Source organism: Azolla caroliniana, unplaced genomic scaffold (genome assembly GCF_043228905.1).
Source record: "Azolla caroliniana isolate FFs.n. ecotype wild unplaced genomic scaffold, voAzoCaro1.0.p SCAF_77, whole genome shotgun sequence".
In the NCBI taxonomy this organism is placed as follows: Eukaryota; Viridiplantae; Streptophyta; class Polypodiopsida; order Salviniales; family Salviniaceae; genus Azolla; species Azolla caroliniana.
In genome coordinates, this window is record NW_028230512.1 from 1 (window position 1) to 106,706 (window position 106,706).

At 43.4% G+C, this 106,706-nt stretch overlaps 6 protein-coding genes across 8 annotated transcripts; 2 read left to right on the plus strand and 4 right to left on the minus strand.

Annotated features, from left to right (window-relative positions):
- Window positions 1-8,787: 8,787 nt before the first annotated feature.
- LOC147849334 (pentatricopeptide repeat-containing protein At2g39620-like) lies at window positions 8,788-12,276 on the plus strand. The gene has a single exon (XM_087337619.1). The coding sequence runs from the start codon at window positions 8,788-8,790 to the stop codon at window positions 12,274-12,276; it is 3,489 nt and encodes a 1,162-aa protein (XP_087193745.1).
- Window positions 12,277-13,953: 1,677 nt separating this feature from the next.
- On the minus strand, window positions 13,954-19,373 carry MGT4 (magnesium transporter 4). The gene is made up of 6 exons (XM_087337618.1): window positions 18,945-19,373; window positions 17,826-18,080; window positions 17,616-17,744; window positions 17,334-17,512; window positions 14,720-14,948; window positions 13,954-14,403 (listed from the first exon to the last, which is right to left on the minus strand). The coding sequence occupies exons 1-6, from the start codon at window positions 19,356-19,358 to the stop codon at window positions 14,122-14,124; spliced, it is 1,488 nt and encodes a 495-aa protein (XP_087193744.1). The 5' UTR covers window positions 19,359-19,373; the 3' UTR covers window positions 13,954-14,121.
- A 1,404-nt stretch (window positions 19,374-20,777) lies between these two features.
- On the minus strand, window positions 20,778-24,415 carry ATP5 (delta subunit of Mt ATP synthase). The gene is made up of 6 exons (XM_087337622.1): window positions 24,217-24,415; window positions 23,553-23,612; window positions 22,921-23,164; window positions 22,112-22,224; window positions 21,756-21,842; window positions 20,778-21,234 (listed from the first exon to the last, which is right to left on the minus strand). Exons 1-6 carry the CDS (start codon window positions 24,322-24,324, stop codon window positions 21,109-21,111), a joined length of 738 nt encoding a protein of 245 aa, XP_087193748.1. The 5' UTR covers window positions 24,325-24,415; the 3' UTR covers window positions 20,778-21,108.
- Window positions 24,416-26,062: 1,647 nt separating this feature from the next.
- LOC147849337 (uncharacterized) lies at window positions 26,063-29,485 on the plus strand. 2 transcript variants are annotated; one of them, XM_087337616.1, is made up of 6 exons: window positions 26,063-26,443; window positions 27,115-27,660; window positions 27,819-27,904; window positions 28,085-28,410; window positions 28,511-28,582; window positions 28,705-29,485. In XM_087337616.1, the coding sequence occupies exons 1-6, from the start codon at window positions 26,119-26,121 to the stop codon at window positions 28,955-28,957; spliced, it is 1,608 nt and encodes a 535-aa protein (XP_087193742.1). In that variant the 5' UTR covers window positions 26,063-26,118; the 3' UTR covers window positions 28,958-29,485. The 2 variants fall into 2 exon arrangements, with proteins under 2 accessions (XP_087193742.1, XP_087193743.1); XM_087337617.1 differs by having other exon boundaries at window positions 28,100-28,410.
- Window positions 29,486-29,926: 441 nt separating this feature from the next.
- On the minus strand, window positions 29,927-32,758 carry LOC147849338 (Exostosin family protein). Its single transcript, XM_087337615.1, has one exon. The coding sequence runs from the start codon at window positions 32,455-32,457 to the stop codon at window positions 30,565-30,567; it is 1,893 nt and encodes a 630-aa protein (XP_087193741.1). The 5' UTR covers window positions 32,458-32,758; the 3' UTR covers window positions 29,927-30,564.
- Window positions 32,759-43,820: 11,062 nt separating this feature from the next.
- Window positions 43,821-51,940, minus strand: LOC147849339 (histone deacetylase 15-like). 2 transcript variants are annotated; one of them, XR_015531797.1, is made up of 18 exons: window positions 51,837-51,940; window positions 50,278-50,883; window positions 49,526-49,640; window positions 49,389-49,441; window positions 49,226-49,301; window positions 49,069-49,133; window positions 48,248-48,303; window positions 48,016-48,139; window positions 47,802-47,927; window positions 47,676-47,726; window positions 47,530-47,598; window positions 45,832-45,940; window positions 45,456-45,535; window positions 45,247-45,329; window positions 45,095-45,140; window positions 44,736-44,898; window positions 44,324-44,410; window positions 44,164-44,226 (listed from the first exon to the last, which is right to left on the minus strand). XR_015531797.1 is itself a non-coding variant. In XM_087337620.1 (17 exons), exons 2-17 carry the CDS (start codon window positions 50,788-50,790, stop codon window positions 44,108-44,110), a joined length of 1,848 nt encoding a protein of 615 aa, XP_087193746.1. In that variant the 5' UTR covers window positions 50,791-50,883; window positions 51,837-51,940; the 3' UTR covers window positions 43,821-44,107. The 2 variants fall into 2 exon arrangements, 1 of the variants encoding a protein (XP_087193746.1); XM_087337620.1 differs by lacking the exon at window positions 44,324-44,410 and having other exon boundaries at window positions 43,821-44,226.
- Between the last annotated feature and the right edge of the window lie 54,766 nt (window positions 51,941-106,706).

The following is a 106,706-nucleotide window of genomic DNA, read 5'->3' on the forward strand; positions in this document are numbered from 1 at the left end:
ACGATGGGATGGACCCGGAGAGATGATTGTGCGAGAGGGCAAGGCATTCTAGGTTCACGAGCTTCCCAATGTCTTCGGGGATTGATCCAGACAGATTGTTTGACCCAAGGTTGAGCGTGGTGAGCTGCGTGCATGACTTGAAAAGCTCGACAGGGATAGGACCTTCTAGATTGTTCCCATTCAGGAATAATACTTGTAAGTTGGTGAGCGCCCCGACCGAGTCAGGGATCGGTCCTGATAGTTGGTTGAAACTTAAACCTAGGTGTTGAAGAGATGTGTTATTGTAAGCATTTGTGAATCCTAAGAGGCCACCAACGATAAAGTTTTCACTGGCATCGAATCCGAGCAAAGAGCTCAAATTCCAAATCTCGTGTGGTATGGTCCCAGTGATATTGTTCCCGGCTAGCTCGACAGTGACAAGGGGAAGATTCCCTAAGTAAGATGGTATAACCCCATATATCTGGTTGTCATTCAGGTGTATCTCCGTGAGATTTGTACACTCTTGGAAGGCATTATCCAAGGTACCCATGAAGTGATTGCTTTGTAGATACAAGGCTTGAAGACCTCTAGCATTGCAAAGTTCAGGAGGAACAGGACCGATGAGTTGGTTTTCTTCGAGGGATAAGGTCGTTAGCGAGGAACAGTTGCCAATGTGCGGGATAAGTTGTCCTGTGAATCGGTTACCCCCGAGGAGGATGGTGTCGACAAGGCCCCATGTTCCAATCCATTCTGGGATTGGTCCAGAGAGTAGATTTCCCTCAGCTGAGAATGCAACAATTGAGCCTCCAAGGTTTGCAAATGATGCTGGGATGAGCCCTGAGAGAGCATTGAAGGAGAGCAAGAGAGTGGTCAAATGTGTGCAATTCCCAAGAGCTGAGGGTATGGATCCATTGAACTGGTTGTCAGCCATATTGAGCATCTTAATGTTGTGGAGGTTTCCGAGAGTGTCGGGAATGGGGCCATACAATAGGTTGGAGCTCAAATCCAGGACAACCAAGTGCGGTAGACCGAATGCGAAATTGTGTGAAAGAGGGCCTTTGAGATTCTTGCCATTGAGTTGGAGAGAGGTAACCACCATGGAAGAGGAGGAAGGTGATTGGCGCGAGCATTTCACACCTGTCCATGTGCACACTACTGATTGATTATTGCTGCTAATCTCCACCCAATCTGGAAGAGCATCATCACCTTGCTCTAGGTTGTGCTTGAAAGATAATAGGGCTTCTATCTCTAGGGAATTTGTGTGATTAGTAATAATGTTAGTATTTTGAGGTTGAGCTCCATCAATATGTGGTATGTTGTAAGTGATGAGATTAAGTATAATAAGAAGAAGGTAAAAAGATGTAGCCATGGCTAGAAGCAAAGCAAGGATCTCCAACTTTTATAACAAATATGATTATATATCTCATATGAGCTAAGCTCCCTCTCTTCCTTGTTTTTATTTCGTTGGACTCAATGAGGAAGTAGTAGTAGTAATGTTGATGGGTTTCTTAATGCTTTGTGGATTCATCACTTTTATAACTCATACATGGTATAACAGTATAGCACCTCATTTCCGATCACCAAGTTTTGACAAATTGAGTTGTATTCGATCATAGCCTAACTCAACTGGTGGTGGTTAGTGAGTTGAAGCTGGGGCTATGTAGAGACAAATTGTATAGGATTGAGATTTGGTACCATAATGAATCAATAAGATTGGATCTCAATCGTATTTATGGGTGGTTAAAAGTAGGGTGCTAATAAGTGTCCCAATGTGGAGGTGCTTAAATTGTCCCAGGGAGCCTCCTCAAAAAAATAAAGTCTACTTGTGTAGCATAAATATTATGTAGTGAAGAGTGTGCCAATTGGATGTTGGGCCTAAAAAGGGGGGGGCTATTGAAAAGCAGTTTATCTTTCCAAAAATTCGCTGTATGCATAGTGAACCTTGGGAACACACACAAATCTCTCACACATAAAACCTTACAGAATGCTTTTTCTGATCAATAATTGCTGCTGCTGCTTTTTCTTTCTTTGTTGTGTCATAAAAAAGAAGAAGAAGAAGAGAGTACACTCACACTCTGGTTTGTCTTCTTTTGTTGGTTGGCTGGTGTTGGCCCGTGGAATCGAATTGAATTTGTAAAGAGCGCACACACACACACACACACACGTGAGATGATGACCACCCTTTAATGAATGAAATCCTGCCCTTTTCTGGCTTTCTTAATCCCAACATTTATTTTGATGAGTGGGTGCACATTACCTTGGAAGGCATACATGTCTCCTGCCATGGAATTAACTCCTCCTCCCTACTACCCATGTTCCCCTTCTCGCCTAAACATTGGTTTCATGACTTCCCATTATCGATTCACCTCCACTAGAGACCCGAATTCACCCGTGGTACTAGGTAATCCTTTATGGTTTTTAATAAATTGATTGCACCACCTTGTGATTTTGTTTTATTTCGTTTTCATAACAAACAAATGCCTCCTATATGTAGTAGGTTACTATCTTGAAGAGGGGAAATGAGAAAGCTCATAAATGAATGAAGAATATCTGATCCACGTAACTACCACGAGGCAGAGGTGGCAACGTGGGATAAGTTGCAAATTATGTCCCAAGTTTCTAGGTCCATTGCTCAAAGAATAATAAGATCCCCAATATGTATCCTTGTCGTTAAAATGTAAACCTACAACCTTGAATGTGCATACATGTATTAGGAATGCAACCTGTTGACCATGCCTACCTCATTCGAAAAGAGATGTGTCTCTCATGGTTTGACGATGGATATATTTGCTTGTCCTTGGCTCTTCCAAGCTATTGATGCTAATGAAGAACAAACAAAGTGGAGATGTATAGGAAATCAATGTAGAATCCATGGTGGTTACCTTGGTCCTTGGCTAATGATGATGTCCATTCACGATTTCCAAGGCGATAAACATAGAGAACAATTCAATGATTGTAATGATTAATGTCCATTATTTTTGCATTGCACTCTACGAATGCTTTTGAGGAAAACATGTTCTTGAGATAGTTGACGCTAGGGTTCCTTTGTGACGAACAATAAATAAGTGAGATTCAACCGATTGCATCAAATTGATACATTCAAGTTTTCAACTATGATTTTGACTTGAGATAGTTGACGCTAGACCTCCTTAGTGATGAACGGTAAATTAATGAGATTCAATCGATTGCATCAAATTGATACATTCAACTATAAATTTGACTTGAGAAGACTTAATTCTCCAAGAACAAAGAGAGTTGTTATTTTGACCTTTGTGTATATTGAAAATAATCTCTAAAAATATGTGCACACTTTTGGGTGTAAGTATATCATTAGTTAAAATATTTGTTTATGAGTTCACATACTTCATGTTAATTTTGGGCGCTTTAAAAAAAGGATACTTCTCAAATGTAAAAAATTTCAAGTTTTAACCTAATTTTTGTTAATGTTGTATATGTGTGCAAGAGCATTTGAAATAGAGTAAAAGTAAGTGTTTTTTTCCAGAATCCAAGGAAGTATTTTGATCATTGTCTTTTATGTGAAACATTACTCATTCCTAATGCAATTGTGCTTTTGTTAATACAATTAATTAACCTTAAAAAATAGTGGAATTATCAAAATATAGAAATATTTAACTCAATATAACTTGGGTTATGTTATTGTTAAATCCAAAACTATTGGCATGATGCTTCTAAATTAAGAAACGGCCTTATCCAATTTCGATTTCCTACCCAACATGATATTGACATGTTCCATATGCACAAGATGATAACTTAGGGCCATCATATGACCACGAACCTCCAATTTGACATTTCTCGATTGCATATGTGGTCCTTGGTTCTACTATGTGGTCCAGAAACTTGACAATGCGGCTAAAACAAATCGTGTGGTTTGTGATCTTGTTGCCAAGACAAAGAAAGCAAACAACATTTATGCACGAGATCATCATGACTTTTGTAGTCTTATACTTCAAAAAAAGAACTCAACGTGAAGTAATTGGACGAGGTGAACAAACCTTCCCTTAGAACATCCTCATCTTTGCTACCCTAAGACTATCATGGAAAATACAACAAATCCATTTACTGTTATAAAAGCGTTTTCTAGGACCCCCAAATACTAATGTTTATGAAATCAAACTGACCTAATCCATTTTGCTACAATATTTCAATAATGAATTTAATGCTGCAAAGTGCAAGCTATATGATTACAATATCATCTTTATATATTTAAAGTTTAGAATTTCAAAGACTAGTAATATAAGGTATGATGTATAAAGGCAATTATTCCACACGGTGCTTTAGCATCAATGCATTGTTGAAACTTAGTGAATGGCAAATGTAGTTAACAAGGAACTTAATTGTGAGTAATTATTACTCTAAATAGAATGAGTAAAATGTATTTATTGTTGCAATAGAAGTGTCTCACAATGTTTTTAGCATTCTAATTAGTTGCATTCTAATTAGTGAAGTGGAATTTCCATGGAGAATCATTATACATAGCATTAGAATATTAAGGGAGGACATCCTAACATAATTGGATGATAGTAGGGAAAATACACTTATTGACCGTGGTATACATTGGCAAGGTTTTAAATGATTCAATTTAGTATTAAAATTATTGCTAGTGCCAAAGATAACATTGATCTTTTCTTTTCTTTTTTAGTAGAATGTTTGATTGAGACAAAATCAAATTCAAAGTTCTAATCTTGATGATAACTCTCTTGTTCTTCTCTTTCTCTTCCACTCTCTCTTCTTCATCGTCACCTTCTTACTTGCTAGTATTCTCCCTATTCCTAATCAATTCCTTGAACTCTCACGTTCTCTGTTTTATATGCACTACATTTAAAGGTTAAACTTATCATCTTCAATGCTAGTATTGTGGAATGTCAATGTTGCAAATAATTGTTCTTGAGCAAACTTGACAATGTGCATGATGTCATGAAGAGTTTTGCACTTTGTTGGTGGCATTAGATGAAGACAATGCTTTCACATTGTGCTTTAGTACATAACTTTTTTTTGTATGTCAATGCTCACTAGACTTCTATTGTAATCTATTCCCTTGGTTGATGTGTTACTTATATTCTCTTATACTCTTATATTTTACTATGATGGTATACAAATCTTCGAAAAGTACAGGGATTGCATTGGAACTACTAAATACCTTCCCCCCCCCCCCCCCCCCCCCCCCCAACCTGACCATAGCTCTTCATGTCTTACCAAAATGGGGCCTTAAATTTTCGTACCTAGATGTTGGCATATATTTATGAGTACATGTTTGTATTTATATGCACGTTACAAGCTTATATTTTTACAATATGCCAAAATATATGCTTCAATTATCTTTTACATACCCACATAAGGGATTATGTTTTTTTTGTCTTTGTACAGGGTAATGTTTTTATGTCCTCATGAGTGCATTTGTTCAGACAAGCTTGCATATACATAAGTCTACATAATGCTATGTATTGAAGATGTAGATATTGAGAAGCTTTAGAAGGCCCCAACTTGTCTACAAAAAGCCAAAGTAAGAAGAAGAAGAATGTTCAAAGAGCCAAGATGAAGAGCATTCATAACATTACGAGTTGCTTATATTAGCTCCATGTAATCACTCTTGACTTTGTATCTCTCTCTCTCTCTCTCTCTCTCTCTCTCTCTCTCTCACACACACACACACACACATATGTTTACATACTTTATCCTCTAAATTCAAAGTTTATTTAGTATTACATTTGTATTATTTAAATTTATAGGTAGTAACATTACTCTTCCTTCCATTTGAGGCTCATGTCAACCCACCGAGAAGCCAAGGTTATTCTTTTAAATAATAGCATGCAGACACACAACTATGTATAACCACACAATCCATGTTTTTATTTTCATTTATGCTTACATATGCTCAACCATGTCCACCTCTTGCCTTAGGGTTACATGAACAAATTTTGCAAAAAATGCCCATAGAGTTTCTCCAAACTTTGTTACATCAAATAGTCTGACAAATATCATGTCTTAACTTCTCACTCACATATTGTAGCAAAGGGTATGTTTACCTCACCTCACACACTTGTGCTCTAGCAAAGAGCATGTCCCGTTCTTCACCATTTGCTTTCTACCAAAGAATAAGTGTGCCCCTTTCCCCAATAATGGCATTCCCAACTCACCTCGAAGAACACAAATTTTGGAAGATGGATACCAACTTATTTTCTAGAGCAAAATGTGGATAATTAGTCAAAACATTCCAAGTTAATGAAACTACTCTCGTGGCAATTGATAAGCCACTCTCCTTGATGAGATCAACCTGAAGCTTCACAAACACAATACAAAATATCATATCATATGAACAATTCTTTTGGAAAAACCTACTATGATTAAGCAAACCGAAGTGGTCATGACTTGGTTGTATCACATGCAAAAAATGGCAAATGATGTTCTAAGATTGCATTGTAGCATGATTTGGAAGTGTATGTAGAATAGTTCCATATTTTCTATTGTTCATTCTTCATACATTATAGTGTTTCATGTAAATGTCTTGCAACTTGGGTAACTTGGTTGGAAAGAAAGGTGTAGATTGTTGTCTTATATATCAGAGTTCACTTCTTATATGGATAGTCTCATTAGTTGTCATAACTTAGAAAATATCATTTTATGATATAACAATTATTTATTTTACAATTTAAGCTTCTAATATCCATATACATATATTGTAAATAAGGTTTGTTTCCTTCACAGTTGGAAATGTTATAGTATTTTATTTTGTTGATTGGCATGTGTCATAGTAGCTTAAAGCCCTACAACAAGTTGAAGTATTTTACTTTGTTGATCGGCATGTCTCATGGTAGCTTAAAGCCCATGCATGATTTTGTAGTTCTCTCACACAAGTTAGTCAATGAGAGTATTGAATTATGTGCATGTGGGTGAAAGAGATGTACAACTACAACAAGTTGGACCTATGGATGACCTCCTTTGAGCAACTAATTGGATCCAAGCATAGTGAATCTGAGGGCATTTGAGCAATAGAGATGTGTGGAGGTGGGATCCAAGTTTCACATCCTTAGTTAAGATAGATAGATAGATAGATAGATATAAATATTCGTGGCATGATTTAGGTCATTTAGCGATTTAGTTCATGCACACTGCCCAATCTTTAATTTTGTGACTTTTCTCTCTTTTGCTAAAACAAGAACCTCTTGCAACTTTATAACCTTATCTTTCAAGTAGGAATGGACTTTCATCCTATCATTTTAATGTCCTGCGCAAATCTTTCTTCGAAAGCAACTTCTAAAAACCTAAAAGAAAAGAGCGCAACTTTAACTCCGAGACAAATGAACCCTGATGTAAAGTTGTGAAGCTATAAATATAAAATGCATATGCATGCTGAATAATATGGTCCTCTTGCAATATACCCATAATTATAATATTACAAGTGTCTCTATGGATTATTCATTGTGAATCCATATGTGGTTACATCAATTGTAACGAAAAATTGATCAGAGCATTAAAGATGTACATTACATTGCATCTCTTATCTCTAGACCTAACGAGAAGACCAATAATGGCAATAAAAAATGCAAGAGTAATGTTTTTCACAAACATTTGAAGAATAAAATTATTTGCTTTGTGCCATTTTTATCAACGTTGTGACTTCTATTGTTTGCTTTTCTAATTCATCTTTTATAGTTTCATGTTAACAAGATAACAAATTATAAACCAAACTTGTAAATTTTGTCGAAAAGAGAGGTATAGATTTTTCTCTCCTATTAATGTTTACATCTTATGTTGCCTCAACTGATAACCACAACTAGGAAGGTACCAAACTACATAATAATTTATTTATTTTCAAACTAAGACATTTGAAATACCTATATACACATTGGCCGAAGGGTTTGATTCCTTCATGAGTTGAAAATTATTTAATAATTTTACGTTGTTGTGCATGGTACATTCCTTGGTTGTGTACAATCCAAGATTCCAAGCTTACACATTCTTAGATGTGAGAGATACGTCCATATCCATAATTAGAGTTGATGCAAGGTTGATATAGAGCAAAATGTCTATATTACCATTCAAAGTCACTCGTAGATTTGATTTTTTGTAACAACCCATGCGCCATACACACACACACACACCATGTTCGCATCCCTCGAATATCTTAATGTACATGCAACGTTCATGCTCAACCATAGACTCTTTGTTGTGGCATTCTAATAGAATGCCCCCAAAACATTTATCACATATAACCATCTTGTCGCCCCTTCTAAATCCCAAAACACAAAATAACAATCAAAGTCTCATATAGTTTTGTAGATTATTCTAGAAAGCTCCACCCATATCATGTAAGATTCCGGCGGTACAAAAAAATGTGACGGGGGTGGGTTAGATTTGTTGGAGTTGAGATGGAATGGTTGTAATGTGTTCATGTTTTACATCATTTCCTAACTCCATGCACCTAGGAACTCAATGGTGTTGGTTGGGTTTTTACATCACCTTGTTAAAAAGAAAGTCTGAGGAAGAGAAAGAGATGGTATGGTGTCTTGGAGAAATGCCTTGCTTAATGAACATGGACCCAGGGGACATTTGGGAAATATTTTGGATTTCCCCCCTCACGTTGCCTGCTTCATCAGATTTTTGCTTCTTCTTCAATATTCAAGAAAGGAAAATGATACGCAGCAAGCAGGGCCGACCATCATTTGATAGGCAACTCGGCTAATCTCTCTTTAAGTTTCTTGCATTGTGGTGGCAGACAATTAGAGGTATGAAAATCTTCCTGACACAGTTTCTTTGTATATATGCATCGAGATATCTTCACGGATTGGTATGGTTGGTCTCAGTAGAAGACTATTGATGATGTCAAGATCCCAAAGCCACTATGCCCTCATTGGGAAAGAGAAGAATGAAAAGTATACCACCACCACCACCACAACTACTACTAATGAAACTTGTTATGCCAAGGAAGGTATTCATTATGTAGCCTTACTGAAAGAGTGTGCGAAAAGGAAGGACCTCAAGAAGGGCATGTCTATACACATCGATGTTTTGAACAAGGATTTGCTAAGAAAGAGCCCTTATGTTGGGAGCACATTAGTTAGTATGTATGCAAAGTGTGGTGCACTGGAAAAAGCACAGGAAGTGCTCGACGAGCTTCCATACCGGAATGTTATCTCTTGGTCTGCTCTTATTGCCGGCTATGCTGAGCATGAAGAAGGCCATAAAGTTTTCAACTGCATCGAACAAATGCAAAGTGAGGGTCTTTCCCCAGATGCAGTCACTTTCACGGCCATGCTAAAGGCATGCGGGCGGACACGATCTATCGATAAGGGTCGTGAAATCCACGTTGAGATCGTGAACAAAGGGTTGCTTGGGAAAGATACAATTTTGGGCAATGCCCTCATGGACATGTATGCCAAATGTGGTGAGCTTTCAAAAGCACGAGAAGTGTTGTATGAGCTTCCAGCCCGTGATATATTCTCGTGGAATGCATTAATCACAGGATACGTCCAACATGGGCAGTGTGAAAATGCGTTAGATTGTTATCGACAGATGCAAAACAATCACATTTCGCCTGATGTGGTGAGCTTTGTTTCCATCTTGAAGGCATGTGGCCTTGTACAAGCAGTTGATAAGGGAAAGGAAGTTCATCAGGAGATTATCGACAAGGGGTTTCTAGAAAAACATGCTGTACTTGGCAATGCTTTGGTAGATATGTATGCAAAATTTGGTGCACTAATGAAAGCACAACAAATACTTCATGAGCTTCCTGTTCAGGATGTCGTCTCTTGGAATGCATTAATTTCAGGATATGTTCTGAAAGGTCTAGGTGAAGAGGCATTGAACTGTTTTGAACAGATGCGATGTTATGGTCTTTCTCCAGATGCAATCACTTTTATATGCATTTTGAATGTGTGTGGCAGCCTAAGAGCACTTGACAAAGGCAAAAAAATCCATGATGAAATTGTTGAGAAGAGGTTATTAGAACAACATACTGCGCTCGGCAATGCTCTGTTGGACATGTATGCCAAATGTGGGGTCTTAACAAAAGCACAACAAGTTCTTGATGAGCTTCTTGTTCAAGATGTGGTTGCTTGGAATGCACTGATTACAGGATATGCTGAGCAAGGGAAGGGCGAATATGCATTGCTTTGTTTTGAGCGAATGCAAAGTGATGGTCTGTGTCCCGACGTGACTACCTTCACTTGCATCTTAAAAGCTTGTGGCAGCTTGAGAGCAATTGAGAAGGGTAAACAGGTTCACAATGAGATCATTCATAAGCAGTTGCTAGAAAAACATGTCCCACTTGGAAATGCTCTTGTGGATATGTATGCTAAGTGTGGTGCCTTGGAAAAAGCACAAGAAGTGCTTGAAAGGCTTCCAGTTAGAGATGTTGTTTCATGGAATACACTAATTGCGGGATACGTTCAAGAGGGCCACTGTGAACGGGCATTGCAATGTTTTGAATGGATGAATAACGATGGCCTTTCTCCCGACGCCATTACATTTGTTTGTATACTGAAGGCATGTGATAAGAAGAAGGATCTCTCCAGAGGCAACAGTGTACATGCCGATATTATGAAGAGGGGTGGTTTACAATGTAGTCCTCACATAGGCAGGTCATTAGTTAGTATGTATGCTAAATGTGGTGCGTTAGGAAAAGCAGAACAAGTGCATGAGGAGCTTTCTATCCGGGATGTTGTCTCTTGGTCTGCACTTATTGCTGGATACACTGAGCAAGGACAGGGTCAGGCAGCGATGCATTGCTTTGAAAGGATGCAAAATGAGGGTGTCATTGCAGATACAATCACCTTTGCTTGTGTTTTGAAGGCATGTGGTGACATAGGAGTTATTGAAATGGGTCAGCAAATTCATGGTGAGATTGCAAGTAAGGAATTGCTGGGAAAACCCACTATTCTCGGCTGTGCCCTGGTTGATATGTATGCTAAATGTGGCGAGCTACACAGAGCACAATCAGTGTTTAGTGACCTTCTTGTTCGAGATGTCATTTCCTGGAACACATTGATTGAAGGCTATATTCAACATGGACAGGATGCTGATGCCTTGAAATGTTTCGAGCACATGCAAAATGATGGTCTTCCTCCGAATGCAGTGACCTTCACATGTGCTGTGAAAGCATGTGGCTGTATGAGAGCTATTGAAAAAGGCAAACAATTTCATATTATCAGCAAAGGGTTTCTAGAAAAGAGCATTGAGCTTGGAAATTCTTTGGTGGGTATGTATGCAAAATGTGGCGATTTAGAGAGAGCACAAGAAGTACTGAATGAGCTTCCTGTCAGGGATATTGTATCTTGGTCTGCCCTTATTGGAGGGTACATCCGCAAGGGGCATTGTGAAGATGCACTTATAGCCTTTGAATGCATGAAACATGATGGTATTTCTCCAAACATAATTACCTTCACTTGCATCTTGAAGGCATGTAGCATTATAGGAGAACTTGAGAAGGGCAAACAAATTCATGATGAGATTATTGATAAAGGGTTGGTGGGAAACAATATCAAGCTTGGCAATGCTTTGGTGGATATGTATGCTAAGTGTGGTGCACTAGCAAAAGCACATCGAATTTTAGAGGAACTCCCAATAAGGGATGTAGTGTCTTGGTCTACACTCATTGCCGGATATGCCCAACATGAACAAGGGGAAGATGCATTGAAATGTTTTGATCAAATGCAAACTGATGGACTTTTCCCAAATCCTATAACGTTTACGTACATATTGAAAGCATGTGGCAGCACTGGAGCAGTGGACAAGGGAAAAAAGTTCCATGATGAGCTCATGAGTCGAGGATTGTTAGATAATGATGTCTTTCTAGGTACAGCATTGGTGGATATGTATGCCAAATATGGTGAAATGGAAAAGGCTCAGAAAACGTTCGACAAGCTGCTTATTCGAAGTGTAGTTACATGGAATGCGTTGATGTTGGGTTACGCTCAGCAAGGGCTCTATGAGGAAGCATTGAATTGTTTTGAGCAAATGCAAAATGAGGGAGTCACTCCAGATGCAGTAACATTTCTTTGTGTGTTGAGCACATGCGGTCATTCTGGCCTTGTGGATGAAGGCCAAATGCGGTTTCTGAAAATGAGAAGAGAGTATGGGGTGACGCCAGACATCCAACACCATACTTGCATGGTTGATCTTTTTGGGTGCGCTGGAATGTTTGACGAAGCAATCGCAGTGATTAGGGAGATGCCATCCTCTTCCGACTATGTGCTCTGGTGTACTTTGTTAGGGGCATGCCAAAAGTGGGGTAATTTTGAGCTTGGAAGGCTGGCCTTTGAACAAGCAGCCAAAACCTGATAACGTTTTGCTGGATAATATCAGTGCACACTATGTCGATGAAAAGTTGTTTATCCAATCATTGATTCGCTTGAAATATTGGCATCATCTGAATCCATTCAACTGGAGACTTAAAAAAGAAAATACTCAAGCAAATCAACCATGCTTTTGTCACCGAGATAAGATCATCAATTGTGAACACAGGTGGTAGGGCACACGTGTACAGTAAAAGATTACGTCCCTTGTCATACCGTTATAAAAATATAACCAATAAGAGAGTAATTGTTGTATTCATTGTAGTGAGAAATTAGTTAGAAGGTAGAGCAAAATAAAAAACCCTCCTGTTTTAGTGTTGCTTATAATTTGATTTATATAAATCATTAGCATTTTCCATAGAATGTTGCCACGTTGATTCATGTTTTGCATAGTTGTTGGCTATTCAACCAATCTTCGTGGGAACGTGTCAATCTAAACTCGCCATGAGTTCCTCCATATTTTCACAATTAAATTCAACTTTTCAAAGAATGTGTTCCCATTTCTCATAACGATTTGGTGATCATCAGTTCTACCAAGGGACTTTCCAGCCTACAACTTCATTAACATAAATGACCCAAATGGTATTAATACAATCATAAACACAAAGTGGGGATAACTTCAAAATCAAAAACATTAGATTGCTTAATTGTTGGCGGACAACAATTTGTATCATACCTATGGTCCATTCACCAACTGGAAAAGCATATGGAGCCTTGTACACTATATAATGTTTGACCATGATGATCAAGCAAACACCATGCAAGTCATTCTCCACTCCACCGACAACCCATTGTTTAGCATCTAATCTACACTTTGAATGTATGTAGACTAAAACCCCAATTGAGCAAATCACTCCATTTCCAACAAGAATACCAAGGTAATGAAGTTGTGAAGAACAATATACCTTTTCTAAATTTCATTTATCAGTCTTGTTAATATCATACAATTTGTGAGCAGCTTGGAGCTATTTCCACTCCAATCAATCTTTATTTACAACTACATACAGCATACAACATCTCCCGTTTTTTATGTTCTCATATTAGGCTAATAGTATATGAACATGAACCATCAATAACATCTGATACAATTCCCTGATTAATATCGTACAACTTGTGAGTAGCTTGTAGTTAATTCCACTCAATCAATCTTTATTAACAACTATGGCATGGCATACATTATCTCCATTTTTGAAGTCCTTATAGTACACAAACATGAACCAACGATAATATCTGACATGCAGTGTGTGAAGGAATTGCTGTTCTCCCATGTTATCCCTTCTCAATAAGCAATCCAATCGGATGAACCCATTAACTTGGAGCTCATTAGGACCTTCACTAATTGTTGTTAGAGCATATGCACTTATATGGACAAGTGAATTTTTCTACCTCTCAAATTTAAAATAGTTGAAACTTCGCCAACAGCCTAGAAGATTCTTGGGTCTCAATCATGTCCACAAAACTCTAATTAATATCTTACATCAATCATGCCTATTGAATCAGACTACTTGGGTCCCATTAAACTAGGATCCTAGACTACTTCATTAAAATAAATATTTGAATTAGAACCCAATTGCCTTGATTAACATCAATCACCACATTCATATAATAAATCCAAGAATGATTGGTTTCAATCAACATCGAACTAAGACCATCATGCAAAGCATTAAAGCACTAGCAAAAAAATTTTAATTCTTTCGAATATACATCACAATATGTTTATGTATAGAACAATTTTTGCATTTGTATTCACTAAATGAAATTTTGTGCACAACGGATTCCGCTTTCAAGATCAAACAGCCACTATATGTAGTTTAAAACAGCAATTTTGGCCTTACTCAAGCAGTCGCTTCCATTTGCACCATCCAATGACAAGCATATATACGATAACACAACCAACAGAAGAGCCACCGATAGTCCATAAGAATTGGGATAGTGTACCAGTAGAAAACATGTCAATCTGAATGTTCATTCCAAACACGGCAGTCACAACAATGAACCCACTCAGCACGAGTGTCGCCGTTGTGAGCATTACACCCATCTGAAGTAGATGATTCTGTTTGTCATCCAACATGATGTTGATATAATCTTCAGTATCATCCACATACTCCCGAAGCTGCAACAGTACATTGCACACTTTAAGCAATAAATTTTCTTTTGTCCTAGCTTTCTACATTTTGTAATGACGTTCTTCCACTCTCTGCACTCATATATCAGCATTTATAGGAGCTTGCATGTTATGCCATTTGGAATATGCAAAGTTTCTAGCTCGAACAGAAACATTTAACGGAACAAATTACCAGTAGTAAAAAAGAAGTAATTCTATTAAAGGTCTCACATGACGCTAATGGTAGAAGTGTATTGATTTAACTTTATTATTTCTACTTCGAGAAGCATCCAGAACAAAAGCAGGTTTAGTGGCAACAACATACCGCAGAAAGCTTGTTCAGTGTCCCATCAATTTGTACAAAATAAGCCTCTAAGAGCATTTCCAATTCTTCAACATCCAAATGCTTTGAACCTCCACTGCTACTACTCTTGGTACTATTCGTGCTTTCACGATCTGTGCCATGGATATTATCTTGCTTTAAAGCACCATCAAGCATCATCAAAGAGCCATGCCCATTCTGTAGTTGGCTGGCATTTCCATCTTCTAGAAGTCTGTATACATCAAAGAGGAAAATAGACTCAAATTTTCCAAGCATTTAAAAACGAGATATGTACAGGACATGGTGGTGGAAATGGAAATGAATAATTGTTAAGATATATGTCACTAAACAATAGGTACATAAACATTGTATTTACAATGTTGGATTAATTCCAGTCAATTGAAATTAGTATCAATTCATTAGCTAGAGGACAGTTCGCGTTATGCACATTTATTCAGTGTGTCTAGTACTGATATGTGGCACTGAACATAAGCATGGTGTCAAGATATGTCGTTAGGGAGAATGTGGATATAGAACCTTAGGAGTCGCTCACAGCTACATTCTTCTCCTCCTCAATTCAGTAGTTGACATGCTGAACTTGCAAATGCATCGATAGAGCAAAATATGTACTAGGAACCTGGTAAGGCTCCCCTTCCATGAATGTTATTAGAACTCATTGATGTAGAGTTCTGACAGAGCGTTCCGAATAAAAGGGAAGGCTGTTGCCTCACAAATGGTCCTACATGTACCACTCATCCCACCACCTCATAGTACTGTGTAGATTGACCTATTGAATCTCAAATACATTCATAATTTTCTTACGGAAGAGATATCTCTGGGTACAGTACAAGGAATAGTTTGTGGATGTCCACGATGAAATAATATAATATTCTCAACAACTTGCATATTCTCCTCAACACCTTGCGAAATCTCACTGGTCCAGCTGCAGTGCTAGACCTAAACCCTGACCCAGAAGGATGTCCTGAAATATTATATCAGGGTTTAGGTTTAGGTTTAGGACTAGCACTGTAAGTGGATCCACCAGAATTTGTAAACTCACCCTACGGGGTTGGGCTGTCAGAAGCCCTGACATGTGTACTCCAAACTAAGAGGCTGCCCAACTTTTCCAAAATTTGAGAGGAATAAAGAGATAAACGCATCAATTCTCCATGAATGGCTAACTCTAGTTCATCAGTACCCTGGACAATCTCAAGCACTAATCCTCTGATTAGCATCAAGCAACTCCACTTCCCTTCTGTTATTTTATAATATCTTTGTTTGCCTTTCTTGTGGCTCTGTTATATATACATATGAGATTATAAATTTGCATATATTTAAGATATAGATAAAACATTTAGGGGCCCCTCTCTCTTCTCTATAAAATCCTTCTACAACACTTATGATGCAAAAGAATAAAACAAGACACAGGCAACAGAGAACCCTGAATTTATGTCTAAAGAGATCATTCTTGCAGTTATCTTTCTTTTGTTGTACAGGTGTGTCTCCAGGGGCAGGGACACGATATTGATGTGATGGCAGAGGACATCAAATGCCCTTGGAATATCACTATTGTGAGAGATGGATCAGGATGGTTCTGGCCACTGGATTTAACAATCGGCAACGGTTCGGTTTGAACCGAACCAAACCACGAAACCGCAGCTTAATGGCTTAAAGGTTTGGTTTGGTTCGATTCAGGAAGTGTTTTTTAACAGCTCAGTTTGGTTTGGGGATGAATGGTTCGGTTCGGTTTAATGGGTTTTTTTTTTTACAATTTTTGTTTTAAAACAATCTTTTCATTTTAAGCCTAATTTTCACATATTAGGAAAATCTTTTAAATGTTGAAATTTTAAATTTTAAATAATGACAATTAAAATTTTAAATTTTGACCTAAGTTAAAAACCGAAACCGCAGTTTTAACAGTTTAATGGTTTAACGGTTTTGGTTCAAATGGTTACGTGGTTCAGTTCAAGTTTCAAATTTTTTAAACGGTTCAATTTCAAACAGGTTCAGTTTTGACACTCTCGAACCGAACTGAACCGTTGCCGATTGTTAACTGGATTGTAAAAATGTAGGACAGGTTTAGGGCCGATAAATCCAGCTTGGAATTTGTGTTTACTGATATCATGACTTAGAGAGAAGAAGATCTAGATTGGGGTTAATGTTTGTTATTATTATCTATTACAATAAGGAAGGTTTGTTCAAATTCCCAGATTCCAATGTGCACCTTCATGTGTTTTCTATGTTTTCGTTTCCCTCTAGGTTATAGCATGTTTCCTTCACTCCAATATAGTCTACTTACATCCTGAAATAAAATATATGATGTGCTAGGATGTATTGAAGCACCCTCTTTGGAAGTAAACTCATCCCCTTGTTTGTGCACAAAAAGAACCATCATTTATACTTTCTCCTCCACAATGGAAATTTTGGTCTAAATGTACTTTGGGAAATTTTGATGTTCATAAAAATAAGATTATCCCAAATCACATTTAGACATAATCCTATCCTCTTCAAGTTTATGCACATAGATACCAACCACAATTCACTCGTGTATTTTTTTGATATTATTAAGCTTTTTTGAGAGAAGAATACTTGGGATAAAAATCCTATCAAAACATACATGTCTTCTTCAACATCCGAGTCATTATTGTGCTCGAGCTGGCTAGAAAATTCATCGATACCATCTAAAGACATTCGTGAAGAATGACCATCCAAGTTCTGACCCATTAGTTTATCTGTCAGATACATCTCTGCCATGTCATCGTCATCATCCAGAAGTTGCTCAAGTTCATCCCTTACCTGTAATGTTCAAACTGTCAATTAACAAAGCATATTGACAACAAATATTCAATCTAATATGGGTTTAAAAAAGAGTAGGTAACGTGCCTAAGTGTATGCATACCTTTTGCACCCTCCCAGAAATTGTGACTAAGCGACTTTTTATTTGGCGAACTCTTTCCAAATTCAAAGTGCTAATCTTGGAAGTCAATTCATCCAGAGCTGGATATGCCTCATGCTCTAAATTTGTCGTCTGGCAAGTAAGTGGTTATGTTTGAGTATGGAACTAATGCTGTATAATAATACTCAATATACAAACATTTTCTCAATATACCTCCAATTCAAGGGCACTACAGGCAGCTTCAAGGCAAACTTCAAGAGCACAAAACTCGAAAGGCAAAACCTTGGGGCCCATTGAACTGTCACGCTCATGCTTCTGACCCAATCCATGAACTTTCTGTGATAGAGAAGAAGATGAATCTTGTAGATAGGTGGGCGTCCTGTTCCTGTGCATATTACTTGATGGTGGTGATTTATTTGTGGCTTCTCCTTCGAGATCACTCAGTGCTTCTTCTCCACCGCCCGCCTCCTTCATCAATAGCAAAATGGCCAAAACTGCTTTTTAAGAACAAACAAATAAAATATCCATTCCGAGGGTTCTTCCATCTACGCAAGCTTCAAGGGTGTGTCTTAGAAACATCCATTCTTAGGTCTGTTCTACCATCAACATTTGAGAAAATAGTGAGCACATGCTTTGCTAGTAGGTCTTAAACTATAAAGTACGCAATTGTGGACCCCAAAAACACACATTCCTTGGTTTGCTTCTATTTGGTGGGTCAAAACTCTTAGACCTAGACCTAAACTCCTTCATGACAAAACTTTAGAATCTAAAACCTAGATTTTAAAAGATTTGACGAGAGCTAGTGTGTCCATTCCCAGTGTTGTTCCTAACACTGATAGTGTGACAATAGTGTTCATTTGTCAGCCTGAAAACCTTAACTGTTTGATAAACTCTAGATCCAAACAATTTCATGATGGGTCCTAAAATCTTGGTGTTTATTTTACCATGACGATTTGATAAAATAGAGAGCACAAACTTGAATGACTCCAAAACACTAACCTAAGCAAACAAACACCTGAGACCTAATAGAGAAAATTACCTAAATGTTTGCTTGTTTTCAGAAACGTGTGTAAGTTTGACCAAAGTGACTTCTAATCATAAAATTAGAAAATTGGAAAAAGAACACTTTTGAAAATAAGTAAGCATGTTTTTTGAAAGTCTTGGATATAAATGCGTATTTTAGTCATTTTTTCTACATCATACCATAAAACTCGGGTCTCTAACCCTAACCCTAAAATATTGAAGACCCCAGCCCTAAAGACTTGCAAAATAAACACTTTAAAAGACGACCATGAACCTATGATAATGAAAGTCAATGATGATTAAAAAAACCTTTTGAAGGCGACGCCGAAGATCAGATATAAAAGTCACCGTCGCAGCATGGTCTTTGGACTCAAGGAGGAGAACCTCTTGGGCAGTGATGATGGCCTTGATGTGTTCCAGGTTCACTACGATAGCTCGTTCTCGGCCAAGTATGGTGGAAGGATAGGAGAGGATGGGATCAAGGATGCGAAGATCACGTGCAGGGAGACCCGTCCGCCTCATGATCACATGCTTGCCCGCCTCCACCACCTGCTCCCGACCATCGGAGTCGATGAGGATCCATGTCCTCGTCCCAAGAGCCTTCTTCCTGATACCACCACTGGCCCCAGCCACGATGCAGGGGGCAGCAGTGCTACCGCTCACTCGCTCCTCCTCCCTACCCCCAACTGTCGTTGCCGCTGCAGCGGCTTTCCGTGACCTCATCTCTCTCTCTCTCTCTCTCTCTCTCTGTCTCTCAATCCATCCTTCTCTTCTCTTCTCTCTACGACAATTCTGTCTTTCCACTTGCCACGGTCGACAGGTTTTATTCTCTCTCTCTCTCTATCTCTGTCTCTCTGTCTCTCTGTCTCTGTCTATGATTTATTTCGCAAGAAGAATTGACTCAGATAGAAATTCTGTCTCTTCCTCCTCTTGCCACTCTCGACAGGTTCTTTCTCTCTCTCTCTCTCTCTCCCTCCCTCCCTTGGCGATCATTCCATGGTGTGTGTATCATGCATTAAAAACAAGTAACCACACATGTGACAGATCCCCAAGCCCGATGACAAGTGCGCGAGAACATGTCTCTATGCTCCCCAAGCATCGTACAAGAGAACGTTTCCCATCTGCATTATTTTAGTGCTTCGACGCCCCTTCAATGTTGTCACATTGAAATGGAATATGAAATTGGCATCCCATATCCAAACAGTCGCACCACATCATATTACATTTGGTAGTGTAACATATAGGCAACATTGCCTCCAACTAATCTTTCTCTTTTTGCAATCTTTCATCATGCAAATATTATCTTCATAAATAGGATTCCCATCTTTGTACATCCTCAATACTCCCTTCAATTCCATGCTTACCATCAAACATCATGCCATAGTCCCCCAAAAAAATTTCTTCATCTATGACACTAGGTAAACACATGACAACTTGGCATTTCGTAACAATGCATAAAAACTTGATATATCTTAGACATGTAATCTTTCGACCAATTATACACTCGTCAATTAATCAAATAATTTGCTAGTAAATAGGGAGATAAGTTCTTGTATTAGAAGTTCCAATTTTGGTTGTTCATGTTTGGTAAATTGAGAGATGAGTTCATGTACTTTGAATCTATCACAATAAAGAATGAATGCTTTAAGTGGGATACCCCTAATACTTACTGCACCTACATTATATAAGGCATGTCAACATCAACATTGTATAAGAAACAAAAATAGTTGTAAAATAGTTGTTTAACTTACGAATGTGTTATGTAACATCAGATCATTTAGATTGGTTGACCCATGTCATAATTCCATTGTGTTTCAAATTACAACACAATTCTAGAACCTATCAAATTGCATATATTTTCACTGCTGCTTAATCTGTTGCTCAAAAGTAACCGTATTCAATTTTGGCTTTCCTGAATCTAATCACTTTACAGGATAGTTTTTCACCTTAAAAGTGAAGAGATGGACTCATGAGTTCCTGTCCACTTCTGTATCATCACAATACGTTATAATTTATGCCCCTCATGTATATATTAGTATATTATTGAAAAGGAAATGTGTTATCATTCATTGGCCCAAAAATATACAAATTGGTTATTTACATATTCTCCAAAACTCATCAATATTGGCAATAAACATCATCTGAAACAATTTTTAATACATATAATTACAGAAAGCATACACGCTATTCACCAAAAAAGCGCTGTAAAAATAGATAATAAAAATCATGCAACCCCATCAATATAGTTGGCAACCTATGGGAACAGTTTTCCCAGTGAGACATAGCAACCATGCATAATGCATGCTGTGATAACTATTGTTCATATAAATTTCCATAAGCAATTGCAGAAGAAAAACACAGCATATTCCAGGAAGAGCTTTTATTTCAGTTCAAGCACTTTTTTTATTGTGTACTACTTTGTCTAAAGTTTGAAGAAAAAGAGGAATCAACACTCTGAATCAAGTTGAACAAATTACGCCAGTGGTGGTAATGGCTCACGTAGAATTCTCTCCATATCTCTCAGTTTTGTCGCAATGGAAAGATCGATATGTTTCTCACCAATATCCACCACCAAGCCTCCCATAATGCGTCTATCAACCTACAATAACAATGTATTAAGCACTGCATTGCCCTTAGTTAAAGGCTGAAAATGTCTTGAAAGCAAGGTTAATCTTTTAACTGAGAAGAAGCACATATACAAACAAACAATAACTTGAAAACAGTTCTCTAAACGTGTTGAGAGTTAGGAGTTGGGTTTTGCAAGGGGTAGCATGTACATACACCTATGTATACAGCTTAAACACAAGGGTCCAGCTTTATAAACTGTCTCAAAATAATGCCATTCTTTGATATTATGACCAACATGTCTTACTGAAGGCTGGTGTTGATTTCGTGCGGATTCAAAAGGACAAACTTCTTAACCCCAAGACAGCAAATTAACATACTACTTGATTTAAATGCATAAGATTTTACAATAAAACAACATAATTGATGGAGAAGCAAGACCCTCAGGTCCAGCAAAATATTGTGATACCCCAAACCAACAAATTAACACACAATTTAATTGAACAAACATAATGCATGCACAATAAAACAATGTGATCTGAGGAAAATCCCAACCTTCTGGTCCAGCAGAATAGTTTGATCCTCTTCAACAAATCTTCGGAGAGACTTTTTCAACTCTTCCATTTCTTTAGGTTTCAATTCCTGGCAATTGCATTCCACTCAATAAATGGTAGTATTCAGCTTATTTGCTAACAAATCTCAGTTGCATATAAATCATTGAGAATAAAATATATCAAATAATGTCAAAGTAATTATATATAACCATGCACGTCTCATGGAAGACCTATTCCCTGAATTATAAGGATCATAAATTATCCGGATTGACACAAAGCCAACCATTGAAATAATCCCTGACTGTCTCCACGAAACCAGAATGATTATGTTAATAAAATATGCAGTTGGATACTCACAACAACAGATGTAACAGTTGCTTTCACTTGTTTCCTGTATGCCAAAACAAGCTCTGATAGTGCACCCATTATTTCTTGAAAACCATGGAGTCTTCCATTTTCAGCTAGCAAAGCTGAAAGTTAACAGAAGAGTTTCAAAATTTTGAATACACGGCCATGAGAATAGACATTATCTTTAAAGCATGCCTGTGATGGTCAGGATTGACATGACTAATTAGTATAAAGACCTGAATCTCATGAACTAGGTTAACTTGCTGCTATTTAAGCAAGAGAGAAATAGTGCTATTATTTCAATTTTAGAAATAGAGATAACATATCATCCTCACTCAATATTGGGCAAGATCCCCCCATAAAACTACAATTTAACAAGAAAAACAGGAGATCTTCGAGAAGAAAAATAATAAACCCAGCATGGGTTTCTCATAGTGAAGCCCTTGCAATTAGGCATTGTGTCTCAAAACATGTCAGTTGATAAAAAAAAGAATGTAACAAAGAATGCACGCCTTAATATATTGATGTTTTACTTGAACTTTCTGGATACATGTAACAGCTCCACCAATTAAAATTCTATTGTAAAATCTTTCCTAGAAGTCTTAGCATTCAATCTAATCTACTAAAATCCTTATAGAAAACAAAGACTATTCCAGTATACTGAAGTAAGGAGAGTACAATCTACATCTATGAAAAAACTGATGGATGGGAAGAAAAACATAGAAGGCACGAGAAACAAATCACACTGCCACACAACATTGATACCAGAATTGCAGAATTGAGACTTATGATTACAATATAAAAAGAAAGAATGTTACCCAAAAAGTTTGTTGTAATATCAGAAAATCCCAACTCTCCCAGCAAGCTTTGTACAGCCTTAACCTTATTTTTGTTGGAGACTGACATGTCCTTCAAAAACTCCAGGAAGGTTGGACTCTTTTCAGATGCTTTCAAAAGTTCAGTCAATTCCTCATATATTGGTTCCAAAGCATTTGCTCGGACAGCTGTGACATACAATGATGCAGCATACTTCCCCGCCACACCATGAACTGTAACTGGAATCTAAATTCAAAATTATCCAGTAAGATGATACGACTATTCGACGCAACAATCATTTTTGTTAGATGCTAAAGATTGAGGTATCCATAGAAATTCTTCACATTAACAATAAGGAGTACCATCCTATTTAAAGGTTCATAGGTGATACCAATAAAATTATAACTATTTGATGCTACATGTCTACATTGAAAACAACCCAAGCATGGTGCTAGCAATTCAAGGTATCTGAAGAAAAACTATTTTACAAAAAGAATGCTCGTGATAGGTGATATCAACGATAAAAAACAGAGCACATATTTTGAGAATAAGCATGCAAGTTGTTGTGAGCTACACAAATCAATCAAATCTACACAGAAATATTATCTGACCTAGAAAACGGTAAGAAACTAACCTTCACTGGTGCTTCCTTTGGCTTTGGTGGTTCCCCAGCACTAGCGCTGAAGTCTCGAATCTGTAGAGGAATATCAAATCGATTGTGTGATGTGTGTGTGTGTGTGTGTGTCACTAGACCAATGTACTCATTATATATCAAGTTCACGACTTTTTATCGTGCATTATATAAGAGATTCAGAAAGAAATAAGTTTAAGAAAGTAGCAACATTACATAGAAACTATATATTCACAACTCACGCATGCAATATTAACGTTTCGTCGTTGAAACAGATACTCAAAGTTGAAGTTTATGACAGATTTCCCTATATTGTGATTATGTACACCATCGATTGTACATTTGAGAGAGAAACAATCATTTCATGAATTCTTCAATGCCAAAAATTGCGAAAGAAAAACAAGAATACATTTTTCAGGTACATGGCCATGCAGATATAGAGAGAGAGTTCAACACGATTTGTTTAATTCACAAGCTCAGCATTTTTCTTTCTTGGCAACAACATAATAGTGCACATGAAGAAGGAAACGGATTTTTCCATCGTCTGTACACCAGTTTCTCTTTATCTTCGAACAAAATAAAACAAACAAATTGTAGAAGCAGAGAAAAAAGGGGGATCTACGAAACAAACAACAGTTGCTTTCGTCTTTCTTCTTCTATTGCAAACCTGGGATACAACTGTAGATCGAAGGAGTCCATCGCTACGCTGAAATGCACGAGAAGTAGAAGCAGAAGAAGAAGATGCCAGGCGAAGCAAACCTCGACGAAGAGCCATCGCTCAGTGAGAGAGGGGAGAAGGAAGACAGGCAAATTTAGGGTAATGAAGTTCGGAGCGATTGAGTTACAGACAGAGGAGGGGCATCATGCATTGTTTTGCTATATGTTATGGTTTCACATTATGTACATAATATATACATTATACATACATGTACTATTGTTAAATAGACAAAAGAAAGTGATGCTTTAGGAGGAGCTATGTATAAATGTGTGTGTGAGAGAGAAAGGGAAGGAGGGTCAATCGAGATGGATGTAGCTTAGTTGGTAAGGTTGCCCAATGGAGACCAAGAGGTCATGTGTTTCAACCCCTCCATTCTATAGTGGCACCTAGTAAATTAAGAGGATGTGTATGAAGTACATAATAGAGAGGTTAGAAATTTGAGACTTGAGCCTAGGGCTAGTAGTGTAACAACTTACCACTAGGGGAAAGGTAATTATGATAAGAGAGAGAGAGAGAGAGAGAGAGAGAGAGTCGCTCAAGAAGAAGGATTGCAAGAGAAAGATATAGCATGCAATGACATCGAATATGGATGAGTTTGCCGACTAATAGATAGATAGATGTATTTTTAATGTCTTGAGGAGACTGATTACGATCTATGAGACAAGACGTAACCCATGGCAAGGACCAAACATGGATTCTCTCAAATTCATGATTTTGATGCTACAGTGTAAACCACTGAGCGAATAGCCAAAGAGAGAGAATCAATTTCAAGCCCATCAATGCATCATGAGTCTTTTCCCACAAAAACAATCCTAATGTGCATCATAGATGAATCTCAAACCATTTCTTTCAAAGCATGCATATATAGCTTAGTATGAAGGGTCAACAAAGTCCATTGTTCAATATGCACATTTTATATCAATTGTTTCTCCAACAACATCATCAAAATCCTAAACATGATTTGTATTTTCTACTATGATATACCATAGCATGATACACATGGATTTGAGCATGCACACTTTTTTTCACTTTTCAAGGTACATCATAAGAGATAGAGATGTCATGTCATTGATGAACTTGTGTGAAATGTAAATGAGAGGGTCTTAGAACTTCTCCGACACCTTTTGACCACCCATTTTGAGTTTGCTTCTTTGTTTCCCAAGTGTTACATGCCACCATAACTTTGGTCTTCACCATTCATCTTGATCTAGCATCTTGGGTTGTTCTTTCTATACAAGATGCATGCATCCTACACGGTCATCTGAGATATTGATATTTAATTGTAAATCTAGCAAAAGTAATATAAAAAACAAATTTATGGAAAGGAAGGGTTTGGATGGATGGCTAGGGATAAAATTCCCTTCTTGATTTGGTTCGGTCACACTTAACATAAGAACTAATTGCATCATCCCTCTAGCTCAAGGGTTCAAATGGCCTTGCCTCCACTGAAGCCATGATATCTCACAACAAGATGGATCAACCAAGATAAGGGTTGCATTAAGAATTAGATAACAAAAGAGTAGGGTTATAGATTGAGAAATACAAAGACAAAGGGAAGGAGTATTTAGTGGACATCAAACTTGATAGGGTAGATGAAGAAATGGAAAGATTGAATCAGGTGCAAGCGAAGAGGTAGAAATTACCGTCGTGAAAGTGATGGTAAATTGTAATCAAGCTTTTGGTACGAAGGGCATTTCAGTAATTTATTTTTGGTGCGGAGAGAGGGCATTTTGGTAAATAAATACGTTTTCCTTTAAGCGTCAATTGTTTCGGGGGATTTATTTGGAAATAAACAAACAAGCAAGCAAATTTACAAGACGGGTAGAAAACCAGAGAGCAGAGAATCCATCTATGGCGGAACTTCTGCGCAAACACAGAGTCTATGCACACCCTAACCCTAACCCTAACCCTGATCCCAGAGCTAACTCTAGCTTTGAACCTGATCCATCGCCACAATATTATCGAAACCGTTCCAAAGGTCGTCCGTGGAAACAGAAGGAGGGCCCCCATGTCGCTGGCCTCAAGAAGGAAGAAGAAAAAGAAAACGAGGAAGAAATGATCAGAAAAGCTGCGGCGATTCTTCTGTCGAGAGCTTGGTCATCACTTTCTCGAGACCTCTGTGAATGTTGCTCTGCATCTCTCAATTCCCGTCTTATCACTATGGCCTCTTCCAATGGTAAGTGCTTTGGATTTGTCAGAGGAAATGACTGTGGTTTGGATTTTTTTGAAATGACTATTGGAAATGTACACTGGTCAATCTTTTTTTGGAATTGTCAGAGAGGGAAAGAAAATTCTGTTACATACGGGAAAAGGTTTTTTGCCTGATATTTTTGAAGAATTTGGTTGGAATGTGGTCGGATTTACTGAATATTTAGGTTGTTGTAACAGATGGTTTAATTGTTTCAACGAATAGTCAAGATTTAGGGATCTTTTCTTTGTTCTTAAAATTTTGGTTGGATTATTGCCATAATAATTTCTGGCGCTGCTCAAAGTGACTGGTTGAATCATTGCCAAAATTACCTGAGATTTAGGGCTATTATATTGATTGTTTTGTTTGACGAGCTTGGTTGAGTTTTTGTTTGATGGAGCTATTATTCAAACAATCTCAATTTAATTTGAGGCGAAAGTTCAAACAGCTTCTTCTTCTAAATATGTGAGCGTTCTTGTTTCATTGCTATTTAGGTTCTGTCAAATATGACTTGAGGATGTTAGAAGCAAATTCTTTCATCGGCATATTTTGAAATTGAGATTACTTTGTTAGCGTCAACATGGTTGTTTGGGTGTCTTTGAACATGTGTTCTTTTCATTGTAAGAGAGCATGAGCTTATTATTATGTGTTATTTACAGGTAAAGTCACACTTCCGGTGGAATCCAATAGGAACCACAACACAAGCACTCCTGTGGTAGTAGAAGAAACAGAGGATAATCTTACATCATTTGCCTCTCCTGGCACTTGTGATGATCTACAAAACACCTCTTTTCAGCTGGAGATAGGCATGAAACCTGATGTAGACTCAGAGGAACAGCAGGATAGAAAGGTAATGGTATCTCAGCACGAGGATGATGGCAAGACTGATCTCATCATAAAGATGGCCTTGAATGCCATTGGGAATAGTCCCCATCCTAGGACATGGAGCATGGCTAAAAATTCCAAAATTATTGAAAAGCCTGAAGTTGTAACAGCTAGATCACTTGACAGTGCGGATATTGCTCGGATGCAGAAAGTCGCACGCAAGAAAGATTACTGTGTCATGGAAAGAATTCATGGAAGAAACATCAATATTTTGGAGGGTCTCGAACTACATAGGGGCGTATTGGATGAACTAGAGCAACGGGAATTGGTCAAGTTTATCTATCGACTCCAAGAACTGGGAAGGAACGAGAAACTTCGTCGTAAGTTCTTATTAATTTTGCCATTTTTTGTATCATTGAACCCAATTGGATCCTACTAAGAAGAGTTGAACATTCTGGACTGGTTATTGGGAGTTCTCATTGGACACCTCCAATACCATTATGTAATCTGACCCATATATTTCTTCCTTTTGATATAGGACGCACATATTCAGAGCCGAGAAAGTGGATGCGTGGAAAGGGTCGGGTAACCATTCAGTTTGGATGCTGCTACAACTATGCAGTGGTGTGTATGACATTATATGAAATCATTCATTTTGACTTGGAGGAAGTATATTTTGGAACCCCTATTTTATTAATTTGTGAACAAACCACATTTTTGATGATATGCAATTGTTTACTTCAACTTGGACAAAGCATCTCGTACAATACTCTACTAGTCTTTGGGTCAAACCACTCTTTGAAGTCATCTTATTTGCAGGATAAAGATGGTAATCCACCAGGCATCATCAGAGACGAGGAAGTGGATGAGATACCAGAACAGTTACGGATGGTAATAAAGCGGTTAGTGAGGTGGCATGTTCTTCCCTCCAGCTGTATACCTGACAGTTGCATCGTAAACATCTATGACGAGGGTGATTGCATACCACCGCATATCGACCACCATGATTTTCTTCGTCCTTTCTGCACGCTTTCACTAGTAAGCGAGTGTAATATTGTTTTCGGAAGCAATCTAAAAATTGTTGGTCCTGGTGACTTCCAAGGATCAATCTCTATTCCGTTACCTACTGGGTAAGGACATTGAGCTCGTTTGTTGTTAGGTTTGATTGGCACCTTATATTTTGGTGATTATATCTCATGCAACCATCCTCTCAATTATTTTTTATTGCAGATCTGTCTTTATACTAAATGGAAATGGAGCTGATGTAGCTAAGCACGCAATTCCAGCTGTTCCTACAAAGAGGTAATTATTTTTTCACACATTTTCACTTGTTTTTCCCTGCTCTAACTGTGCTATGTATGTGAAAGAATGTTGTGTTTGATCTACTATGATGATGATGTCAAGATATTATCCTTGCAAAGCAGGATTTCGATCACATTCAGAAAGATGGATCCGGCTAAAGTACCCCACAGTTTCAGGCCTGATCCAGAATTACTTTCAGTAATAGAGCCGAAAATGGATAAAAGAAGCCCCCATAATTATTCGGCTCCATATATTGAGAATGAATCAGAGAGAACGACCCGGATTTCCAATGTAGCTGGTTTTTCATCGGATGCTGATTTTCCTGCTCTGGGAACTGCTCTACGTGGTGGGCGGTCTCATTACTCAAGGTCATAAATGCATATATCTGCCCAAACCCTAATCTTACTTAATTCTCAAAACCACAGTTCAAATGCTGTTGTTTAGGGTTCCCAAAGCTATCGTTTGACCTTAGTTTCGGTTTTCATCAATAAGCCTCACATTAGATTTCGGTCAGTATATGCAAAAAATGCCTTGGGAAAAACAGGAAATGAAAGTGTGTAAAATGAATCTGAGTTGGAGTAAGGAGATAATGATAGCTTTTCTCAGTAGTGGATTGAGATACTTGGATGTTAATACGCAGCTATTTGAAACAGCAAGGAGGTTGAGTTTACTAATACTTGGACATATTCTTTAAGTCTAACCAAACAATCATATAAAAGTAAAATGCATACAATGGTGAAAAGCATAAAAAACCTCAGTGATGTGAATGAAGAAAGAATTGGCTGCTGTTCTTTTTGTTGAAGAACCCCTGTATTGCTTGCCTTATGAATTGGGGGTGCACAAAAAATTTGGAGGCATTGGTTTTCCATTTGTGTTAAGTATAGTATAGGGGAAATACTGTGGGCTTATGTATAATGCTTTTTTGGGTGAATAGAAAACCTGTTATGCTTAAGTGATGTGGCCTGCTTATAAGATATGATTTGTTATTTAAGTCTGGCCTATCGAGAGTCAATATCGGTGGGTTGAATAAGTTGGCCTTAAGGCATTGGTGGACATCCATTTATTTGATCGGGACTATCTACTGAACTTTGAAATCTTTTATGGATGATGGGCTACTTGTTCATTGGGTGAATAGCTCTTTTATGTGGGAATTGGAAATAAGGGTTTTTTATTTTGTATACATTCAATGCCATAATCCATGTGTTTTTTTAAGGGAGAAAATAATTTTCTCTTTGGTTTTTTTTCATTGACATGACGCATATGCTATGCTATCAAGACAGACGAGGACTTCTTTTCAAACCACTCTTTGCACAACAATCAAACTAGGAAGGCTGAAGGCTAACAAGTGAAATGTCATATAAAATTCTAGGAGGAAAAAGTATGACCATGTCAAAGTCAAGATATGAATGTTTTCTGTACATGGTTGGAAATTATACAACTGGATGATTGTGTTTTGAGCAGTCCACATCGTTTATATTTTCTTGTGGCTAATATATGAGTGGATCTCTGTGTTTCTGAATAGATGGAATACCACCCTAATGTGAAGCCATCCTTTTGCTTATCAGCCCGCCAATTCATCCTCAAATCTCACTACCTTCGTTGCAAAATAGATGCCCCTACGAGCTTGAATGGACCTTGTTGTCTGGTGTTTTTTTTGCACATAATGAAAGAGCACAGAAGAAGCTTATGGTTCTAAACGAACTTGTGATTCTTATTCAAAATTTGCAGCATTTGAGCAAATAAATGAAATAGTGTTAGGCAAGAGTAGGAACAACAAATCTATCTATCAAAAACATCATACTTTTTGTGCAAAAGAAGCTATGCTTTATGGTTTTGGTCATTCATTATTCAGAATTTACAGGATTAGAACGAATAAATGAAATAATGTTAGGCAAGACTAGGAACAACAAATCAGTCAAAGCCTCATCATACTTTCGTGCTGGCTTGAACTGAACAGAGGGATGTTTTTGGGGTTTTTTTTTTTACGAGACTAGAGAAAGGGAGGGAGCTTGGGCAGCTCTAGAAAGCATGCTTTCCACGCTAATTTGGAACGCGTCCCGGAGGTCTGGGGCGGTGGGGTCCGCGTAGATGATATCTGGGAGGAGGTGATGGACAATGAAGGAACGCATTTCAATGACCCGTGTCCTGGGGATGCTGGCCAAAATGTCGTGAGTCCGGCCGATGTCGTCCACCCCAATAAAGACGGAGTAAGCCTTGGGATGGACACCTTCAGGGGTGGGTTGGGGGGGTGGGGGAAGATGCCAAGTATACTGTGAGTAGGCGGAGTCGGTGTGAAAGAAAACAGGGATGCAGCCGGACAGCATCCCGTCGAAGGTGGAACGCCGGGTGGACGTGTCGCCGGGCGGCTGGAGGCAGAAGTCCGCATGGAGCAGCTGTTCCGCGATCACTATGGGGTTGTGAGCGCACTTGATTTTGGAGCAATCGATGAGTGTGCAGGAGGAGGAGGAGGAGGAGGAGCTGCTGCTGCTGCTGCTGTTACCTGCCGCAGACAGGCACTGCTGGAGAGCCGCCTGGCGGATACTGGCGAGGTCCCCCGGCTTCGCACTGGAGCGGCGGGCACCAACAAACGCGGAGAGGAAGGTTCGGTGGGCGTCCAGGACGCGCCTTTGCCACGCCTCAAGGCTAGAAGCAGAGCGCGGATGGAAGGCCGTGGGGTAGGGGACCGCCTGTTCCGCCCATCTCCAGGGCCGCCTCTCCAAGAAGAGCGCTGTCACGTTCTCCATCTGCGGCAGGCTGGCCAGGCTGGTTCCCCACCCTCTGCCATCGCCATCTAAGGGCGCCGTGAAATCCCACGATGTCCTGCCCATCACCATGAAGTGGTCGTGGCCGCCCTTGCGCCGCCAGTAGAAATCCGGCGCCACGTCTCCCATGCGATCATGAATAGAGCTAGAGCTGGAGCTGCTGCTTTTGCTTTTGCTTTTGCTTTTGCTTTTGTGGCCATGCTGCCGGAGCCAACGCAGGAGAGAGAGGCCTTGGTCGGCGCTTTGAGAGATGTTATTGCCGTACAGGTAGCGGAGGGCATCGAGGCCGCTGTAGTAGGGCAGGAAGAAGGCGTCGGCGGCACTAGGGTGGGCCACGAGGCACGGGTAAGCCTTCATCTTGTGGTGGAAGATGAGTTCCAACATGTAGGGGTCGGTTTCATACCAGTCCGCCCATCCGGGGTCTGTTATCTGTTGGCCGAACCCCTGGTGCTGGGTGTGCCGGCAAAAATCCAGCCACCCAACCATTTTCCGATTGCACTCGCCAAGGATAGCCGTGTTGAACTTGGGCGGGAGGTTGTACATGAACACCCGCTTACCATCGCAACCCCCCGGCCAAGAATCCAATGGTGCTGCCTGCACGGCCGCCGCATCATCATCATCATCATCATCATCATCATCATCGTGAGCAGCAGCAGGAGGCTTCGATCGCTTCATACCAATACTCTTCTTCCGGGAAATTGTAGTCCGGGGATTCTTACTCTCTGAATATCCATCCTCACCACGAGTACTAATCTCGTGTTTGGGATGATTGATTATGCTATTGTTTTCTGCAGTAGCAGCAGCAGTGCTATGCAATCTCATTCCTCCACTGTGCAGACCATTAGTTGTGAGGAGTTCTTGATTCAGGAAGTGATTATCATTGTTTCCTTTACTCGTGGCTGAATCCTCTCGGTGATGATGATTGAAGTAGGTCGATGTGATTGTCTCGCTATGATGAATGACGGCTGCAATTAGCGTGGTGCCGCAGAGCAGAAGAATTAACCGCCTCCAATAAGTATGTAACGGCTGAGCTCTGAACAGTAGGTTGTGATGGATCGATTGCTTGATGTGATTAGCATTGATTAGGCTACCAGGGCGCTGCATCAGCCTCATAACGATTTGGAACCAATGAATCGATTTCCGTTGTCTGGCTTCCAAAAATTAGGCTGTGAATGTCATGAATGTAGACGTGCCTAGTAAAATGAATGCTAATCGACGACAACTGAATAAGAGATGAGCAGGGGAGTAATTAAAGGGAGTAATCTGTTTCAATGATGCGATTGCTTCCAGAGACAGGGGAGTAATTAGAGGGAGTAATCTGTCTCGATGATGCGATTGCTTCCAGACACAGAGACAGAGAGAATGAAATGGTAGAAGCTTAACCGAAGAAAGATCAAAGCAAAAGTTGGTTATATGTGTGTGTGGGGGGGGGGGGGGATTTTTTTTCCTGTGCTGGATGGTATTATGTATATATATATATATATATATTATTTTTGTTATGAACGATGATGATAAAGAAAGAGGCCAAGTAGGAATTGAACTATTGACCAGGCCAACATAACATATGTAGTTACAAAAGATTTAAATTACAAATATGGCCCCCCAGGGAAGCGGCCCGATCAATGAAAACCAACCAACAAATTCAAAAAAGACTGTTTGTTTTACTTTTGGGGCGAGGGAAGGAAGGGTCCACACTCTTCTTGTGTATGTTAGTGTGACGACGATGAGAGAAGTTCAACAATCCTTCTCTCCTCCCATGGATTTTTGTTTGGAGATCCCCCTCCAAACATAATATTGAAAACCCCCTCTCGAGCGACTTTTACAATTGTGCTCATCTCCGTATGATACAAGTCCTTGGCACTTTATGATCATTCTTCTTCTTCTTCTTCTAGTGCCCCATTGTCTTTGCTTGCTCTTCACACATGTCAATGTTTGGACCGGTCTTTACGTACACCTCCTCCTTTCCACACACTTGCACAAATTCTTTGTTTTGTTATCAACATAAGTCACCCCCTCCCCAACTCTAATGCATTACATATGCGAATAAGAAATAAACAAAAGCGCTCTTGAAATTTTGATTCTGTGGTTTGTCCCATTATGAGATTCATCAAAATAAACGCTTAGCTAAAACATATAAGACGTTCTCCACTTTGCACGGGGAGAAGGGCGAACCTTATATTGGTCAAACCACACATAAAAACTCATGAGAATCAAGGGTGTTGGACGTTTGCAATTCTAAATTTACTAAATAAACACAAGCTTGTTAGGACGTCAAGAATTAAGGATTTAGTAAGACTCCACAGAGCCACATTGATAGTAGCTTTATGTCAATAATTTAACATTATTGTGTACACGTGTTCATCCCTTAATGGAAGTGGCTCACAATCGATTAAAATATTTAAAGATGACTGAGACGAAGGCTCTAGTATTTGCATAAATATCATAAAAATCCATTAATACTTGGTGGGACATGGTTTCATGCTCAAGGTGGGACGAAGCACACTTCTTGCGAGACTTTGTGATTATAAGTACTTGTATGGAAACGACAACTTTCTACCCATTGATGATTATACATGCAAGCAAAGTTTGATGCCTCATATGGTGCTCAATCATTTATAAAGTTGTATTTGCTTCTTCTTCTCTCAAATGCTTCATATAGTGCACAATGATTTACAAAGTTGTATTCACATCTCCCTCTCTCAAATGTTTTATGATTTGTGCTCCATAACACAACGTGCCCATCATTGTCTATGGTGCCAAATACAAGCCCCTGGATAGTTTACCGAACTTTTTTGTGATGTATGTATTTGAGAAAACCAAGGGAGCATTGAGTAGAGGGTATTGACTTTTATGCCACATGTGGCATGTGCAACCAAAAAATCACAAAAAGGCAAGCTTGGAAAGAGAGAATAGAATAGCTTAGCCTTGGCCATGGGGGCTTCTTTACTTTCTCTTACTTAAACTAAGCGTCTCTCTCTCTCTCTCTCTCTCTCTCCATCCATCTAGAACAAATATAATTTTATATCTTCCTAGTAGATGCTTCCCTTATGTGGGAAGATAAATTAGGATACCTTTGTTGTCAAGCTTGCTTTATATTCACATACATTGATTGAATTTTTGGGTAACTACTTTTGAAATTGTGGCATAAGTTAGGAGTCATTCACGAATGCATAACTAGTTTTAGCCAAATGTTACTAATTGGTTCCATTCTCTTAAGTAATTACATGGATAGACTATTTGAAGCCCATTAGCAATAGGTGACGACTTGTTTAGTTTGAGTCCAGATTGAACCATGAAACCAAGGTGTAATGACATAAATGATGTTGGCTTAGTGAGGTTAATAGTTCGGTTAAAAAAAGTATTGACTTAATGGTTTATGATTATCAAGTTTGAAATCGTGGCTTAAATGGTTGATAGAGTCATTTTCCAATCATGAATTAATATATTTCCTTGATGTCGGGTATTTACTTATTTATCTTAATCCATGAATTTTGAAATTTTGCATTACAACGCTTATATAAAAAAGTTATGGTAGGAAATACATTAAACAAAATTTCCATAAATACAATTGACCCGAAATTGCCAAAATAATCGTCGTAAATTTTGGCAATAGGCGATGATTTAGTTAAACTCAAATCAATTTATCATTCATATGCTTGAGTTTTGAGGATCTTGCAAACAATTAAACTAAAATGGTGTTGACTTCAATGGGATTCAAGTTTTGGTCTAAGTTTTAATGTTTTTAGACGGTTCGGTTTGAAACTCCCAAAATAATTTAAGCCTAATTGAAGTGTTGCCTATAGTCACATATAAGACACTCTTTCCTTTTAGCCACATATAAGGCACTCTTTCCTTTTAACATTCCGCCACTTAATTAACAATATACAAAAGCTCCCAAAGCTTCATCTTCACATGTTTAAAAAGGACCCGTTGGGCCATCATGGATAAATGATTGTTCAATAGATCCTTAGATAAAAGAGGGAAATTGATTCGTTCTTGAAAATAAACAATGATTGTTCAATAGTTAATGAATGTATAAGATGGTTAGTTGTTATTTTGCGCAAAACAAAAGGTGGAAATCAAAAGTGTGTTCAAAAATATTAAAGATTGTTGTTTTAGAGGGAAAAATATAGCAATGATATGGGGGGACTTGGGGTTGGTTCTCCTTAAGAGTTATGAGGGTCATTATAACATGGGGTTGATTTTGTAAAGGTATGTTGCCCTTTCCTAAAACATGGGCTTTTGTAAAGGTATGTTGCTCTTTCTTGATTTATAGTGCACAATGACCCCAAAATACTATGAAAGATTACATGGATGTTGGTTTTAGTGCCCGTTAACTCAAAGTTAGTAAAATGTAAGAGAGATTTTCAAGATTAGTAAAATTAATGTGATCAAATTGTCAAACAAACTTATTTATCCAATTCATTTGGTCTTGAAAGTAAAAGATGAGGAATTTATATGATGGTTGGTCATTATTTTTAAGAGAAATGAGGGAGGGTTTGTTGTTTTAAAAGGAAAATATAACATGATGTTAGGGTTTAGGGTCTTATTAGCATTTGGGGTAGAAGTCTTAGGATCGTGGTAGCATGCGGTGTGAATGGGAGAGTTGTTTGGGGGTCCTTCCAAGGGCTGTAGTTAATAGGGGAAGGCTGGGCGGAACAATTAAACCCCCATGGTCATGGATTTATAGTGCAAGGTGGCAATGTGTTTCAATGTGTTGGAGTTTGACTTGGCACAAACTCTGAAGTTTTTGAGGAGATATGGATGATGGTGGCTTACTTAACGGTTTGGCATATATTGGACCAGGCATTGTAAGTTTGTTTCTCAATAGCACAAGCTCTCAAGCCGGTGAGGTGTTGTTAAACATATGGTTCAACCTGGTATCTTGACTGCGGGGACGGTACGATTCGATTTAGGGGGATTGGATGAAGCAGAAAGAGCTCGGTCAAAGTTTTTGCTGAAATGGGGCAGTTCTCCTATGGTGGTCAGATCATCATCAAGGCCTAAATGGAACTACTATGCACCAAGATGGTTGTTTCCACCAATGGCATCCATTAGTGATCAGGAGTTGTAAATATTTATAGTTGTGTAAGGTAGTTACCATGTTAAAAAAGTTGATGGGATACTTTTGTTGTAAATGATGGGGTGGGGACTATGATCACTTTGGTGAGAAGACCAGAGTGAGTTTTGCTAAGATTTGTCGGTCTTTGATGTACTTTGTTCGCTAACTAATGCGAAGTAGTGTTTTTTTTTGGAAAAAAAAAAACATGATGTTAGGGAGCATTAGAACTATTAGGACTTCCAAAATATAAAGATAATTGTTTTTGAGGGAAAATAATAATAAAGATAATTGTTTTAGATGATGAATGTATAGGATGGTTGGTCATTATTTTCTAGAGAAACAAGAGAGGTGGAAAGAAAAAGTTAGAATGAATGTATTTTAAAATTTGTTGTTTTAGAGGGAAAATATAACATGATTTTGGGGAGCTTGAGAACTACTAAAGTCTAGGACTTGGACTTGTGCTCCTTAGTGTTGTGAGGGTCGGGGGGGGGGGGGGGGGGGGGGTTGTAAATGATTGACACTCTTCCTTGTGTTATATGGTGTCCCTATTAACGTTTAGAGTTACCTAGCAAGATGAAAGACAATGGGTTTAGTGTCCCTTACCATGAAATCAATAATGCGCAAGGAGATAATTTAGATTAGTAAAATGAATATGAGAAAATAGTCAAATTAATAATATAGCTACCCTATCATAGAGTTATGATCGTGACAATGGCTTATGTCCTCAAAATATCTGAATTTCTTCCAAAATAAGTATAACATTGTAACATATCTTTAACGTAGAGGCTTAGTGTCGCCCAATGCCTATACTGTGGCAATGAAGAGGGGATTTGTGTCAAAGTCCGATGTTCCTTCTCTTGTGGAAGTGTCCCTTTGTAACTTTTAGAGTCACTAAATTGCCTTTTAACATCAAGTTGGTAACACATGAGAGAGTGTCTAGATTAGACAAATTGTTGACAGCCCAACACAAATGACACGTGAAAAAAACACATTAGTAAAACAATATGTGTGTATCATATTAGAGGGTCACGATGATTGGATACAATGACTCTTGACCTCAAAAACAATATCGATATCTTTTGAAGTAAAATAATAAGTAGTAATTGTAAATTTAATAATACATATATCAAAGGTCAATCAGTTAAAAAAATGCAATGTTTTTTTTGTTTTTTGTTTTTTTATAATCAACATTAAAATATCATACACTAAATATAAGTAGGGAATGCCCAAGAGACTCTACTATCAAAACTTTTGCTCATTGGATTATGATTATCTTCATTTATGGCCTCCTCATGTCTCAAAAACTAAGCTCTAGTCTTATGAAGATATAAGGCTTTTTGCATGTTTTCTTCTCTTTACAACAATATTCATCTATGGGGACACCTTTGTTTTTTTTCGTTGATAGAATTGTATTAATTATGAAACGCGAAAAAAAACGATAAATAACACAAAGATCAACGCCCTTGGGATCTCAATCAAGATCCCTAGACTATGCGAGGCCATGTGATGAAAAGACCAATCCTAAAGATGAATATGATGCCTTACCAACTCACATATTTGGAACTCCTCAGGAGATAACACCATCGAGGTCTCTAACAACAAAAATTGCCAAAGTAACCTAAATTTCAAGTGCCTAGTGCACCTTTGCATTAAAATCATACCCCAAACACAAACGCGTATGCATAAGCCAAACATTTCATAAGCCCCAAAACTCAAGTAGCATTTTAAAGTGCAACCTGAGTCAACCTATGGTAGACCCATTGAGACAGGGATTTTGAGCCCTAGTTATTAAAGAAGCGTACATTATAGAACTATAAGTCCAAATAGATCTTGACACCAGACAAGTGATAAAGTGATGCCCACTATAAGTGACACTACGCAAAAGAAACATATACTAGTAGCAATATTCTACTTCCGTAAAGAGACTTCTAGTGGTAGATATGCAATCATGACCCTCCAAATAAACACCTTAGCTCTAAATGAAAGACGGGAATGCCTACCCATATTTGCTACATGTTGCCACTAAATTGCAGGTTTCTCTAATTCCTCATTCATTTGTAACTCTCGATGCCATCCACCTAGGTCCGAAAATTAGCATATGATAAAAATAATTTGTTTTTTACTTTGATGGACACGTGAGTCTTAGATGAAATTCGTAATCGAGCATTGTAAAATGGGCAAACCTTGTTTGTTAGATCAAAGAAGTTGATAACTTCTAAGAATACTATATCTCATCTTAGCTATTCAAAAAGCCACTATTCTCCTAGGGTTAGCCAAAATTCCATCCTATTTTACGACTATTTGTGGTTAGTTAACATCTTCAAAATAACAATGTTTTGATGTTCTTAGATAGGAAATACGTTTTCTTTGTCAACTGTGCATGAGTTAATGCATCCCCCACTTATGCATGTCCTACATAAAGATGCGCAAGTTGACATAAGTCAATTGTATGATTGAGAGTGCAAGTGTATATTTAAGGTCATGTCACATGGTGAACAAAGACTTAATAACGTCTCAAATAAACATCTTTTAATGTTGACATATAATATTATTGATAAGGTGAGACCCATTTACATAATTGGGCTTTTATGGTATGTAAACATTGAGTTTTGTAGTTAAATTGTAGCTTGCTTATCTTCTTTTTACATGAATAATCACATTGGAGAATAAAATTGATAGAAATTAACTATTTGTACTCTTATAGTAGACGTCACTCTAGTCAATAGATTTCCATATTGTCTGTAACTTTTCAAACATGACTTGATCTCTAGCCATTTGTTTGAAGTCAAGTTGATCTTTTTTTACCTTGGCTCCTTATATCAATATACACGTATTAGCCATAAAGTATACTTAGGTAAATAAGCATGTCCAAATATTCCCAACCAAAATTGGAAATCACATGGTGGGAATTGTGAAACAAGGGATCCTATACGAACACAACATTCATGGATCATGTTTGTATGGAAAGAGAGACACTTATTCTCTTTTTATCTCTAGAGAGCTCTTGTTGCCTTTATGAAATTTTATTTACTTACGCCCCTGAATTCCATCCATCATTATTACCTTTACTCCGAATTTCTATCCACAATGACAATCCAATGAATATGTTTTCACCAACTGAAAGAGCCTATTTAATGAACATGTTCATCATGTTATTTAAAATACTTGCTAGGTGGTTCCTTAAGGAAGAGATGCATCTCAAAGGCGACCTTTCAATAAGCACAAACCTTCTATTTGCTACATTAGCACATGTTATTTTTCGTTTGTTTCTCACATTTTTACTATTCAGGCATAATCCGCACATCATGTTCTAGTAAAGAGATTCACCCATCATAGTAGACCTAAAAGGACCTAGAACATTTTTTTGCAATCACCTCATGGTAGATCTATGATTTTCAATTCTAGTGCTTGAAACATTTTGTAGATCTCCTCGGACTATTAATATGTCCTAAAATGGTTTGGTTCCTTCATTGGTTGTCCATTACAAGCATGTGTCATATTACTTATTATTTGGGAAACACAAAATACAATAGACAATTAGTTAACATAGAGGCACTATAGAGAAGATGGAGACTTATATTCATAATGGGTAGACCGTAGACCTATGATGTGCATTGCAGTAAAGGGAATGATCTAATGGCTCATGTACTCCTAAGTAGGAGATACAAATACGATGAAGTGGCTTATATTAAGAATTAAGTGGAAAACTCTTTTTAAGGTTTTGTTATAGCTAAATCGATCTATGCATTAACTACACTTTGTCCATTGATCACACTTGAGAGGCCACGGCCAATTGTCATTTGTTTGCACCAACATTCTTCCTCAAGCACTTTATTTGTACCAACCACACCATCTAGTTTTTTTGGATTTTTATTTTAGCTTTTATATGGTGAATCTACATTTGGCTAACCATATTTCTACATTTGTCATATGCATATTTCTTCATAGTAGCCTCTTTATCCTATCATGTTAAAGAAAATTTTCATATTAGCCTCTTTATCCTATCATGTTCTAGGCTTTGAAAAGAGTTTTGAATAATTTTCTATTTACAGAAAATACTCTAACTTCATCTTCTCATTCAAAACAAGTTCTCATATTATGTGAAATTGGAAACTAATATGATTGGTATATGGAACATAGATGACAAAGGCAACGTTAATGTAATCCACCAAATATCGATATCGACTAACATTGTGCACAATTACATCCATCACTGTGATGCACCAAAATGTGAACAACCACAAAATTTAGTGTTGTGCAACATAATAGATTAAATAGGGCATGTGTTATGTTTATGTGTCTGTGAGTATGGATGAGTGAGAGAGAGAAAACACACCAAAAGTAAGAACTTAATTAACAATGGAGAACTATTACAATAATAAAAATACTACTAATTATTGAATGTTATTTGATTTATAACAGTTATGTAATCAACCTTTGTGCAACAGGGGAGGTTAGCTCTACATTCTCACTATCTTGGTGTACTCCTGCTTATAGATATATATAGGGAATTCATCTAAAAAGTTTTGTCCGTGGCCTTCAAACTAAAGAAATCAAATCTTCTGTTCATATTTTTCTCCACATTGATGTAAACCGTCACAACCACTAATTCCACCGTAAATGAGCTTGAGTTCTTTTTATTGACCATAGTACAAGCCACTTCTATGAGTTGATAGTTATTTCACTTTGCTACTCCATTTTGTTGTAGGTATATTTGCGATTTTTTGCATACTCCCCCTCATTAGATGTATGTAGGGACTCAAACTAAAGAAATCAAATCTTTGAGGCAGTATTTTGGACAATATTATTGTTGTGAAGTATTTACCTGAGGAATAAAAAATTTAATTATAAAAAGTACATATTTTTGACTAGCAATATTTATATTTCAAATGTGCGATACAAGCAATGGATATTGAATGTGTATGATTCATCCACATTAAACCCTTATAAAGCTATTGAAAAATCAATAGACAAAAATTGAAAGATTTGACATGGTACTTTGCATGTACACCATGTGGCAACATGTGAAGAACATGCAAAGTGTGTTTTGAGAGGTATATATACACTCTCAAGCGGAGTATTTAGGGGAAGAAAAAAGGGTAATTGATAAATTGGGGTCAACAATCTATAGACTACTATTGATCTTCTTTAGAGTCTACTATTGAAAGTTGTGAGGGTTGAATATTTAGGATGTATCTCATTCTCGCATTCTAGTGATTTGTTTTGATATCACTATCTTTCTCTCTCACTCCCAATTCCTCTCAATCTACCTATTACATTTTCTTTTCATGACCCAAGTCTCTCTTTGTTCATACCCCAACAGTTCTAACACAATGATCACAATCTTTAGGACATCTTCGATCTATTTGTGCAACATTTTAATGTCAAATGTGCCCTTTTATCCTTGGATAAAACATTGTGGATATCAACATATTCCCATCTCTTCTTTCGCGAGAGAATATTTAACCCTCTTTGATCAAGGGGCAATGACTATTGAATCAAACATGTATGTGCTTCTCCACTATTTGTCCAACCGATACCAAACTAAAGTTCAAAACTCTCTTCATACATTTCAAAGTCCTGCATCATTCTCGAAAGAAACATGTTTGATGTGGTGCATTGCGTGTGCAATTTCATAACATGCCTCCACGTAGTTATGGTCACTTGGAATGTCCACAAGTTGAGAAACCATTCTCTATAATTGTTCATAGGGTTAGTTATGTCTCAATTGAAGAATTCTACATGGTTTTTTATTAGGTTTAGAAATGCCTAAGCTGAAGAATTATACATTGTCGATTAGTGCTTACTAACATTGACTAAACCCTAAACCCTAAAGTCCATCTATGAAGGGAGAATTAACTTGCTCCAGGGATAGCAAATCTACAATCTTGCCCCACGGTTCACAGTTACAAGAAGGTTTGGCACCTCAATGTTGGCTCTTTGCCCTATACAATTAGATTGGAATGAGAAAAAATCTGTCCATTTGATTTATCCTGAATGGTTTAGGGGTAGATCCAATAAAAGACAGTTTTTTAGAGATGCTAACCATAGTCATTCCTTGCTCCAATGAAAATCTTTAGGGTGGAGGCTTGATGAATCCCACATCCTACCTAGAGGTTTAGTTGGGTAATTACATGGGTTATTGGTTTCCTAGGTCAAGATACAATCTTGTTTGATGGGGTTCTCATCCCTTTTCTCTGAGCAAGTGAAGTAGATATAATGTGAGAATGACATGATTGAAGAAACACATACATTCTGTGTTCAAAGAAAGGTGCCCAACTTGCAGTATAGTAGGAATGATTCCAGCACCTCGAATATATTTTTACAATTACTCAAGCCATCTCGAAATCATTCCACCACATGCGTTAAAATATGCAATGATCATGGAGTTTTTTTTTCTGTTACAATCTCGATAACATAAACTCTCTCTCTCTCTCTCTCTCTCTCTCTCAATCGCCAAACATGTGGAATGTATGTTATGAGTCTTAATGAGGATAAATGAAACCAAAGTGATACCCCACATGTAATTCAGTAATGTGGTGGTGCAACCGAAGTGATACCTCACTTCGTGCAAATAATGAGATAAAGAAAACTCAAGTACATAATAAAAGTCACGAATATGCCCGATAATAGATCACCTTGACATGCTTGGAACATTGGCTGAATGGCAAAAAAATGCAGATGCAAGCAAAATCCTATCATTTCGCAAGGAACATTGAATGCTCCCACAGAGTTCTTATTTACGTACTATTATATAGAGTTTAATATAGGGAAAAGTACCAGGATACCTCTGGAAGTTCTTCTATTTACCAGAATGCCCCTGGAAGTTCCAAATTTACCAAACTACCCCTATGTCCAAAAAATTACACTTTATAAAGTAATTATACACTCAAATCTACAAGCCCTATTTATCAAAGATGGACGAAATGGACCCGAACTAGCCCTATTTACCAAAGATTTGAGTGTATACTTACTTTATAAAGTGTATTTTTTTGGATATAGGGGTAATTTGGTAAATTTGGAACTTCCAGAGGCATTCTGGTAAATAGACGAACTTCCAGGGGTATCCTGGTACTTTTCCCTTATATGGTAGTTTGATAGTTTCCTTGTTTGGAGGGGGTTGCACAATCCATGTATCGAGAGGAGCTCCATGCATTGAGAGTCAAACATGTTCCATTTCTAAACCCATTACTGATCAATATGAATAACATATTGCAAACAAATCTTTCTATTCCATGGAGAGTCTTCAATTGGATAATCAATCATCCATGCGCTGGGCCATGAGTGAACATAACGCAGCAACTCACTATTGGTCAACTTTGTGAAGGACATTTTCATGATAAATAGAGAACCATTTACTTTACATGATGTTTATATATAAAGCATGAACACTACTACCTAATTGTGTCAGTAATATACAAAAAACTTAATGATTGGTATAGAAGAAAGCAATTACCTTCTCTGAAAGGGCAACTCTAGACTCTCAATGTATTTTCACATTAGATGTTCTAACCTATAATTGAAGCCATATACTTCACATCAGTGCACATTAGCGTCAAACCTTCATTTTTACGATTCTCACCTATAACCCTTCATGTTCAACTTTTCATCTGTAACAAAAAAATGGTCAAAACAAAAAATCAAAGAGAACATTATAAGTATTACACCAGACAATTGGGAATGATTCCACACAACCCCTGGTCATCTTGACCGAGATGCTGAGACCCGCGACGCTGAAAACCAGTGATCATAAACAACTCTTTTCCTTCCCCATTTCCACCAAATTGGTCCTCCAGCAACATGTTTGCGAGCATGCTTTCCTACAATAAAGAAACCATTTATGATTGTTAAATGCTTATGATAGTGACACCCTTCAGAAGAAGCCGATGCTTTATGAGTAAAGGTTTATCAAACCACCTTGCATCCTTTAGTCCACCATTCACTTGTTTGCAATAGATTTTTCCAACAAATTGGCCCCCAAAAACTTTGTTCAACCATTGTTGACTGATAAACACGCATGCACAGTTTTCTAAGATGCCTAGGAACTAGTCATAAAATCACAAGAATTTTCATGTAGCTGAGTACTCAGTTCGTCAAAACCTCAAGTAACAAAGATTCTCTATGTCGATTCCAAAAGATAAAGGTATCAATGAAGATTGAAAAAATTACCCATAGATTAAGGTCATTGATAGATGCATAAACACACTGTCTAAAATGATGCATAAATATAATCTTTTTTCATCACTAGAGGCATCCTTTCTAAAGGTTGAAATCATAACTAGAAAATATCTGCTACATTTGGAGAGCACTAAAAGAATCAACCATTTACCTTTTACTCTAGATCTGAATTGGGACCTCATTGTCATTATTGATACAGGATCTATCTTCCAATATTGTTGTTGAATATGGCAAACCTCCATAACGGCAGCTAGACCCGCAATAGTAGGCTCACAAATTAGTGGAAGAGGACCAGGAGATTCACCCAAAAGCACCTGAAAGAAGCGGGTTCAATCCAACTGGTTAGAATTTCTGACCATTTCAAATTAGCTCTACTTCTGAAACAAGAGGAAATATTGGATTGGTAGTACTATAGACAAATCATTCCAGCATTCAGCATTAATAAACTCCATCCTCTACAACTGTCTTAAAATTTATCAAGATGTTATGTTACTATTTCTTCCACATTACCTTCAAAACAGCAGCACTTGATGCAGATATCGAACGTAAATTGTACCTGTATCGAAAAAAATTAGCTTCTAAATCGGATATTATTAGAAATCTATAAAAGAAAATTAAGGTTGCCCCCTAACAGAGAACTTTGCAGGGTCAAAATGGCTTACCCCCCTTCCAAGACTACTAGCAATTTTCCTTGTACAAGTGAATATAACATTTGTGTCATGTGAGCATATCCCTCTGGTGACACCTGCCGAAAGATAAATTGTGACTTTAAATTTGATGTCCTATAAGTCACTGAGGAATTCCCAGAACGTGTTCTGCATTTTATTTTTACATTTGGAAGAAAGGTTAACAAAATAAATGGAATTCAGACCTTGCAACCACCTAAAGGATCCCCTTTTGCAGCATCAAATCCTGCTGAAATAATTATCAGTTCTGGAGCAAACTGTGTGGCTGCATAATAACAAAAATATGCTTATATACTCGAATTACCTTTGAGCTAAAATTAATGTACAAGCTTGAACACAGTCATCTTATCAGTTTACTTGGAACAGGAGATATTAACATTGCATTATAGACTTTTGCTGCAAGAAACACAAGGTGGCTATAGATTTTGAGGGAGAATCATTCTCCTATGCGAATTTTCTATATGTACAGAAGGACCCTATCACATGTTATATCCAGCTGTCAGGTCAGCGTTATGAATAATACATCAACACAAGAATCATATGAAGAAAAGTATATGATACCTATAGGAACCACTACATGCTGGAAAGCGAAAAAATAATCTTCATCACCAATCCCGCCACAAGGCCAAGGTATATTTACTGAAAATCCTGCTCCACCATTAATGCCAATCTGAAAAATAGAGAATCAATTTTAACAATTCAAGACAGGTTTGTAAAATAAACTATAATCCTAAAATATCGTATTTATTAGTATATTTATATTAGGCCTACTTTTTCCAGAGGAACACCTCAGCAACAGAATTAGAACAAAAAAGATATGGCATGACGTGAATAAGATGAAACTTGTCTCTTCATAGTGTATTTTGAAATGTGTGACAGTAATACAGTTAATGTATAACTCATGAAACTCTGCAATATCTATTTATTAATGCATACATGTATGTAAACACGAGGTATACAGGAAGATACATAGTTACAATATGTAGTTAATAGGCAGGTATGTTGATAGGTGTATGCTCAGCTGGAAGTACAAGTGGTTCCTAGACCAAAGGCAGCAAGCATTCGAACAGAATGTTGAGCCAATGTGCAAGGATGTGTGCATTGAATCATTTTTTTACCTTACAAAATCAATTGTTAGGTTAGGCCCTTGGAACAGAACACGGTCAGTCATAAGTGACAAAGCCATTAAATTTCTTTAAGGAGGTGACAAACCAATCTAAATTGATGAGTTTCGATCTAATGGAGAGTTTTAGAGTGCTAGAATCTGCAAATGCCATAGCTAATTTGCTCTCTTTCCCAGTACGCCCAAGGAGGGTACCTTAGAAGCTCTAAGCATAGAAAGCACAATTTGGATATGGTGGAATTGAACAATGTAAAAGGAATTTCACAGTTTCACCCAAAATATGTGAAAAAAGGAGCCTCAAGTATTTAAATTGTTACACTAAACCACAACATACATAACTATATAATAACATATTGCTTGAAGAGGCTGAGATTATTAACACCAAAATGACACATAAGAACAAAGTATGCCCATACTACCCTATTTTGCATTGGAACCATGAAAGGAGCCTCCTCGAGTATTTAAATTGTTACACTAAACCACAACATACATAACTATAACAACATATTGCTTAAAGAGTCTGAGATTATTAACACCAAAATGACACATAAGAACAAAGTATGCCCATACTACCCTATTTTGCATTGGACCACGACAAAACTGCATAAAAATCCTTACTATGATTTTTTCAATTGTCACATTCGTTTAGATTTAATTCAGCCCACATGCAACAGGTTCAGTGATGGGGAACTAAACAATATCGATGTGGTAAAGTTGCATATTTTACCACTAAACCACACTTAGTTCGAAAATATACATATAATTTATATTAATCATAAATGATCCCGCATAGTCAGGATTCTCATGATTACTTAATGCACTGAACCTATTTTATTTCTAATATGCAGAGCAAGGAGGGATAATGAGCATATCACACCCAATTAAGTCAAAACATGATAATTCCATAACACAATTAAAATTCCAATTTTACAGATTGCATTTAAAATGAACATTTTATCAACTGTAGCACAGTCATCAAATCCTCACTTCCATAACAAAATATGCAGTGTGTAGAAAACTTGCAACATACAAAACAAACAATCTGACTCTTATGGCAGCATAATGAAAAGTATATTCTATAGCCTAAATTACAAATACCTTGAAAAGAATATTCTATAGCCTAAATTACGAAATACCTCAGTTGCACCTCCTGTACCAGGATAAAAGCGCCCTCCTTCGTACCTATGTAAAGAAATGTATAGTACCTACGAGAGCAGTGTAGAATTAAACTACATAGGTGAACGGATTTCTCTTTAAATTATAAATAAGCAACACCACATACAGATGAATCATGGTCAAATATTGCTTGAGTTCCATTTCCATGGTGCACATCCTACAGAAAATAATAATAAGTTATAGTGGGATTTCCACAAAAGTGTTTACAGCATCATTTTGTTTTCATGCTTACCCAGTCCAGAATCATAATTTTCTTAGCACCAGCTGCCAATGCAGCTTTGGCAGCAACTGCTGCATTATTGTGAAGACAGAATCCCATTACAGTGGAATCCAATGCATGATGGCCTGGTGGTCTCACCTAATACAAAAGGTATCTAATTGTCAACGTTGATTTATCAATAGCCATGACTAAACCCATTATTGCATAACCAAGTTCAAGATGTAACCAAAGCAAATCCATTGCTGATTTGTCCTTTCAAAATTGCAGTGGCGAGATCAATACATAAGCCTGCTGCAAGTCTGGCTGCTAAAGCAGAATGACAGTTTGCATATGTGTCTGCAGTGAAAAGACTGAGATAAAGAGTTTAAAAATAAAACAAGAAATAACCATATTAGTAAGGTACCTAAATAAATAAATAATGGCCTTCCAAACCCGCCACGGTGTAAACAGATAATCACCTTGCATCATGAGCTGAAGTTGATTCAACTGCATCTATATGATCTTGAGTGTGAACCTATTATGTATCCAAGAAACAATGAAAAAGATTGCATGAAATGTTTCCAATATGGAACCAATGGGACAATACCTTTTCGAAAATGTTGCCTCTTAAAATAAGGAAATGCTGGGGGTAGGATATGCTCAAAAATAAATTAGTTTATAGATAAATACACATATTTAAATAACAAAGAACATCATTTACATTCAAAATGCAGACAGAAGATAGGGTAATTGAAATTCTTGATTACTTAGGTCATATAGATTGGAAATTTCTAAAATAAGACAGTTTTTCTTTATTTTACAAATGCCCCTTGGTTTTTGTTATTTTCCTCAATGCTCTTGATCTATCCTCAAAAGAGAAAATATGCATACTGTTTGAAATATTGAATAGTAATTCATCTCTCTTTGTGTTAGTTGAGCAATTACATTCTAATTTCATTCCCTTCTTCACTTTCAAAGGTTCACATAGGGATTCAGAGAAATAATGAAAATCCAGAGACATTTCAAACTTTTCCCCTTTATAGATTTGTAGATGGCAGATTTTAGATGTTTATTAATTTATTACTATGACAAATACCAGTTTTCAACTAGGTTTTTATTAATTAAGCGGTTCATTTGCCTTTCAGGATCATTCCTGAAATGTCTACCTCTACTGGAAATGCAGAAACTGTGTTTTCAACAGCAGGGGAACTGTTTTCTGCAACTTATACAAGATTCATAACTATTTATAGAATATATAATTCACTATCATTCATAGAGAAACATATTGCACTGCACTCACCATTTCCATTTCTGCATGAGTAGCCTCTCTTGCTGGGACTGGACAACACCGCCCAGGGTATAAACCTAACAGTATTGCATATAATACAAACAACTTTATTTTTGGTATCACTTCCTTTTGGCCTTGGAATGTTTGCTTTATTTTCTATGTAGCTTACCTGCAGCTTCTAGCCCTCCCATTATGGCACGAAGCCGATCTGGCCTTTCTGGATGAGGATTAGGTTTCATTGTCACCTGCAAATTTGATAAATAAATAAAATGTAATTCAAATGCATGGAAAATCGCCACTTTTGCTGGTATGTATAATAATGCATTAGCAACCTCAAAATGAAGAAGCATTCTCTCATCAAAACCTATTGCTGTTGATGTTCCATCTGTTCAGATGGGATAAGAGAAATCACTGAGTTACAGTTAGCATAAACCCCAAGATGATGATAGAACTTAATGAGAGAAGATACCTGGGTCGGTGTACACTCTCTTCTCAACCTTGATATCATCATCTTTTTCTGACAATACCATAGATGCTAAATATCCCTTCTTCAAAATACCTGATTCTCTGTGCTCTCCACAAAGCTTCAACAATTAAAAACCACGATATCAAAGCTATGTCTAAAAGGGTTCAAACACTAGTCTACCAGAAGTCAAAACCACATTGAGCATTGATACCTGAAAATGAAGCTTTTTTAAATATACATACTCTTATTATCGCTAACGGTTTCTTTTAGTAAGTTGAAAATAAAGAAGACTAGGTAACATTAAAAAAACAAAATTCCCAGGTAACTGAACTTCCGTGGAATCAGTACTAAAACAATTCCCTTTCTTGAATAAAGGGGACGTAAAGAAGGGGGTAGCAGGGCCGGTCCGCAAGGAATTGTTATTTCACCTCATTTAATGTCCGACCAATTTACTCTGAATCTCTTATGAACTTCATATACAAGTCTATCAAGTCTAGTGACACTATTTCAAGCACAAATAACTGTTAGGAAAGCGTGTTTTATAGTTACAGACTCTTATAGTCACTGACACCTAACAATGGAGCTTCTGTTTAAAGTCACGTATACTACACTCTCTTACTGCGTTATGCCACTCAACCCTTACTTGTCTACAATAAGCCAAAATCATTTCAAGCATACACATCTCACCAGACCTCCTTTTAAAGTTACACACACAGAATCTAATTTGTTCACAAATTTTACATCACTATAGATACCTGACAATGGATATTCTCCTCCGAGTTTGAACATGTGCAGTTTGTGCAGAACCACTGCAAACAAATTTGTTCTGAATCTTGGTTTGGATCCCAATCCTCATCATCCTCTGATTCATCTTCCCAATCTCCTTCATGTTCATACATAGCCTTGATATCTGAATTAATACTATGACCTCCAACAACAAGTTCCCCGGATCCATTATGCTTTACGAAGCTTTGTTGCACATGTTCCTGCCTGAAGTCTGGCTCAAAAGTGAACCCATTCTGGTCATCTGTGAGAACATTACTATCATCGGTTGAAGATATTTTGATATTATCATTGGTTGAATACATTTTGCTACTATCGTTGGTTGAGCATATTTTGCTACTATCATTAATCAAACACATTTTCCCAACATCGTTACTCGTACATGTTTTAGTTGAGCATGTTTTGCTCAATCGTTCTAGTCCAAAAGTTTCAAGCAGGATCTCTTTTGCATTCAGAGTGTCAGTATGGACCTCTTTTGTGTTCATAGTATGAATCAATTCAATATATCGAGACCCAGTGTTCAGGATTTTTTCTTCCCAAATAGGCAGAGATTCCTCTCATGGAAGAAACAATAAAGCCTGAGAGAAAATGTAACAAAAGTAAAAAATTAACCATTACATTTAATCTCTTTATAAAAATCTGCATCCACAAGTTCCAAACAACACAACATGATAACATAGCACAAACTTACAAGTTTCTGTTAGCGACATATATATATATATTTCAGTTGGATTTTATTCCATTTGTAAATGTTTCTCAACAGGAAACAATAAGAGAATAACATACTTTATAAGATTCCTATGGCAATTTGTTTCCAACCAACAAGTTGTAAATAATAAGAGATTACAAGAAGTTAACAAATATATTTCCATGGGATTTTTTATTTCTTTACAAACATTTTCGATGAGCAAGTTGAAAATAAATAGTAGATAAGTGGAGAATGGCAAAACAAAATTGTAGAAACTTCATATTTTTCAAAGGATTTTATTTTCAAAAAAATTTCCAATCAAAAATTTGAAAGTAAAAGGAAATAATGAGAAAGTACCACACAGCTACAATAATTTTGACACGCTCCTGTCAGATTTTGTTCCTCTTTAAAAACAGGCAGTAAATTCAAAATAATAGGAAAGCACAAGAAAACGCCACAAATTTAAGAGAAAAATTACATATGTCTATTGGATTTTTCTCGTTTCACAAACATTGCAACACTGCAACTTGAAATGACATGAAACAATCAGAAAATACAACAATCGAGGAACTTTGCAGAAACAGTATGCATATGGGAATTGCATTCTCCTTTTACGAAAATAATTTCCAGCCAGAAACCTCATAAATTCAACATGAGTTAATAGAGAATGATCGACCCGTTTGGTTTGGTGCAGATCAGACCAAAACAGAGCACAATAAACTAAAGGGAACAAAAGGCGGCTTTACAAAAATACGAGAATAAAAGCGAGAAAATAACAAAGCAACTGACATACGAGGAGGATGAGGAGGAGGAAGAAGAAGAAGAAGAAGAAGAAGCGAATACCCGTGCTTGCAATCGTAATCGTTTCTCCTCGCACAGAAAACTCAAACGCTCGGAGACAGCTGTGAGACTTCCATTTATAGGCGTGAAGAAATCGTCTGTACAGAGACGCACAGATAGACAAAAAGAGACGGAGAGAACCCCCGGGGGGGAGGGACAAAATACCTCCCTAATTTTCGATATTTACGAGAATAGCCCTCCCCTCCCCTCCTCTCTTCTTCTTTTCGTTGTTGTGTGGTGGTGGTGCGTTTGGTCACATTTTTCTCCAAATGTTTCGAGACTTAGGGGTCCTCCCCTCTCTTTTTTTGAGTTCCCCAAGGGGGGGGTGTCAACAATGATCGATGCTCTCCTAATCAATCGCTCAAATCCCACGAATGAATTGGAGGTTCAATTTTCAGTAGATCTCATATGAATAATTAACCTCATCTGTCTCCTCCCAAAGAGTAATCTGATCTCTAAGATCCAATGTAGTAAAATCGCAAAAGGAGTACAATCTGCTACCATTTCTTAGATGATATCCATCTTCAAGTAGGATGTTGATAAGCACATCAAACTACTCTTGTGCATGAAAGCCTTCACAACCTAGACCCATCTAGGGATCGGCAACGGCTCGGCTCAAGCCTAAACCGTTTGGCTTAGCCGTCTTAAAGCGGCTTAGCGGCTCGGCTCGGTTTAGGCTTGAACTTGCCTTAACGGTTTGAGCTCGGCTCGGCTTGGCTTGAGCCTCGCCAAACCGGCTAAGCCGTTTATAAACTTTAGAGAGTGGGAGAGAAAGAAAGAGAGAGAGGGAAATAGACAACAGACAAGGGGAAAGAGAGAGAGAGAGAGAGAGAGAGAGAGAGAGAGAGAGAGAGAGAAACTACACAGAGGGGAGAGAGAGAGAGAGAGAGAGAATTCCATAATATCTAGTTAACCTCTGAACATTTGCAACAAATACTTCCCACGCTCATACCCATAAATTTAACACGATAGGCAAATGCATCAATCAATTAACACATATAGGCATGGAAGATCTCATGATCCAAAAATGATGAATTAAAAATCAACGGTGGTTTTCCTAAAAACTCATGAAAACCTCTAATTGAGTGGTGATTGAACTCAAAAATTAATGGGAAATGATCTGATATAATTGACCCATAAGACACTGAAATATCCAAAATCTCTGGTAAAAAACCTTCGGTATCCTAATATGCGAAATGCCTTCATTTTTTATTCACAAGTTGGGGTGAGAAAATATGTTCTTAAGTTAAAAGGACTTCTTTTGTGGCAATTGACAGTGCTAGAGAAGTCACAAAATCTCAACCAAGAAGAGAGAGAACTCTGCAAGGTCACATATCATCATATTTGCCATATGAATTGGTGTGTAGGGTGGCATTGAGTTTGGTGTCATAGTTTTCTTTAGATCCCTAGATAGAAGGGGTTCTATAGTTTGTTGTAAGTTAGTCATGGTGGTGTTTTTTCTTTCGTAATGAAAGCCATTATTTACGAAAAAGAGAGAGAGAGAGAGAGAGAGACTACATAGAGGGGTGGAGAGAGAGAGAGAAAGAAAACGCAAAGTTCGGAGATGTTGGAGAAGGGCAAACACTAATTTTGATGTATCTTCTTGTTACGGTGTCCGTTTCCTTTGTTCTTTAGCTCATTTCGAAGCTTGCACATAGAGCTTTCTAAATAGTATCTGCACATATCATTTGGAGGTCTTGGTAGAACGTTACGAGTAAAAATTCCATTCGATTGCATGCATCTCATGATCGTTGGCTTTGATTCCTTCTCCAACACAATTACTTGTAAGTGAACTCTCTCCTATTTCTTGTCATATGGATGGTAGTGTTTTAATGAATATGGATGAGTCTCCAAAATCTTCAAAGGATGCATGCATGGTTGAGTCAGTATCAAGCCCAAGAGGGGATGGTAAAAGAAAACAATGTATTGGAGATAATAGTAATGACATGTCTTATGTTGATGCAATGCAACAAGATGATATTGAGAAAGATGATAGTCATTGGGAACATTTAAGATGCATGGCAAATATATTAATGGAAGATTGTATAAGGGAGAATGTGAAAGTTGCTGAGGAGTTTGTTGACGATGAAGTGGCTAAGGTAGAAATAGACAATAAGGAGTTTTTGGGTTCATTTGCTAATTTTTGTGATAAAGGGGTCATATTGTTTTTCACGGGAAAGATACCTTTCCTTTGGAGGGTCAAACAATGGTTACGTGGGATTTTACAAGTTGATTGTGTTCAGGATGTTTATGTTGGTCCTCGTGGATTTTATGAGGTTGTTTTGGTATCACAAGAGTATAAAGAGAAATTACTCAATAAATTGCCAGTTTTTTATGAGAAAAGTTTGGTTCATATTGTTCTGTGGAGACCATTAGTGGAATACCAAGATATATTAAAGCAAGAGTGTCCCGTATGGGTTGAGGTAGAGTGCACATATTCAATGGTTTGGCCAATATTACGGTCAACGATGGAAAAGTTGGGAAAGATCTTGGTGCCTCCTAGTGCTAATGCTCAAAATTGATATCGGATGTGTATTCTTTGGAATACTGCTATAAAGAGGCCAAGTTGTTTACAAATTGCATGTTCTGGTATGCCGCCTATGTATTTTCGGCTTAAATGGGGTACATTTGTAGGACATTGTTTCCATTGTGGTGTGTTGGGGCATTTTATGGCTGAATGTCCTCAAAAAAGAAATAATGTAGTGGAAGTGGTACATGAAGAGCCTACAACTCATGATCAGATTCAAGATTTGACAATTTCAGAGCAAACAATGGAACCACAAATTGTGAATGAGAAGGATGGAAAGACTCTAGAGGATGAAGGACAATGGTCAATAGTTTCTGGAAAGATGAAGAAGTCTAATAAAAATGTTGGGCATAATGTATCTATGGAGAAGGTCACACTGACACATCCCATGCGGAATAAACCATGGGCTTGTCAAGAGGACTATCCAAAGAAATTATATTTTGATAATAAAGGTAATTTGTATGTTCCTTGGAATAAACGGAAATCGGTGCCTCGTTCACATGAGGAGCCATCGGGGTCTGGAGTTTTGCATTCCCATAGTAATTCATATGCAATCTTAGGGGATTTATTTCAAGATATGGCAGAAACATTAGCAGTGAAGGAGAAGGAGATTTCTCGAATAAAAGGAAAAAATAAAGTATGAAGATCACCACATGGAATGTGAGGGGATTGTGTTCTAGATTTAGAATGCATGAGGTTTGGAGGATTGTGTTAAGTGAGCAATGGGATGTTTTATGTGCAGTAGAGCATAAAGATCATCGAAATGCTGGTTTAATTAGTTATTCTAAGGGTTATACATTATTTATGCTGGCAAGGTTCATGGGGATTATTCTGGGATTGTCATGTTTATAAGAGATAAATTTCACCCAAAAGTAATTGTTTCAGATGAATTTGGAAGATTTATTGTGGTAGAGATATGTTATGAAGGGCAAGCTCTTTGGTTAGTTGGTGTGTATGCATCAAATGTTTCACAAGAACGAAAGTTGTTATGGAGATCTCTAAACTCAGTGCTTCATAATGGTAGACCGGGTTTATTGATGGGAGATTTTAATGTTTGTTGTGAGACAGATCAATCAACATCTATCCACTCTATTATGGATGGACCAGAGGCTCAAGAATGGGGAGATTTTGAGACTGAAGTCATGTTAAGGGATGTATGGAAATGGATCAAGGGAGATGAACCTGGTTATACCTTTCAATTGGCTCAATATAAGGATACTTGGAGTAGGTTGGATCGAATGTATGTAATGCATACCGAAGGTTTTTTACCAGAGATTTTGGATATTTCAGTGTCTTATGGGTCAATTATATCAGATCATTTCCCATTAATTTTTGAGTTCAATCACCACTCAATTAGAGGTTTTCATGAGTTTTTAGGAAAACCACCGTTGATTTTTAATTCATCATTTTTGGATCATGAGGTCTTCCATGCCTATATGTGTCAATTGATTGATGCATTTGCCTATCGTGTTCAATTTGATGGGTATGAAGCGTGGGAAGTATTTGTTGCAAATGTTCAGAGGTTAACTAGATATTATGGAATTCACCATGCTTTTAAAAGGAGAAAGAAATTAAGTCTCCTAGTTAATTTGCTTGATAAATGCAACTCATTGTTAACTTATTGGCCAACGGATGCAGAGTTGATGGGATATCAAGAGGTATTAATTTCTGCGATGCATGACCTAACGGCAAAAAATTATCAACATGCTAGACTACATCGTCTAAGACAAGAAGTGGATGATGCTAATTGTCAATCACATAAGTTTTTCCATGACCTTCATGAATCACATGCACGACATAATGTGGTAAGGTTAGAGGAAAATGGTATCATGTGTTCCGATCCTCAAGAAATTGTGAAGAAATGCATAGAATATTATACACAATTGTTGGATGTACAAGTGTGTATCGATGATAATGTTAAAAAGGATAGAGATGTATTTTTTAATGGAGTGAAAAATCATGTATTGCATGATGTGGCACAATCATTAGATGCTAATATTTCAGAGGATGAGGTGGAACATGTCATGTAACATCTTGCTAATGATAAGAGTCCTGGGTGGGATGGATTAACACATGAACTCTTTAAGAAATATGTGATTAAGTTAAAGGGGCCTTTTACGATTTTATTTCAGAAGGTGTGGACATCAGGGGAAATGCCTCATTCTTGGAAGATTCGTTTGATCAAGCTTTTGTCGAAGGAGCCTTCTCCATCTTCCTTTGCTCAATGGAGGCCTATTTCATTGATGGGGGGAATGTACAAGATTTTTGCGAAAGTGTAGGTTGCATAAGGTTTTACCTTCTATTATTCATAATGCTCAATATGGGTTTTTAGCAAAAAGAGACATTTTACATAATATTTTAAATGTTCAAATGGCAATTGACTATGCAAAGGAGTCTAAACAAGAATTAGTGTTGCTACAATTGGATATCGAGAAAGCCTATGATAATGTGGATTGGTCATTTATAAATCAATTGATGTCTCATATGGGTTTTGGTGATCATATGTCTAAGTTGATATACACATTAGGGGAGGGTTCGGTTTCACATGTGATGTTTAATGGAGGAGTAACCCAACCGATTTCTATTCGAAGGTCAGTTAGACAAGGATGCCCGATAAGTCCTTTACTATTCACTATTGTGACACATCCTATTCTTGTTAAGTTACACAATATGGCTATGGGGGAAGAATTGCTTGGACTAAGGTTGCCATCAGGGAAGCCATGTATTGTTCAAGCTCTCGCAGATGACCATATTATGTTTTTGGCACCTAATCGGGAAAATATTAGTAAGACAAGAGATGTGTGGGAATTGTTTTCAAATGCTTCAGGGTTGAGAATTAATATACATAAATCTGTCCTCATTTCATGTACAGAACAAGATGTGTTAGGGTTGGGGTGGTCAGGAAGGATAGTACATTGTGGTATGATTTGTCGTCATCTTGGATATCCAATTGGGGTGGAAGTTTCTGATGTGAAACTTATTGAGTGGGTTTCCAAAAGGTTGGAGGATAAGTTTATGTATTGGAGGTCTCAATTTTGGCCTTTTCATGTACGACTTAAGGTGGTCCAATCGATTATGGTCTCTATGGTATCTTATTATCTTCCTTTGCTCCCATGGTCAAAGAAAGCTCTTGAAATGTTGTCACGCTGTCGTGAAGAAAACCATCCCCAAGCGCAAACCGTGTATAGTGTGTGTGAACCGTCCCTTTCACATGGGCACGTCCCTTGTTGTACGGTGGATGGGTAGGCACAAAAGTTAAATCCTAGGTAGCAATATTCTGTAAGGGAAATCGAGGAGTATCTCTGTCCGAAAGGACAGAGAGTTAATGTGATGTAAACGGGTGAGACGGCCTCCCTCCTTGAGCTATAAAAGAGAGGGAGACGGGGAGGAAAGGGGATCGCGCACTAGAGGGAACGAAGTGCTGTCGGACTGGGACCGAGCTCTTCTTCTCTATCGTTCTCCATAGCCTTCTTTTGCACAGGCTCTCAGGAGGCTGATTCTGCTCCGTGGAACGCCCGTGTGCTTCCGGCAGAATCTCCATCGTGCTCTTCTGTTTGTGTGAATGAACAAGCTTCGGTGTTCGCCTTGCCGTCCTGTTAGTTGTAACCGTCTCGATATATATACTTATATTAATATACATACGTGTTCATATACTCGGACTTCTAGTCGTTTCGTTTTGCTGTGTTGTTGGACTGTGATTCCTATGTGCTCCCGTGTCTGTGCGTGTGTAAGAGCGTCCGTTGCCTTTCTGCTCTCCTCCTTCTCAGCTATTTCTCGGTCCAAGACCCCGGTGGTCCCGCCTTGTTCCCCACACACGCGCATAACAACGCGACATATTTGGTGAACCCGACATGAACAGGCGACAGAGGAATAGAAGATGAGGGGGTCGGACCTTGCAGAAGCCATGGCTTCGGCCGTAGACCGTATAGTGAGTGCGCGATGTCGTGAAGAATTTCGGCCAGAGGTGGAAACGGGGAAACATTGGCTACCTCGGCGGGGTGCAGCATGTATATTTAGTGTGAATATCGAGGGCGCCTTTATGGCGCCAAAGAGTAGTCAAGTCGAGACAGACGATCCCATGTAAGTCGGGATTTGTCCCACATTGTAACGCATCTCTTTCCTTGTTCTATAAAAGGAAGGGAACGCCCTTTGCGTAAGGGTTGCCCATTTTGCATTAGAGGGTATACCGTTAGGTTTAGAGTTAGGTTTCTTCTCCTTCTTCTCCCCCCCTTCGTGTTTGCTTAGGGTTTGCTTTGGTTCGGCCTCCTGTGCAAGACCCCGCTTGGCGCGACGAGCGGAGAGCTCCCCGACGACGGCTTGGCAGCTGACGACTACTGTAACCTACCTTGGACCGGCTCGAAGGCGGGAATGTATTCTTCTTTATATATATGTACCTTTGCGTCTGTCTGTGTATATCCGCATCTCTGTTGGTGTCGGGTGCTCCCCCTTCCCTACGTTTCCTGTACATAAGGGCGTGAGTCGGGTCAGGCTGTGTGTGCGTGTGTGTGCGTGAGTCAGTGTTAAGCACGCTCTCTCTCTCTCTCTCTTTGGTTGCTTCCGGAGTGTCCCCGGGATGCCCCAGAAACAGTGAAGCACGACTTCCTACGCTCCATCACTCCCTAGTCCAAGACCCCCGTGGTCCCGCCTTTCTCCACGCACGCGCATAACAACGCGACATCTTTGGTGAACCCGACATGAAAGGCGGCAAGGGAGGATGGAGTCGGAAGACGACGACCTTGCGGAGATGGTGGCCGAAGTGGTGTTGGAGTCGGCGCGAGTGGTGATGAGGCGAGAAGCAGCACAACAGGCGGTTGAGCGAGTGGTCGAAAGAGTCAGTCGTTTCAATAGGGAGAAAGTCCCATCTTACTTGGAAGCCTACAACGCGGAAATGGAGGGGCGTGGTGTAGACGAGGCGTTGAGGCTGGAGTTCTTCTGTCGAGTCGTGGCTGTCTGGATGCATGCGGAAGTAAAGGAGCTCCGTGAGGCTCATAGTTCGTGGGAGGCCTTCGAAGAGGCACTCCTGAAGGCATACGGAGGACAGCAGAAGAGCCAGGGACGACACGACTTTGACTAGTGGGTAGCATCGTCAAAGACCCACCGGGGCGCGACCAAGGCGTTCCGAGAGTTCGAGTGACGACTTGCTCGGCTCCCAGAGCGGGAACAAGGTTTGGTGGGGGCGGACAAAGTCCTTTTGTTCGTCAGGTCGATCGACCGAGCGGAACGGGAAGCCATCGGGATTGAGCTCGAAGACGATGATGGAGCAAATGGGCTTATGGAGGACTGGTCGAAGGTCGGAAGGGTGTGCCAACGGCTAGATGATGAGCGAGCCGAGAAGGCTAAGAGGAAGGGACGCGACGGCGTGCCATCACAGCGGGAAGAGGCCGAACGACAAAGAGAGTCGGCAAGGGTCGGCGTTGGGGCCAGGATTGCAGAGGCTTACCCAGCTCTCAAAGCGATGCTCGAGGAAGAGGGAAGATCGAGGCCGGAAGCCGAGACCGAGGAGATGGACTTGCCCCACGCGATGACGGAAGATCGGTACGACGGTACGACGGGAGAGGGTGCGGAACAAAACGCCCTCTCGACTTGCGGAGATAGAACGGCCAAGGTCGAGGCCGAGATACAGATCATGGAACCGGAACGTTGGGACCAACGGTTTCAGGCGTGTCAGCCCAAGATCCCGGTCATTGAAGAAGCAAGCCCAGACGGGGCTTGCGCGATCGGTAAGAAGACGACCGCCGACCACGAAGAGTCGGTGGCTACGGACAAGGGCGTAAAACGGACGGGCGATTCTTTGTTTCTTCCCACACTTGCTCCCGAGACGATGGCAGTCGGGCCCGAGTACCCACGTGAGTCCCAAGCGGAGGAAGGCGGCAAAGGGCCAAGAATCACCGGCGAGACGATTCAAGGAAGGAGCGGACGAAAGCCCACGGACCTGATTCCGGAGAACTTGGCATTCGGGCCGGTATGCCCATGTAAGACCGAGGAGATGGATGGCAGTACCGAGGAGTCCTGGCACGATGCCAACGAAGATGGATGGGGAACGGCCTGTGAGGAGGCCAAGGACGGACGCGACACGAGGAGATCGGCATTCCGATACGCGTGGAGCATGATCCAGTCGTGGATTGTTCGATCGGGGCCGGACTCGGCATAAAGGTGCCGATACGGGAGAGGGTGCGGGACGAGCCGCCCTCTTTTACATGGGGAGAAAGACCGACCGGGCGAAGGTCGAGATTTGGAAGGAGAATGCAAGCCGGTCTTATGGGATTCCTTACACCAATCCGGCTGCAGGCCCGAGTGCCGACGTGAGTCCTATAAGAGAGATCGGTGGCGACAGGAGAACGGGATTCGGCAATCCGGAGAAGGACGAATGGACCCGGATGAGAACCGGGCGGAGCAGACTCCCGGATGACTATTCCAGGAGGGAGGAAGAGAGCAGGCCTACGAAGAGGCCGAGGACACGGTACGTCGGTACCACGGGAGAGGGTGCGGAACAAAACGCCCTCTCGGCATGCGGAAAAGGACGACCCGGGACAGGGTCGAGAAGGCGACGAACGCCCGAGGAGGATCCTTCACACCGGTTCTAGAGACTTCGGCAGTCGGCAACGCAGTCGACATAAGAACAAGATACTGACGGTGGCGGCGAGGTGACGAAGGCAAGGGCTACGGATGGGCGGTCTACGGAGGATCCTTCACACTGGTTCTAGAGACTTCGGCAGTCGACAACGCGGTCAACATAAGACCAAGATACTGACGGTGGCGGCGAGGTGACGAAGGCAAGGGCTACGGATGGGCGGTCTACGGAGGATCCTTCACACCGGTTCTAGAGACTTCGGCAGTCGGCAACGCGGTCGACATAAGACCAAGATACTGACGGTGGCGGCGAGGTGACGAAGGCTATGGGCGTAAGGAAGTCCGGTCCTACGGGATCCCCACACCAACTAGAGACTCCGGCTGATCGGCCAACGTGGCAACGTAAGACCGAGGGAGAAGGAAGGTGGCGGCGGGAAACGGGACCCGACTACGCGGAAGACACGAGGAGAGTCCGAGAGGGACTCAAACAAAGACACCTGAGTTTCGGCAAGCATAGAAACGGAGTCCGGTCCTATGGGACCCTCACACCGATCCGGAGACTCCGGCTGTTCGGCCAACGTGGCAATGTAAGACCGAGGGAGAAGGACGGTGGCGGTAGGGAACAAGACCCGACGACACAAGGGAGGTGCCAGGAACGAGGTGACCAAGTGCCTAGTGGACTGCACAAGGTCGGAGTCAAGGAATGGCAAGAGAGGCCGGAGGAGGATCCTCCACACTCGCTTCGTAGATCTCGGTAGCTCCGTTGAAGTAGCGAAGACTGACATGGCAAGCCTAGGGTGACAAGCTGGTGGGGGCGAGGGGACGACGGCAAGCGGAAGACTCAGGACTTATCGTGGCAACACGAAGACGGGAAGGGCCAAGCGGGCTATTACGGGGTGTTCCTCGGATGCAAAGGACGCCGGTATGCGGGTAAACGACGATGCACGATCTGGCCAAAAAGGGGGCCGACGGGGCGTGCAATAAACCGGAGTGCGACATGGGCGGTGCCAAACAACGGGCGAGGGTACATGGCACACGGAGGTGCCGAAGCGGAAAGGCGAGCGCGGAGATAGGTTGCGCGATTCGGAGGTAGCGCGGGGAAGGCCGGAAAGGGATCCTCCATGTCAGGAACTCTATTAAGGCAGAGAAGGAATTAGTACTAAAAGAAGGATTAGTACTATTGTTGGGGAATAGTACTAAGACAGAGAAGGATTAGTACTATGAGAGGTGTCGAACTTTGAGAGAAGGAATGAGTGAGAGAGAGAGAGAGAGAGAGAGAGAGAATGATGATGCGAAAGATATATGTATTATATGACGGAAGATATACAACAGTAGTTAGAAGGCTTAAGACTGGCGTTGAACCGATTTGGTTCGAACTAATGCCTTGCGCCTCCTTTTATAGTGTCTTCAGGAATACTCCTGAAGTTTCTAGAATGTTCCAGAGAAATCTGGAATATACATCAATTTCCCAATAAAACCTAAATGAAAATAATATCCTTCAAATTACAATTCATACCCTAATGGTAAAGTCTCGACCCGTGTAACAAAAGGTTATGGGTTCGAGTCTAGTTATGACACTATCCCCCCTTTAAAACGACGAGTTTCACGAGTCGTTTTGGATTGAGGACCCGGTTTCTCGGGATATCGTCGATGGAAGTCTTCTAGAAGAGCACGAGCATTGGTCACATTCTCGATCGGTTCCCAAGTACGCTCGCTGGGACTATATCCTAGCCAATCGACTAGATAGTAGAGCTTGTTGCGAACAATCTTGGAATCGAGGATGGCAACGACCTCATACTCAGGTCCATCTTCGAGCTCGATAGGAGGTGGAGGTTGTATAGTACGTCCTGGGATAGTGCTCTCGTGATAGGGTTCGAGGAGAGAACTATGAAACACCGGGTGTATCCGAAGTTGCGGAGGTAGCTCGAGACGAAAAGCGACATCATTAATCTTCCCGATAATACGGAAAGGACCTAATCGCCGATAATCCAACTTCTCACATGGGCGAGTAGTCTTGATGTGTCGTCGTAGCAACCACACCCGATCTCCAATGTTAAAACTGGATGGAAGTCGATGACGATCTGCGTAGTCCTTGTGTGATTGTTGAGCTTGCTGGAGTTGAGTAGATAAATCCGCTTGTATCTTGCGTAACCGCTCCAAACGATCCTCCGCGCAAGGATTTGTGGACACTTCTGGGGTTTCAAGGACACACCACCGGGGATGATATCCCGTATAAGCGTAGAATGGCGTGACTTTAGTCGATGCGTGGATAGCGTTATTATAGGCAAATTCGGCGAACTGAAGAATATCTGCCCAGTCATTCTGATGATAGTTGAGAAAGCACCGCAGATACTGCTCCAGTGTTTGATTTGTTCGTTCGGCTTGACCGTCGGTTTGTGGGTGGTAGCCGGAGGAGAGGTTACAAGTGACCTTCAACATTTTAAAAAGGTGCTTCCAGAATTTTGACACAAACTGGGGTCCACGATCGCTGATGATATTATCAGGGAGTCCATGATGCCGACATACTTCCCGCATGACAATTTCGGCGGTGTCTTCACTAGATATTTCTTTAGTACATGGTAAGAAATGAGCCATCTTCGTATATCGATCCACCACTGTGAGAATCGCACTGAATCCCTTAGAGACTGGAAGATCTGTAATGAAGTCAAGAGCAATGGATTGCCATGGCTTGCTTGGAATTGGTAATGGTTCTAATAAACCATAGGGATGATGTCTTGGCATTTTCGCTCTGCAACATGTATCGCAAGTCCGAACAAAATCTTCGACAAATTGTCGCATACGGGGCCACCAGAATGATCGTTGTACTAAATCTAATGTTTTAGTACTACCAAAATGTCCTGCTGTATATGTGTCATGGCAGTTTTGTACTACTCGAAGGCGGCAAGAACCATTAGGAACATACAAAAGTTCTTTAAAGAAGAGTAATCCATCACAGTATTTGAATTGCCGATAATCCGTACCTGGTGATTGTGATTGTGAACATGACGCTCGAGAGGGGTCAATTTGTGCTAGTATAGCTTGGGCGAAAGCGTCAGTCTTCAAGTCCTCACGTATAGTATTGGTAATGTCGGAATCCACGGGCATGTCAAAGACCTGTGCTGCTTGCAGTCGTGCTGGACCCAAGATTACTTGCTTCTGGTTATCGAAAGCTGGCTCACCGGGACGTGGTGTTAGATACGAACGCCGTGATAATGCATCTGCCTTCCCTTGGTGCTTCCCCGGACGATATGTAATTTTGAAGTCGAAGCGTGTGAGGAAGTGGGCCCACCGAGCTTGACGTCGATTCAGTACACGAGCATCTTGAAAGTAGGCAAGGTTCTTGTGGTCACTGAATACAGTGACCTGATGAGGAGATCCCTCCAGGAAATGCCTCCATTGCATAAAAGAATCAACTATTGCTAATAGCTCTTTATCATGAATTTCGTAGTTGATTTCGGCGGCGTCAAACTTACGGGAGTGGAAAGCCACAGGATGTAGCTTCTCGTCGTTACCCTGTTGTGACAGAATGCTCCCCAATGCGAAATCCGATGCATCAGCTTCGATAATGAATGGTTTTTCCGGATCCACATGACCTAAAATTGGAGCTGATGTAAACGCCTTCTTAAGACTCTCGAAAGCCATGTCCGTCTCTTTAGACCAAATGAATGATTGTCCCTTCCTGGTGAGCTGTGTGAGAGGCATCACAATTTTTGAGTAATTTTGTATGAACTTCCGGTAGAAATTTGCAAAGCCTAGGAAGCATTGCACATCCCGCACCGAACGCGGAGTGTGCCATTCTATCACCGTTTTGACCTTGGCTGGGTCCATAGATATGCCTTCTGAGGAGATGACATAGCCGAGAAACTCCACTTGGTTGCACCCGAAACTACATTTCTCTAACTTTGCATACAGACCATGTTCTCGAAGTCGTTTTAGTACTAATAGTACATGAGAATCATGTTCTTCTTGGGTCTTTGAATAAACCAGTAGATCATCCAAATAGATGATCAAAAAATCATCCAAGAGATCTCGAAATATATCATTCGCCATGTGCTGGAAGACTGCCGGCGCATTAGTGAGTCCGAACGGCATGACCGTATACTCGAAGTGCCCATATCTGGTGCGAAACGCGGTCTTCCATTCATCTCCTGGTCGGATCCGTACGAGGTTATAGGCTCCTCGTAAGTCTATCTTCGTGAAGAACCTGGCACCGTTGATCCGTTCTAAAAGACTTGAGATAAGGGGAAGAGCATACCTATTTCTTACTGTGACCTTATTCAAGCCACGGTAATCTACAACGAGTCGAAGCGAGCCATCTTTTTTCTTGACGAAGAAAATGGGTGCGCCGGCTGGAGATTTCGAATGCCGAATGAAACCGTTCTCCAAATTCTCCTCTATATAGGCTCGAAGGACTTCTAGCTCGGTTGGTGACAAATTGTAGATCGGCCCCCATGGCGGCTCTTTTCCCGGTTGTAAGTCGATGGCGCAGTCGTACGGCCGATGATGAGGAAGTGTGTTGGCTTGTACTTTATCGAACACATCAGCATACTGACGATACTTCTCGGGAAGTTGAACGGTGGACTCCTCTTTGGTGGTGCTGGAGGGTTGTACTGATATTGCAAAGAGAAACATTTCCTCCTTGCGCCCTTCCTCACGCAACTGACGTAGCGAAATGGTTGCAACCTTCTGGGTAGATCCTTGGGTTTGTCGCAACCGGATTTCCCTTGTCCTCCAATCTATGTCTGGGTCATGTAACTCGAACCATGGTAATCCTAAAACTATGGGATGTTCTGGAATACTAATAATATTAAATGATACTACACATGTTAAGTTATCTAGGACAATATTAACGGGTTCCGACTCTTCTATGATATTACCAGAAGCAATGGGACGACCATCAATGACTACTACTGAGGCTGGACATGGGAGCTTTCTGAGAGATATCTGATGAGCTCGGGCAAAATTCCTATCCATGAAGCAAGAATTAGCTCCGGAATCTAGAAGGGCTAAGGTATGTACTGGAGGGGTACTTTTAGTACTAACTGCTACTTGGGCTACGAACACATCACTAACTTGCTTAGAGGGAATGGAACCACTAATGGGCTGCACAGATCTAGGGCTGTCCAACCAAACGGCTCCTATTTTGGCTGGACTTAGTCGTTTAACTCTTCTTCTAATTGGCTAAGGACATCAAATTTGTTTGCGAGATTCAGACTATTAGTACTATTAGGACTATTATGACTATGAGGATTATCAGAGATTCCTACTGAAATAGACTCGGGTTTAGTATAGTCAGAACTAACAATGACTTGGTTTACCTGCCTTCTTGGTCTATGGGGACAGTTTATCGCGATATGCCCTGGTCCACCGCAATAAAGGCATAATCGGTTTGTTCGGCGTCGTTGCTTTTCCTCCTCCGATAGCGGCCCACGACGACGTGTAGTGTCAATTTCCATTGGAGTTGGAGTACTTACTGGAGGCGCATTATGTGACTCCCTTTGAAAAGGTTTCGCTACCACTGAGGCATAGGTAGGCTCGGATCTTGCCCTCGGCATCTGAAATTGTCGTTCCGAACGTCGCTCGAAGAGGCGGTTGTCACATCTGACCGCTCGACTGATTGCTTCTGTTAATGATTTTGGCTCTTCAGGGAAAGTCAAGAGTAAATCCTTGACATCGTTGCGTAGACCATAGCGGAACTGCTCCATCAATGCTTGATCATCCCAGGGGATATCGGCGGCGAGTAGGCGGAAATCTGCAGCATATGCGGAGGCTGGACGGTCACCTTGGCGTAATCGCCGGATTTTGTTGATTGCAGTCCTTATGCTGTCAGTATCTCCAAAACATGCTTTAAACTCACTTATGAATTCTTCAAAATTATTTAGTACTGGAGATTCCTTTTCTAGTAGCGGAGCGAACCATGCTAATGCTGAGCCATTTAACAACGTGCCTACTAAACCCACTCGTGATGCATCGGTGGGATATCGGGACGGATGCATTTGAATAACTAACCGTACCTGGTTAAGAAACCCTCTAAACTGCGATCGCGTTCCATCGAACTTCGTGGGAAGGCCAATCTTGGGTTCTTTATGAATCCCTTGTGCTCCGTGCCCTTGTTGTTGCATTGCTACGATGGTTGCTTCGAGTTGTTGCACGCGTAACGCAAGTTCCCCATGCTGTTGTTGCGTTTGCTGCTTTTCTAAGGAAATTTGCTGAAGATCCCCCAACAAGCGTTGATTTTCTTGTTCCAAAGCATGAAACTTCTCTTTCAAGCATTGAAATTCCGAGAAAACGGATTGATACTCTTCAGCGCTAACGGTGGCCATGGGATGAAGGAAAAGGGAAATAAGAGACTAGTAGGAAAGGAGGGAGACAGAAGGAAGAGGGAGACTAGTAGACAAAATCGGTTCAAACTGTCAGGAACTCTATTAAGGCAGAGAAGGAATTAGTACTAAAAGAAGGATTAGTACTATTGTTGGGGAATAGTACTAAGACAGAGAAGGATTAGTACTATGAGAGGTGTCGAACTTTGAGAGAAGGAATGAGTGAGAGAGAGAGAGAGAGAGAGAATGATGATGCGAAAGATATATGTATTATATGACGGAAGATATACAACAGTAGTTAGAAGGCTTAAGACTGGCGTTGAACCGATTTGGTTCGAACTAATGCCTTGTGCCTCCTTTTATAGTGTCTTCAGGAATACTCCTGAAGTTTCTAGAATGTTCCAGAGAAATCTGGAATATACATCAATTTCCCAATAAAACCTAAATGAAAATAATATCCTTCAAATTACAATTCATACCCTAATGGTAAAGTCTCGACCCGTGTAACAAAAGGTTATGGGTTCGAGTCTAGTTATGACACTCCACACCGTTCCGGAGACCATGGCGGTTCGAGCCGACGCGGCGACGTAAGACCATGGAGAAGGAAGGTGGCGGCGAGAGGACGAGGGCAACGCGAAACGACATGGGACGGCAATCAGGACGACGCGAATGATCAACGGAGGCCAAGCGGGCCACTATGGGCATGCCTCAAGCGGGGGACATCGGGCCTATGGCGGGAAGCGGGGCGTTCATACGGCCGAACGAGGGCCAACGGAAGTACGAGTACTACGAAGATTGCGGCAGAGGACCCATCGGCAGGTCGAACGAGCCTACGGGGAGGCGTGCGCGAAGGAAGACTCGGAGCCGACGGATCAAACCGGCAGCGAGCCGAGATGCGGATCACGAGAGACCGGTTTCTCGCCGGCCAAAATCTCTCACCCTTCAACCAGATTTGGCACGTACCGGTGGACGTGCAATTAGGTGGGGGCGGATGTCGTGAAGAATTTCGGCCAGAGGCGGAAACCGGGAAACATTGGCTACCTCGGCGGGGTGCAGCGTGTGTACGCACCCATGTATATTTAGTGTGAATATCGAGGGCGCCTTTATGGCGCCGAAGAGTAGTCAAGTCGGGATAGACGATCCCATGTAAGTCGGGATTTGTCCCACATTGTAACGCATCTCTTTCCTTGTTCTATAAAAGGAAGGGAACGCCCTTTGCGTAAGGGTTGCCCATTTTGCATTAGAGGGTATACCGTTAGGTTTAGAGTTAGGTTTCTTCTCCTTCTTCTCCCCCCCTTCGTGTTTGCTTAGGGTTTGCTTTGGTTCGGCCTCCTATGCAAGACCCCGCTCGGCGCGATGAGCGGAGAGCTCCCCGACGGCGGCTTGGCAGCTGACGACTACTGTAACCTACCTTGGACCGGCTCGAAGGCGGGAATGTATTCTTCTTTATATATATGTACCTTTGCGTCTGTCTGTGTATATCCGCATCTCTGTTGGTGTCGGGTGCTCCCCCTTCCCTGCGTTTCCTGTACATAAGGGCGTGAGTCGGGTCGGGCTGTGTGTGCGTGTGTGTGCGTGAGTCGGTGTTAAGCACGCTCTCTCTCTCTCTCTCACACTCTCTCTCTCTCTCTCTGTTTGGTTGCTTCCGGGGTGTCCCCAGGATGCCCCAGAAACAGTGAAGCACGACTTCCTACGCTCCATCACTCCCTAGTCCAAGACCCCCGTGGTCCCGCCTTTCTCCACGCACGCGCGTAACAACGCGACATCGCGAAGGCACTGACGCCCTTGATAGGGCTATCGAGGCGGTTGTCGGTACGATCAGCCGGTTTAGTGGGAAGGATGCCACGAGCTACTTGGCGTCCTACCGGGCTGAGATGGTAATGAGGGACATTCCGAAAGAGAGGCGTCTAGCCGGATTTCCTCGGGTGGCAATGCCGGGTATCCATACGGAGGTGCTCGAGGTACGGGCCGAGAGCCGGACCTGGGAGGAGTTCGAAGGTCGGCTCCTCGAAAGATACGGGCTTGAAGATGCGCTTCGACTTTCGAAGCGGGACTTCATGGAGTGGGTGGAGACCCCCGACAAAGGAAGGAACGCGTCAATGCTCCTTCGGGAGTTTGAGGAACGCTTCGCGCGCCTCTCGGTGCTTGACCGGACCATTCTGGACACAAGCCGTGTCCTATTGTTTGTTAAGTCGGTTGACGAGCGGGATCGGGAGCAGGTAGGCCTCCTATTGGAGACTGATGACGGGCTGACGGCCAACTGGGCCATGGTGAAAAGGGTCTGTGCCGTTTCGACAAACGGCGGGAATGGGTTGACAAAGGATCGACAGGGGCGGGCTCTGTTGCAGCAAAGAAGCTCGAGCCAACACCGCCAACGTGAAGGGAAGAGACCCGAGATTGGCTCGAGACCGGGTCGGCTTCAACCGGCATGGTTAAGGGCTCGACCGGGGGAGCAGCTTTGGAGGAGCTGACGCGGATGGTAAAGGATCTCCAGATTGCCCAGGCACGGAGGGATGGTGGCGAACAAGCCCGTGACCGACGACCTCTGGCTGAAAACAGGTGCATGTGGTGTGACGCGGTTGGGCACATCCAGAAGGACTGCGGGGACTTCGCTGAGGCGATGAGAAGCAACGTGGTGTACCTGTGGAACGGTCGGGTGCATGCCAGCGAGACCCAAAGGGCCCTGAACCTGAACGTCGGGCGAGGGGGTATGAAAAGGCTGATGGAGGAGGCGGCGGCTCGTCACGCGGAGACCGTCCACTACTCGGCGTCAGCTGGTATTCGGGTCGGAGGTGGCGAGGCCCCGAAGACGAACAAATCCGGGTTCTGGCCGACGATGTTGGAAGGCCTCGCCGGCGCACGGCTGAGGAAAGAAGAGGTGGACCGCGCGGAAAAACGGGTCCGGGAGGTAACCGGGTTGAGTGATCCGGTGGAAGAAAAGACGGGCTTCGTCGAAGCCGCTTGTCAAAACTACGAGGCTCTGGTAGAGGACAAGTGGGTAGGGAAAACCAGAGGGGCCGGGCCCTCGTAGCGATATGAAACTCGATTCGGGCAAAGGCGGAATGAGGCCGGTGTACTCGGCGCCCAGGATAATCCCAAGAAGGGCGGGTACCGGTTGGGCACAGAAATCGAAAGATCCATGGACCTACGAAAGGTCCTGGAAGAACGAATCCTCCGCAGCAAGGTGGAACTGTCGCTGAGGGAAGTGCTTGGGATCGCCAAGAAGGAGTTCCACGACTCCATCGTAGACTTGGTGAAGGCCGATAAAGACTACCTGATCCGGGCAGAGGTAATTACCGAGACAGACTGCCTGCCAATTCTTGGCATGGTTTCCGGATGCGCGACGCCAGACCTGGCAATGCTCAGGTGGATAGTGTACATCAAGTCCTTGAATCCGGAAATACGACACATTTCCGGGAAAGACAACGCCATGCCCGACATGCTTTCAAGGGCGAGGTTCGAAAACGACGGCGGCATGGTTTCGGAGGACGAGGAAGTCGGCGTGGACTTCTTCGAGGTGGCTTACGTGACAACCAATGGGGAATGCTCTCCGACGCTTAACGACTTCGACGAGAGCAAGTACGACGGGAAGTGGCTGCAGATTGGCGGGTTCCTGAAAACAATGACACCGGACGCGGCATGGACAACGGACGAGGCCAACCAGATTCGGAAGAAAGCCTACCAATTCTTTCTCCGGGACGGATACATCTGGAAGCACCCGAAGAAGAGGAACGACATCCCGTTCCGAGTGGTGGCGAAGAAGGAGGAATAGGAGGGTTTGATGGCGGCGTACCACGATAGCCCGTGGGCTGGACACCGTGGAACGTGGGCCACGTTCAAAAAGCTAAAAGGGAAGTACTGGTGGTCGGGACTATACCGGGACGTGCATCGGTTCGTGGCGACTTGCAAAAGCTGCCAGGTGCACTCCATGATCCGACATCGGGACGAGCTTCACCCGACCTACCCTCCGACCATCCACTTCAAGTGGATGGTGGATTTGGTGACGATGCTGATGGGGGTAGGACAGATGCGGTATTTGGCGCTGGCTCATGAAGATCTAACGAACCAGGTTGAAGGCCGAGCCCTGCAGAACAAGACGACGACAACTGTGTGCCGGTTTTTGATTGAGGACGTGGTATGCCGATACGGGTGCGTAGGGAAGATCGTGGCTGACCGTGGTGAGTTGGACGCAGAAGAGGCCGAAGAGTTGTTCGACCGGCTAGGAGTCAAACTTTCGCTCACCACAACGTACAATCCGGAGGCGAACGGGAAGGTGGAGCGCGGACACGGTGTCGAGGTATTCCTCGCGGATGCGTGGAATGAGGCGGAACCTCGGGGGTCCTGTACCAAAGAGCAAGAGAGGAGGGGAAGAATCCCTCTACGTGCGAGCGTAGATCCACAGGGACACGGCCCTTCGACGCAAAGACGCAAGTGGGACAGCGACACAGAAAGACACGAATGTATGTATGTATTGACAAAGACAAACAACAAGAACACGAAGACAACAAAACACGAAGTCGGTTACAACCGAATAGGCCGGCGAACAGATGCCGATACCTGCTCATAAACGCACAGAGAGGAAGGAGTAGGTTGGAGGTGCTGCCGGAAGCACTCGGGCATTCCTCAGAGCAGCGCGAGCCTCCCGAAACCTGCACAGAAGGAAGCTATGGCGTTTGCAAACCAGAAAGAGAGAGAGAGAGAAGCCTTCACACGCAAACCGACAACACTTCGTCCTCGACTCTCCGCCATCCTTCGCCCCTCCTCGTCTCCCTCCCTTTATAGGTAAGGAAGGAGCCGTTTCCCCTTTACTTCCTACCTACCGAATCTACCTAGGATCTCCTATGTACAACTCAAGGCGCACGTGCATGAAGAGTCGGTTTCTACGCTCCGGTGCACCGATTCCGCTCGTGGACGGTTTTCTTCACGACATCCGCCCCCACCTAACCGTGCATCCACCGGCATGCGCCAAATTGTGCTGGGACGGAGAAAACCAGTCCAGCCTTCATTCTCCGCCCGTCGGTTCTTCCTCGGTTTCGGATCGCTCGTCGTCGCAGTCCAAGTCAACCGGATCCGGCTCGTCGTCGTGACGCTTCTTGAACGCTTTGATCCGCTTCCCAGCTACCAGTATCGCCATTCTCGTACCGTCGAGTTCCGCCAGATGGTACGTCCCGTTGTCGTTGGCGCTTTGTACCATGTAAGGCCCGAACCACCTTCTTGCGAACTTCCGTGTCGCTCGGTGCTGGTTATCGAGGCTGCTGTCGTAGACTAGCACCCAGTTGCCTTCCTCGATCCTCTTCGGTCAGAGCCGGTGCGTTCGGTCGAACCGGGCTTTGTTCCTCGTCCTTGCCACTCGAAGCTTTCCCGCGGCCTGCTCCACGTCCTCCGATCTTCGCTCGAGCTGTCGTATGCGCGCCGCCAACAGTTCCTCCCGGCTCATCTCGTCTCTCCAGTCCACGGTTGCCCATGAGGAGATCGTACGTTCCATCGGCATGATCGGCTTCTGCCCAAACATCAGCTCTGCCGCCATGAATCCGGTTACCGAACTATGCGTAGTTCGGTCCGCCCACAATGCGTAAGGCAACAACCGCGGCCAGTTCTCGACTTGACCTCCGCATGCCCGAACTAACGCCTTGACGATCGGTCCGTGTCCGCGCTCCACCTTCCCATTCGCCTCCGGATTGTATGCAGTGGTAAGCGAGAGCTTGACTCCTAGCCGGTCGAACAACTCCTCGGCCTCTTCGGCGTCCAACTCCTCGCGATCAGCCACGATCTTCCCGACGCACCCGTACCGGCATATCACGTCCTCGATCAGGAACCGACATACGGCCGCGGTCGTTTTGTTCTGAAGGGCCTGGCCTTCCACCTGGTTCGTCAGATCTTCCCGAGCCAAGACCAGATACCGCATCTGTCCTACGCCCATCGGCATCGTCACCAGATCTACTATCCATTTGAAGTGGATGGTCGGAGGGTACGTAGGGTGAAGCTCGTCCCGATGCTGGACTATGGAGTGCATCTGACAGCTCTCGCAAGTTGTCACGAACCGATGCACGTCCCGATACAGTCCCGGCCACCAGTACTTCCCCTTTATCTTCTCGAACGTGGCCCGCGTTCCACGGTGTCCGGCCCAAGGGCTGTCGTGGTAGCCCGTTAGCAGCTCCTCCTGTTCTTCCTTCATTGCCACCACCCGGAGCGGGACGCCGTTCCTCTTCTTCGGGTGCTTCCATAAGTATCCGTCCCGGAGAAAGAATCGGTAAGCTTTCTTCCGGATCCGGTTGGCCTCGTCCCTTGTCCATGACGCATCCGGCGTCATTGTCCTCAAAAACCCACCGATCTGCAGCCACTCGCCGTCGTACTTGCTCTCGTCGAAGCCGTTAAGTGCCAGAGTGCTCGCCCTATCGGTCGTCACGTGCGCCGCCTCGAAGAAGTCCACGCCGACTTCTTCGTCCTCCGAAACCATGCCGCCCTCGTCATCAAACCTCGCCCTCGAAAGCATGTCGGCCATGGCGTTGTCTTTTCCGGAAATGTGTCGTATTTCCGGGTCCAGGGACTTGATGTACGCTATCCAACTAAGCATCGCCAGGTCCGGTGTCGCGCATCCGGAAACCATGCCGAGAATCGGCAGGCAATCCGTCTCGATAACCACTTCTGTCCCGATTAGGTAGTCTTTGTCGGCCTTTACTGCCGAAACGATACCCCAGAGTTCGCGTTTAACCTGGGCGTACCCTCGCTGTCGTTCACTGAGGACGTTCGCGCCGAATCGGATCGGGAACCGAATGCCGTCCCTGTCTTCTTGGTTGACGACCCATCCGATCCTGGTCGGACTCGTATCCACCGTTATGTATACCGGGGTACCCTTCTCGTAGACAGCCTTCCGGAGCGCCGGTGCTGCCGCAAGAGCTTCCTTTAGCTTCCGGACCGACTCCGTGTGCTCGTCTCGCCACTCGAATTTTCGCCCTTTCTTCAGCAACCCGTATAGCGGCTCCGCAACGTGGGCGTAATGCGGGATCCATATGTGGTAGAACGCGCATGCCCCCAGGAACCTCCGAACTTCCGTAACCGAGCTACAATCGGTCTTCATCGCTGAGATGGCTTCTACCTTTGCCGGAGACGGCTTCCGGCCATAAGGTCCACATAGGTGTCCGACCAACAGGATTTCCGATTGCCCGAAGGCCGATTTCTCCCCGGAGAAGGTGAGCCTCGCATCCTCTAGCCTCTGTAGCACCTTCTCGCAGTCGTCGATGTGTGTCGCCACGAATCGCCGGCATCCGTCCGGCCCGACTGTCTCGTCCTTCTCCTCCACCGGGCACCCCTTGATCGGGATGTCGTCTAGAAACGGCATGGTGATGTCCGGGATGCAATCCCTCAGTACCTTGTTCATTGCATTCACCATGTGGGCCACCGAGTTGGTCCCTCCTTGCGGCAGGGTACACATTCGCACTAGGCCGAGGGGAGTTCGCATCGTCGTAATGTCTCTACTCTCTACGGCTAGCTGGAATTGGTCGTACCCCGAGTACAGATCCCCGACCGAGTAAATCGACCTTCCGGCGAAGGCCTCCGCGAACTCGTCTATGGTCGGTCCGATTCCAGCGTTCCGAATGGTCACTCTGTTGACCGGCTGCAGGTCTTGAATGAAGCGCATCGTTCCGTTTTTCTTTGGTACGGTAAACCATCGGTTCGAGTATGGGGCACTCGACGGTTCGAGAATGCCCATCTCTACTTTCTGCCTCAATAGCTCCATCAACTTCGGGATGTGAGCTCTCGGTACCGGAATCGGCTTGAGATTCCACGGCACATGCGGTACCGTGAATATCACCATCGGCTCCACGATCGTCGGGTCTACGCACCCGATCTCTTCCGGTGAGAATGCGAAGGCCTTTCCGTGCCTTCCGAGCATTCTCCGAAACCGGTCTTCCTCCGCCGGCAGTAGGAACCCGCCCCCACCGATCTTGAGCTCCCGGAGCGTCCCGTCGGTGAAGGTGTGTCCTATGCAGGCCGGATCTCGTAAACTGGGGTCCGACGCAACCCCTCTGATTCGGGACTCGCTGCCCTCCGGTAAGGGTGCCGCGACCGGCCTTACCTTCCGGTCCACAGTCTTGTACTTCGTGCTAACCCGGGCTGCCCGATCCGACCCGAGCCCCCGACTGAAGTTTGCGATGACTTTGTACATCTCTTCGGAACATACAGGAATCGTCTGGTCTTCATTAAGGTCTTCTCCGGCTACCTCCCCCAGCATTCCCAAGGTGCCGTCGAAGGAGACCGCCTCCACAGCTCCGTTGATTTCCTCGTCCGGGCCGAGAACTCCGCACGCTCGAAGTCGCACTTCCGCCCTTGTCTTTTCTCGGCCGATGATGCCGACTATCATGCACCCTCTGTTGTTGGAGAAGCAGAATTTCCTACTTATCGTACAGGGTTCCTTCGGTTTCGGTTCTATCGTACAACTGTGGGGTCTTTCCGAGTGTCCGGACTGTCTCGGCCCCACGCCTTGGCAGCCCTCTCTAAAAATCCTCCCGGTTCTCGCCACCGAGGGATTCGCGGTTCCGCTCGTGGTTCGGTCTCACCGTCAGAAATTGGACCGAATGGTGCCCGTCCTGGCTTTTGACCCTCGCGTAGGCCGAACCGTTGTCCAACACCTTGGTCTCCATTCGCGCCGCCGTGATGTATGGTTCTCCTAATATGACCGGGTGCGAGGACGTCTCCTGTACGAAGAAGTGCTGGTCAATCTCGACGTCGCCGATCTTGACTCGCACGTTTGGGCAGGCCCCGTGCAGTTCCTCGGTGGCGCGCGTCGCCGCCCGTATCTTCCACTCGTGCTTGGTGTTGATCGGCCACTTTCCCTTCTTATAGAAGTCCATGGACATCAGGTTTATTTCCGAACCGTGGTCCACCAACGCCATCACCGGTTCCTGAACATCTCCGATCTTTACCGGGGTCTCCGTGGTCGCTCGGGCCCAGTGTGGCCTCGAATAGTGGCTCTCCGCCCACTCATCTGCCAGCGCCGAGTCGTCGATGTGTGTCGTCCGCACCTCTACCGGTCTTTCCAAATCCGTCTCCGTCGACAGCCTCTTCCGTTTCACCAAGTCTACAATGGAGTCGTGGAACTCCTTCTTGGCGATCCCTAGCACCTCCCGCAATGACAGCTCCACCTTGCTGTCGAGGATCCGTTCCTCTAGGACCTTCCGTAGGTCCGTAGTCCTTTCTATTTCCGTCCCCAGTCGGTATCCGCCCTTCCTGGGGTTATCTTGCGAGCTGAGCCCGCCGGCATCGTTCCGTCGTTGCCCGAATCGGGTCTCGTACCGTTGTGAAGGCCCGGCCGCTCCGGCTTTCCCCACTCGTTTGTCTTCTACCAGAGCATCGTAGTTCTGGCAGGCGGCTTCTACGAAGCCCGTCTTCTCCTCGACCGGATCGCTCCACCCGGTTATTTCCCGGACCCGTCTCTTAGCGCGGTCTGTTTCATCCTTCTTCAACTATGCGCCGGCAAGACCTTCCAGCATCGCCGACCAGAATCCGTCTTTGCCCTCCTTTCGGGCCTCGCTGCCCCCGACCCGAATGCCGGCCGACGCCGAGTAGTGGATGGCCTCCACGTGTCAGGCCGCTGCCTCTTCCATCAGTCTCTTCATACCTCCTCGCCCGTCGTTTTGGTTTAGGGCCCTTCTGGTATCGCCGGCATTCCTCAACGCCTCCGCGAAATCGCCGCAGTCCTTCCGAATGTGGCCGACCTCGTCGCACCACATGCACCTGTTCCCTACTGCCGGCCGTCGGTCACGAGCCGGTTCGCCGCCTTCCCTTCGAGTCTGGGCGATCTGGAGATCCTTTATCGCCCGCGTCAACTCCTCCAGCGCTGCTCCTCCGGACGAGCCACTGACCATGCCGGTCGAAGCCGGGCCGGTTTCGAGCCATTCCTGGGTTTCTTCCCTTCGCACTTGCGGTGCCGGTTCAAGCCTCCTTGCTGTGACAGAGCCCGCACCGGCCGCCCCGTTGTCAGCCCATTCTCGCCGTTTGTCGAAACGGCCACAGACTCTCTTAACCGCAGCCCAGTCGGTTGTCAGCCCGTCTTCGGTTTCCAGCAAGGAGCCGACTTGATCTCTGTCCCGCTCGTCCACCAACTTGACGAACAATAGGACCCGGCTCGTATCCAGAACGGTTCGGTCAAGCGCCGAAAGGCGCACAAAGCGTTCTTCGAACTCCCGGAGGAGTGCCGACACGTTTCTTCCCTTGCCGGGGGACTCCACCCATTCCATGAAGTCCCGTTTCGAAAGCCGGAGCGCATCGTCCAACCCGTATTTTTCTAGGAGTCGGCCTTCGAACTCCTCCCAGGTACGGCTCTCCGCCCGCACCTCGAGCACCTCCGCATGGATGCTCGGCATCGCCACTCGAGGAAACCCGGCAAGACGCCTCTCTTCCAGAATGTCTCGCATCAGCATTTCTGCTCTGTAGGACGCCAAATACTTCGTGGCATCCTTTCCGCTGAACCGGCCGATCGTACCGACGACCGCCTCAATGGCTCTGTCGAGGGCGTCGGTGCCCTCGCGTGCACTCAATATCCGATCCACGGCCGAAGCCATGGCCTCTGCAAGATCCGACCCCTTCATCTTCTGCTCTTCTGCCGCCTCCTTCACGTTGGGTTCACCAAGATGTCGAGGTATTCCTCGCGGATGCGTGGAATGAGGCGGAACCTCGGGGGTCCTGTACCAAAGAGCAAGAGAGGAGGGGAAGAATCCCTCTACGTGCGAGCGTAGATCCACAGGGACACGACCCTTCGACGCAAAGACGCAAGTGGGACAGCGACACAGAAAGACACGAATGTATGTATGTATTGACAAAGACAAACAACAAGAACACGAAGACAACAAAACACGAAGTCGGTTACAACCGAACAGGCCGGCGAACAGATGCCGATACCTGCTCGTAAACGCACAGAGAGGAAGGAGTAGGTTGGAGGTGCTGCCGGAAGCACTCGGGCATTCCTCAGAGCAGCGCGAGCCTCCCGAAACCTGCACAGAAGGAAGCTATGGCGTTTGCAAACCAGAAAGAGAGAGAGAGAAGCCTTCGCACGCAAACCGACAACAATTCGTCCTCGACTCTCCGCCATCCTTCGCCCCTCCTCGTCTCCCTCCCTTTATAGGTAAGGAAGGAGCCGTTTCCCCTTTACTTCCTACCTACCGAATCTACCTAGGATCTCCTATGTACAACTCAAGGCGCACGTGCATGAAGAGTCGGTTTCTACGCTCCGGTGCACCGATTCCGCTCGTGGACGGTTTTCTTCACGACAACGGGCCAATTGTCAAAGCGCTAGTACGGGCGTGCGGAGGCCGAGTCGGGGACTGGCCACGACTGCTACCTTATGCCTTGTGGGCAGACCGGACTACGCACAGTTCGGTAACCGGGTTCATGCCGGCGGAGCTGATGTTCGGATAGAAGCCGATCATGCCAATAGAGCGAACGATCTCCTCGTGGGCCACGGTGGACTGGAGGGATGAGATGAGCCGGGAGGAACTGTTGGCGGCGCGGATTCGACAGCTCGAGCGGAGGCCGGAGGACGTAGAGCGGGCCGCGGAGAAACTTCGGGTAGCGAGGATAAGAAACAAAGCCCGGTTCGACCGAACACACCGGCTCCAGCCAAGGAAGATCGAGGAAGGCGACTGGGTGCTAGTCTACGACAGCAGCCTTGACAACTAGCACAAGGCTACGCGGAAGTTTGCGAGGAGGTGGTTCGGGCCTTACGTAGTAACAGGTGCCAACAGCAATGGGACGTACCATCTCGCGGAGCTCGACGGTACGAGAATGGCGATACCGGTAGCGGGGAAAAGGATCAAAACGTTCAAGAAGTGACACGACGGTGAGCCGGAGCAAGGGGGCATGGACAACGACGACAAGCAGCTCGAGGCGGAGGATGAACCGGTAGACGGGGAATAAAAGCAAGGATCGGTTTTCTCCCGTAGGAACCCAATTTTGGCGCATACCGGTGGATGCGCGGTTAGGTGGGGGCGGATGTCGTGAAGAAAACCGTCCCCAGGCGCAAACCGTGTATAGTGTGTGTGAACCGACCCTTTCACATGGGCACGTCCCTTGTTGTACGGTGGATGGGTAGGCACAAAAGTTAAATCCTAGGTAGCAATATTCTGTAAGGGAAATCGAGGAGTATCTCTGTCTGAAAGGACAGAGAGTTAATGTGATGTAAACGGGTGAGACGGCCTCCCTCCTTGAGCTATAAAAGAGAGGGAGACGGGGAGGAAAGTGTTGAAAAACAGTGCTCGGCCACAACCGAGGAATAGGATCAACTCTCGAAAAAAACAGGAAATAGAGAATGCACAAAACAATAGAGAGAAAGGTACACTGGATGTTTTACGTGGAAAACCCTAAATGGGAAAAACCACGGGAGTCCTCAACCTCCAACTATCACTATGAACAGGGATGTACAATGGTGAAGCTACAAGGCAACAACCTTGAGCTCACTGTCTTCGCCACAGGCGGCGGTAATACACAGAGGCAACGACCTCTTCGTCTCTCTCTCTCTCTCTAACGGCTGCTCTCACTTCTCATGAAAAATAAGCAACAACATAAAACTGTTTGCCCTAAGTCATATTTATACATATATGACTTTCGGGATATTTACAAATATAGCCTCAAGGGCTCTTAGCAAACATATTCACAAATATGTCCCTGCATCCGGATCTCTCTCCGGGTACATTCGTCATCCGGCTCCGTAGCCGGGGTCTTCATCATCCGGATCCGTATCCGGGTACTCTTCATCCGGCTTCATCCGGGTACTCTTCATCATCCGGTTCCGTAACCGCAACCGGGCTTGCCGTCATTCATCTCCGGACATCCCATCCGGAGGGACCGTAATCCCAACAAACTCCCCTTTCACTTCGGCATGGGATGTCTCTCCAATCCGATCCTCTTCCGGCATGCTTCCAGCTTGTCGGGTGTGAGCACCTTGGTCAGCATATCCGACCCGTTCTCGTCAGTGTGGATCTTCGTCAGCACGAACTCCTCGTCTTCTATCCTCTCCCGGATCCAGTGGTATCTACGCTGGATGTGTTTCGTCCGGGAATGGTAGGCCGCGTTCTTCGCAAGGTGGATGGCACTCTGACTGTCGCAGTGGAGTCGGTACTCCTCCTGTTGGATACCGAGCTCTCTAATGAAGTCCTTCATCCATATTATTTCCTTGCCGGCTTCAACAGCTGCCATGTACTCCGCCTCCGTGGTTGACAACGCAACCGTCTTCTGCAGCCTCGACTGCCACGAAACGGCTCCCCCTGCATAGGTCATCACATACCCTGATGTGGACCGGCTGGTATCTGCATCAGCCGACATATCCGAATCGGTGAAGCCGTCGAGTTGGGGCTTACCGGAGCCGAATCGGAGGCACACGTTTGCCGTGCCCTTCAGGTATCGGAGTATCCACTTGACCGCGTTCCAATGCTCTTTGCCGGGATTGCTCATGTACCGGCTCACCACTCCGACTGCATATCCTATGTCCGGTCTCGTACACACCATGGCGTACATCAAGCTCCCGACGGCTGAGGCATACGGCACTTTCATCATATCCTCCTTTTCAGCCTTTGTCTTGGGACTTTGCTTGCTGGACAGCTTGCAGTTTGCCGGGAGGGTCGATCCGACCGGTCTTGCTTCTGACATGTTGAACCGGTGAAGCACCTTCGTCACGTACTTCTCCCGTGACAGCCACAACTGCTTCTTCTTCCGGTCCCGGATGATGTGCATCCCTAGTAATTGCCTCGCCGGACCCAGGTCCTTCATTGAGAAGGTTCGGTGAAGCGCTTTCTTCAGCATCCGTATCTTGACCTGGTCCCGTCCGACGATCAACATGTCGTCCACGTACAGGAGGAGTATTAGAGAGTCTCCTCCTTCGAACTTCTTCACAAACACGCAGTGATCGGACTGCGTTTTGTTGTACCCTTCGTCGGTCAGGAAGGAGTCGAACTTCCGGTACCATTGCCGGGGAGCCTGCTTCAGTCCGTAAAGGCTCTTCTTCAACCGGCATACCAGGTGCTCCTTCCCTTTCTTCTCGAATCCATCCGGTTGCTGCATGTAGATCTCTTCCTCGAGGTCACCGTGAAGGAATGCCGTCTTCACGTCCATCTGTTCTACCTCGAGGTCCATGCTTGCCGCTATGCTCAGCACCGTCCGGATGGAGGTCATCTTCACTACCGGGGCAAATATCTCGTCGAAGTCGACGCCCTTCTTCTGCTGGAACCCCTTCACCACGATCCTGGCTTTGTATCTCGGGGGGTTTCCGGCATCTCCCGGTTTCAGCTTGAACACCCACTTGTTTCGAAGTGCCCGCTTTCCTTTCGGCAACTCCACAAGTTCATATGTGTGGTTCTCATGCAGGGAATCCATCTCCTCCTGCATGGCACTTAACCACCTGCGGCTCTGGGTGTCGTGCTTTGCTTCTTCAAAGCTCTCCGGCTCCCCCTCGTCGGTTAGCAGCACGTGCTCTGGTTCCGGAAATCTCCGGGGGGCCCTTCTCTCTCTTAGAGGATATCTCCGTTCGGGAGCTTCGGTAACCGGTTCTTCCGATTCTTCTTCTTCATCCGAATCCATTTCGGGATCGGGGCCGGTTCCGGTATCATTTTCATCTTCTTCGGCCGGTTCTGTTTCTTCACCGTCTTCGGCCGGGTCTTCGAGTGTTAACCGGTCCCTTGCCGGTCGGGACTGCTCCTCGTAGAGTTTATCCTCACCGGTCGACTTGGAGCTCTTCATCTTCTTCTCCGACTCCCAGTCGGCGAGCGTCTTGTCCTCCATGAAGATGATATCTCGACTCCTGAATATCTTCTTGTCGACCGGGTCCCATACTCGGTAGCCGAACTCGTCGTCGCCGTAACCGAGGAATATGCATGGCCGGGTCTTTGGATCTAACTTTCCTCTCCGGTCCTTTGCCACATGCACGTATGTGAGACACCCGAACACCTTCAGATGCCGGTAGGACACTTCCTTACCGGTCCACACTTTCTGCGGCGTGTCTCCGTCCAAAGGTACTGAGGGTGATCTATTTATCACATACGTCGCCGTCGACATTGCCTCAGCCCAAAATCCCTTGGGTAGTTTCGCATGCGCCAGCATACTCCGGACCCTCTCCATTATGGTCCGGTTCATCCTCTCGGCCAGCCCGTTCAGTTCCGGCGTCTTCGGCACAGTAAACTCGAGCCGGATTCCCTTCGAGCGACAGTACTCCTGGAACTGCCCCCGGTATTCCCCTCCGTTATCCGCTCGTATCGCTTTCAGCTTCTTGCCGGATTCCCTTTCGACTCTCGCGTGAAGTTCTTTGAAGACGCACAACACTTGGTCCTTTGTCTTCAACGGTGCCGTCCACAGCTTCCGGCTGTGGTCATCAATGAATGTCACGAAGTATTGGGCTCCGCCATGTGACTTCGTTTCTACTTGACACACGTCAGTGTGCACCAGCTCCAATGGTGCACTACGTCTCGTCGGTGGCCTTGAGTGGAAGGAGGTCCGGTTTTGCTTACCGGCCAGGCAGTCGGTGCACTTCTCCAGGTGCACATGCTTCACTGGAATAAGGTTGTCTTCTGCAAGCCTCTTCATCCCCTTCTCACTCATGTGGCACAGTCTTTTGTGCCACAGCTCACCGGCAGTGTCGGCTGCCACATTCAGCTCTTCCGGACATAACCGGGCATTCATCAGGTATAGAGTGTTGACTTTCCAGGCCCGAGCCACTATCAGGCTCCCCTTGCTGAACTTCATTACGCCGTTCCGGATGCTACCCGTGTAGCCTTCATCATCTAGCCTCCCGGCCGAGATCAGGTTCAATCGGACCTCCGGAACGTGTCGCACATCCTTCAACAGCATCTTGCATCCGGTTGATGTCATCAGCCACACGTCTCCTATACCGGCAATCCGGCATGTACCTTCATTTCCCATCCGGACAAAGCCGTGCTCACCGGCTGTGTAGGATGAGAAGTATTTCTTCTCCGGGGTCAGGTGGAACGACGCTCCGGAATCGACCACCCAGGTCATCTCTACGCCGGCAATGTTCAGCTCCCTCTCTTCGGTAATGAGCATTATCTCTTCTTCACTTGCCGCGAGTGCCGTCGTTCCTTTCCGGTCCTGCCCTCGCCGATCCGGACCCCTCCGGTCCGTGGCTCCCCGGTATGCACCGTTTCTCTCCGGTGACTTCTTCGAATCGGTGTCGTCGGCTCCGTTGTCTTTTCGGTAATGCCGACAATTCTTCCGGAAGTGCCCCGGCTTCCCACAGTGGAAGCACGTGGGCCTTCCTCTTGAGTGCGACCGGGTCCCCGACTTCTCCCGTCTTTGCGGACTCCGGTTCCATTGTCTTCCCCGTTCCGATTCGGTAAGCAGCGCCTTCGAGTCGGAGACCGGTTCTTTATCTCTCCGACGCGCTTCTTCGTTCAAAATACTTGTCTTTACCGTTTGTAGGGACAAGTTATCTTCCGTGCAGGAGGTGCTGAGAGTCACCACCAAGTTCTCCCAGCTGTCCGGCAATGTACACATCAGGATGATGGCTTGCATTGCATCCTCCAATGGGAACTTGATCGCCGCAAGCTGGTTCACGAATCCCATGAACGTGCTTACGTGTTCCACCATACTCTCGCCGTCCCGGTACTTGAGGTTCACTATCTTTCTCATCAGGGAGGTCCGGTTCAACGCATTCTTCCTCTCGTAGAGGCCCGACAGCTTCCTCCACATCTCATATGCGTTGGTGTCGTTCGCCACGTGTTGTAGAACACTCACGTCGACGTATTGCCGAATGGTTGCAACGGCTTTCCGGTTCAGAAGCCTCCACTCCGTCTCAAGTACCCCCTTGGGTATTTCCGACCTGTCGATCGGTTCATACAGGTCCCGAACAATGAGCAGATCCTCCATCTTTATTTTCCAGTCGGCGTAGTTCTGCGCGTTCAGCACCATCATGCCCGGAGGCCCACTACCGCCGCCTTCCATTTTCTGTGTTACCGTCGCTCTGATACCAATTTGTTGAAAAACAGTGCTCGGCCACAACCGAGGAATAGGATCAACTCTCGGAAAAAACAGGAAATAGAGAATGCACAAAACAATAGAGAGAAAGGTACACTGGATGTTTTACGTGGAAAACCCTAAATGGGAAAAACCACGGGAGTCCTCAACCTCCAACTATCACTATGAACAGGGATGTACAATGGTGAAGCTACAAGGCAACAACCTTGAGCTCACTGTCTTCGCCACAGGCGGCGGTAATACACAGAGGCAACGACCTCTTCGTCTCTCTCTCTCTCTCTAACGGCTGCTCTCACTTCTCATGAAAAATAAGCAACAACATAAAACTGTTTGCCCTAAGTCATATTTATACATATATGACTTTCGGGATATTTACAAATATAGCCTCAAGGGCTCTTAGCAAACATATTCACAAATATGTCCCTGCATCCGGATCTCTCTCCGGGTACATTCGTCATCCGGCTCCGTAGCCGGGGTCTTCATCATCCGGATCCGTATCCGGGTACTCTTCATCCGGCTTCATCCGGGTACTCTTCATCATCCGGTTCCGTAACCGCAACCGGGCTTGCCGTCATTCATCTCCGGACATCCCATCCGGAGGGACCGTAATCCCAACAGAAAGGGGATCGCGCGCTAGAGGGAACGAAGTGCTGTCGGACTGGGACCGAGCTCGTCTTCTCTGTCGTTCTCCATAGCCTTCTTTTGCACAGGCTCTCAGGAGGCTGATTCTGCTTCGTGGAACGCCCGTGTGCTTCAGGCAGAATCTCCATCTCGCTCTTCTGTTTGTGTGAGTGAACAGGCTTCGGTGTTCGCCTTGTCGTCCTATTAGTTGTAACCATCTCGATATATATACTTATATTAATATACATACGTGTTCATATACTCGGACTTTTAGTCGTTTCGTTTTGCTGTGTTGTTGGACTGTGATTCCTATGTGCTCCCGTGTCTGTGCGTGTGTAAGAGCGTCCGTTTCCTTTCCGCTCTCCTCCTTCTCAGCTATTTCTCGGTTCAAGACCCCGGTGGTCCCGCCTTGTTCCCCACGCACGCGCGTAACAACGCGACAACGCTCGATGCGAATGTTGTTATGGAAAAGAAAAAGGAAAAGTGCATTGTCATGGTTGGCATGGGATCATGTTTGTACTCCGAAATGTCTTGGTGGGGCATCAATATTGAATCTATATGAGCATATGGTGGCTTGTCGATTTACTTTCATTCGATTCATGTTTGACGGTGTACAACCTTGGACAGAAATGGTGGCATACTTTATAGAGAAGAACGGAATAAAGCTTGGAAACACGAAGGTTGAAGCGAATTGGTGGCATGTAATTAATTCTAACAGGGATGTCAAATGTACAGGGTCTATGATAGTTAATCATTTGTTGACATCTTGGCAAAGTATGTTGGATTTTGTGGAATGGCATCCCCCACAAGAAAGGGGATGTGTCAATTCATTACAAATGGAGGTTTTGGCAACATCAAGGTTGTTGAGGTGGGAAGGTAAACAAATTCTTAACCTTCAATTTAATCGGATGGCTAGATTGGGTTTGGTAAGAGTTAAGGATGTTATGTTGGTTTCACAAAGAAGATTAATGGCTTTTCGAACAATAAGATCAACATTTTGTATTCCAAAAGGTTATAACTTTATTTGGGATAAGTTGCAACAAATACTATCTTCGCATGAGCCAATTCCTGATTTAGATGGGCGATCTCAAGAGCTTGATTGGAGGTTTGTTGGAAATAAGAGATTGACTATGATCTCAACAAATGTTGCTTATCACAAGTTGATTGACAAACATAAGTGGTTGGAAGAAAGGGTTATAAAGATATGGGGTTTTCATAAGCCCATTACTTGGTGGTTTCATGTGATCAAGGCAGGTTGGTGTTCTCGATTGATGCTACGAGCCAAGGTATTTATTTGGAGAGTTATGGTTGGAGCTTTACCATTAGGGGATGCATTAAAAAGAAGAAACATTACTAAAGGATTGTGTTTCTTTTGTTCGGTGGAATTGGAACATAGTAGGCATTGATTTATTTCATGTCCGATGGCAAGGATGGTTTGGAGGTGTATTAGTTTAGTGTGGATGTCTCTAACAAGAGTAAGTCTATCTTCCTTCAGTTGGGTTTTTGCACATATGGAGAACAATGAACCGATGCCTCATTTTCAAATTATTTTTGAGTTCTTGAGGTATTGGGGGCTATGGTTCAATTGGAATATGTGGAATGCCTTCATTTTTTATTCGCAAGTTGGGGTGAGAAAATATGTTCTAAAGTTAAAAGGACTTATTTTGTGGCAATTGACAATGCTAGAGAAGTCACAAAATCTCAACCAGGAAGAGAGAGAACTCTGCAAGGTCACATATCATCATATTCGCCATTTGAATTGGTGTGTAGGGTGGCATTAAGTTTGGTGTCATAGTGTTCTTTAGATCCCTAAATAGAAGGGGTTCTATAGTTTATTGTAAGTTAGTCATGGTGGTGTTTTTTCTTTTGTAATGAAAGCCATTATTTACGAAAAAAAGAGAGTGGGAGGGAGAGCTTGTACAATGTATACTATATAGTATATAGTGAATCATCTTAGAGAGAGGGAGAGAGAGAGAGAGGGAGGGAGGGAGGGAGGGAGGGAGGGAGGGAGGGAGGTTTGCAAAACCAATTTGTGAACTGGATCGGTTCAGGTTTGAGATCCCATAAACGGTTTAGGCTTAGCCGGTTTGGCTTGGATCAGGCCAAACCGGCTAAGCCTAAACCGAATCGTTGTCGATCCCTAGGCCCATCTACCAACTGAGCTAATGTCCTATCATGATGGTCCCCTTGACCCTACCAAGAAGGTTGCAACATCGATAACTCACCCCATTATTCATCCCTCAAGATCCAAGGCATGGTTTTGGCTCACCGTCATTCCCACTCTTGGAATAGTGATTATCAGACCAAGTGATGAAAAAACATTAACTCTCCCTAAAAAGGGGCAATTGTAACTTCCAATACATCAACCTTGTTATAACTTTGTTATAGTCACTACCCATGTTAGCAACCTCTTTAACTTTGTTATAGTCATATTTTAAATCAAGGTGATGCCTCAATCATGACTTCACAAGAATCCCATAATATACCAAAAACCATCCAAAGAATACAACTTTTTTAGGAATTTGCATGGCCCATAGCCATTTCCAATAAGCATCCAACCAAGAGTCTTACATTACTTGATCTCCAAAATCTATGAGCCACTAGCACAACACCCACCTCCTTAATAATTCTTTACCCATTTTTACAGAGTACTGAAAAAAAGGGAATTGCTTACCTAGTATTCCTTGCGCTAATATGATTTGCCATTTCCACTCACTTGAATCCCACAGAATGTGGTCCATGGACTTATTCTCATAAACCCACAATTCAGATAAATTATTTATATCATTCGGATGTGGATTCAATATCTATTTTTTACCGTTCTTCCACGATATACGAATAAGCAACATACTCTATTGAGTTACAACATCATCTTCCATAAAGATAGAATCAAACCATCCAAAATGAAAACATTGAAATAAAGACATTCATGAGGGTTTTTATAGCCCATGATCCCCAACAAGACATGTAAGGATGAAAACATACCATACCAAAATAGACAAAATTGAGAAGGTTGAAAGGAAGAAATCATAAACACTCTATCCATCTCAGAATACATAATGTTCCCTCCCCAAATTGTTCTACAAACATGATTTTTGTTTTTTATCGATGACATGATGGATTCCGACCATAGAGAGAAAGGGAGCCGGAGAGCGCAGGAATAGGGGTGTGGATGGATGCACACAAAGGTTGTCTCTATGCACAATATGTGCAAATAACGTAGGACTGGTAAGTACTAGGGGATAGGGTTTTGATGGGTACTTTAATATCCCACACGTATAGAGAAGAATAATAGTGATAGATAAGAGGAAATCAAGGAGAAAATCAAGGAGGAAAAGCAGTTGTAGTAAAAGCTTGATGTAACGGTCTTCCTCTCCTTGCGCTATAAAAGGAAGGGATAAGACTGAGGAGGGTATCAACGTTTTGGGAGGACGAAGTGAAGACTTTGGCCTTCCCGATCTCTGTTTATGTCGTCATGATGTGAGACCTCCGTTTCGCGTTGGTAGCCCCTGTGCACCCCATCGAAGGCTTGTTATCGTGCGTACGTGTGTGTGAGGAGCTCGAATCTCTGTTGCCGGCCATGTCCGGTTGTACTCTTTCTGGTTCTCTGTTAATCATTAGTATTTTGTTGAGTCTCTTCTTGTGTTCGGATATTTTCGAGTTGTTCCCACTTATTGCATGTTCGTCGCGCCCCGTGCTCATGTTCTTATCCCCGTTTTGTTTTTGTTGCGTGTGCACGTCCAAGTCTGTGAGCCCGTGAGCTTATCGCTGATATCCGACATATGGTCCAAAACAATACACATATCAGAGACCGTGCACTCACTGTTTCGGATCGGATACGTTGTCGTGAAGATTCCGGGCCATAGGTGGAAACAATGTGAAACATGCAGGAACACTGGTGTGCACAAATGCATACCCCTAGTGAATTAAATAGTGTAAGTACTAGGCATAGGTAGAAAGAGGTGTACTAGGTAGTTAAGGCATTAATAGGGATTCAGACATTGCGTAAGGAGGGAGAGTTACATGGAGAGCAAATAAGGGGGAAGAATCTAGGAAGGGAAAGCGACAGGTCATGAATGCTCTTTAACGGTCGCTCCTTGTGCTATAAAAGGGGCGACCTTTGACCATTTTAGGGATGTCATCTAGAGAGGAGGGGAGATGAGGAGTCCTACGACGGAACACCGGAAGGCGCTTCCCCTGCTCGCGCCAGACGCCTGAGTTCTCCCGACTAGGGGATCGACCTTCTGCATGCCTACGTATCTTTGTATCTAACTATTGTAGAGCTCTACGCTCTATCACCGGCACTGATCCGGTTGTAATCACCCACAGCGCCACACACATGTTTTGATTAATAGAAACTTATCTACCTAACACAAGTTGTTCTTAGCATCTCTGTCTACGCCTGTGTCTACACACGATCCTCTTACACACACACTCTCTCTCTTGTTTCGCTAACCTTCTCTATTTAACCACGATCTCAGGGCTTACATAAACCACAAACTCTTCTTCCTACTTCTTGATTCCTTGGTTCAAGACCCCCGTGGTCCTGCCCAACTTCTACGCATCCGCGAGGATTTTCTCGACAACGTGTCCGGAAACCGATCTGGCGGAGCTTTCCGAACGTCAATCCGGACCACCTTTCTTCTCTCACCGGCTCCTCGGTCCAAGACCCCGGTGGTCCCGCCCTCTTCCAACACGTACGCGCGGATTTCCGCAACACTGTCGAAGAAGAAAAAGACAATGAACTCCTTACTAACCCACCTTCTCCTCTATCAAAATAAGCCCACTTCAACCTAGTTCTTTTATCTAACATTATTCTCTCCTCTTTTAGAAATAGTGGGTTCATTACGAGGGGTTGACACAACCATTCCTCCATAAATGATGGTAGAGATTGGACTAAATTATGCTTCCAATCAAACCATGCCTTCATTATACCCATAAAAACTTTATCATGCCGAAAAATATCAATGGAATGAGTAAAATCTCTTAAAAACCACCATCTAATACTATCTTTCCAATTGCCACCTGTAGAAGGCACCTTAATCATTCTCTGCCTTAAAATGTTTTTCCATGGCTCCCGGCCTGGTAAGGTGGTTGTTGACAATCAAGTATTGCTTGCTTTCATGTGGTACATTTTGTCGGCTTGGTTGTGCTCACGTTCGGCTTTATCACAAGTGTTGAGAAAACAGGTCCCTCCGGATGGGAAGAATAGCCGAATTGGTCGATGGCGAACTTAGTCGAGGCCAAAAAATCAACTAACCGAAAATCGGATAATAATCTATTCGGCTAATAGCCGAATCGGTCAAAGCCGACTCGAGGCTATAATTGTAAATAACCTCAATATGTGTCCTTAGTGGGCTATATTTGTAAATAGCGTATATAGTGTATATGAGTATAAATATAGTTAGGGCAAGTAGTTATGATAATTGTGAATTATCATTGTGGAACAAGTTACAAGGTGTAGTTGCTTGTGTAACTAGAGTGGGAGAGTGTGTGAGTAACTCCATAACTATCTGTGATGAAGAAGAGCTCAAGGTTGTTGCCTTGACGCTTCTTGTTGTATTCCTCCCATCATAGTGGTTCTGTTTGGAGTTTGTGAACTTCACATGGTTTTTCCCTTTCCGGGTTTTCCACGTAAAATCCTTGCATTTGTATTTCTGTATTTTTGTTCTCGTTGTCATGGAAATCCGCGCTTGCGGGTTGGTCGAACAGGACCACCGGGGTCTTTGACCAAGGAGGATGGATCGGGTGACTTGTGCTTGTAAGGAGTCGACCTTTGTTTAGGTTTACAATCGGGTCGTTCTTGTTGTCAAAGATGCTTGTGTGGGTTGACTGAGAGAAAGAGAGAGAGAGAGAGAGAGAGAATAAAGAGATTGTGAAAATATTTACCGCACCACAAAGATCGTGAAGATTTTCGGCAACAGTATGAAAATCGTGTGGAACGAGGGAAATCGAGAAGATGCAATATGCACACGTATGAAAGGAGTGATGGTTAGACGTGTATGTTAACACATGAATGTGCATGTGTAATGTGTGTTTAGGTGTTCATTACAGAAATATATAAAGTAAGTCAAACACATACAATGAGGTGCAAGGCAGGGTTTGAACCTTACACCTCTAAGATTGGAGGCAATTGACATACCATTAGACTAGATTATTTCCTTTAAAACTTATTTTCTTCATTGTACTTTTCACACGAACTGCTGGTACATGAGAGCTTGGATGAGGTACATGGTCATCATGCATTGCATGTGATGCATGAGCGCCAAATGGCAATCATGCATTGCATGCATTTCATGCATTGTATGCATGTACTACACCCTCACATGCACATATGCATGGGGGCATCTATATAAGAAGGAGAGGAAGGGAAAGGAAATCAAGCAATATATGCAATCAATAATAATTAATAAATCCTAGTTATCTCATTGGCAATGTGTCTTGTATCTCAACTATCCACCCCCACCAAACCTCACGTCCTCCGGTACGTGCCAAGAAGTGAGTGTGAGATTTCGGTTACGGTGATCGATCAATTTCCTCCATGTCCTCATCAACCTCGCTCACATTTGTGGGTTCCGTCGTACTATCTTCATTGTTGAGGTCATCTAGGTTAGGACCCTCATCTTGTCTTTTCTTGAATATCTTTACTCTTTTCCTTGCAATTGGTATGGCCAACCTTGATCCGTCTAGCTCCGCGAGGTGGTAGCTGGCGTTGTCGTTGGCACTCATCACCACATATGGTCCAAACCACCTTCTTGCGAACTTCCTTGTCGTCCTGTGTTGGTTGTCTAGGCTGTTGTCGTAGACCAATACCCAATCTCCTTCTTCGATCTTCTTGGGACACAGTCGGTGTGTCTTATCAAACCGAATCTTATTCTTCACGAGGGCTGTCTCCATTATCTTTCGCGCATTCTCTAGGTCTTCGGGTCTTCTTTTGAGTTGCCTTATTCGTGCCACCAATAATTCTTCTCGGCTCATCTCATTCTCCCATGGTATTGCTACCCATGAGACGATCGTCCTCTCGATGGGCATTATTGGTTTTTGTCCATACATGAGCTCTGCTGGCATATAGCCTGTCACGGAACTGTCCGTAGTTCTATCGTCCCACAATGCATAGGGCAATAATCGCGGCCAATTCCCAACTCAACCATTGCATGCTCATACGATGGCTTTGACTATCGGCCCATGCCCTCACTCGATCTTCCCATTTGCTTCCGGATTATAGGCAGTTGTGAGGGAGAGGTTTACGCCTAGTCGCTCGAAGAGCTCCATTGCTTCGTGTGCATCTAGCTCCCCTCGGTCGGCCACTATCTTTCTCACATATCCGTATCGGCAAACGACCTCTTCGAGTAGAAATTTGCATACGGCTGTCGTCGCCTTATTTACTAAGGCTCGTCCTTCTACTTGGTTTGTCAGGTCTTCCCTCGCTAGCACCAAGTACTTCATCTGTCCCACTCCCATTGGCATCAAGACCAGATCCACCATCCATTTAAAGTGTATGGTGAGTGGGTATGTTGGTCGTAATCCATCATGGTGACGTACGTTCGAATGTACTTGACAACTTTTGCATGTGGACACAAAATGTAGTACATCTTTATACATGCTCGGACACCAGTACTTTTCCTTTAGCTTTTCAAATGTTGCCCACGTTCCTCTATGACCTGCCCACGGACTTTCGTGGAATTCAGACATCAACGTTCTTTGGTCATCTTTCTTCACCACTACTCGTCGTGGCATCCCTGTCCTTCTCTTTGGATGCCGCCAGAGGAATCCTCCCTTCAAAAAGTACTGGTAAGCTTTCTTTCATATTTGTAGAGCCTCCTCCTTCGTCCATGAAGCATCTGCCATCATCGTTCTCAAGAATCTTCCGATTAGTAACCACTCCCCTTCATACTCGTTTTCGTTGAAAGCGTGGAGGGTTGTGTGCCTCTGTCTTTTGCCGACAGTTGGGCTGCCTTGAAGAAGTCGAGGGCGACGTTTTCATCTTCTGAAACCATATCACTTTCATCCTCGAATCTTGCTCTTGACAGCATGTCAGCCATGGCATTTTTCTTCCCAGCAATGTGGCGGATCTCCGGGTTCAAATACTTTATATAAGCAATCCACCTTAACATAGCCAAATCTGGTGTCGCACATCCGGAGATCATCCCAAGGATTGGGAGGCAATCCGTTTCAATTACCACCTCTGACCCGATCAGGTAGTCCTTGTCTACTTTTACTACAGACACGATACCCCAGAGTTCCCGCTTTACTTGGGCGTATCCTTGTTGTCAATCGCTAAGAACCTTTTCTCCGAACCGGATGACGTACCGTATGCTATCTTCTCCTTCTTGGTTGATGACCCATCCAATTCCCGTTGGACTCGTATCTACTGTGACGTAGATGGGCATCCCTTCTTTGTAGACGACTTTCCTTAAAGCTGGTGTTGCCACTAGTAGCCCTTTTAACCTCTCCATCGCCTCTGTGTGTATCGGTTCCCATTTGAATTTCTCCCTTTTTTCAGTAAGCTATACAAGGGTTCGGCCACATGAGCATAGTGTGGAATCCAAATGTGGTAGAACACACATGCTCCTAAGAATCTCTTGAATAGCATTCACCTTTGCGGGAGAGGATTTTCGTCCATATGGTCCACAAAGATGTCCCACTACTAGGATCTTGTGTTGGCCAAATGCTAATTCCTAAACCGGAGAATGTGAGCCCTGCACCTTCCAGTCTTTCTAGCACTCTTCCGCAGTCTTTAATATGGTTTGAAACAAATCTTCGACATCCATCTTGATCTAAAGACTCGTCATTCTCTGATTCGGGGCACCCCTTTATAGGGATATCATCGAGGAAAGGCATCGTAATATCTGGGATGCAGTCTCTTAGTACTTTGTGCATGGCGTTCATCATGTGGGCCACCGAGTTAGTTGCCCCTTGCGGTACTGTACACATCCTTACTAGCCCGATGGGCGTCCGCATCGTTGTGATGTCTCGACTATCCAAAGACAATTGAAATTGGTCGTATCCAGAATACAAGTCTCCAATCGAGTAAATCGACCTTTCTGCAAAAGCTTTAGCAAACTCATCAACACTGGGTCCAATACCAACATTACGAATGGTGACCTTGTTTACTAGTTGCAGATCTTGGATAAATCGAAGCGCTCCATTTTTTTTCGGCACTGTGAACCACCTATTTGAATAAGGCGCATTACATGGCTCAAGGATTCCCATTCTAATATTTTCTTTTAACAACTCCAACAATCATGGAATGTGAGCTCTTGGAACCGGAATTGGCATCAAGTTCCATGGCACATGGGATATTGTAAAGATAACCATTGGTTCCACAAGCGTTGGGTCACACATCCGATTTCTTGTGGGGAAAAGGCAAATGCTTTCCCATGTTGCTCCAACATTTTTCGGAACTTGGACTCTTCTTTGGGAAGCAAAAACTCACCCCCACCAACTTTGAGCTTCTGTCGAGTTTCCTCGGTGAAGACATGCCCTACTCCTTTCGGGTCTCTAAGGCACGAATCTCGTGCTACCTCCTTTATTCGTTGCCAACCGTCTTCAGGCAAGGGAGCCGCCACAGGTTTGACCTTCTTATCCACAGTCTTGTATTTGGTATTAACTTTGACTTCATCTGTCGCGACACCTTGTTCGTATTCGTTGATGGCGGTGTATAAGGCGACAAAGTTGATTGGAATTATTTTGTTGACTTGCAATTTCGATTTGATGACTTTCTCCATTTCCCCAAGAGTATCATCTGACGGGAACTGAAGGCTCCTTATGCACAATGCTCGGCCACAACCGAGCTTAGGATCATACACAGAAAAACGGGAAACAAATGCACGCGACACGCGACACAATGTTTACCTGGAAAAACCCCAAAGAGGAAAAAACCACGGCAGCCCACAGGCTGCAAACTATCACTATGTTGGAATGTACAAAAGCAGTGAGTTCACGGAGGCAACGACCTCATACTCACAATCTTCGCCACAGGCGGCGGTTACAACAGAGGCAGCGACCTCTTTCTCTCTCTCTCTCTCTCTCTGTACACTGTTACGTGCTCTCTCTTCTTCTTACACCAACAAGAAAAATAACAACATTATACACATATTTGCCCTAAGTCATATTTATACTAATATGACTTTTCGGCTATTTACAAATATAGCCTCGATGGGCTCTCAGAAACATATTTACGAATATGTCTCTTCCTCCGGTTCACACCCTTCACTATTCTTCTCCCTTCCCATCCGGAGGGACCTGTCTCCCAACAAACTCCCCCTTCACTCCGGCATGGGGTGTCTTATCAATCTGATCTGCTTCCGGCATGCATCCAGCTTGTCGGGTATCAGAACTTTGGTCAGCATATCTGACCCGTTCTCGGCCGTGTGGATCTTCGTCAGCGCGAACTCCTGGTCATCTACTCTTTCCCGGATCCAGTGATATCTTCGCTGGATGTGCTTCGTCCGAGAATGGTAGGCCGCATTCTTAGCAAGGTGGATGGCACTTTGACTGTCGCAATAGAGTCGGTATTCCTCTTGCCGGATACCGAGCTCTCCGATGAAGTCCTTCATCCATAATATTTCCTTGCTGGCTTCCACAGCCGCCATGTACTCCGCCTCTGTGGTCGACAATGCAACCGTCTTCTGCAGCCTCGACTGCCACGAAACAACTCCCCCTGCATATGTCATTACATACCCGGATGTAGACCGGCTGGTATCCACATCAGCCGACATGTCCGAATCGGTGAAACCGTCCAGTTGAGGTTTTCCGAAGCCGAATCGGAGACACATATTTGAAGTGCCCTTCAAATACCGGAGTATCCATTTGACCACGTTCTAGTACTCCTTGCCAAGATTGCTCATAAACCGGCTCACCACTCCGACTGCGTATCCTATGTCCGGTCGGGTACAAACCATTGCATACATCAAGCTCCCGATGGCAGAGGCATATGGAATCTTCATCATATCCTCCTTCTCTGCTTTCGTCTTCGGGCTTTGCTTACTGGATAGCTTGCAGTTTGCCGGAAGTGTCGATCCGACCGGTTTTGCTTCTGACATGTTGAACCGGTGAAGCACCTTTGTCACGTACTTCTCCTGTGACAACCATAATTGCTTCTATGAACGGTCCCGAATGATATGCATCCCCAGCATCTGTCTTGCCAGACCCAAGTCTTTCATTGAGAAGGTCCGGTTGAGAGCCTTCTTCAGCATCCGTATTTTGACTTGGTCACGTCCGACGATCAACATGTCATCCACGTACAGGAGGAGTATCAAGAAGTCGCCTCCTTCGTACTTCTTCACAAACACGCAGTGATCGGCCTGCGTCTTGTGGTACCCTTGATCGGTCATGAAGGAATCGAACTTCCGGTACCATTGTCAGGGAGCCTGCATTAGTCCGTACAGGCTCTTCTTCAGCCGGCATACTAGGTGCTCCTTCCCTTTCTCCACAAATCCTTCCGGTTGCTGCATGTAGATCTCCTCTTCGAGGTCGCCGTGAAGGAATGCCGTCTTCACGTCCAGCTGCTCTACCTCAAGATCCATGCTTGCCGCTATACTCAGCACCGTCCGAATGGAGGTCATCTTTACTACCGGGGCAAATATCTCGTCGAAGTCCACGCCCTTCTTCTGCTGGAACCCCTTCACTACGATCCTGGCTTTGTATCTCGGGGGGTTTCCGGCATCTCCCGGTTTCAACTTGTACACCCACTTGTTTCGGAGTGCTCGCTTTCCTTTCGGCAACTCCACCAATTCGTACGTATGGTTCTCATGCAGGGAATCCATCTCGTCCTGCATGGCACTTAACCATTTTCGGCTGTGGGTGTCATCCTTCGCTTCTTTGAAGCTTTCCGGCTCCCCCTCATCGGTCAGCAGAACATGCTCTGCATCCGGAAATCTCCAGGGGGCCCTTCTCTCTCTGAGAGGATATGTCCGTCTTTGGGCTTCGGTAGTCGGCTCCTCCATTTGCTCTTCATCCGAATCCGATTCGGGGTCTAGGCCGGTTCCGGTCTCAGCTTCCTCTACTTCTTCTTCTGCCGTATCCTCACCGTATCCGGCTGGTTCTTCGAGTGCTAACCGGTCTCTCGCCGGTTGGGTCTGCTCATCGTAGAGTCGATCCTTACCGGTCGACTCGGAGTTCATTATCTTCTTCTCCGACTCCTAGTCGGCGAGCGTCTTGTCCTTCATGAAGATAATATCTCGACTCCGGAATACCTTCTTGTCGACCAGGTCCCACACTTGGTAGCCGAACTCATCGTCACCGTAACCGAGGAATATGCATGGCCGGGTCTTTGGGTCTAACTTTCCTCTCCGGTCCTTTGCTACATGCACGTACGCGAGACACCCGAACACCTTTAGATGCCGGTAGGACACTTCCTTACCGGTCCATACTCTCTGTGGCGTGTCTCCGTCCAAGGGTACTGAGGGTGATCTGTTTATCACGTATGTCGCCGTCGACAATGCCTCAGCCCAAAACTTCTTGGGTAGTTTTGCATGCGCTAGCATACTCCGGACCCTCTCCATTATGGTCCGGTTCATCCTCTCGGCCAGTCCGTTTAGTTCCGGCGTCTTCGGCACGGTAAATTCGAGCCGGACTCCCTTCGAGCGGCAGTACTCCTCGAACTGCCCCCGGTATTCTCCTCCGTTGTCTCCTCGTACCGCCTTCAGCTTCCGGCCAGTTTCTCTTTCCACTCTCGCGTGGAGCTCTTTGAAGACGGATAACACCTGATCCTTCGTCTTCAACGGTGTGGCCCACAACTTCCGGCTGTGGTCATCTATGAACGTCACGAAGTACTGCGCTCCGGCATGTGACTTCGTGTCTACTTGACACACATCCGTATGCACCAACTCTAGTGGTGCATTACGTCTCAATGGTGGCCTTGGTCAGAAGGAGGTCCGGTTCTGCTTACTGGCCAGACAATCAGTACACTTCTCTAAGTGCACGTTCTTTACTGGAATGAGGTTGTCGTCTGCAAGCCTCTTCATCCCCTTCTTGCTCATATGACATAGCCTCTTGTGCCACAGCTCACTAGCAGTGTCGGATGCCACGTTCACTTCTTCCGGGCATAACCGGGCATTCATCAGGTACAATGTGTTGACCTTCCGGGCCCGAGCCACAATCAGGCTCCCTTTGCTGAACTTCATGACACCGTTCCGGATGCTACCCGTGTAGCCTTCATCATCTAGCCGACTGGCTGATATCAAGTTCAGACGAACCTCCGGAACGTGTCGGACATCCTTCAGCAGCAACTTGCATCCGGTTGGTGTTGACAGCCACACGTCTCCTATGCTGACAATTCGGCATGTACCTTCATTCCCCATCCGGACACAGCCGTGGTCACCGACTGAGTAGGATGAGAAGCATTTCCGGTCCGGGGTAAGGTGGAACGATGCTCCGGAGTCTACCACCCAGGTCATCTCGTCGCCAGCAAGGTTTATCTCACTCTCCTCGGTGATGAGCATCAACTCTTCTTCACTTGCCGCGATTGTTGTCGTTCCCTTCCGGTCCGTCCCCTTCCGGTCTTTACCGTTTCGGTCCGGGGTTCGCTTCGAATCGGTACCGTCGGTTTCCTTGTCTTTACGGAAATGCCGACAGTTCTTTTGGAAGTGACCCGGCTTGCCGCAATAAAAGCAAGTGGGCCTCCCCCTTGACTTTGATCGTGTCCCCGACTTCTCCCGGTTCTGGGGACTACGGTTTCTATGTCTTCCGCGTTCCGATTCGGTAAGGAGCGCTTTGGAGTCGGAGCTCGTATCTTTATCTTTCCGACGCGCCTCCTCATCTAGCAAGCTCGACTTTACTCTTGCTAGGGATAACCGTTTTCCTTCCGGTCCGGCGTTGCCCAAAGTGACAACCAACGTCTCCCAGCTATCCGGGAGGGAACCGAGCAGGAGTAGCGCTAGTACCTCATCGGCGAGAGGTACTTCCAATGACGTTGCCTGGTGTATCAACCCCTGGAAGGCATTCATATGCTCTGCCATGCTGGAGCCATCTTGGTATCGGAGTCTTACTAGCTTCCGGAATACCGAAACCTGATTAACAACATTTTTGTTTTGAAACATTATGCCGATCTTCTCCCAGAGCTCATGAGCCTTGCTCTCTTCATTGAAGTTGTTGTACAGGCTCATGTCGATGAAGCACCGTATGTACACCGTTGTCTTCATGTGCATCACCTCCCATATCGTGGCGTCGATTTTGTCCGGTCTCTTGTCCCCGAACTGAACCGGCAGCCAGAGGTCTTTAACCACGAGCATGTCCCTCATCTTCGACTTCCATACCGAATAGTTGGAGCTGGTAAGCTTGAACATGCCGCCAAACGATTCGTCCATATTTTTGTGTCGTTTCGACTCTGATACCACTTGACGGGAACTGACGGCTCCTTATGCGCAACACTCGGCCACAACCGAGCTTAGGATCATACACAGAAAAACGGGAAACAAATGCACGCGACACAAAGGAGAGAAAAAAGGTACACAGAATGTTTACGTGGAAAAACCCCAAAGAGGAAAAAACCACGGTAGCCCACAGGCTGCAAACTATCACTATGTTGGAATGTACAAAAGCAGTGAGTTCACGGAGGCAACGACCTCGTACTCACAATCTTCGCCACAGGCGGCGGTTACAACAGAGGCAGCGACCTCTTTCTCTCTCTCTCTCTCTCTGTACACTGTTACGTGCTCTCTCTTCTTCTTACACCAACAAGAAAAATAACAACAACATTTATACTAATATGACTTTTCAGCTATTTACAAATATAGCCTCGATGGGCTCTCAGAAACATATTTACGAATATGTCTCTTCCTCCGGTTCACACCGGGTCTGCACCATCCGGCTCTCCATAGCCGGGTACTCCTCATCCGGTTCACTCCGGGTCTGCTCTCCGTAGCCGGGTACTCCTCATCCGGTTCACACCGAGTCTGCACCATCCGGCTCTTCGTAGCCGGGTACTCCTCATCCGGTTCACATCAGGTCTGCACCATCCGGCTCTCCGTAGCCGGGTACTCCTCATCCGGTTTCGGCCTCGGCCGAGATTGTTCGTCGGCACTGTTCTTCTCCCTTCCCATCCGGAGGGACCTGTCTCCCAACATCATCAAATGATATCATCTCCATGTACCCCTTTATTGGCTCTTCCTCGCTTATAATCCCGATTTCTCTAAATTCTTCCTCTAGGATTCCTATTTTAATATCTCCTCTATTCATGTTGTTAAATTTACACATCCCATTTTCAGAAAACAAGACTTCATTTTCATTAATGGGGTGACAACTTTTATTACACTGAATTGGGGACATAGTTAGATGTCCCGGACTATTGTTGTCCCTCTCCCTAATAGCCCGAATTAAAAATCCTCCCTATCTTCTTTCCCTAAGCTATGCCTACTTCTTTCATGGTTCGGTCGTACCGTGAGGAATTGAACTGAGCTTGTCCCATCTTGACTTCGTATCCGCGCATATGCTGAACCATTATCAAGTACCTTTGTCTCCATCCGGGATGTTGTTATGTAACGCTCGCCAAGGATGACAAGATGTGACGCCGATTCCTGCACAAAAAAGTGTTTATCATGCTCAACGTCACCAATAGTTACCTTAACATTAGGGCAGGCCCCATGAAGCTCTTCTATCGCCCTGCTTGCCGCTCGAATCTTCCACCCATGCATAGTATTAATGGGCCAACAACCCTTTCGATAGAAGTCAAGAGATATGAGGTTGATCTCCAAGCCATGATCAATGAGCGCCAACACTGAATCTTTCAAATCTCCCATCCGCACCGGTGTCTCGGTAGTAGCCCTAACCCAATGTGGCCTTGCAAACTGGCTATCGACAAATTCTTGTTCAGTTTCGAGACCTTCTATTGTGATAGCGCTCGTCGAGACATTTGTCGGTCTAGTCCCTTCTTCACTTGTCATTAGTCTCTTCCTTTTTATCAAGTCAATGATGACATCGTGAAATTCTTTCTTTGCAATTCCTAAGACCTCTCGTAGTGTGAACTCGATTCGGCTATCTAGGATTCTTTCTTCCATCACACGCTTAAGGTCGGTGGATTGCTCTATTGCCGAGCGTAGTTTGAATGCTAGTCTGATTCTTTCCTTCCCTCTTTTGGTTATCATTCGGGGCGGTGATGATTCCTCCCTTCTTCGAACAACTTCTCTTGTGTCATATTTCTTTGAAGGGCCTGATTGGTCATCTGGTCTTTTTCGTTTCTCTTCAACTAGGACGTCGTAGTTTTGACACATGGCCTCGACGAAGCTAGACTTCTCCTCCACAGGGTCCTCCCATCTCATCATTTCTTGGACTCTTCGTTATGCTTTGAGTGCCTCGTTCATGCAGAGCTTCCCTTATCCGACTTGATTCAATATGATTGGCCAAAATTCTCCTACTTGAGATTCTTGGGCTCTCGTCTCGTGTCCAGCCCGAATTCCAGCTGATGAGGAATAGTAAATACTTTCACTTTGTTTTCTTCCATTTCTTCCATCAACTTCTTCATACCTCCTCGGCCAAAGTTGGTGTTGAGAGGACGTTGTGTCACCGAGGAGTGAATCTGATTGTTGGATAGATAAATGATATCTCGTCGGAGGGCATTTTGGAATTCTGAGCAATCTCTCCGCTAGTGTTCCAAGGAGTCACACCAAATACACCTATGGGGAAAGTCCAAGTGACGACCTGGAAAACTTTGAGTTTCGTCCTTTCTAATTTGAGAAATTCTCATCTCTCGAAGCATGTCTACAAGTTCATCCATTCTGGCTCCATCTGTGGGTTGAGCCACTTCATCATCCCTCGGTCTTTGGGCTTGTGGTTCTTGTCTCACGTTGTGAGCTTGCCGGCCAATTTGAGCTGCAACATTCGATCTTGTCTCGTTGTCCCATTGTTGACGCTTATCAAAACGTCCACATGCTCTCTTCACTACTGCCCAATCAGAAATGAGGCCTTCATCATTCTCTAATAGTAGCCCAAGATCTCTTCCGGATCTTTCTCATCTACTGATTTGATAAATAGGAGCACCTTGCTATCAAGAATCGTTTTGTCAAGTGCAAGCAAACAATCAAATCTTTGCTCGAACTCGTGGAGCGTCGCACTCGCACTCAACTCTTTGTTAGAAGACTCCACCCAGTCCATTAAATCTTTCTTCGTCATTTGAGATGAGTCACCAAACCCATATTCTTCAAGTAAACTTTGTTCGAAAAATGACCATTCAGGATTGGCATCTTGTAGCTCTAGGACCCGAGAGTAAAGACTTGAAGTTACAATCCTTGAGAAGCTTGCCACTTGTCTTGCCATAGAAATACCCTTTTTCCGCATTTCTGTTTTGTAGGTTTTAAGGTATCGTGTCACATCTCTACCATCAAAGCATCCGTTGGCATCCACGATCCTATCGCTGGCAACGTCAAGGCCTGCGACGGTGTCTCTCTCTTGAAGCATTTGGTCCATCATCCTCGCCATTGCTTGTGCTAGACTATCATTAGAGTCTCTAGCACTTGAAGTTCCGGCCATCCTCCCTTACCGTTCTTCATGTCGGGTTCACCAATTAATGTCGCGGAAATCCGCGCCTGCGGGTCGGTCGAAGGGGACCACCGGGGTCTTTGACCAAGGAGGATGGATCGGGTGACTTGTGCTTGTAAGGAGTCGACCGTTGTTTAGGTTTACAATTGGGTTCTTCTTGTTGTCGAAGATGCTTGTGTGGGTTGACTGAGAGAAAGAGAGAGAGAGAGAGAGAGAGAGAGAGAGAGAGAGAGAATAAAGAGATTGTGAAAATATTTATCGCACCACAAAGATGTCGTGAAGCACGCTACACATGTGCCAAACGTTGCGATGTGCGCGTTACACGTGCGCAGACAAGCACCGGCCTCTATCCGCAAGTGGTGATGGAGGAGCGAAAGGATCGTTGAAGACAATGGAACGGTGGAAGGATTAGCACTTGCGAGAAGTATTAAAGATAGATATGGATGAGAATCCCAACTCCCGGTTTGAACTTTTGACTTCAAAGTTGAGATACAAGACACATTGCCAATGAAATAACTAGGATTACTTTGCATACATTACTTGATTTCCTTTCCCTTCCTCTCCTTCTTATATAGATGCCCCCATGCATATGTGCATGTGAGGGTGTAGTACATGCATACAATGCATGAAATGCATGCAATGCATGATTGCCATTTGGCGCTCATGCATCACATGCAATGCATGATGACCATGTACCTCATCCAAGCTCTCATGTACCAGCAGTTCGTGTGAAAAGTACAATGAAGAAAATAAGTTTTAAAGGAAATAACCTAGTCTAATGGTATGTCAATTGCCTCTTGTCTTAGAGGTGTAAGGTTCAAACCTTTCCTTGCACCTCATTGTATGCGTTTGGCTTATTTTATATATTTCTGTAATGAACACCTAAACACACATTACACGTGCACATTCACGTGTTAACATACACGCCTAACCATCACTCCTTTCATACGTGTGCATATTGCATCTTCTCGATTTCCCTTGTTCCACGCGATTTTCATACTGTTGCCGAAAATCTTCACGAGATCGTTTATCTTTGTACTATCATTCACGCTCTTTGCACCCACATTCACATACGTATCAACTGGTTGTGGCCGAGTCGATTCTCAACAAACTGTACAATGGCTTATTAGGAATTTCCTTTGGGGATCTAAATATTGTTCATATGTCAACGTCAAGTGTTTTGGAAAGTTGTTATAACTCCAATGGAAGAGGGTGGTCTTGGATTGATTGACCCTCTTTTAAAATGTAAGGCTTTTTTGGGATAACATATTTTTCATTCTCATACTTTAATCATTCTTGCTCACATCGTGCTTACAATTTCATGATATATTGCTTTCAATTGTTATTCTCTTATCCAACATGTTCGAGTTGAGCAACTTGCTATAGTGTATGAGGTCTACAACAAATCTAGGCATTGTATAAGCTCAGACAAGGAAGCTCAACAATCCCTTAATCAATAGATAAATACACCCTTTGATGGTATCAACCCTTAACACAGTGACCACTCTACGCCACCTTGATACCACCACAACTAGCCACAATAGTCCTAACATTCATAGACACTACCACGGTAGAATGACCACCATGTTGATCTATATGATCATTGTGCAACCTCCCCTCACTAACAATTTGTATCATATGCTCTTGATCATTAGAGGGCAAAAGAAGACATAGCATTTTTTATGATTCTTTTCATTTTGGGTTCATTATGGCATTGTCTGACAAACATGGTGACAAATGGTGGCATAATGAAGTACAACATTCCACGATTATAAACTACAATGTAATTATGAATGTTAAGGAATATATTAAATATATAAAAAAGTAGAAGTTAAGAACTTAATGTAGTGCAATCGACGCGCCCGTTACGACATGTAAAGAATCGGATATGATTCTTGTGCAGCAGAAGAGATGTGTGTTATGTGTATGTGTGAGAGGAAAGAGATGAGAGAAGAGAAAACACATCGCACTAGAGATGATTATTGACCTTTTAGTGATCATAGATTCTCAAAGGGTGTGTTCACACGTCACACTAGGTTGAGCTTGATTCTCAACACAACACAAGTGAACGATATATGCAATAGGACTGCCAACTCTTGACCTCCTCTAGATTAGAGAGAAGAGGACAAAAAGAATAGAGAGAGAGAGAGGAACTAGAGCTAATCAGCCTCATAACACATCTCCTAGAATTAGAGTAGAACATGTCTCTTCCCTCATTGTTATTCATAGAGTTCTGCTCCTAATAATCATTTTATCACCTAAATGGAGCTTCCTTGAAGGAGTCAACACAACCTAGTGTTGAGAGTCGAATCTCAAAACTGTGAGAAAGATTAACTCGGAAAATACACAATAGCACATTGAAACAACAAATGCACAATGCACATGGAAACCCTAAATGGGGGAAAACCACGTGAACAGAGATTCCACTATACAGAGAGAAATACAAGGTGATATCACACAATACAACACTCTAAAACCGAATGTATTATTTGCACAGGGCTCTTGACATCCAAGCTCACTTAGTTATGGCGCTGCTCTCTCCTTTCTCGCTCTTCTGTTCTGCCTACACACACTTCTTAGCACACATTGTTTTTTTCTCATATTCTACGTTTGCCCTAGATGTATTTATACTCATACATCAAATGGGCTATTTACAAATGTAGCCCCTTCTATACATCACTACTATTATTATCTATAACAATAAGTCACCATTAGCCGACTCTAGTGTCGACTGTCCAGTCGGTCCGACTAGTCGGCCTGGTCATCGACCATCCGATCGGCCCGACTAGTCAGTCGTGTCTTCAACCTGGATCTCCTTTCTGTCAACTCACCCAGTTGACTCTCACAATCGACTCTTCAACCATCGACACTCGGCCCGAACAATTGGCTCCTCCTAGTCTTCGACTATCGACACTTCTTGGACCAAACAGTCGGCTCCTCCCACTGGAGGGACATATTCCCAACAAACTCCCCCTTCACTACAATGGATGGGAGTCGACTGGTCCTGTCTTTTGTCGACAGACTATCAGTCTATCCATTGGTAGGTTCTTCGTGAGTATGTCGGATCCATTGTCGTCGGTATGGATTTTCACGAGGGAAAACTCTCCTTCGTCTACCTTCTCTCGCAACCAATGATACCTCCTTTGTATATGCTTTGTCCGAGAGTGGTATGCAACGTTCTTTGCAATATGTATGGCACTCTGATTATGATAGTGGAGCAAGAATTATTCTTGCTTCATCTCGAGTTCACTGAGGAAAATCTTCATCCAAATCAGCTCCTTGCCAGCCTCTACCGCTACCATATACTCTGCCTCTATGGTCGACAAGGCCACAAACTTCAGCAGTCGTGACTGCCATGGCACTGCTCCCCCTGCATATGTCATCACGTACCCTAACGTGGATCGGCTCGAGTCCCCATCCCTCGACATGTCCGAATCGGTAAACCCTTTGAGCATGGGTTATCTGACACCATACTTTAGGCATACCCCCGAGGTGCCTTTTAAGTACACGAGTACCATTTCACTGTTGCCCAGTGTTCTCGTCCTGGATTACTCATATATCGGCTTAATGTTCCCACAACAAATGTTATGTCTGGTCTCGTGCAAACCATAGCGTACATTAAATTGTCGACGACTGAGGCATATGGTACTTTCCTCATCTCAGCCTTTTCTTTCTCCCATCTCGGGCACTGCTTTGCATTCAACTTGCAGTTGGTCGATAACACAGAGCTGATAACCTTTGCTTCCGACATGTTGAATCTTTCTAGGATCTTCGTCACGTATTTCTCTTGTGACAACAACAACACTTTCTTAGTTCTGTCCCGAACTATGTGAATCCCTAAGATTTGTTTAGTCGGTCCAAGATCTTTCATGGCAAACGATTTTCCTAGAGCTTTCTTCAAGCTTCCAATCTTCCTTGTATCTTGACCGACTATCAACATGTCATCTACATATAATAAGAGAATCAAGAAATCACCTTCTTCATACCTTTTGACGAACACATAGTGATCAACCGATGTTTTTTGGAACCGATGTTCCATCATGAAGGATTCAAACTTCTTGTACCATTGGTGTGGAGCTTGTTTCAACCCATACAAACTTTTCTTCAGTCAACACACCAAATTCTCTTTCCCTTTCTCCACAAAGCCTTCGGGCTACTACATGTAGATCTCTTCATCCAGCTCCCCATGCAAGAATGATGTCTTGACATCGAACTATTCGATCTCCATATCCATGCTCGCAGCAATGCTCATAACAGTTCAGATGAATGTCATCTTCACGACAAACGTGAATATTTCGTTGAAGTCGACACCCCTTTTTTGTTGGAAACCCTTCACCACAATGCATGCTTTATACCTGGGGGGGCATTGTCGACTTCTCTAGTCTT

What these genes read in the sequence shown, in the direction of transcription:
- LOC147849334 (XM_087337619.1), top strand. Translation starts at nt 8,788, where the DNA reads ATGGTTGGTCTCAGTAGAAGACTATTGATGATGTCAAGATCCCAAAGC.
- MGT4 (XM_087337618.1), bottom strand. Translation starts at nt 19,358, where the DNA reads ATGAGGTCACGGAAAGCCGCTGCAGCGGCAACGACAGTTGGGGGTAGG. An exon ending in GTAGTGCCCTTGAATTGGAG is followed by an intron (nt 17,745 to 17,825) that starts GTATATTGAGAA and finishes CTTACTTGCCAG; the next exon opens with ACGACAAATTTAGAGCATGA. An exon ending in CACTGAACAAGCTTTCTGCG is followed by an intron (nt 14,404 to 14,719) that starts GTATGTTGTTGC and finishes GTACTGTTGCAG; the next exon opens with CTTCGGGAGTATGTGGATGA.
- ATP5 (XM_087337622.1), bottom strand. Translation starts at nt 24,324, where the DNA reads ATGGCTCTTCGTCGAGGTTTGCTTCGCCTGGCATCTTCTTCTTCTGCT. An exon ending in CAAAGGAAGCACCAGTGAAG is followed by an intron (nt 23,165 to 23,552) that starts GTTAGTTTCTTA and finishes TTTTGAATTTAG; the next exon opens with ATTCCAGTTACAGTTCATGG. An exon ending in CTATTCTGCTGGACCAGAAG is followed by an intron (nt 21,235 to 21,755) that starts GTTGGGATTTTC and finishes TTGTTATTGTAG; the next exon opens with GTTGATAGACGCATTATGGG.
- LOC147849337 (XM_087337616.1), top strand. Translation starts at nt 26,119, where the DNA reads ATGGCGGAACTTCTGCGCAAACACAGAGTCTATGCACACCCTAACCCT. An exon ending in CACTATGGCCTCTTCCAATG is followed by an intron (nt 26,444 to 27,114) that starts GTAAGTGCTTTG and finishes TGTTATTTACAG; the next exon opens with GTAAAGTCACACTTCCGGTG. An exon ending in TCTATTCCGTTACCTACTGG is followed by an intron (nt 28,411 to 28,510) that starts GTAAGGACATTG and finishes TTTTTATTGCAG; the next exon opens with ATCTGTCTTTATACTAAATG.
- LOC147849338 (XM_087337615.1), bottom strand. Translation starts at nt 32,457, where the DNA reads ATGAGGCTGATGCAGCGCCCTGGTAGCCTAATCAATGCTAATCACATC.
- LOC147849339 (XM_087337620.1), bottom strand. Translation starts at nt 50,790, where the DNA reads ATGAACACAAAAGAGGTCCATACTGACACTCTGAATGCAAAAGAGATC. An exon ending in AAATTATGATTCTGGACTGG is followed by an intron (nt 47,727 to 47,801) that starts GTAAGCATGAAA and finishes TATTTTCTGTAG; the next exon opens with GATGTGCACCATGGAAATGG. An exon ending in GCATGTAGTGGTTCCTATAG is followed by an intron (nt 45,536 to 45,831) that starts GTATCATATACT and finishes GTTATTATGCAG; the next exon opens with CCACACAGTTTGCTCCAGAA.